The following is a 135,612-nucleotide window of genomic DNA, read 5'->3' as shown; positions in this document are numbered from 1 at the left end:
AGGATCAATCGCCAGTCTTATCAGCTTTGGGCTTTTTAGACGCAGCAATGTGACACTGATAAATTTGTACAATAAATTCCCCTCAAACAAGATATAAATATATTTGAAACAATAAACAAGCATTTATATTTATATCAGCTTTATTCAATTTTGTGAGACAATAGAAAGTCATAAAAATATTATTGAATAGAGCTAAATTATAAGGAACAGGTTTGTACAAAAACTTGCAATTTAAAAAAAACAACAACAACAACCAAAAAAAAATGTATAATATATGCATAACTTTATTGTAAAGAAAAAACAGCATAGATTTTATTAATACATGTACAAAAAGATATTTGAATACATATATGCAAAATAGAGCACGACATTATAGAATAGTGCAGTACAATGTACTACGTATGTTATTTAAGGAATCAGTGTCGAGGTCCTTTATGTGTAAATTACCCCACATTTCGAATTATCATTGATGTCCCTGGCATACATTACTAACTAGTCAGTTATATTTCTATAATGATTTCTTTGTGAAACAAAATTGTAGATTTACATTATAAAGACGTAGATGAATATATTCAAATTACTTGAGGCCTCCCATGTCAATCTCAATATTCTCCGCCCATTGACATATATCAAACGAGATTCATATGCATATTTATAGGCCTCTCCGTAGCGTCAGACACAAAGACAGACGCCCGGGATTTACATGCGTATTAGGCCTCCTTTTGCTCCCGACCCTTCACTTGGCAACAAGATTTACATTCTGGTAGATTGATAAAGAAATCTACCCAACTACCTTTCTAAGAGTTATCACAAAGAAAACAAATAGAAATTGGAACATGTAAATAACTATAGACATAAAAGAATGGTACAACACAGTGTTGTGTGTTAAAATTGGAATAGTAAAATACAACAGAAAACCATTCATCATCAACCATGACACTCTCTAATAATTCATTTAACTATTACCACAGAATATGATTTAAAAAAGAAATAACCATGAAAGACTGCAGTTTTGATTCTTGTTAACATATGATTTCAACATACATGAATTTAAGTTTTAGCTCCGGTTTAACAAGAATGAAAACATTTTTCATACATCAGTGCATTTACAAGTATAGTTGAATATCTTTACAACATGTACAATTCTACTTCACTTAGCCACAAAGAGATAATCTTAGTTACAAACAATTTATGTTTACAATTATTAACATGTATTTGATTTGATTTATTTTTTTTCACTTTCCCACTGTCTGTCCCATACACTCTAGATCTTCTATATTTAAGAGGTTGTCTCGGGTTTCCAACAATAAACCCCATGGGACTTTACATGTTATTTAAGGAAGCACTGTCTAGTTTTGAGAGTATGCCAGGGCATCAACAATAGTGGGAAACATGGGATAATTTGCATAATTCGCCCGTTATGCTAAAATTATCCCATGTTTCCCACTATTGTTGATGTCCCTGGCATACTCTCAAAACTAGACAGTGATTCCTTATATTTCCATTTCATTGTGAAATAAAATTGTAGATTTAGACTTTAAAAATGTAGACATAGACTTAAATCACACGAGGACTTCCATGCCAATTTCACTAGTCCTCGCCCACTGACGTCAAACACATAGGCAGCCGCACGAGATTTATATGCATATTTGGCCTCCTTAGCGTCAGACACAGAGACAGATGCGCACGAGATTTGCATGCTTATTAGGCCTCCTTAACTCCTGACCTATCGACCTGCCTAATTTACATTCCGGCAGAATTATCAAGAAATAAACTCCGAAAACTTTCAAAGAAGTTATCACAGAGAAAAAAATTAGAAATGGAAATATAATGTTATAGTCCGAAGTTAGGATCTGAATCTGTCGGTCTGTTTGTGACAAGTGACAAATGAAACCTCGGTCATGTCATATTGGTAGTTAAGAGATGACCAGTGTATCGAAATCGGTGTTTTCTTAACCATGCATGCGCCACACAGATATCTAGGTTCCTTTTCTCACTGATGTGTTTATTGTAGCTATTAGATGAAATGTAATCAGTACGTGAATACAGAGTTTTACCTTTATCTACAAACTGAGTGGATGGCTTCTCTGTAACCCCAGACTAAACCCAAAGTAACAAACAACTTTTGAGTGTTTTTATAACTGTTTTATGGTAACCAGGTGGTCACCAGAGGAGGTACTACAGACATGGTAAGGTATTAATCCTTCGGGTCTGATCACTTTATAGAGCTGTTTTGAGATTTCACTTATGTCTAGAATTTTCGATCAGTTTTCTGTTTGTTGCCAATGATGTCAATTTCTCTATGTCAGACCTCTCCTTGTTTGGTGACAGATGAGTGTTTTTCCAAGTTTACTTTTTAGGTGTTAAAATCTAATGTATTTTTCCGTATGTATAGGAAGGATAGAGTTTTTCTTTTAGTCTTTTAAAGTCTTTTTTTTATATTTTGTTTATGAACGGAGTTTCTGCAAAGCATCAGATAGGTCATGTTTTTTTGTGTTTTTGAGAGGAGAGACAGGAAGAACAGGCGGGAATGTTACATTTTTCACAGTAAAGTTTACAATTTTTCTGCTTGTGATTTGGACATTTTGGTTAGTTAGGTGTAGATGTTTTGTATCTGTATGGTACAATGTTTACAACGTTGTGTCTTTTAGATGAATCAGAGAGATGTTTTCCAACACAGACTATACAGAGATTCAGATGACAAAGTTCACAATAACTCTGTAATGAATCTGTTTGACACAGGTCACATAGAAGAACGTCTTGGGCACTGTAACGCGGGTCCATTTCTGTGGTTTTGGTCAACTGATCAGTTGACTCTGTAATTACAAGTAAAAGAAAACTAAGATTGTATAATTATAGGAATTAACTTAAAAATTATACAAAGGCTAGATAATTCTTTTAATAGGGATGGCTATCAATCACATAATCGCCAATTAGTTAACCACAATACTTTCCGACCGAATGACTGGTAAATAGTATAATAATAGAATTCAGTATGACAATTATATTTGTTTTTGAATGTTCTGTAAGCTAGTGAGTCTTTTTTACGGGATCTGTAAGGTTGATATCAAAGACTAAATTATAAAACCATAATACAACAATTCTATAGGTAATATGAAATTGGAAAATAAATTCATTTACAGAGGTTTGGTGTATAAAAATGCATCAAATAATAATAGATAAAACATAAATACAACTACTTCAAAACTTAGAAAAATAATAATCATACAAGCAAAGATTAATCAATATTAAATATTTCAGAAAATAATAGCCATCAAGATATTCTTGAGAACTTATTTTAGTATAGTTTGTATTCATTTGCTTTATTCTTATAATTCTTGTCTATTTTTACAGACCTTGCATTGGGTGGGGCGTCAGAAATTGATAAGGAGATGTGCCAGCCACGGGGTAGGGGGGTCGGGACTGTGCTGCAGGAGCCGCTCGGTAGAACACTGGGGGTTCTTCTCCAAACACAATAACCAGAATCTGGATCAGTCCTAGCAGGTCCGACTGAGGCTTAAAAAAAGCAAATATTAATCATTCTTGAACTTTGGTAAGCTCAACCGATAGCATAGGTTTGCAAGAAAGGGTGCAAGGTGTCCTTGTTTTGGCAAAGTCGAAAATTTATCTCGGAGGAAATAATGGCTCCTTGTTTAGAGTTTTGCCTTCTAGCCACCATGTTTAACAACTGATATTTTACGCGCCACTTAATGCATACACAACCGAAAACAACATTTAAAATGGAGATTTATGCAATGAACAAAACAAAATACATACATATGTAAATTTTCTGCATGTTCATACGACAAAATTTACACACATGAACTAATAATTTGCGACAACATGTATGCAAGAGATAATATACACCTAGTCCTGACCAGGTGTAAATTTACTCCACTGTGAAGAATTTGCATGTGAGTAAATCGGTTCATACGACAAAATTTTTTAATCCTAAAAATTATAGGAGTAAAGTTATCTATGTGTAAAATATACTGAGGTATGCAATTCATGTCCTATGAATGGGGTATTATTAGTCAAATTTCCCGGCCGATGGCCGTAGACCGGTGGTAATCGTTGGTAATCCGTGGTGTGAGCGATACCCCAACATCGGTCCACATCGGCCTATTTTTTATCAAAAACGCATTGGTTGCCCATTGTATACCCCATCGCTTGATAATATGACTGATACTTTAAGGAATACTAGACCGATGTGGACCGATGTTGGGGCATCGCTAACACCACGGATAACCATGCAGCGATAACTATCGGTCTACGGCCATCGGCCGGGAAATGTGACCTAGGCATTAACAGGTGTCTACCACTTTCTCTGTTATAAGAACTAGCAATGTTCAATTTATCTATTATATTTATTAGAGAAAGGTTAAACTTTTTATTTCCTTTATTGTCCTAGGATATGTAAATCTCATTGACTCACATATCTCCAATCACGTAAATATGTTAGATCCACTTTTCCATTTGAGTCGACATTTCTCCCAGGTTTTATCTGCATTGTGTTGGTTGGCTTCACAAACACCATGGGTGGATTGTATGGATGAGTATCCAGAATCCAGATCCCAATCGGAATGTTGTATTCACTACCTTAAATAAAACAATGTCATCTTTTATAAACCACAAATCATACTGTTAATATAAAATGCATATACACATGCACATACACAGTATATTGAACATGCATGAGTTAACATATACCTTTGTATTGGACAGGTATTGTTCCATCCAAATTGAGCAGATTTTTATTTGTGCGATCATTGAAAGCTGCAAATTAATCAATTAATCATCAAAAATTATAATCAACATGATTACACAAAGAAATAAAAGCAAATTATTTATTGAAAACTTCTCCATTATTTTTATGCACATGCTGTATCAAACCGTTCAAAAATAGAAATGTTTTACATTTCTTTACGTTTCTGTTAATTCATTTGGCAAATAGAAAAAAATGCCTTACTAAAACAGTCATGTGATGGGCGGAGATCTTTAAACTGACTTATGGCATTGGTTACATCTCTCTTCGCTATGTCCGCATACCTATACTGATGAAAAACAATGTATCAGAGTATATCCTACAAGAGAATTTCTTTCTTAAGATCTAAAAATATAATTTTTTCTTGGTCCAAAGAACACGAATATGTTTGAGAAAAAAGCTTGAAAGTATTGATTATAATGAAGATTGGGTACATCTGTCGGTAGTAGAAACATTATGTCTACTACCTCAGTATAGAACAATCTTCTGGGATCATTACTTTGATGAGGTAAAAGACAAGTTGTGTGCCTCAATTATAACACAGACATAGTTGGCAGAAACATATTCTTCTGATAGGTCCACACTTGCTAGGCAGATTATTGGTTACAGACCAGACAAAATGTGATCCACTGGACCTTCAAGTTTAGAGTTTGGCATAACTAATAACCCTTTCCCATAATACAACAGCATCACAGAACATTTGCTGCCTTGGACACACCAATGTGTAGAGCATCTGCCCAGTTAACTCAAAGGTAAAGCATCTTCATGGTTAGTGAGAAGTACCAGCTTATGGTCAAAATCTGGTCGACACTTTCCTACATCTTTTATATTTGACGCCCCTATCAAAACCCAAAGTGGTTTACAGGAATCTCTGCGAGGCTTTGCATTTTATACGGTGTACAAACCTCAAAGAAAATGGGGGAAGAGTGTAAAGAGGGTAGCTGTTGGGTACTATCCCGTTTGCTCAGTCATACAGTTGTTTGATCTAGCATCAGCATAATTAGTTGGAGATACTGAGTCACTGTGCCCCGTCTGATATATCAATTGTTTTTATCAGTAAATGGGGAAAAGGCGGATAGATCTACGTCCTTCAAAACCTACCTTGCTCAGAGCATTCTTCAAAACTTGATTAGCACCTGCCATATCTGTAAATAAGTAAATTTGATGTAATGATTTTTAATTCTTATGTTTGGGAAATTGATTTATGTCCTTCGTTTCACTCATCCAAACATAAAATATTTCTGTTCAAAGTATCTTAGAGAATAAACAACAGAAAACAAATATAGAATGTGTTGAGCGCATATCAACAAGTTTATTTGTCATATATGTACAAATAATGCTCAAATTCAATTAGCGATTTATTGGATGTAAACCCCAAGAAATATATCCAATTACAATCTACAAAATACAATGTAACATATCATAATTATATATCATATTATCAATAATTCAAACAAGTATGCTCGAAGCTAGTTGATGAATGCTCGTCGACCACTTTCACCCCTACTAATGATATTATGATTTAAATTCAAGACACGTGGATTAGGTTTACCTATTCGAAGGTTATAGGGTAGAAACGGTTTTATAAATAAAATTGGTAGTAAACAGGAAATTGCTATAGTCTGTTTCTTAGGAAAACATGTCTTGTAAAAATATGTTTCCATTCCTTTCTGAAAGACTTTCATGGTTTTCAACAGAAATGGGTGGCTAGGGATGGGTGTTAAATAACAATTAATACTACTTATCATAGCATAGTTTACTGCAGAAATTACAGCTCACTGGCGATCCATACGCTGGTAAAAAAAATGTGTAATATCATCTACACTGACAAACCTTTGTTTGCCTTATACAGTTATATGGCTATTGCTATTAATGCGCACAGAGGATCTTACCACTAGCAACTAACCAATTGTTGATTGAATATGTTTACGCCAAATTCATGTTAACATGTTACTTCGAACACGTGGTTCAGGTCAATCTATGATCATGTCAATGGAGTGCAAAATAAAAAAAAACGTTCATATGAACAAAATGCAAACATTAGAAACTATAAAAAAAATATTACAGGCGTTTTAAATTAGTTGATAACTAGAGAAATATATGTTTCAAGGGTAAGGAAAACGAGCAGATTCTCATATTCATTGAAATGGACAAAACATTTTTACATAACTATACTCATGATCACGTGTGTTGGCCGGGGAATCCACCTGACAATTGCATTCACCAATAGTACAATAAAGGAATTTATCAAGCGTAAAATTCCTGTAGTATTCGTATGATATCCCATAATGCAATACTTGTTCATCTGATTTGTCAGTTAAAGTCACATTGGTGCCTTATTTGCTCATCTGACGCCAAAAATATAGTCCCGGTTTCCATGCAAAACATTTGTCCAAAAAGAAATTCTGATTCATGACAGCAGAAAATTGTATCCGGCATAGAGAAAACTTATAATTAAAACTTGAATGAATTCAAGAAAGATCGATTGAGGTACATTTCTACAGAATGACATTATAGGGTGGTGAAAACTTAAGGGTCCTCCACACACCCACAGCTTATGTCCTCATATTATTGAGCATTACTTTTAACAAGCATATCAACCTTTAAAAACTGTCCAGGGATTAAAATTTATACTGATTTTTAAAATAATTATTTCACAAGTTTCAAGAAATTTTTTCCAAGGCGTTTTCATACCTAGCACAAAAAAATTTGTCTTACCCTTTCGTATATTTTTAAGCTCACAGAATAACCATAAAACTTAATTTTATCAATCAACACATTTTTTACAGAAATTTATTTTATTTATAAAAAGTACATAAAACTCATTTTCTCTGAAATACATCACGAGAAAAATCAACAGGGACTCCTTTTATAGAGAAGAAACATTAATGAATTAGATTACATCAAAAAATTGAATTAAAATTAAATGCACTGATCTAGAAAAAGCATTTTCAAAATTTCTGGTATCAAAGTTATCTTTCCTGTTGCTCGGGACTCAAAAAGTTTGGCAAGTCTCCGCTTACGTCACCATACTATATTTAGTAATATACTGGCCACTGAACTGGACAAAAATAAAAGAGGACAACTATAGAAATGTACACTATTTTATCAATATTTATAAACACAAAATGAGATAATGTATTATTGAAACGTACAAATTAGTGTGCCGAAATTTCAACATGTTCAACTATCAAAATCAGACTCGGTTGATTAGCCTGAAAGTGTAAATAACCTATACGTTTCTCGTCATACCCACCGGTACCTGTTGTCTAGGAATTATTATCTTTATTAACATAATCCAAGACGTCTGTTGTTCTTTTATTAAAAAGAAATACAGCAATCTTTTTCATCGGTCACTCCGTGATCATCATGCCATGTGTTCATTGTTTACAAACGGTGGTAGGACAATTCGTTAATGTATTTTCTCAATAAAACCGGAAGTAAAAGTATTTTTTCTCTATATACGTCACAGGTCACATGGTGTGGAGGATCCTTAAACGCAATATAACTTTTCTTTTACCAAGTCTCCACGTGCTAGTCACTTCCTGGCCACATTTCCTTGAATAATTTACGCTGAAGACTAGCTAACTCTCGCTAAAGCTACTATCAGAGCTACTCTGAACACAGAACACGGAAAAATAAAAGGTTCCAAACACATTTGTAGGGGTGACTTTACGCCAGACCAACACTTTATATACTGTACTATGACCAGACAATAACCCTTCAATGTACTTGTGCGTATTAAAATAATCCGCTTTGTTGCGATGTATGATTTTTAAAAAAAGATGTCTTAGGAAGCTAGGATATCCTAGGAAATCCTAGGAATTCCTGATTTCCTAGGACATTTTAAGTGTTGGGATTTTCCTGGGATATCCTGGGAAGTCTTGGTGTCTAATAGAAATTAATTTATGTCCTCCTTTGTTTCACTCATCCGAACATAAACTATTTCTGTTCAAAGTATCTTAGAGAATAAGCAACAGAAAACGATATCCAACGTGTGACAATCTACAAATTTGAATACTAGTAATTGTTGGAAGCAAAATTATGATGTAGTCATATAAATTTGTTTATAGACTGCATTTATGAAATTACATATTTAAGGACAGATGATGCAAACAAATTTTATCTTTGGGGGAGATTTAATATCATGTCACAAGTTTAGAAAAGTGGATAATTCTTATAATGTTTTCTCCTAAGAGCTGGAAAATGAAATAGACTTGTAAAATATTACTAATATTTCAATAAAAAAACAAATATTGACAAATCACACTCAGTTAAGGTTTACAGGTGAAAACAAATTTCAGAATATGTTAGCTTGATGCTAAAAATGTAATATAATCTTTAGAAATGTATACCGAGCCGGATTAATTTTATTAGGAAAAGCAAAATGGTATAAATCACCCTATATTATATGGGCTGATTTTTACCATTTTGCTTTTCCTCATAAAATTCACCTGGCTTGGTATATTTTTCTAAAGTTTATGTTACACTTTTAGCACCAAGTTAACATATTCTGAAATTTATTCTGATCTGTAAACCCTTACTGAGTGTGTTTTATTCATTTTTATAATTTTATTGAAAAATTACTAATATTTTCCAAATCTATTTCATTTTCCAATTCTTAGAAGAAAAAAGGTCTAAGAATTATCTACTTTTCTAAACTTTTGACATGACATTAAGTCTCTTCCAAAGATAAAATTTGTTTGTATCATCTGTCCTTAAGGTAAAGCACTAATTTGAGGTGTGGGTTCGGGGAGGAAAATTATATATATATTTTTTACTTTTGTTGTGTATGTTGAATGAATAATATGTCGATCTCAACATAAATAGGAGTCATTCAATGTCGTAAATACCTGGTATTTCACATAAAATTTCATTACAAAAGCTGAATTCCAATGGATTTCCTTAATTACTGAGCTGGAAAGTTTCTTCAATATCCAAATCTCAGTCAGAGCAAATAAAATGGGATCAAAATGTCTTGGCAATATGCACATCTACACACTGTGTCCTAAACATCTGCAAAGTTTGACGAAATTCTGCCCAGCAGCTAGGACGAGGTTCAGCTGACAATATGTTCATCTCTATATTCAATACATGGCCAAAAATCTAAGTTGCCGAAATTCCTAGAAAAACGGAATCGGAATTTATACACGCTGGCATAAATATCCGAAAAGTATGACAAAATACTGTGCAACATGTTCATGAGGAGTTTTGCTATAAAAAAAAGAATGACTGACTGACAGACGGACTCTCTTAAAGCATAATACCCAAGGCAATTTGTTGTCTAATGGAAAAGCGACTTCTTTGCAAAAAGAGCAAAGAGTTTATTCGTACATGTAAAACAAATACTTGAATGAATAATATTAGAATATTTTCACTGATGTATTAAATGTAGATATTAGATGCAAACAGAAATTTCCTTCTCCATCAAACTGAATGGTTTGTTTCTCTGTAGAGTCAGAGTAAGAGTTTTTCATAATAATCACTGATCATGGTAACCAGAATGTCACAAGAGGAGGTACTACAGACATAGTAAGATCTCAATCTCTGTAGTCTGATCACTTCCTGTATCTGTTTAGTCTTTACCATGTGTACAGTACTTGTATACAACGATTAGTATAAACTAGATCTCCACTTCTTGTCACTGCTGTGTCAAAGTGGATAGTTCCCAGACTTGGTTTGCAAATCTAGGCCTATGCTCGGCACTTACGGCCTTTGAGCAGGGAGGGATCTTTATCGTGCCACTCCTGCTGTGACACGGGGCCTCGGTTTATACGGTCTCATCCGAAGGACCGCCCCATTTAGTCGCCTTTTACGAAAAGGAAGGGGGTACTGAGGATCTATTCTAACCCGGATCCCCACGGGGTACAAAATAAGACGCAAATAACAAACAAAATGCATGGATTGCTATAGAATAGGAATAACTGATGTTCTAATTCGGCATTTGCGACCGTTAATGCTGATTTAACGGTCGCAAACATGCGTTTTACCGGTTTCTCTTACGCTTATCGGGTGTAACGAAATTGAACGGTTTATATACCCGTCTGACAGTGCCTATTTATGAGAAGTGTTCAGCTTTAACGGTCGAAAATGCCAAATTAGAAGATAGTTATTCCCTACACCATAATGTTACAGTTTTGCAGAAAATGAAACTGGAAAATAAAATTATTTACAAATTTTCGGTTTATGAACTGTATAAAATAATGATTGAACAACACACAAACAACTTAGAAAATAAAATTAATAATATGAGCAAAGATTAATCCATATTAATCATTCAGTTGCTAAAAGCCATCAAGATATTCTTAGAACTTATTATTTTATAGTGTCGTATTTATTTGCTTCATTCTTACATGTATAACACTTGTCAATTTCACAGACCTTGCATTGGGTGGGGCGTCAGAAATTGATAAGGAGATGTACCAGCCACGGGGTAGGGGGGTCGAGACTGGGCTGCAGGAGCTGCTCGGTAGAACACTGGGGGTTCTTCTCCAAACACAATAACCAGAATCTGGATCAGTCCTAGCAGGTCCGACTGAGGCTGGAAAAGCAAATTAATCATTTTTGATTTATGGTTATCCATAGTAAGCTCTAACAGACATCACATCCTTACCAAGCCAAACAAACAAGGTTAAAGAGGCTCGGGTTCAACAAATAAACCAGAAGATATAACTTTTTTTTAGATATGGTATTGTAAGCTGTCAACTATCATTTGGCAAAGAAAAATTTCATACATTTTAGTTTTAAAATTTGATCATTTCTGTATATCTTTATGTTGAGCTCTTCTGCTAAAGGAAAACGAAATAGTCTTAAAATAGCCACGACAACCCAGCTGCTTTAAAGCCACTAATATATATTCGTTCTTTTCTTCTCAAAATTATTTTGTTTAAACAGATTCTGATTGCACACATAAGTATTCTGAAGTTGATATCAAGAAGATGCTTGAGTTTCTGACAATATCTATGTGGTTTTTGGAGGCCAGGTATTCCAACAATCTACTAAAATTCCCATGGGTACAAATCCGCTTATTTTTATATTCATATGAAGCAGAGTTTATGCAAAATATTATGCATGAATAGATGAAAACACTTGTTGTGGCCTTCAACTCGACATTTAGATATATGGACGACGTATTGCCAATTAATAATGATAATTTCCATTCCTACGTCGATACAATATATCCTGGTGAGCTTGAGATAAAAGATTCCACAGGGTCCGATACTTCTTCTTCATATTTGGATATCTTACTTGAAAAAGACACTAATGGTAATCTAACAACCAAGCTATATGATAAACGTGATGACTTTAACTTTTCTATCGTCAACTTCCCTTACTTATGCAGCAATATACCTTCATCACCTGCATACGGAGTATATATATCTCAGTTGATTCGATACGCAAGAGCATGCTCTATGTATCAACAATTTCTTAAACGAGGTAAAGTATTGACAAGCAAGTTGATGAAACAAGAGTATCGGCAGTCTCGTTTAAAGTCATCATTTCGTAAGTTCTATGGACGATACAATGACCTTGTCAGCAAATACAATTTATCATTGAGTCAAATGCTGACTGACGTTTTTCATACCAACTGTTAGTCCATTATTTATATACTGAATAAACGACGGATTTTTTCCCCTTATTTCCTGATCACGAGCACACGTCGGGTGTGACCGGTAGGCAGGGGATGCTCACTCCTCCATGGCACCTAATTCCACCTCTGATGTTTCGGAGGTCCGTGTTTGCTCTGCTCCTATTTTGTATATTGTTTAATGGACTTTGAGATTGAATACTGTTCGTTATCTCCACATCTTTCATTCAATTATTTCTTAATTTTTAAAAGAAATATTATGATTTAGGTTTTACTTTAGCTGCAGAACTGTAGCTCTCTGCTTGAGAAAATTCGAGCAGATAAAGCAGAGAGCTATATTTATCCAATCGCTGTAAAAACCTTCGATTTGTTCTTCATAATTAGATATTACAGATAATTTTTTTTTCAAAGTTGACTCCACGACATCGTGAATAGCGAGATCTCAACTTCCCGTCAGGAACTTCTGTTTTTCAATAAGGTTTCTGATTTATGTTTTCCTTGTAAGGATTGTTGTAATAAAATCAATTTTATAATTTATTTTCATATATTTTCTATGTAGTGACGTACTTTTCTTGTATACGATAATATGTGCCTCTTTTGGATTAAGCGGCTTTAAGCATAGGTCTCTCAACACTAGCTATAAAAAATCTAACATCATTTCTATCAAGACACGAAATTATACTTAATATACATATCCTCTTATTTTGTATATCTAAATTTGACATAACTTAATAGTGGTGTTATTATGGTAACATGAGTTATATGGAGATATAGAACTTGCGACATGATGGCTTCTAAACGAGACTGCTGATATTCTTGAATCAGCAACTTGTTTGGCAATAATTTACCTCGTTGAGAGACTGTTCATACATAGAGCGTGCTCCTGCGTATTGAATCAACTAAGAGATATAAACTGTATATGCAGGTATTGAAGGTATATTTTTGTATAAGTAAGGATAGTTAAACGATTGAAAAATAAAAGTCAAATGAGCCACGGTTATCACAATGTTTGATTATTAGGTTAACATTAACAAGTAAAACATCTAAATATGAAGCAGATGTGCCAGACTCTGTGGTATATTTTATTTCAAGCTCACTGGGATATATTGTATCGACATAAGAATTGAAATAACCATTGTAAATTAACAATACGTCGTTGATATATCTAAATGTCAAGTTAAAGGCCACAGCAAGTACTTTCTCCTTTTCATGTACTCGTATAAGATTTTGACAAATTCTGCTTCATATCAATACAAAAACAGGTCTGCAAATCACGACGTTCGATTTCTTTTTTACCAAGCAGGTATTAGTATGTTAAGGCAGCATACAAATCAGAATTCCGCGAATTTACACTTTTTTTTGAAATATGTAACACTGATACATCGGAAAAGGCAATGGATAAAATTTTTCCTATTATTACAGACTTCAATCGGAGATAAACTACAGTAGGTACCCCGCCATGACGTCCTCATGTGACGTCTATAAATATAAAAATAATTTCTGTAATGAAAAAGTGCAATCGGAACATCACTCGGCCTTTTCCGTCAAGTCGACTTGACGGAAAAGGCCGAGAGATGTTCCGATTGGAAAAAGTGAAAAATTCAACACTGTGCCGCTGATAATTAATTTCTACTTGTAATAATAGTTTTGTAATAATAGTTTTGACATGTAAGAAAATCTGTTTACCAAAAGGCTGCTAAAATCCTACTATCCTACTCCCCTATCAAAGAAATAATTATTCAATACTTTGGGATGAAACCTTACCAAAATTTTTACATTTTGTACATATGACTGAAAAGAATTTCACCAATTCCCGTTATCCATACGATTCTAGCAGCACTTTTCAAAAACTATAGAATAAAGACATTTGATTAATACAATAATTATATATCAAAGTATGCGTCAAAGTGTTGAACTTTTGCATCTTTTTTGTTTTGAACGACAGAGAAAAGGCTGATCGGAAAGTAACAACACTGTCTGCTTTCATTATGCGAAGTAATTTTAGAAATATATCAGCATACCTTATTCATTTGCTTTATTTCCGCATGAATCAAACATAATATTTGAGCTAAATTCTTTTAAACTCCGACTTTATGTTTTTATTTACATAAATTCCCATTTCGTTTCACTTTCATACTGCTATTACTGATCAACAGTTATGACGTCATGAGTTTGCTATTTAACCCCCGTGAAAAATACATAGCTATTTATACTAACCAGAAACTAAAAGATTTTGTCTATGCTTAGCTTTTGCATGTTTCAATTCATTTCTACTATTTAATATCAATCTTTATATATAGATTTTAAGAAATCTTCAACTCATCAGTTCACGTCACATAGCTTAATATGACGTCATATTGTAAAAGCAAGTGGAATATTTGGTTGTGGCCTTTACATACCCATAAAACAAGTAATCCTCAGTTTTAAATACCGATATTTTTCAGATTCAGAGAAAGTTTTAAATTCTTAGTTTGGTTTTCCGATTGTCCTTTCAAGCCTGGAGAAGATGAATTTCATAAAACTCACATATCTCCAATCACGTAGATATGGTATATCCACTTTCCCATTAGAGTCGACATTTCTTCCAGGTTTTATCTGCATTGTGTTGCTTGGCTTCACAAACACCATTGGTGGATTGAACGGATGAGTATCCAGAATCCAAATTATAATCGGAATGTTATATACACTACCTAAAAAAATCAAAATCATCTCAATAACATTAAACAACATTAGTAGGGGATCTTGCACACACTACCTAAAAACAAAAACAAGCCATCCCATATAAACCACATAAAAGGGTCATAATTTTGCTGAGAGTAGATCTAAATAATTTCGGTTTGCATAATAATGTTCCAGTTATAGAGCCAGCCAGCTGCGCATGTTCAGAGTTACATGTAGTATGTCTCCATTCTAAAACATGCTCAGATTGAAAAACTACTACCTGTTAACATACTGTATAAATGTAATGAGTTTCATTAAATAATAACCGTATATTTTTGACTGACATAGTTATCACACAGTGTTTATATTATCATACCTTTTGGTTTCTATGGACAGGTATGCTTTTGTTAACATAATACCTAGATGTATGTACCTATGCAGTAGTACATGTATCTTGGAATTATCATTTTTAACTAGGTAAAATGTTTGTGGTTAACATATTATACTGGTTTGTTTGGATGTAATGTTATTGGTATATTGTCTAAATACTTCTACTGTGATCAATTTATTTGCTGGGTTGTCCCTAAGAATTGAAATAGCAGGGGACGTAAGAGAAGGTTCTTTGATTGGTCGTCTAACTGAGGGTTGGGGTGAATACCAGAATACTGGAAGACTACATCATTATAGTTTGATGAAATCCCAAGCCCTGGAGCTGAGGAGCAACCCTGCATTTGTGTTTTAGTGTTTATGAGGATTTAATTAAAATTTCAGGATAAGAATTTCTAACAAAATTCACATGCATCGATCGCCCAGGAACCCAAAAATTTCATATTATTTGATAAGTAAGGATTAACCTTTGAATTGGACAGGTATTGCTCCATCCAAAGTGAGCAGGTCTTTGCTTTTGCCATCATTGAAATCTGCAAATTTATTGATATCAACATTGTCATCAACATGATAAAACAAGGTAATAAAAGCAGGAGGTAATTTATTGAGAACAGCATGACTCCTTTAAATTTATGTCCAACAATTAGAAAATTACAAATGTTTAAAATACCATACCAAACTGAATATGCATTTAACATAAAGAATAAAAACATGCCTTACTAAAAAAATTGTATAATGGGCGGAGATCTTTAAACTGACTTATGGCATTGGTCACATGTCTCTTCGTTATGTACTGCAAAGAAGACCCGTAAATAACAATATATTAAAAATCTGTACAACAAGAGAATTTCTTTTCAACAATATTAAAATATAAATTTTTCTTGGTCCAAAGATCACGTAGATGTTTGAGAAAATGCTTGTATGTATTAATTGTATTGAAGAATGGGTTTATCTTTCAAAAGTAGAAATATCTAGCATCTCAGAGGGAACACATATGTCTACAACTCAGTATAACATGTATAACACCTTGTTGGATCATTACATTATTGTGGTGAAAGGCTTATTACAAATTGTGTGTCTCTTGAAATTATAACCCAATGAATTATGCTTGCAGAAACATATGATCTTGGTTGGTCCACAATTGCTATACAGATAAATACGAGGACTGTTCAATAAATAAAGTCATCGGTGCTCAGAAAGAAGCAAAAGACGTTTTCAATGATTTAGTCTTAATAATTTAATTTAGAATTCTCTTTTAATTAAAACACATGTCCATAACATTTTTATCCAACTTCTGATTGTTTTAAAAGTCATTTTTTGAGTATGACCCTTAGTATACTGGAAAATGGCAGATCTTATGATTTCCTGGACTAGTGTTTTCGTTCTGAAAAGTGGGCTTTTCAAGTTTGGAAAATGAAACAAGTAAAAAGGCGAAAGATATGGCGAATATTGTTAATGTGTAAAAAATTCATTTTCTGTTTATCCCAAAAACTCCTTACTCTTCATGGCGTGCGGGTATGGACGCTGTCATGAAGAAATTTAATGTCGTGGGTTTCTGATTCTGCATTTTTTTTGCAAATATTCTGCTTTCTAGACTCTTCCAGATATTCAATTGCCTCCCTGAATACGAATTTACACAACAAGACCACTTATATTTAAGAAAATTGCATATAAAATTCTGTCTTTGTGCTCTTGCAATTCTTTGCTCTTCTTAGACCTTTGCTAATTTTGTCAAGTACATCTTCATGATCTTATTGTTAACTTTGTTTCCAGGTTTTTAAGCAATAGATTCAAGTTTCATTATCTGTTTGAATTTCCAATAACCTTGGATAACTACAATTTTTGATTTTTTTAAATATAATTGTTTAGATATTTTTACACGCTGTCGTTTTCACTCATTCTTCAAAACATAGGGGGACCTTTGAGAACTATATATAAGCTTTTTAACTACCAAACGTTCCTTAAAACAGTGGTAACTAATCCCGAAATGATGTCTATCAAATTTTCTATGTGTATTATTGTCAGTCATACATCATCAGTGATAATATGTTGAAATTTGGCAAACAATACTCGACTTGTTATAATTTTTGTTGGCATTAGGACGGTACCCATTATTGATGCCCATTATATAATTTTTTTATCCTAAGACTTTAAATCCACCTGCTCATTTGTCTATAAAACAGACATTGGTTGCCGTAAATGTTACATATTTCAGTGAATATTTCTTTGGGATTCTTAATGATTTTTACAGCGGCTTAAATGAAGCGTTTAATTTCACTCTATAGTTTACTGATTCTTTAACATTCATTTTATGTGCAGTGTCTCGAAAAGCCCTTGTTTTCCAGCTTCTCACAATGAAACTATGTGATGAAAAGTGGTCACATAAATTTTTAATTCATTAAAGATTCAATAATGCAAAAAAGCCAAGCTTAATGTCATATGATATCTGTATAGTATGTCATACAGTTCAGGACATTATTTATTTATTTATTGAACAGCCCTCGCAGTAGAGACCAGACAAAATGAGATTCATTGGTTTTGTGGTTGAGTATGGAGCTAACAAATCCTTCCCAGAGAACAATGTCTATATGAATGAAAACAACAACAGAGAAAATTCGATGCTCTGGATACAACAGCTGGTAATACATATGTCTTGTACAGCAGTAGCTACAAAGTATCTTCGAATTCAGACTACATGGATAGTGAAAAGTATCAACTTTCAGTCAAATTCTGGTCAACATTTTCCTCCTGTTATAAAATTTGACGCCTTAATCAAAATCGAAAGTAGTCAAGAGGAATTTCTGTAAGGTTTTGACGCTCAGGGTGGACGAACCTCAAAGATAAGGGGGAGGGGAGAGAATGTAAGGATGAAGGGATAGATATTTGGTACTATTTCCCGTTTGCTCAGTCATAAATTTGTTTCATCTAGCTACAGAATGGTTACAAGTAGGTATCGTACTGGATCACATTCACAGTCGCCAACGCTGCTTACCAGCTGCTTTTTCATTAGTTCACAGATACCTGAACTTTTATCAGTAAACGATCTGAGGTAATCGCAGATAGATCTATACTTTTGAAATCTTACCTTGCTCAATGTTTGACTTAAAAATCGATCAAAACTAAGTGCCATCTCTTTAAATCTCGTATTTTACAATTTAATTCCTTGTTTTCTTTCTTGATTGTTATGTCATCCACTAGGTCGGCTTACGTCATCCCTTTTGAATATTTAATATTTTACTATCGATTTGAATCCCACGTGCCGGAATCTTTCTAAATTGTTATAAAATCCGCAAGGTCGGCTTACGTCATCCCTTTTGAATATTTAATATTTTACTATCGATTTGAATCCCACGTGCCGGAAACAAGAAAAACATGAATCAAAATTGATTTACTACTGAGGTGATGTTATGTGAAAATTTAGAAATAAATTCAATAATTAATAAATACTTTATAGGCGATTAAAAATTTGACATAAGTCTTAGTTTGTTTCATGATCCCGAGGCCTGAACTCCACTACATACAAAAAAGAAATCATATGACATTAAGCCTGACTTCCTCTCAAGATTGAATATTTTGAAGACACTGCATTAACTAGAACTGTCCAAACGGGACAAAATACACCCTGCAGTGTTTTTCCAGGTGCCATATCATGAATTTTTTGTACTATATAAGAACAATGTTCATATTAAATCATCAACCCAGGTTCATTGTTTACTCTCAGTTTGTTTGTGATAAGTTTCAAAATGAAAAGAGAGATAACGAAGGTTTATAATTTATTATAGCATAGCAAATAATAGAAAACAAAATATCAAAAATAAATACTTAAGTCCGGGAAAATAGAAAATTAATTTATAAATAAGATACGTCTTAAATGGCCAAAAGAGGGAAAGGGGAAACTTTGTCCTTAGACCAACAAAGAAGAGGCCTCGAATGAATGAAAGCAACGCTTTGTATAAGGTTTGGAACAAAAGAATTTATATAACAAAAGAAAGGAGACTCTAGAAGGTGTTCAATAAAATACCGGTAGAAAATAAATTGATCAAACTTTAGATTCCCTAAATTAAGCTAACATTATTACATTCCCCTATCTTAAGATGAATTATAAAAAAAATTATAATTTTCTTTGTATACATATATGATTTTCAATTAAACACAAAAATTAAGAAAATCACATGCATTGTAAATTGATATACATTGTAAATATATGTAAATTATTTATAAATGCATAAATACACACAATAAATAAAGAGATGTACAAAAATATAATTTATATCAATTTTAATATCCATATTGTCCATCATCTTACAAAGTACCAAGAATTTTCATACACAAAGTCTTTTAGTAATATATTCACAAAAGTCCTGTAAAGTCCTGTAATGTTTACTCAAAGTCTTTCAGGTCTTCCATCTCCATCCAGATCCATCTGTGTTATCAAGCTCGTACTTTTGATGTTTTCTCTTATCTTCTTGTGCTTGTCGTCTACATTCTTTCGTGGATGGCTTCCGCGGGTGTATGATGGGTTCTGGCATCGGACCTCCTTGAGTGTTGATATATTTGGCACTGAGTTTTTCAAAGGAGGATTTCATCAACAGCTCTTCGGCCTTGGTTTTCTCTAGTCTATGGTATTGGTATAGATGTTTCCGCAATTGGATTTTACCGTTCTTAAAGACTCTAGCACATTCAGTGCATCTATGTAATGTTATAATTGAAGTATGAATGTCCTTCCAATGTTTCTTTGACTTTGAGTAGTTGTTGAAGTGTAGGGTATAAGAACAATCTGGAACAGGGCAAAACATACCGTTCTCGTAAACAAAGTCGGCGTCCAGAGATTGCAGTTCACTTTCATTAAAAGTCAGCTCTACAACGTCCATCCTAAAAGAAAAAGAAAGCAAACATAAAATTATGATGAATAAATATGTTATTGCCTTATTTTTCTACCGAACCTGGAGGTTTGCATTTGTGGTGAAAAGGCATTAGGTGAATCCTCAGTGTCGGAATTGATATGAAATAGAGGAATATTTTCTGTACTGACATTAGATGCTTCTGTGGAGCAAACATGTTCAGGAAACCAATTGCGAGATGGTTTCCTCCGTAAGGTTTTAAATGGTCCACATGAACAGTTATTTTGGGAGAGTTTTCATTTTCCGGAATTTTATATAGGAGAGATGAAATTTTATTAACAATTAAATAGGGACCCGTCCATCCTAAGCCTAATTTATTTCGCTTTAGGTGGGTACCATCTCCAAACCCAGTAATTTTTCTTTAAAGATCCGGGTTTCAAACCTACGTCACAATAATTTTTCTGTCGATTTGCCACCTTGCATAAGTGCTCATACGCAAATACAAACGTATCTCTCATAGAATTTTGTAACCATTCGATGTATTCAGAAGGGCAGAAGTCGTTTTGATCTGGAGGAATTCCAGCAATAATATCAATGGGACAACTAAGTTTATGTCCAAACATGAGGAGAGTGGGGGTGCAGTTGGTACTTTCCTGAATGGTGGCTCTATAAGTCATAGTTAAATACGGTATATGGTCGTACCAGTCGCTTTTGTTTTCGCTTACAAAGGCTGATAACATTTGTTGAAGAGTACGGTTAAATCTCTCGACAAGACCGCCAGACTGAGGTCTGTATGGCGTTGTTCTAGTCTAATCTATTTCTAATTTTGAACATAAATTTGAAAATAATATGGATTCAATCTCTCGACCTTGGTCAGTGTGGGTTTGTTTTGGAACACCTAACCTAGAAATGAATTCTCATTTATTTGTCTGCTATACAGTTAATGCAGTGTGATATTGTATTGCATATGATTTCGCCCACTTTGAAAAATAATCACAGACAACCATTATGTACTCGTTGCCATTTTGAGTAATAGGCAGGAAACCCAAGATATAAATGCCAATTCGATCTAATGGTTTGGTTATTTCAGAAATTTTAAGAGGAGATTTCCCTAAACCAGGTTTCCTTTAAGCACATTTATCGCATTCTTTGCACCATGTGTAACATTTTCAATTAGATTTGGTCAAAAAACTTTCGTTACACTGCCTCGGCAGTGCGTTCTATGCTAAAATGAAAACCTATCCTAGCAGAATGGAGTCGGCCAAAAATGAAATCACTTATTTCACGGGGCGCAACTAGTTGAATTTCATCATTATTTGTTTTATACAATACATTGTTTTTCAATAATAGTAGGTCCCACTTGTTCCATAGGTGTTTTGTTTCAGAGTTTCGTCAGAGTACCCTTGAAAACCTTGGGGGGTTCTCGTCAGTTTCGATCTTTATTTTTAGAATAGGGGCGATGGCATTATCTCTTAACTGCATTTCAGTCAAACTTTTTGGAGACCATGTGTCTAGCTAGTTTGAAGTTAGAGTATCAATGTCACTTTGATTTTCAGATAGAACTGGGCATAGCGATACAGGTTCATTAAAACCTTAATTTTCATCGATAGGGGATGTCACTTTGGGGATGCATCTTTTCTTTCAGACATTAATTCTGAAAAACATTCAGGGCATTCTGGTCGAGTACCAGGTCTTGACAGAGGTTTACGTGAAAGATTGTACATGTCAGCCTTTAAATGCTGCAAACCCCATTCTATGTTCAATCTTAAAATCATTTGTGTCCAGAATATTTATCCACCTAGCGACTATATGCCTTCAGGATTCCTAAAATTGTTAAGCCAGGCTAAGGAAGCATGGTCAGTCCTGGCTAAAAATTGTCGGTCCCAAAGAAAAAGCCGAAAATGTTTGACAAAAATAACTACAGAAAGTAGTTCTTGTCGAGTCGTACAATACCGACGTTGGACACTATTTAAGGTTCTACTAGCGTATGCTATTACATGCTCTTGACCATCTTGAATCTGAGAAAGCAGTGCTCCAATACCAGAAAGACTTGCGTCAGTGTCAAGAATTAACTGACCTTTGGAAGTGGGGTATAATAATACCGGTGCAGAAACAAAAAGTTTCTTCCTTTCTTCAAAAGAACTTTGACACGATTCGTCCCATATAAACTTTCTGTTTTTCTGTGTCAACCTGGTCATAGGAAAAGCAACAGTGCTAAAATTTGGTATAAAACGCCTATAGTACCCTGCTAACCATAAGAACCCTCGTACCTTACTAACATTAGGGGACACAGGCTATGTGGATACTGCTTATATCTAAAAAGTATTTTTTTCTCTGTATTTACAGTTATTATTTAAAAATAAATTATCAATGTAAGAGTAACATGTGTGCATTCGAAATTAAAAAGTTTAATAACAAGAAGCAAGAGGCCTATAGATTACAATGCCCATCTGAGTAACTTCAGCCATGCTTCACCAGATTTTCCACTTGTAATACTTATTGTGGCCCCAACCCACCCCTTTGGGTCATGATTTTAAAAATGTAGAATTTACGTTTCCCCAGGAAGCTTCAAAATAAGTTTTAGCTTCTTTGGCCCAGTGGTTCTTCGGAAGATTTTTTGATGACCTGACCCTATCTTTGTGTTTTCTTGTTTACTGTGGTTTCATTAATTTTCGATGGCATCAATTTTCTTGGATTTTTTGAAACAGACGTTTTCGAGGAAACGTATAATTTCATGGACAAAAGCATTGCCTATACAAATGAATAACAAATTTCTTATTTCAGCGAACATTTATATATTGATGAAACCACAGTATTCCCCAATATAAGACGATTTGGACCCTCAATTAAGAAATTAAATTCCCTTTTGTCAAAGATGTTTTTTTCACCTTTGGTTACATTTTTCCAGTTAGTTCTAAAGAAAAAAATGAAAATGTGAAAAGTTTACAGATGGACGGACAGACAGACAGCTATACAGAGAGACGACGAACAAAGGATGACAGAAAGTCAAACACACACACACACTTAAGCCTTAAAGTTACTTTGAAAACAAAATTGAAAAATAATATATGATTATATTGTAAAGAAAAGAAAATGAGCAAAGAGTTTATTAATATAATATGTACTTGAATATAATTATGTAGAAAAGTAAATTGTAAAAAAAAATATACATGAAAGAGTAGTACAATACAGTGTGTAGTTAATAAAGTATGCCAGGGCATAAAAGATAGTTTGAAATCTGGGATAATTTAATAACATAACGAGCGAAGCCCACATTTCCAACTACTAGTATCATTGATGTCCCAGTTTAACTCTACTGATTAGACAGAGATTCCTTATACATGTATTTCCATAAATGTCTATAAGATTTTATAGTAAACAAAATGTTGACTAATAGACTGATTTAAATTTCAATAGTCCCCGCCCATTGACATCAAATACGTACAAAGAGAGCCATTTACATACATACTAAGCCCCCTTTATAATTAGCTCATGTCCTATCAACTGGCAAAAAATTACGTCATGGTAGAATGATCAAGAAATCAACTAACTTTTAAGAGTTACGTGTATCACAGCGTAAACAAATAACAATAAAACCTGACACTCTTTCTCATTTAGATGTACAACTAATTATTACCACAGAATATGCATACCGGTATATCCCTATCGTACTTATATATAATAAGGATATATGATATTCTGATATGATATAATATATCTTTATTGTATTTATATACAAGAGTACAGTTATTTTTATGAAATGATTCCGATTATACATATTATAACCACACCAGACTAAAAAATAAAGATTCATTTTGACTCATCATACAAGACTGCAGTTTTGACTCTTGTTAACAATGATACAGCATTAATTTACAAGAATTAAAACCTTTTTCATACATCAGTGCTTTAATTTATACAAGTAGTGGAATATCTTCACAATTCTTTTTCACTTAGCCACAAAGAGATTTTCACAGTTACGAACAGTTTATGTTTACACATTGTTAACATGTATTGGATTTCCTTAAGGTATTCGATGTATAATGAAGGGCTTTTGAACGATTTTAAATACTTTTAAACTAATTAAAAATGCATTGCTAGATAACGATTAAAGTGACATGAACCAAATTCACAAGACTGATAACCTGTAAGGAGACCGTCATTTTGCACATTAAAAGTTTTTGAAGAGTTATCTGTCCTTGAGCAAAAGAAGAAAATTTTTGATTTCTCAAAATTTGTGCGGTAAATAATTCATTTTATTTAATATTTGATTAAAGAGAGTTTATGTATATTTTCACCAAGAGATTTCTTTGAAATTCAAATTACTTTTTACAATATCTTATAAAAACCTGCGTTGCCCATAGACTTCAATGTAAAATTCAAGGTGCAATTAATTGGAGATAAGAATAATCAAAATTTTGTAAAAATCCTTTGATGGAGCGTATTTATTTGATAACATCTTCAAAATGTTACCATGATTAGGAATATCGGACCATTCATTTATAAGGTACAAAATATGGTCGTTATACATTGAATACCTTAACTTTACATGGTAAGGTATGAACCCTTTGGGTCTGATCACTTTATGGAAGAAGGATATTGAGATAACGAACAGTATTCAATCTCCATGGAACTGTTCATTGTTGATCTGATTATGAGAGAACCTTAACATATGGAGGTAAACTTCTGAATTAAGCATTCCTGGATTTGTGGGTTTGAGAAATATCATTGGAGTCCTGTTTGTAATTGACAATGATGTCAATTTCTCTATGCCACACCTATCCATATTTGGTGACAGTTGTAGTATGTTCGCAAGTTTACTTTTTTTGAGTTGAGCTGAGTTTCTGCAACGCATCAGATAAATTATGTCCTTTGTGTTTTCGAGAGGAGAGGCAGGAAGTACAGACGGGAATTTTACATTTCTCACAGTAAAGTTCACAATTTTTGTGCTTGTGATTTGAACATTTTGGGTAGTGAGGTGTAGAGGTTTTGTGTCTGTATGGTACAACGTTATGTCTTTTAGACGAATCAGACAGATGTTTTCCAACACAGTTTATACAGAGGTTTACATTACAAAGTTCACAATAACTCTGTAATGCATCTGTTTGACACAAGTCACAGAGTAAGATGTCTTGGGCACTGAAAAGAGGTTCCTTTACTGGAGTTTGGGTTAAATGATCAGTTGACCCTGTAATTAAAATTTAAAGGAGACTAAAATCATATGATTATAGAAACTTTCAATGACACCATAATACGAGTACAGTTCTGTAGCTAATTAAGTAATATAATCTAAAATTTTACTTTGAAAAATAAATTCATGCAGAAGTTTAGTGTATGAATTGTATTAAATAATGATAGAATAGAACATAAAAACAAGTACATCAAAACTTAGAAAAAAAAATTATATGAGCAAAGATTACTCCATATTAAGCACTTCAATTACCGGGTAATGATTTAATATACTAGTTTAACAACCATTAGGATATTCTTCGAACTTATATAAAATAGTGCCATATTTAATTTCTTCATTCTTATAATTATTGTCTATCTTATTAACCTTGCATTGGGTAAGGCGTCTGAAATTGACCGGCCCCGGGGTAAGGGGATTGGGGTTGTGCTTTAGGAACAGCTTTGGAAAACACTGGGGGTTCTTCTCCAAACACAAGAACCAGAATCTGGACCAGTATTAGCAGTTCCGACTGGGGCTGGAAAAAATGTTATCAATCTCAAACTCTGGTGACCTCAGCAGATATCTCAAGCTTACCGACCCAAAGAGACAAGGATAAGCATAGGTCTCCCTTAGTCTATACCATCCTGTACAACCACAAAAAGATTCAACGCAGCACAGTTAAGGTTACAAAAAGGAGGCGGAGCCTAATTTGTACGGGAAAACTTTACTATGACATCATACACATTATACGCCATACAACATTTCTTTAAAATAACACAAAATGAGTTTATCTGCTAATTTAACCAGTAAGAAATCATAAAACTACATAAAAACTAACTACAGCGTGTTGTTTTTTCGTTAGTTAAATCCCACATAACAAGTTATAAACAAGTCACTGATCGCAATACACTTGTCAATATGACGTCATTTCTTACAACGTGACGTAGATTGTTTGCAGTGAGAGACAGATCAAGTAATATTTTCTCAACAAAAAATATATTATCTAATTAAATAAAATATCATTTACAGATATTCTATGGGCCAATAACTTGAATTTAATGTCTTCTTCACTATTTTATTTTAATTTTTCTGTACATTACGTATTTAATTGACACTGCCGTATATTTGTGTGCAAGTACATCGGGGGGTAATGTGGGGGTCTAAATAAATCAATCTAGTGCAAGGGCATACACTCTATGGATCACAATAAGCTTTTACATGTTAACTAAAGAACTATTAAAGTATCTGAAAAGTGCTGCGATCCTGATGAAATCTGAAAAACAATTTAATTATTTCAATATTCCATGCCGCTGACCAGCACAAAATATAGCATTTGGTCATACAAGTATAATTTAAAGAATGAAATTGCAGAATTTAGACAGGATCGAGTTTAATATATATTTATACTTAATTTGGAAATTGAACTTGATTATGCCCTTGCACTAGTGATATTTATATGTAACATCAATTCTTCAAGTCAATGTGCTAAAATCGCGTGACTGCCGCATCACGTGACTAGTCTAAATATAAAATATGATCGTCCTCGATATGTAGTTATTAATCACAATTACAACTATCCGATATAAATAATGTACTAAAAATAATCACCATCCCGATTACGAATACATTTTTAAATACAAAATTTAGTCGATATTTCCATTGCGCACCTTAACTGTACTGCGAACTTGTTTGTGGTTGTATGTATTTAATATATCTACTTATTTTGTAATATCTAAGCTAGGGATGGCAATTCTTAACTGGTTAATCGATTAATCGGTCGGAACGATGCTAATCGGTTAGAAAATCCGTAGTCGGTTAGTCGAAAAAAAATAAAATTTTATGAAAATTTAAACACAATTTCCTTAAAATTCCTTATTCTACTTCTTTTTATTTTTAGAAAGGAAACCATTGCGTAGATGTTTATTGAGTGTTTTACACATCTTATTATTAAGAACTTGTGGAGATAATTATAGCTCTCCAGGATGAGATCGCAGGGGTAATTAGTCAATTCATAAAGTGTTGATTACTCTTTTAAAACATTATGCGATTACCCGGATAGTACTGTGATTTTTTAATGATATTATTAATATCACCGTTAAGCACTTTTAATTATGGTATGTCTATATTTTGCCGTTATCCGGTAAATCAAATTATTAGAAAGAACGTTGTAAACTGTAATTAATAGTTTTGATTATGGTGACAATGCAGAATTAACTTCTTTCACATCTGCGTTGAAAAATCATCCCCGACTGATTTCTGAAGCAAGATTCATGGTTTTCTTTAATTTTCTCGTCTATGGAAATTGAAATAAAATATAATTTTATATACAACAAAGATCCCCGATAAAAATAAACAGAATTTAACTTCTAAAGTTTTTTTTAACCTTCTTGAAAAGAAATGAAATGAAATGAAAAAAATTGTCAAAATATCTTGATACGACTAACCGGTTAATCGGTCGGAACGTTTTGCGGTTAACCGATTAGCAATTCATTCTTAATCTAAACTTGTAATAGCTTAAGAGATTTTGAACGCTTTTAAGATGATTTTAAACTAAAACGCATTGGTAGATAACGATAAAAATAAAATAAACCAAATTCACAAGACTGATACCATGTAAGGAGACAGTCATTTTGCACATTAAATGATTTTGAAGAATTATCTGCCCTTGATGACAAGAAGAACATTTTTGATCTCTCAAAATGCGGTAAATAATTTATTTTTATGCAGTTCATGCATATTTTTACAAAGAGATTTGTTTGAAATTCATATTACTTTTTACAATATCTTATAAAATCATGTGCTGCCCATAGACTTCAATTTAAAATTCAAGGTGTATTTAATGGGCAATAATCAGAATTTTGTAAATGCCTTTGGTTGCGCATTTTTATTTGATGATATCTTCAAAATGCTACCATGATTAAAAAATATCCGATCATTAATTCATTAGGTAAAAATATGGCCATTAAACATTGAATACCTTACGACTGGCCTTAATATGTTTGAAGTCTACCATTGTCTTTGCAACAAGGAAGACAAAGCTTAATTTATCTCTTAGATTTAGAAAAAGATTACACTTTTTATTTGGGTATTTCTTATTGTCCTGGCATAGATAAATTTCATACGACTCACATATCTCCAGTTATGAAGATATGGTAGATCCACTTTTCCATTTGGGTCGACATTACGTCCAGGTTTTATACGCATCATGCTGTTGGGATTCACAAACACTATGGGTGGATAATAAGGATATTTGTCCAGAATCCAGATCACGATAGGAATGTTGTATACCCTACCTAAAAATGGAATCTTCATGTATAAACAACATTTTAAAAGTCATCCCCTGTAAACCTCATAAAATATTGTTAAGGTTTCGTCAAAGGTCAACATGTTCAAAAATTTATTTTTACAATAGCCCCAAAACTATATAAGGTATAAAGTTAAACTTTTTACAGTTTATCAATTTTTCATTGATTAACAGATGAAAAGTATCACTTGATAAAAAAATACTTGGAAAAAATAGTTATTGAGAAAAATTATTCGTAAAAATGCATATATTTTCAAAAAATATACCTAATTAATTCCATGCCCTTAGTGAAAACCATTATTGCAGAAACAAATATGTTTATCAATGAAGGGCAAGTTGGACTTATATCGTCACTGGAAAGTTGTTTTCCCTGTTTATTTTGTCCAAATGTTAAGACTTGAAAGTGAAAGTACATTGCAAATGGCGTGTTCTAAAGGGGTCTTGTCTTTATACATTTCATGCTTTCAATAACAGCCTTTCAGAGACCATTCACGTCCAACTTGCCCTTCAATGATAAACATATATTATTTCTGCAATAATGATTTTCACAAAAAGGATCGACAGAATAAAGCAGGCGCATTTTTTTTTAAATATGCACATTTTCTGATACAATTTTTCTTCAAAAAAAATCTTTTTTAAAATATTTGTTACCAAGTAATACTTTCTGTCTAATACTCAATGATATATTTATATACTGTAAACGTTTTGACTTTATATACCAGACATAATTTTGGAGCTATTGCAAAAATAAATTTTTAGACATGTTGACCTTTGACGAAACCTTAACAATAGTTATACTATACTCACAGACAAGTTAGGGTTAACATTTACCTTTGTACTGGACAGGAATCGTTCCATCCAAATTGAGCAGGTCTTTTCTTGTGCCATCATTGAAAGCTGTGAATTAATTAATGAAAATCAAAATTATAATCAACTTAATTAAACATAGAAATGAAACTCAACTATCTGTAGAAAACTGTTTACTTTATTTCATACATGATGCTGTATCAAACCGTCACAAAAATAAATTTCAAATCTTTAATATAACTGTAAACAAGTCTTTTGAAATATGGAATAGAACTTTGACTCACTAAAACAGTCATACGATGGGCAGAGATCTTTAAAGTGACACATTGCATTAGTTACGTCTGTCTTCGCAATGTCTGCATGCTTGTACTGTTTAAAAGATCAGTATTAAACTATGCATTGCAATCTATGTTACCTAAATAATTTCTTTAGTACAATTTCAAAATATAATTTTTCTCGGTCCAGAGATTGGATATATTTGTCAGTAGTAGAAACATCTGAAACACCTGAACAGCTCTTCATTGGAGAGCATAAGTTTACTATATCATGCAGTAGAACACATTTTCGAGATCATAATACTTTGATGTGGCGAAAGACTTGAGTCTCTTAGTCATGACACAGAAAACATATACAGTATGCTCCTGATAGGTCCACATTTGTCAGACAGATCAATGGTTACAAACAAGAAAAAAATATATGATCCATTTAATGTTAAGGCTTTGGGGTTGAGAATAGGGTTAACAACTCTTTCCTAGATAACAACAGAGAAAATTTACTGCCCAGGACACAACAATGAGTAGAGCAGCTGCCAAGTACCTCAATTGTTACAGAGCTGTTGTGGTTACAGAGCATTTGGTTTCAGACTTCTTGCAATTGTAAGTGAGAAGTACCTGATTCCAGTCTGATTCCTGTCAACATTTTCCTCCATCTTATATTTTTTACATTTGAGGCTTTTATCAAAACTGTTTAGTCCAGACAAAATTCTCTGTGAGGTTTCGACTTTTGAGTGGTGAACAAACCTCAAAATATATAGGGAAAATGGAAATAAGATAGGTATTCGGAACTATTTCCCGTTTGCTCTGAGTCATAAAGTTGATTGATCTAGTAAAGGTGTGGTTAGTTAGAGGAATGGGATCACATTTACAGTCGCCAACACTGTTCACCACCTTCTATATCAGTAGTTCACAGACACATTAATTTTCATCAGAAAATAGACTACACGAAATTGCTAACTCACTACTTGTTAATTCTTATCAGTAATTTGTACATTTGCCGGATCGGTAGTAATGTATAAAATATGCCATTATTTCCAAAACAGTGGGATTGAAAAAGATCTTGGTATCATGAAAAAGACCCTTGAATGACTTTCTTGTCCGCTAATTTCAAGCTGTGCACTGTGCACCATTTTGCCAAGCTTTTTACTGTTTTCATTTTTTTAACAGATTCTCTAAATGAACACCCTGCAGACGCCATACTTTCTGCTTTAGCACTCTCTTCTAGCGTCAAACGCTGCATACGGTGTTAATTGTTTTCTGAGTTTAATTTGTATAAATGTAAAGAATACACACATACACACACACACAAACACAGAAATGCATTTTTTTTTCTTTGAAAATGGAAAAGACACAATTTTTCTTTGAATTGGTCACACTTCAGTAAACATTGCACTTACTTATAAGGTTGAACATAAATATGCCTTATTTTGTATTCAAGTAACATAATTATTTATATATCAAGTACATCCTTAAAAGGTTTTTAAATTTAAAGTAAATTATTAATTCTCATAGGTGGTGCGTTAGCAATTTTGTCTAGTTTATACTCGAATAGATCTACACCCTACCTTTCTCAATGCCTGCTTCAAAACCTGATCAACACCTGCCATCTCTTTAATTCTCATATATAACAATGAACTTCCTTGTCGTCATTCTAGACGTTAACCTGTTGCCAGATCATGTGATAAAAATACCTGGTATATCTATGTCTGTCAGTGTAGTTAAATTTAAAGACAGATAATAAAATTTAACATGGATTGCAGAATACAATGATTAAACCCACACTTTCTTAAGAAAGTAAGGGTACCTGTATATTGTTGTTATCCCTGTCGTCTGGGCCAAAATAAAACAATAGTTTGTTTGGAATTGCCTCCCGCCTCACTGAAATACCACCCTCCTGAAAAAAATTTTATTGACCAAAAGTAAGAAGATTTTTTTTTTATTTAAGGGGGAGAAAAGTCTTTGTGTGAAATTTTCGAGACATTTCCTTCCTAACCACTTGCTCTTAATTTTTAGGTATTAAAAAAACAATACCTTTATATGCTTATTTTTACACAAGAGCACGTGCAAAAACAGTGTGAAATGCTAAAAATAGACTATTTTCAGACATTATTGTTCTACTCCAAATATGCTCTAAAAAGTACCAAAAATGTCAAATAACATTCAAAATCAACAGGTATTTAATTTATATGACCTGAATCTTTAAAATGAAGGCAAATCCATTGTAATTCATCTCGCATGAAAAATTATGAAGGAGCACAATGTAAGTAACATCCCGTTTTTCGTGTCTTATTTTTTACAATTCCGACATGCATAACAGGTAATATCTTAAAAAGTCTTTGTGTGAAAATGTTGTAATTCATATTTTTTGAAAGAAAGGATTCCTCTCTTTATTTTAACAAAGAAAAAACTATACCTTTATGATAAAATAAACGAAAAATTTGACGTTTTCTTTTATTTTCGTACTCTTCTGTCATAAATATTGACCTTTCTGCACTAAAACAAAGGTAAGTAAGCATTGACAAACATCTTGATTTAAAACTATTTTGCAAAAAACAAGTATTTTGTTTTGATTAGAAATAATTTAAACATATGAACTCGTTTCATCTTCATTCTAATCAATCACTCTGCCCCCCCCCCCATTTCCTCGTCAACAACCAACACCTAATAGAACCAAGGAATGACTTTATACAACTAGAAAACTGACCAGTCAGCAAGGGCCCCGCCATGAGGTAGAATTAAAACGGTGCAGCTTACGGAATGATTAAAAAATGTACGAAGAATAAGCAACAGCAACTGTATTCTTAAAACTGTATTCTTAAAAATTCCTGAATATTCAAAAACCTGAAAATAATATCCTTGTATTTACATTAGGCAGTAAAGAACAATTTAACATTGAATGTATTAAACAATTATGAAGCTTGTGTTATATAGAATGCCAGCCTTCAATGAATGCAAATATCATGAAGGCTTGACCTTAACTTCAAACAAACAGCAGTTGCAAACAAAGATTTTCATTAATCTTAAAGATAAAGAAAAGCCTACTAAATTTTCTGCAGCATGCTAGATAATTGATCCCAAAGGATTAATTGTACCTCTCTCATCATTTTCTTCTAAAGTTACAATAAGAACTTTTTTCAGTATTAATGATAGAATGGGGTTTTTATAAAACTACCTTAAAAATTAATTAACATAAAGTAAAAAAAGTAATTCAAAAAATCTTCTTTAATCTATTTCTTGTTTTTAGAATTCAATGAAATCATAACTATTAAACAAAAATAAATTATAAAAATTTATACCTAAATCCACATTTCACAGTGTTCATAGCATTCCAAATTGACTTAACTTCAAAACAAACTTCATTTGCAGACAGAGGTGGTAATTCATCTCAATGTGACAGATAAAGATAATGCTCTGGATTTTCTTCAGGAGGAAACCTAATTAATCCCAAGGGACTCATAGCCAGCATTCATAACACAATGGGAACATCTTCAGCAGTTATCTCTCTTTGCCAATGCATTCTAAAGTTAAGGAATCTACCCCACCACCCCAGCTCCAAACCAGGGGACATAGAGAACCAAACTTAGCATCAAAATGTGTATTTCTGCCTACTGAACTAATATACCAAATTTGCACTTGATTGGGCAACCAAAAAAAAAAGTTGCCCATTCATTCTTATGCATAGTAAAGTAATCTACCCCACCACCCCAGCTCCAAACCAGAAGACATTGAGAACAAAACTTAGCATCAAAATATGTATTTCTGCCTACTGAACTACCATACCAAATTTGAACTTGATTGGGCAACCATAAAAAAAGTTATTAGAAAAAAACAGAAAATTTGTGGACGGAAGAGAGACAGACGGACAGACAGAGTGATTACTATAGGGCACCCGCAAATCCTTGCGGGGCCCTAATAAAGTCTACATATACTATAAATCAATAAGTAAATATAGGTACAAGTACATTTCTTAATTTTTTTTTTTTAGTTTTATTCAGAAAATACAGTTAATGGTAAGCATAAATTAAACATATTTCTCAGATTTAAGCCGCGTTCTTTGTTGAATTTTATCTTATATTTTTTTGGCACTTTTATATTAGCATATCATGGAGGTATTTCTTTACAGGCAACTGAAATTGCTATGGATTGTCTCCGAGGAGGCCGCCATTACCGATGTTATTTTTAGACGTTCACTCATAGCTATGTCACGTGCTTCCGGAATGATAGTGCACATGCACCTTATCTGCTAGACAAAGTAATAAATCATTTTTTAATGAAATACAATAAAATAAATATTAATTTTAGGTTTAAAATAACTCAGTGATAATCTGCAACAATATTAACACCCCTCCATACGTCCCAATGAAAGGAAGCCAATGTTGTGACACATGTGCGCTGGTCAAATGATAATTACCTATCAACACCCCTCGGGGCAATTAATTGTCTACCGACTCCAAAGCAATGTTTTTACAGTTAGAGCACTGATTATTTACTGCCATGTTAATTGCTGTGATTATTTTCTTTGTTAAAAATTGGGGGTCGGTTTATGACCTTTCGTATTGTAGTGAAATTGTATATGTAAATATGTCCACTATGACCTTTCACCCTGACCTCATAGCCATCCACCCGTGCCGGCACGTTTCCTACCTCAGTCGAGAATTACCAGTCAAACCCTTCACCACGTTTTCCTGCTTTGTCTTGTTATATTGTTGCATGTACCTGAGTTTACCTACCATGTAAACCTGGGTGTTCGTCGTCACCTTTGATTGTAAGGTAGGCAACATTTATTCATAGTAAAATGCTATGATTTTACTACATTGGCGTCGCCGGTAATTCGGAGCGGGGCATATTGTATTTACATGTATTTTACTTGCAACAATTCACGTGTGAGTTTCCACTCGTGAGTAAAAACACGTGAGTGAAATCTTTTGCAATTAGTCATTTTGGAATTTTAGGAAACTGTTGCTTACAGGCGTTATAATTAACGTTATTTGTAAAGTTCAGACAATTTGACTAATTTGCCATGTTATTTTTTTCACTCGTGAGTCGCATTAGAACACGTGGTGATATCACGGTCCAATTATTTTTGTAGTTTCATTTTTCATTAGTATTTAGTATTATATTTTCGTACAGGCGTTTTTGTAAACGTTAGTACGAAAATTTGAACATTTTCATTAGTTGTCTTGTGCAAATTACGTTTTTTTTTCTCGACTCATTGAATTTTGGTCACTTGTGCCACAACGATTGAACTTTATTCTAAATTGTTTATCTATTTCATATTTTTGCACGAGACAAACATTTTTTTTTCTATTGAAAAGTTATTGTCACTCGTGTTGACAATTTTCGAGGAGCGCCGTTTTCTTCTCGACTCGTCTTATATTACGATTTAGAGTTATCATATATTTCTTTTTTCTCTAAGTTCCCTAAAAAATATTTTGGGGGAAAGTAGAGATATATTGTGTTTTTGATATTGTATATTTTTGTTGTGTAGTTTCACAGAGCTAGTTCACGCAAACCGGTTTACCTGTAAAAGCTAAATTTAGATCGAAGCGCACGTGCTTCTCGCTCTAACAGTAGACTAGACTGATTTTGTAGTGTAACGGCTTTACATCTTAGCTCTGTGAAATAGCAGTTCATCTAATTGCAAAAGTATAATCAATTCATATACCATCATCAATTGATTATACAATTAATTATTTAGCTTATCTACAAACTCTCGTAACATCAATGCTTGTTTCTACCGTCGTCTGTCATCGGGCGTTTGTACACTAACGTTGTAAGAGGCTGTCGGTAATTAAAGCAAGGTATAGTTAAGTTACAGATTAATTAACTTTAGTTACGATTAATAAAAGTTTAAGTAATTGTAGTAGACCAATATTTTATCAATCGAAGATTCAATCAACGAGAAATAAAGATAAAGAAAACATCGTAAACCAATAGTATCAAAGATATTAAAAGAGAAGATAGAAAGAAAAGCGGAGAGAATAAAGAGAACTGTCAAACTATAAATCGCCAGAACTTTACTGTTGAATTAAACCGGCTTAAGATACAATTTATTGTGTTAAAGTAACGTTTAATTCATCAATCAACCAGAAATAAAGACAACATCGAAAAAGTTATTAGATAAAAAGATAGAGAGAATAGAAGATAGAAAGAAAAGATAGACGCAGTAAAGTGAAATTATCTGGACCATCTCGATCAATTAAACCGGCTTAAAATACAATTATTATATTGTGTTAAAGTAACGTTTAATTCAGATCACAGTGAGAACATAACATAAATCTTGTTGTACATCAGTTATTTAATGTGTTGTGATATTTTCACCGGCGTTTTCTTTTACCGTAACGTGGAAATAGCTCAACATACGTCACATTAGATGACTGAATGCTTCAGTAGTGTCAAACGGCGTGATCATTTTCCGTAACTTTGAACTACTGAAAACAACAAGATGAATCCAGCAATGACACTTGGTACAGCACCTCATGGATTCTATGGTGGACCATACCTGCCATCATTCAACCAAGGCCAAAGTGGGTATCCTTATCCTTGTACGCCAGTCCCTGGGAGCTATCCAATACCATTTCCTGGATATGGTGGACCATTCCCACAATCATTCTTTGGACCACCACAGCCATGCCCTGGCATACCATATGCATATGGCCCTTATCCCGGAATGATCCCACCTGGATACATGGTACCTCAGATGACTTACCCACAACCATGCATGTATGGAGGGCCACCAATGCCACCACCATTGATCCTAACAGGAGCTGGGGGAGCTGTACAAAGTCCTGCTGTGTCCCCAAATGAAATTCCAGACAACAACCAGGATCAGGTACTATCTGCACCATTGAGACCTGGAGATGCCAGCAGCTGTGCACCTGTCCTGCATGCAGCAGTAAACCATCAACAGCAGATGCCAACACTTACTGCAGTAGTACACCAGCAGCAGATGCCAACAGTTACCTGTAAAAGTCCACCAGGTTTTCCACTAATACAGAGTGGTGATATATCACCTGCTAGTATTCAGTGGAATACCATGGTGTCACAGGATGGTCTCCATGTTCCTGGAATTTCAAAGTCACCAGACATAGAAGACAAGAATGTTCCTGAAGGCAGTTCATCTGAGTTATGGCTACCGAGTAGTGAGCAATCAACTGCTGGTTGCCATACAACTACAGATGCTGAATACACTACTAACTGCCAACAACCACGTACCGGACTTGACACCAGACACACAGCTATCTAGGAGTGATTCTTCGCCTGAGCATAGCAACAAGTCAGTTGTAAATGCTCAGACATCCAGCAATTTACAGGAGTCCTCCTACCAAGAGCTGGTAACAGACGAAAAGGGAACAGCAACCTCTTCACTAATCGAGCTGCCAATTCATAATGAGAAGATTAGTGAAGCGCTGAATGCTTATCCCACACTGTCTGTACCAGCAACAGCTGTGTATCAAGACAGCACTGAAAGTGACACCACAGATGGCCCAACCAGGTCTGCTTGGAATGCGGCCAACAAGGACTTCCCAAAATTGACCAATTACAGAAAGTGCCTTGTTTGTGTATTCCAGTATGTGGACAATGGGCTGGGCATTCCATCTGGGCTGCCACTAGAAAACAAGTGCTGGGCCGTGCCATGGCTCACTGAATTTATTTAGATCATTTGCAAATAAAACCCCTGAAGTGCTTTTACCCAGTGTCTATTTACTGTATTCTTTGACTTAGAAGGGACAGCAAAATAAAAAGGTACTGTGCTTCACCGTACCTTTTCCGGGTTTCAATTCAGAGATTAATATGATTTAATACAACCTCTGTAATACGAATAAGAAGAAACAAATCAGAGATATCTTCTTAAAAAATTTATTCACATTTAGAACAGTCTTTCAACAAAACACTGAAGTATAGAGTAACATTCCTCTATAAATATACGCACATGTACAATTCGAGTGTGACAAAAACTTCACCCATTACCTCCGGAGTAATATTCCTCCGTAAGACCAATGCAAAGCTTCTGAAGTCTGAAAATTTACTACAGAGTAATATTCCTCTAAGGTTATTTACAACTCTAAACTAAAACAAAAATGTTGTAATGCTTAAGTAAGACAAAATCTCGTATATAGGGTAATATTCCTCTAGAAGATTTTGTACGATGATTATAAGAGAAAATCTGAACTATGTAGTAATATTCCCCTAAGTGCAGCTCTACTACGACGAAACTTATCTACAGAGTAATATTCCTCCAGAACGCTAAGTACAAATATGTATGCAAAGTTCTATTGAAGCAATATCTGTATTACGGAGTAGTATTTCTCTATGTCGACGAAAACTTAACTACGGAGTAATATTCCTCCAGAAGGCTATATCTATGTATGCACAGCTCTATTGAGCCAAAGTCTAACTACGGAGTAAAGTCTATGAAGACAAAATATGAACTACGGAGTAAAAGTTTTCTATTTACAGATCTGCAACGACGAACACTTATCTATGGAGTAATATTCCCCCAGAAGGCTTATATTACACATTTCTATTAAGTCTTATTCTGAGCCACAGAGTAATATTCCTCTATGTAATGTTATACATGTACTACGACGAAAGTTTATCGACGGAGTAATAATCCTCTAGATACTTACAACTCTAAGAGGTAAAAACATATCTTTGAAATACTAGTAATATTTTTCTGGAGGATTGCAATTCTGATTAAACAAAAAAATAAACTACGTAATAATATTCAATTGAAAGACTGAGGAGTTCTAAAAAGACAAAATTTCATCCAAAAAGTAATATTTCTCTTAAAGACTGCAATTCTAATAAAACAAAATATATACGGGGTTCCTCAAAAAGGTTATTATGACACAAATAAAACAAAATCTTATTTACATCCTCTACAAAACAAAAATTAACTACAGAGTAAATAATTTATCTGATAGAATTTGTGTAGTTGTAAAAAGACATCTAGAATGCGAGGTGAAAACTCAGCATAAGTGGAGGTAAACAAAGTCTTTTCTACATAGTAATATTCCTCCAGAAGGTTATGTATGCACAGTTCTATGAAGGAAAAATTGAACTATCTTAGGAGTTTGTACAGTTCTAAATAAGAAAATCTGAACTACGGAGTATTATTCCTTTATGAGACTATATGTACATGTACTTCATTCTCTAAAAAGACAATATCTGAATTACAGAGTAATATTCCTCTAGGAGGCTATGTTAATCTCTATTAAGACAAAATATGAACTACGGAGGAATATTCCTCTAGAGGTCTATGTGCATTTCTAATAGCCATTAGGACAAAATCTGAACTACGGGGGAATATTCCTCCATGATGCTATATACATTTCTGATAGGGCAAAATCTGAACAACGGAGTTATATTCCTCTAGGAAGCTATGTTCATTTCTTATCAGACAAAATCAGAACTAGGAAGGTGTGTTCCTCTCGAAATTTACATACATTTCTAATACGACACCACTAGGAGACTTTGTACATTCCTAATTAGACGAAATATGAACAAATGAGTAATATTCCTTTGAATTCTACGTAGAGTTCTTGTAATACAAAATGTGAACTATGCTGTTATATTCCTCTAGACGGCTTAGTACAATTATCATTTGAAAAATTGTGGAGTAATATTTCTCTAGAGGGCTTTATTCAGTTCTACTAAGAAAAGAATACTAGCTCAGCTCCAGAGTAAAACTTTTCTTCTTGGAGGCTAAGGCTACATTCCTTTAGTAGGTTCCTTACAGTTTTTTGTGAGAAAAATAAAATACCCCATGTATTTTGTTCTAAAAAGATATACGCAGCTCTTGTGAGACAAGACCAATATCCAAAGGCACCGGAAGGCTAAATACAGTTCTATATACATATAGTTTTTACATAAATAGCTACGTTGAAATTGATGTGAATAAGGTTTGATGAGATGGTTTCGAGGGCACAGGTATTGCCCTTGCCTTCATTTTGAACGTGTGGATGATTTGAATAGTGGTATATTAGACTAAACACGCAGGGACAGATCCTATGGTATCCTTGCACAGTTACTTCAGCATTCAAAACTTTGGTATGTAGTGGAGCATCTTTCTTGTCATATATTTTTCCAATCACAGAAAACGCTGCATCTAGAAACTTCGTGCGTATCCAATATAGAGAAATCACTGATGCACTCTCATGTCCCTAAAATGAGTTATATTTTATGTAAAATTCAGCATGAATAAGTTTTACATACATGTATATAATACGTAATGTTCTGAGCACGCCTATTAATTCAAAAAGATACTAGGTCAATCTCTTCCGTGCATGCTTTTTTTTCAGAAATTATAAATCTGCATATGATTTAAAAATATCGGTCATGATTAAAAAGGGTTTTGAGGATGCTCCTTTAATAACTACGAATGTGCAAAGTCATATTAATTCTTTATTTTAAAACGCATATCAAATTATTAACATAGCTACGTTCAAAACCTGATTTTAATGAAATAGTTTACATGTACTTACACGATGAATAAATTTCACAAACATAACGTTGTATGAAAATATATTTTTTAAAGTCTAATTGGTTTTTTCAGCAGATAATCTACAAAGATAATAAACTGGTAAGAATTTTCTTTGATGGACACATGATATAGAGATTCATGTACATTAAGTTTAATTCTACTTACAATGTAAACTAGTGCTAATTGTAACGGGGACCGTTACAGATGTTCCCCAAACGCTCCCCAACTCCCTTTTGTTGCCATATTCCCTGTAAGCTTCATTTAATAACACAAACTCTATGCATTTGAGATTTTCACAATGTTTACCCAGAAATTTACCATGCTCATTCAAATTTTAGCATTGCATGTGAATGCATCTACGTAATGACCATATCATCTTGTCTACACAATCTATATTTTTTAATATACTTAATATTAAAGTATTTAATCCAAAAGTATTAAAAAAATTCGCTCATTCAAGTGTATTTTTGATTTTACCCATTTCACGTGCACGCACGTTAGCATGGTGATCATACCTTCTTGCATAAGTTCATTATATATATCTATGTTCTAAATCCCATCCTGTTTGGTTGAAAACCAAGGGAGTTAAAACTGTTTAAAGTTTCAGCCAATCAGATTGCAGCGCACGTACACGCACATGTATGCATGTGCATGGTGACCATACCTTCTTGAAGATGTCCATTATATATCTATGTTCCAAATCCCATCCTGTTTGGTTGAAAACCAAGGAAGTTATTACTGTTTAAAGTTTTAGCCAATCAGATTGCAGCTCACGTACACGCACGTGTATGCATGTGCATGGTGACCATACCTTTTGTAGAAGTCCATTTTATATATCTATGTTCCAAATCCCATCCTGTTTGGTTGAAAAACAAGGGAGTTATAGCTTTTTAAAGTTTAAGCCAGATTGCAGCACACGTACATGCACATGTTTTCATGATAATTTCTATATATCATGTTGTAGGATATCATAACGCATGGCTATGTTCAAAATTTCAAAGGATTTCCTCAAAAAACAAGAAAGATATTGAGACTTTAGTTTCAGCCAATCAGAGCAAAGCGCAAGTGCATGCGCGTGAGATCTTGCTATTTTGACCATGTCATATTGTCTATGCTTCTAATACATCCTTACATTATGAATTTCAAAGCATTTCATCAAAAATTAAAAAAGTTACGCCTATATCAATTAAATCGGTCATTTTACATGTTGCACGTGCGCGCTCTTGCAAGCACGTGCGCGCAAAATGACCTTTGTTCGGCAAATCTACATAACATGTCTATTGACCCTCAAAACATTTTACCTTAGTCGGATGTGTAGTTTACAAGATCACTCAAGATTCAAAATTTTCCCAGGAATAATAATAATAATAATAATAATAATAATAATAAGAAACAGAGTAAAAACAATATGTTCCCCAACTTCGTTTACAATGTAAATAAAGCCTTGTTTATTCCTAACATCATCAACATATTAAGCGATTATTTGTGTTGAATAAAAAATACTTTAAGAAGGTAATTTTCTCAAGTAAAATCGACCGAACTGATTAAAAAGAAAAGTTCAAAGAATGGGCAAATTGCTTGGAGTCCTACTTTAAGGACAGATGATACAAACTTTTGTTAAAGATTTTGAAAATAGTTAGTTGGGTCATGTTTAAATGTGTAAATTGAATAACTTTCACCGCGTAGTTTTTAACTTTTTATTCACATTTGCACAAAAATGGAATTAAAAGTGAAAATAATTGATTAGATTAATAAGAATGGTTTCAGAAGGGCATACTTTTGAACATTAGAGAAGGTTTAAAATTTCTATATTTTCTAGAAATTTATTATTTGCATCATTTGCAATGAAATTAGACCAAAAAATATATACAAATCCAGACATCCATTTTTTGTTTGTATCATCTGTCCTTAAACCAAAATATGTTTAGAAATATATTATCCTAGAAGAAATATAAAGTCTTATCAATATCTTTTACCGAATATGTAGATAGACACAGTAATTAATGTTTCAGCCTTAAAAGATGAGGGGATCCAGAATTTTAAATTGACCCTGCAAAACATATAGCATTATGGACCAGAGGGTTAAATTTCCAATGTGGGTAAAAACGCCATTTCTCGGTGCAAAGAATGTACTTTTTCCCTTTAAGTGAAAACCCCTCTGAGCCATAACTCTCATTCCCACTGACATTTAAAACAAAAAATTCATCAGTAAGAACATAAATTTTACTCCACTTATTAGATGCTTTAGTTTTTTTCTGAAAGTTTAAGGAAACAGAAGTTAATGGTATTAAAAAATTTTATATCAGTAACGGGTTAAGTAAACTTTTCTGCTTATTGTTGTAGATGAAAAAAAATGTTCCTGTTTTTATTTATTTATTAATTTTGTATTTTTTTTTTTAAAGTATTATCTATTTTTTGTCTCACTAAAAGCTTGTATAGTGGAGCTTTGAATCGTTTATTTTAACCAGATAAAATATTTATATAGATAAAATGAAGGCACACATTGCTACATGTAGTAATATATAACCCTATCCTACATAAAATAATAAATTATTTTTAGAGAAAAAGTTATAAGGTATATTTATTTTTAATTTTCTCTCTCTCTCTCTCTCAGTACAGAAGTGTTTTAGTAATATTTTGAAAACGTATAGTTAGTAACGGGTAATTAAAGTCTTGTTATAAAACAACATGGCATATTAAATAGACATTAACAACAAATCAAACTTTTCTCCGCCACCACCCACTGCGAGTATCTTGTAATACTCAAGGATGCAGATTATATTTTATGCGTGCTGGTCATAGAACGATCGAGGGCAGCTGTTCGCTAATCAATAATGGCAATTTAACCATGACAAATAGTCTGCAATTGATCATACAAAGGCCTTTCTTAGCTTTGAAACTATTTTGGAAATCATCTGGGTTAGCTAATTTAGTGTTAATATTCTCACAAATTGAACGGGAATGAAAAACAAATTTTTCCTTGAACATAAAGTTTATAGCTAACTTCAAATTTTAGCATTGAAATTATGTCACTCTTTGATAAACTGTAACGTATACGTAGCTTTTGTAAAAGGCTTCCTCGTTTTTTTTTTTAATGTGCTTGTTTTAATTGTGTTGCAGTTTTAAAAATTTGGTATTCATATTTATTTTAACACAAAAAAATTAATTGAAATCAAGTGTGGAAGTATGACTTGAACCTTAAATTGGTCTGAGGAGTATCGATAATTGCATGAACCAAAGATGCACAAGTTCGATTAATTTAATTGAAACTTGACAATACTTAAAATGCAAATTGTAGTCTTCTAGTAAACGAAAATGTGTATAATACATGTAATGTCTTGTAACATCCGTCACAAATACATGTAGAAATTAGATCTTTATATGAAGAAGACATTAACATGAAAGGGCTTTCAACTTACAATGTATCTGAATGTTGAAAATGGTAGACATGTAAAGAAACTGTGTTTACGGAGAAAGATTTAAGACAGACTTCTATTTACACCGTCCTTTTTTAAAACCTGTACCAACTGCAAGTAGGTGTGCATTTAATGTATATTTAGGTGCTACGTCCTAATATTTATTATTCTGTCTGTCCTAGTTTCGGTTAACTATAGAAACCAAAAAGTCTTACCTGATTGCAAGAAATCCAAAACGGAAAGCTTTTCTACCAAAACTTCTAGACTGTAGTGGAATTTTTTCCTAAGGAAAAGATCCACATTTCCAGACAAAAAACAAACTCAGGCCAGTTTTCTTTCCCTAAAACTTTGCAGGAAAAATAAGAGGTTAAGATACATGTTGCACCCAGATTGTATACAGCTTAAAATAAGTCATGCAGAGCACCTGAAAAAAGTGTTTTACGTGTAAACATACGTACATGTGTATTATATACTCAGTGTATATCTACATGATCTAGCTACCGTAAAAATAAGTACCTGTTCTTGTAGTAAGACTGGAACTAATTTGTAACAATTTTAAATCTTTATTCTTCAATCGTTATTTTATTTGTTTTTTAATAAATCCATTATCTATTTTTAGGAATGAAATACAACTTCAGACTTACCAAGTTATCCAAGACTATTGTTGCTTCAATGTTGAGAAAAATATTTAAATTCGTCACAAGGGTGTTCCAAACTCCTTTTCAGTAACTAATGCTGCGTAATATCATGGATTGATTGACTCCTTTGTAAATGTACTGAGAAGTCCAAGGTTTGTAATATACGTCCTCAATATCCCGCATACTCTGTATCACAAAACAAACCGTTCATATGTATCACTTTTGCTGCAACCCAAAGGACGGTGAATAAAAGTTCGATTTTTGTTCCATTTTCTCTTTTTTTTTCAGCTCATTTCTCATGTCTGTTTATTATTGGTGGTTCACTGTAAGAATACACACGTGTATTCCTAACACCACCAGGAAGTACTACCGGTAATTATTTTGATATGTGATCTAAGGCTGTAACTCGATTCCTGCATATATGTATTTCGTAATATCATGAATATCAGACTCAGCGTAGTAAATCCCCCATCACAGACACCGTCCCTCACACACACACACCCTCGCAGGAATAGGATTTTCTTTTGAATTTTGATATTAAAAAATTTCTAGCTACCCCCCCCCCCCACACACACACTTTCAAAAAAACGATGCTACGTCCCTGCGATAAAAGTACAGAAAATCACTTTTGGTGCGTATTGTCTCTCCACAAATTTCATGTACAATAAAGTGCAATTTAACAAATCAGCAGTTACTAACGTAAAAGCATACTACTGAAAATAAAAAATATCTTTTGATTGCCGATTGATAGGAGAAGGAAGAGAAATGCTGCTTATTAACAAATCAGTAGAAATTTAAGATTAAAATTACCTTAAAAAAACATAATTTTAAATATCTTGTCAAAAGTTATCCCTCCAAGCCACTGGCATTAGTCTTGTGAAATGTAAAAACAGAATGATCGAATGTTGTCTAGTCGTATTAAAATTAAATACGAAAAATATATTCTAAGTCCAAATACAATATCAAAATATTTTATTTACGTGACTATAGTTTTTTGTTACCTTGCTCTTCCAAAATAAAGAAAAGTTTTGTGCTTTTCGATGCTTCTCTGATCCGCGTGATTTGACCTTGTCGTAATGAGTTTTGATCAAAATGCCACATCAAATGATCAATTTTTATCTCCAGGGCACTCTTACCTTGGTTAATTTCATATTTTATTATAAAGATATGTGACAACAATTTTACACATCAAACCAGTGATCTTGTCTATGTCCATATGACCATTGCGCCTCTAGTTCTATGATTAGTATTATCTTTAAATGTTTTCTATATCAAAATTATGGATATAAAAAAGAAGTTGAGACTAATTAGATATACATAAACCTAAGTGAAAATGGAATTTAAAAGTATTTTTTGCAAAATATAAAAAAAATATATATAACTCTTATTTATTGTAAACTACGTGATAGAAAAATGTAAAACTCAATCTTCTGTTTTTCAGGGGGAGGGCTAAAATAGGCTGCGCCTGCTGCCCAATCCAATTCACAATAACACCAATAAATAAAATATTGTTTAAATTAAATTAGTCTTCTATTTAGGTTCTTTTTTAAACTTTCAACTTTTCATTTCCTATAAAAAAGAAGTTGAGACAATTTATACATAACCTGTCCCATTTCATTTCCGGAAAACATTTTCATTTCCGACAATTTCATTTTAAAGTCTTCGACATCTTTAAGGTATTGCTTTTCGGTAATGAAAGTAGGATTGAATAATTCACTGATGAAAATTGTTAAAGAATAAAATATAGTATATTCATATGTCTTGGACATAAGTTCGGTGCAGTCGTTGACAATTTTATGAACACTGAATGTTATTCTTACAAATGCATGCTCATTTAGACTTGGTGCTTCATGACAGATCTATATTTACAACAGATTTTTTATTTGTTTTTAATCTGTTAATTTTTTGAAAAAATTATTTTGAAATACAGAAATAAATTAATTTTAAAATTTGATTTCCTCCTACTTGATTAACATTAAGTTGCTAAAAGGTACCTTGCAAAAATTTCGGAAATGAAAAGTGAAATAAATATATATACCAGAAATGAAAAGAAAAATTGTCGGAAATGCTATATTCAGATTTCCAGAAGTACAATGCACCAGCGCTTTTTTTTCGGATATTTTTCTTTATGACGAATAAGTTCTCGGAAATACATGTAGTTATATGGAAGTTATGTCTTTGAAGAAATAAGACATTTTGATAGGACAAATTTAAATAGTTTTAGGACAAATTAGCTTTCGTTCAGACAAAAAAAATTACATGTTTTTCTTGAGACAATTTGAATTTTGATTTAAATGAGCTTTATTTTTCTGCGCAAAGTAACCATGATTGCTCTGATAATCGATCAAAGGATGCGTTGTAGAAAATCAAGAATGTTACAATAAATCATACGAATTAATGCACACTGGTGATAAAACTATGATTTAATTAAATATTATATCATACATGTGGTCAATGTGGTTTTTTCCCCTCTCTATTCTTACCCGCTGTTGCAGTTTCATCGAAGTTTTGTGGCAGGTTAAGGATACAATACGCGAGTTTCGTGATTGCACTTCTCCTACGATAGAAGCGCGAAAAGTATCCATTTCAGCATGGAGGTGGGACAGTTTGTTTCTCTATACAAGCGTGCATAAATAAATGAACGATATTTATTGTTAAAATTTACGAATACGTAATATCGCGAGTACCTCGCAGTTGTCTTAACTTACAGCCGCTCTTTTGCGGGAGAGTCGAGAAAGCTCTAGATTTTGGGGACTCATTTTAATGCCGAAGGTGCAATGTATTGCCAAGAATTGGACTCCAAATAGTAGATTGTCAACTAAGGAAAGTTTAGAATATTGAATGGCTTTAAAATGTGACGATTATCAATAAAAATTTAATGAGAAAAGCCCGCTGAGTTAAAAATATCGTTAAAAATGTCACATTTTGGGATTAGCTGGTCTCAAAAATTAATTAAGCTTGTTCAGCGACTTTTAAGCAAGGTATTCCAAAAGGATTTTTTTACTTATCTATCCTTATTTATAAACTCTACAATAACCGATCTTGCATTGTATTCAATAGCACATTTGACCCCATCCAACAGACGTTTCCTACCTCCATCGCGAAAGAGTTCCGCTAAGTTGAGTAATCGCGATATAAAGTATTGTTATAGAAAGATAATAATGTTGAGCAGTGATGCATTTGATGATTTTATCAAGCTCAACTATGCATATTATTCACAAATCTACTCTTACTAATACTTATAGGTACTTGAAAACGAAAGAAACGTCATATCTTTATAAAAAGTACATGTACATGTTACTGATTTTCTTCATTGTACAATCATTTCCTTTAAAAGTTTGTGGGTTTCTTGAAGTTATAATAAGGAATCATTTAGATTCCGACGTAATAATGATCAGATGCAGTTGTATCGTACTTATAAGAGGTCCATATGTGTTTCCTCGTCTGAAAATTGTATTTTTTTCTTAAAATCTTATCATCTACGGGATTCGTCTTATTTATGTCTAAAAAAGGATAATTTACAAAATACATGTAAGTTAATAATACGCGTCGGGTGAAACCGGGAAGATGAATTTCGCTGGATGTCAGTCAGGCGCGGATATAATTTTTTTCCAAAGGGGGGGGGGGGGGGGGTCCTCATTCGTTTCTTGACAAACAAAAAAATAAAACCTTTAAACAGTTAACTGGGTTTCTTGAACCTATTTCGTGGGGAAAAGGGGGGGGGATATAGTGGTGACTTTTTTTGTTGCCTCAAAACTTTCACCTTACATACCCATTTCAAATATATTACCAGAGGTCCATGCGTTTTCCAAGGGGGATGCAAATTGTAACTTTTTTCTTGTTTTAGTATATACATTTTTTTTAACCTGGTAAATTCCATGTAAGTCCTAATACGCGACCCCCCCCCCCCCCCCCCCCATAGATCCGCGCATGTCAGTTGAGTGTGTTACACACTTGAACTTACACCTGACCATAAGAATGTTTCAAATCGACTTTCATGCTAATTTGATGAGGGTTTCGTGCGTACTGCATGCTCAGAGAACGAACGTGTAAATGGGTTGAACAGATGAATATAAACCAAAGTTGTGGAAATTAAAAATCATTAGAATTATTAATTGTGAATTCAATATAATTTAAAAACATAACACTTTACGAAAAGAATGCTTTCCGTATGGACGAGAAATACGCTCAGATATTATTATATCAATTTCGTGTTTCTGCTGTCAATTCTCTGATCTAAAACAAAATTTTAAGTGAATTATACTCAGGAATATACTTTCACTTAGATCCTGCACTAAAACTTTGATTTAATACAGCTCAGATTTTATTCGACATATTTAACACGAATTCAGGTCGATGCTATTTCAATTGGTCTGAGATTAAATTACTCATTTGGAATTCCATTCAAAGTTTTAATACGAAAAATTGAATAAATTATTTTACAAATATAAATTTCTAGAAACACCATTAATTCATATGAAATAGGCCTTTAATTGTCACCAAAAATGTTCTTGTAAGTAAACTATGTTATGACATACAATCGAGCAAAAACGCAGTTTCTTGATATCGGTCGCGCAAGATGAACTATACTGCTGTATATGCAGCAGTTTCAGAGGTAAAACTGTAGATGGACATGTCATCCATCGTCGCAAACCACGGCCAAAATATACGATCCTCTCCCATATGCGGAGTCCGGACCGTGGCTTGAGACGATGCATGTCATCAGTTTCCAAAACATTCCTAGAGATGCGGAGAAGAAAATATTGCTGCAGAGGGCTAGATTAATGCATTCGTAAAACAAAAATTATTATATTTGTTCTGCACATTTTGTAAACAATGACTATCCGTCTGCAGAACATCCACTACCGAAAATGAAATTTAGCTTTTATTTAAAACAACCCGCCCACCCCAAAAAATAGGCCTATTCGAATATGTATCAGCATTTTATCAGTAATCTGGTTCGATTTTTCTTATATACTGTAAAAGAAATTGGGTGGGGGGGGGGAACTTCAGGTGTAATAATTCATATATTCATTGCACAACGCCTTATTATACTAGTATACAGATTAATACAAATCCACTAGATAGATTCTTTGACTGAGCAATTCAAAAAATTACGAAATAGTTAGATTTCTTTTTATTCACAAACACAATTACAGTTTGTCGTATGACAGAGGCATTACACCATGAACATACACTTTCTTTATAGCGCATGCGTATTAGACACAGTAAAGGAGTTCCCTTCAGGGGAAATAACTCACCTTTTTGAAATGGAGAATAGAAGTCTTGTACAGGATATAGATATTGCATATTATGGATATTGCATCTTATGTCGGTATGAATAAAGATTATCTTTGCAAAGGCTTAAAAACATTTAATATATCCATTAAATCCTCTTTTAAATGTATATTCAGATTTTAGAAATTTGCGGATGAAAGTGCCATGTGAACATGTTTGGATTTTACAAGAAATTCGAACTCACGCGACATGAAAAATAAGATGACCCTTGCGGCTGACAAAGCTCACAACATCCGTCGTGGTCTAAGCTTGTTTAGACCCAGCTGATGAGCACCAACAAAATTTACCCTAGATGCGGGTGATTTAATGGGGATATTTAAAAATGTTTAAAAATTGGGGACAAAAATAAAAAAAAATGTATATAAGGAAGAAGATTGTGTAAGAAATTTAGAGATGTAAGCGTAATTGCTTTTTTCATGTTCCTTATGCTTTCGATAAAAAAAAAAACCCCACGAAATTCAAGCAAGGAAAGGCGGGTGAATCATCGAAATTCCGCAAACGTTTGTAGACCTCTAGTTCTTCCCTTAAATCATTAACATATCGGAACATTCCAGTAATAATTACATGTATCTCTTTGTTTTCGTTTTACTTTCGTAGCTTTGTCATTTCCAAAATTTTGTAGCATATTTCGAGTTTGATGATGGATATTGAGAGTATACAGAAATCACGATTTTTTAAAAACGAAAATGTCTACCAAAACAAGCTATTGAAAAATCGTGTGCCATATAAGTACAATTATTTTTTCAAATTTTCTGAAAAAAGGTGATCGTCTAAATGTAAACTATAGGAATACAAAACATTTTGCAAACTGTTGAGCGTAATTTGAAACAAGTTACATCTGTATTTGCAAGCATTTGGTAACAACCAGTGTTTTCGAAAATTTCTGACCGATCCGATCGTCAGAGTACATAAGACAGTGCATTAAAAATTTAATTTCGTTTTGAGCAAATTCAGATTTAAAAAGGTTCGCCGTGATATTATTTCAGTCTGTATTTATTATGTCGTAATAAAAAATTACAAGATTTGAAATTTTCACATTCATAATACCGTACCCGCCTGAAAAGTGGGAGGGTATACATGTATAGTGAACAGAATGTCCGTCTATCTGTACGTCCATTCGTCTGTTACGTGTAAAGGTACCCATCTCTTATCCGCAACTCTTTTTAAACCACTAAATGAATTTAATGAGACTTTCACTGAATCTGCGTTAGACAGATATATTAGCCTTTGAAAGTTTTAGGCATATCTAGAATTTTCACTACAAAAATATTTTGAAATATACATAGGTACGCACCTTTAAAACACTGAAAATCTTATTGCCCTACGTATGTACGAATATGTGCCTTTCATGAGTGCTTAAAGAAGAGTTTGTGTTTTATTATGAACCCAGGGTGTAGATTCTGTCGACAAGTCAAAGATGAGAGAATTATTTCAGATTTCATATATCCAATGCACATAACACAAAAACTCAGTAAATTTAAAAAAAAAAGTTGTACATGTACGCCTTATGTACTCAATAAAACAAACATTTTCATCTCAACATTAAAGTAGAACTTATAATAATAAGTATTCAATATATTCAAAAAAACAAAGAGCGAGGTGAGTACTAAATATACGTGTATATGTACTCAGGGTGGTTAAATCAACGTAAGTATTGTCCAAAGATACATGTAATTAAGTTATGTTTTTTCCCCCAAAACTGCAGTATGATTTTTTGATATAAACTCAGTAAGCACGTTTGTTTTGAAAGTCCTACATGTAGCTAAACGCAGAGAAGGAAGCAAGAAATAAATCGGAATTTTCTTTTGGCGTGATGTAAAAAAAATATCTTTGAAAGAACTATCAAAAGCAATCCATACTGAGTGTATCAGATAGAAAGCTCTCGATCTATTTTAGGCTAAATGGAGATAAAACTTTAAAATATGCGGAAAGATCTTAGTGTATCAATCGGAAAGTTATGGAGCTCCACCTAATTCAATATATCAACTTATAACCAAAGGGCAAAAGACTGCAACTCTTTACAAACACTCTGGTTTCGCAAAATTACTACATGTATTAGTTTTGGGGGATATAAAAGTCAATTCGTTGACATGTTAGAATACGTGATCGTTAATTTATTTATGTCTCAGCAATCGAAGATTCGGAGGTATATACAGCAGTTTTGCCCCGTCCGCCTGTCTGTCTGTTTGTATATATAGCTTTCTGTTTCCTTATTTTGTCCATAGAAAACTTATGCCCAAAACTTTTGATTGGCTGGAACTTTGGCTTTCATATTTAATACATTTGCATTTCTTGCAGTGGCGTAGCATCGTTTTTGAAAGTGGGGGGGGGGGGGGGGGGGGGGGGCCCAAAAAAAAAATAGGCTTTTAATAACCCCCCAAAAAAAATTTAACCTGAAAAAGTTGAAAAAAAAATAAAAAAAAAAAAAAAAATTAAAAAAAAAAAAGGGGGTAAAGTTGGCCCAAAGGGGAACAGCCGTTTTGTGGGGGGGGGGGGGGGGGGGGGGGCAACCAGGCTTTCAATTAACATTTCCTATAATACAAGTAAGGTTGCTACGCCCCTGTCTTGTGACAAGGCCTTTCTTTCGTTAACTATTGTATAAAGACATTCATTTTTTGTGTGACATGGTCTTTTCTTTCGGTACCAAAATATTTAAACTCCTGACCTTGGACTTTGACCCAATTTACAAACAACATCTGCATCACTAAACTTTAACCTTGTCCATAATTATTGAACAGCTCGTATCAAGCCTCTGTACTTCACATGTGTATAATTTTGTGATAAGATCTTTTACGGATTTAAATATTTTTTACCTTTATCTTTGAGTTTGAGCTTCTTCTAAAAACCTTTAATCGTGCTAGATGTAACTGTTGAACAATTAGTACAGGAATCTTTATACTTCACAATACATTCAATGCGACAAGGCTTCATTTGAATACCAACAGTTTTTACCTATTGAGCTTGACCTTGAACTTTGACCTACTTTTAAAAAACTTTAATCTTGATTGTAAAATTGATGATTTGTGCTAGGGCTTTTTAAAAATTTCACATGTGTATTCCTTTTGACAAACTCTTCCCCTGGGTACCTTAAATTTGACCATTTGACGTACGTTAACTTGCATTTGAGTAACTTCAACCTTCGACAAAAGTTGGCGAAGGGGGACATAAGTGTTTGAGAAATCTTGTTTCTGTATGATTTCTCAAAAAGTACAATTTTTAAAGTATCATAACAAGGTGTCTTATTGTATACAAATAGTTCCTGTTTGAATTTAAAAATAACGGTACATTTTTTACGTAGATGGGTTAGCAAATTTTGTGAAATATTATATACTTATACTGTACAACTGATTGGTTCTTTGTAATAAACAATACAATACAATCATTGTTTTAAAATTAGACCTAATCAAGAATATTGATATCAAGACTACAGGAGTGGAATCGAGGCAGTGTCAGGTCCATGTATTTCTTTCCTGATTAAAAATATTTTAAGAGCTGATAAACATGATTATCGTAAATAAGAGACCATTACGTTTCTTTTCAATATTGAGTTCAATCATACACCTAAGCTTAAGGTTGGTAATTCATTTTTATTGACAACATTAATTGTTTAAATAGCTAGAAAGTGTCGTAAAGGAAACAACATTCTGTTGTATATATGAAGTTTTAAAATGGGTCCAAATCACCGCGTTTAAAACTTCATTTGCTGAAATACATCATGTATCATTTCAGCATGATTAAATACAGATCTTAGAGGTTCTACTTTTAACATTTTTAATAATTTTAAAAGATCAGAAATTTTGGAATAGATATTTTCCCCCATTTGTAGAAACAAGTGTTGCACCGCGTATATGCTCAATTAAACAGATTTTCAATGTGTGCGTTTTATGTTTTAGTTGATTTGGAGAATGGGATTAAAATCTGTCTATAAACGATCAATTTGTGTTGATGCTTTACGTACCACAATATCTACAAGCACATTATTACTGAGGAAATTAATATGCATGGAACATGTTGGAAAAAAAGAACAAAAATTTAGAATTTCTCAACAGTGCTAAAATCGCATGGTGTAGATTACATTGTAAGTAGTCCTACATGTAACATGTGTTTTTCCTTCATTCATATATGAACTTCTAGTGTATGATAATTTTTCAAATAATTGTTTGGTCACTTAATTTTAAAACCAATCCCCTTCCCTCTGAAATCCCTTACTTTTGTCTATAATAATAACACAGCTGAAATTTATAAGAATACGTGCAAATGCAAAAGGCGCGCCCTGCATTTTTTAATCTTGATTCATATTTTTAAAAAAAAAATTCATTCTTTGCATCATATTTTTTTTAGAGTCATTCTATGACACAAGAAATAAAGAATTCGTGAATTTAATTGATAAGCAGCATCAAATTATAATAAAATGTGTGTATGGTTCAAAGTTTTCAGTTTCAAAGCAAAAAATTCTAATTTATTCATAGGCGTCGAAACCGGGGAGGAGGGTTGCAGAGGGTGTCTTTACCCCCTTTTCCCAAATATACACATGATATAAGCATTGATAATTGGACTTAACCCCCAAAACATTTTTGTTATTACATTTTCCAGTCCTTCCGTCGCTTATGTCATTCATTTCTTTTACTCCGCTCCAAGTTACTCTCACAAGGTCCTAGCAAGGTCATTGTGTTCTTTCTTCACATGAATAGACAAAAGCGTTTGACAAAATTGACTTAACTGGCAGAATTTCGGTAATTTATTGCAGGCAATGTTAATTTCTGAACTGGCTGCAGCTCTTTACTTTGTAATTAAGGCCAGACTACCAATTACCCTACTTTACAAGGTGTGACCGATCCTGACACTCCTACGTGAAAATGACACCTGCATCACATTAGATAGGGGTTAGCAAATTATACAATGTACAATGTACGTTGTAACAATAAAGCTGGCTATACTTATAAATAAAACATCAACATTTCATGGGTGTCAAATTTACATTTGATTAAGATTTTGACCATGCGTGTCATCAGTGTATATAAAATTGTATTATATAGTATTAAAGTAAATTACAGAAAAACCCTCAACCTGTCGTATTCTACTCTGATTTTTTTTTATTTTTATAAGGACGTGTATTTACGGTACCTGGGTTATTTTAATTAATAATCATAATTTTTACCACTTTGCTTCTCATATTTCATGAAAAGTTGCATTTTATGTAAGTATACATGAAATATGAGATCTAGATATGTTATTTGTTATTGTTAATTACTATTTCCTTACTAGACTTATCAAGCGTGAAGGAGTTTACAAATATTACTATTTCTATTAATAAACATGTATCTAATTATATAAGATGACGATTAATGTTCGGATCCCCCGGAATTTCAAGGTTTTTCAATGTATATACTTAAGGAAGTTAACCAAGTAAAATCATGAAAATATGAATAACCTTGGACCTCCCCTAGAAAACGGGGACCCCTCGGACTCCTCCTTGAAAACAAGGATCTATTTTAAGTTGATATAAAAATTTCTATAGGTATGATGTTTCAAATGTAATCGAGTACCCCCTCCCCGAAATAGGTTTTGCATGTTTGCCCCCCCCCCTTTTTATATAAAATTTCTGGATCCGCGCCTGCTTTTGTATTGAAATACTTAACTTATATCGAAGCTTTGTTGGCACGAATATTATTTTTACAAATTTAACTAGATGAATCCTAATTTAGAAAAAAAACCAGTCATCTGTGTTTACAAATAATTGTTGTACTTAATCTATTATGTTTTTATCCAAAAAAAAATTTTTTTTATTTAAATTATAGTTTTAAATAAATATTCTTTATTAATTTTTTACATTATACATGTAAAAAAAATCAAAGATTTTGTAGATCAATGTGCCAGTGATATTTTTATTTATTCTCTTGAATATATCTGTCTAAATGCTCAACAGCACTGCCATGTCGGGGTTTCGGGGAGATCATTTATCTTTCTAATGAACATGATGAACCCCATCGGTAATTTCGTTTATCATGTGTTCATTCCACTGTTGGCTGCAACCGGAAGAGGAATTATTTTTAAAAACCTACAAAATATAGATGAAAAGTTCGGACATTTGCCCGATTCAGCATATTGGAAATATTTTGAACGAAATGTGAAGCCAGGATGGTTTATAAACCACACACATGTGAGTATATTCTTTATTGCGAACATATTACAAACAATTATGCTCCACTTTTTACGGATGGCGTTTTACAACCACTGTTTGTCAATCGTCGTAAACATTTATCGTAATATTCTTGAACCCTACTCTCAGCAGCATTTATCTGTTTAACAATTGCAAATTATGAGAGCAATTTAAAATTTTAATGCACTCTTCATGATCTTCTTAAAAGAATCGCATTAAAAAAACATGTTTTTATCTTCAGATAGGGTAAGGAAGGGAAGCTTCTACAAAAAAAAAATCCTGCAAATTTCTGGACCATAAAATGCTAAGACAATAGATCTTATGGACAGAGTCTATATTTTTATTTATAATAAAGTACGCTGATTCTACCAAAAGTTTGAATATCATAACAGCAAAACTAGAGTATACAAGAATTGAGTTTATTTTTTCTGTTTAGACATATTTTTATTTTTTCCTCGACATCAAAATCTGTTTATCTAGCATACAAACACATTGAGTACATTACGAAGAGATCGACCTGTAAAAAATGTAACTTTCAAGATCCCAGGATCAGATGCTAGGATAAAGTTTGATAAGTTTTGTACTGAAAACAATTTTTATGAGCACCAGACAAGTCAACTTTTAGTGTAAGTAATAATGATAAGCCGTCCCAATATATGTGCAATATAAGAAGGAATGGGGGGGGATTATCAAAGAAAAGATCTAATTCACTGTAGCTTATAGACATTTCCTACTGCTATTTCAAGATATAATCAGTGAAACGTGTTGTCCCAGGATCACATCATTCCTTATTTTCTCCGGTAATATGTTTCCATTTTTTTACAGATAGATTTTTGACTCTTGCCTTTAGAGCGGTGTAAAGGCGATATAGGGAATATTACTCCGTATATACTTTTTTGAACATGTTGAATACGAGTAAATATAGCCGTCCAGGGGAAATTTTTACTAAGATTTTTTAGAGCTGTACATCCATGTAGCCGTCCAGAGGAATATGAGGCAATACAAACACTGAATCAAATTTTCAAAGTTATCTGACATTGTCAAAAAATAATTATAATTTACTCTCTACCGTCTTCTTCGATTAAGTATTTGTTTAAAATATGCAGGTTTTCATTAGGTATCCGTATTGCGTCATATTCTATAAATAATGGTTGTACTATTCTGTCACGTAGCAACGGGGGGGGGGGGGGGGGCACTGTCCCCTTTGTTCCCAACATTACTTTTAATTCTGGAAATGTTCACTGAAAGGCTGCCCCCCCCCCCACGCTTTAAAAGTTGCCCCCACCCCCCCCATGAAATAGGATTTTCGTGTTTGCTTGACAACTTTTTCAAGTTATTTTTTTTCTCTGGCTGCCCCCTTTCAAAAACGATGCTTCGTGGCTGCTATTAGGCTAACACAAATGATGGAAATATCATTGAAGCCCAGAGGACCGGGCTGCTTTATACATACAAGTTTAAGTGTTGGTGTATGGGGATTGGGGTGGGAATAATTATTTAGAATTAAAGGTTTTCTAAATATTGAAAAGATTGTTAATCAGAATGTTCTTTCCTTTTATAAATAACGAGATATACATAATATACATCGAATTTCACTTATCACATTAAAAAAAAACATTCATATTTTATATTCTAAAATTGAAAAATAATACATTTTTAAATATAGGTGATGCATGTGTCTTACTTCAATTTACATTTTATGCAGCCATCATTTACTTCAGGAATTGATCAAGTTTAAAATGGTATCGTTTTTGATTTATTTTTATCCGACTACAAGTTTTCAAAATATTCGCGATTCGGATCCATCAGTTACACTGTATAAATGACTTTTTGCCAAATCGGAGAGAGAAAGAGAGAGAGAGAGAGAGATTTTAACGTAATCTGAGAGAAAAAATTTCCCGTACTGAATAGATAAATTCGTTACATTTATGGTTACATTGAATGTTTTACTTTTTAAGGTCTTGATGTATATGCTTTATGCAAAACCCCGCTGAGGTTTACATAATCGCTTGACCATAATTGATCTTACTGCATCAGTGTATATATGTACTTCTGTTGTCATATAAAACCCCGAAACGATACATGTGTTACAAGTAACAGCTTTTCAAAAAGCTTTTTTTTTAATTCAATCAATATTCTTTAAGAGAAGTGATAAACTTTTCCATAACAATACTTTTTTGTTTTTGAAATATTCTTTTTATTTGAGAACCTTGAAAAATAATTAATTATTTAACTTAAAAGAACGATTCTTTACTGCATTATGAAGAGTTGTTTGAGAGGTTGTGTATGTGGGGGGGGGGGGGTCTCTGTCAATCACAACTAGTCGGAACCCCCCCCTTTAAAAATTGCTACGGGAAAAAGCCAAAAATGTATTGTTAATTATATATATAACAAACTTTTTTGAAATAAAAGATTCATGATGTATATAGACCTATTATTTCCCGTGGAAATATGGAGTTAACATTCAATGTAATGATTTTATCTAAATATACTTAGATTACTGTGAACAGGAAATTTAAATTGATAACATCCGATGATGATGTCAATACATTCGAGTTTGTTTTTCGACGAGGTAAACCAGAGAGATGCGATTGACTTTTCTGCAAACTGCCTTGTCTACCCATTATATATTTCCCTGCCTAAATTTAAAGCTAAGGTATTCTGAAATCTGTTGTCAAATCATTCCTTGTGTTACATTACATAAATGGATATAATTAAATACATATGCTGTAGGAAAGTATTTTCTTAATCATTTAAAAGTATAATATTTGTTAATTAATCTTTTTTTTGAAATCAGGTGGAAGATCACCGTATAACGTTTTATGTGCGACGAAATAGGTAATTCAACATTTAGCTTTGATGCAAAACCCCGAACACATAATCGCTCCTTAATTGATCTCTGCACAGGTAATTTCTTTGTCAAATATAGATACATGTGATAAATATTCTATGCTGTTGAACTGCTGCATTTTATTTAATTTAAAAAAAAACTTTTTATTATGGACCTCTAGATTTTTCATTAAAAATGGAATATATATTTTGCTGATTTCCTGAAACAAATTAGAGAATAAACCATTTGCAATACAAACTGATTCCCTGCCAAAAAGTTTTGGTTTTTTTGGATGAACTGTTACAAGTAAAATTTCGGAACACAATTTTCTTAATCATAAGAAGAACTGGAAAAATGTTACAATAAACTTGAATGTTCATTAATGGAAGTTAGCACGCCCAACTGGTCCCATATCAATAGAAAAAGAACCAGTTTACTGGTAAAGCGCGACATATCGAACAGGACGGTGACATTTATGAAAAGAGTTTGCACCCCTTTTCTTAAATGAACTGATCCGTAGGATATTTCCCGTCTTTAAGTTTTTTGCATTTTAGATACACGTGACACGTTGAAACGGTCTTTTATTTTGCATTTGAATAATCTGTACATCATATTGGCGGTAAACAAATATTATACTCTTATTTTTGCCATTTAAATTTGTTTCACAGCTGAAAAAAGTTTCTTTTAACATGGCAACGTTTCTGATTTTTGTAAAATTTTTCATCTTTTTGCACAAAATCAGTCTTTATTTATTCTTTGTCCAAACATGTTATAATCCTTTTTACCCATCAAGCCAGCCTTCCTTTACGATTTTGTCAAATAAATATTTTATGCTGTTTAATTCTATCTGCATTTTATTTAATTTTTAAAAAACTTTTTATAATACCTCTACTGATTTTTCACTATAAAAAAGTAAATCGATATATTTTGCTGATTTCCTGAAAATCACCGTGAATAAACCGATTCCCTGCAATACACACTGATTCCCTGCAAAAAAGTACTTTTTTGTAATAACATCTAATACACACCTATTCGGAACACAGCATTTTCTTTCAACATAATTCGACAAACTTAGAAATGTTCCGAATAAACTTTTGAATGTTCATTAATGAACTTTTTAATGCATCGCGAGTCAACTGGTCCCATATCAATCAAAAAGAACCAGTTTACTGGTAGCAAACGACAACAGAACAGCGGGGGAATATTTCACACCTTCTTTAAGGTTTGCACTTAAGATCTTCATGACCGACCTGTTAACTGTCCCCCTCAACACATTTAAAATGTAAACAAACCCATCGCTGGAATATTACTTCTTCTTTTTGCATTTTAGATCTTTCGAATATACCGTCCGGGGGAAAATTACACACATCTTTTAGTTTTGCATCTTTAGATGATCTGTACATTGTTTTCAGCGGTTTCGGGGGAATATTACTCCTCTTAAAAGTTTTTGCCTTTTAAATTTGTACACAGCGGGTATAGGGGAACATAACTCTTTAGATAAGCTTTTTAAGAGCTGTATATAGCATTTCAGGAGAAATTATTTCTTAGATAATTTTTTACCATTTTAGATCGTCGCATAGCTCTCCAGAGGGATATTACTCCGTAGATAGAATTTGATTTGTTAGTGCAGAGTAAAGCTGTCCAAGAGAATATTACTCCGTAGATGTGATGGTGGATGCCCAGAGGAATATTACTCCGTAGATGTGTCTGCAGACGTCCATAGGAATATTACTCCGTAGATGTTTTTGTGTACGCCCAGAGGAATATTACTACGTAGATGTGTTTGCAGACATCCAGTGGAATGTTACTCCGTAGATGCGTTTGCAGACGGCCATAAGAATATTACTACGTAGATGTGTTTGTGAACGCCCAGAGGAATATTACTCCATAGATGTGTTTGCAGACGTCCATAGGATATTACTCAGTAGATATTAGCAGACGTTTATATAACTCTGTAGTTTAGATATCGCTTCAATAGAACTTTGCATACTTAGCGTTCTGGAGGATTGTTACTCTGTCGAAAAACTTTCGTCGTAGTATAGCATTACATAGAGGAATATTACTCTGTGGCTTAGACTTAGTCCTAATAGAACTGTGTAATATAAGCCTTTTGGGGGAATATTACTCCATATATAAGTGTTTGTCGTAGCAGAACTGTACATAGAAAACTTTTACTCCGTAGTTCATATTTTGTCTTAATAAACTTTACTCTGTAGTTAGATTTTGGCTTAATAGAGCTGAGCATACATAGATATAGCCTTCTGGAGGAATATTACTCCGTAATACAGATATTGCTTCAATATAACTTTGCATACTTAGCGTTCTGGAGGAATATTACTCTGTAGATAAGTTTCGTCGTAGTAGAGCTGCACATAGAGGAATATTACTACATAGTTAAGATTTTCTCTTATAATCATCGTACAAAATCTTCTAGAGGAATATTATCCTGTAAATGAGATTTGTCTTACTTGAACCTTACAACATTCTTGTTTTAGTTTAGATTTGTAAATATCTTTGGAAGAGTATTACTCTGTAGTGAATTTTCGGACTTCAGAAGCTTTGCATTAAATGGTCTTCTGGAGGATTATTACTCCGGAGGTAATGGGTGAAGTTTTTGTCACACTCGTACATTTGCGTATATTTACAGAGGAATGTTACTCCATACTTTAGTGTTTTGTTGAAAGACTGTTCTAAATATGAATAAATTTTTTAAGAAGATATCTCTGATTTGTTTCTTCTTATTGAAGCACAGTATTTTTATTTTGCAGGTTTATTACTTAGGTTGTATTTATTCAAATCATTTTAATATTCTAAACTCTGACTGCAATCTGACCTTATTTGGATTTAATTATTTTATAATTTAAGAAACTAACATTTACACTAGAACTGGTAGTCAACTCTTAACTGGTACGTCATAGTTGGTAGTTGAGACTTAAAGGTACGGTGAATTTAGCACAGTACCTTTTATTATTGCTAATTATAACTAGCAGCACTATCTACTAGTCATTAGTGTTTAGTGATACTAATAAGACTTGTCTACACATTACATTTAGTACTTAAGTGATTTGTTTATAATAGGCAACTCACTAGTATATCAGTATACATGTAGCTAAAATATGCACAAACTATATCTGACAAGTTGCAATAATGCTATTCATAATTGAAAACAGCTAGTTATAATACTACTACTTCCTTCATTTAAAAATAAAAGGGAGGGGAAATTGTGTAGATTGTAGTTTGTAGATATAAAAACCAGTATAGTTGTTATTTAGTTTAGCTTAAGAGTTTATCTATATGCATGACATTTAAGTTATAGATTTAAAGTAACTAATTTGCACGCCATTGTTAATCTGTATCAGTGTAAACTTCATAGCAATGCTCGATGCACTAGTGGTGTAGATATGCACACGTGACAGTACATATTATCATGATTACAGTAATAACAGATCACTTACAAGTATTTAGTGATACTTTAGATATAGCATAGCATATATAAGAGGAATTAAGCAGTATTAGAAAAGTCATTACTATCTTGGAAAATAAGTGAACATAGTGAATATTTTGGTGTAATTATTGCTCAAGCTAGCAAAGCAGATTAAATGTTGATTACAAGTACTGTTCTGTAGTTACAACATAGTACTTTATATTAAGAAACACTTATAAACTTTAGTTAGTTACTTCAGGTCAAATCTGGGTGAAGCATATTCAGGCAGTATATAAAGTCAAAATACTGCAATGATCTATTCTGTTGCATGTCCTTGACCCAGTTCCTAAGGATGCCCAGCATATACTCCTACCAGGACTGGTGTAATCATGCAACATATGCTTTCCGTTAGATACCCGGCTGACTATTCTCAGTGACGGTATTGGGCTGGATTGCTCCATGTAAATAACTTTATGCTTTCCGTTAGATACCCGGCTGACCATTCTCAGTGACGGTATTGGGCTGGATTGCTTTGTATATAGTTATATGTTAAACATTTTCCGTATCATACCTGGCTTACTAATTTTAGACAGTGACGGTACTGATGCAGAATGTGTTTTGTAGATATGTTTTCAACAATAATATTTCATAGGATCTTCTATCAATAGTCAGCAAATATTCTTCAGTTAGTTAAGCTCTTAGGATAGGTAATAAGAAAATATACTTAGTTTAGGTTAGGCTTAAATTAGTATAAGTTATATAGTACTAGTGTTAGGCATTGTCATATTTAAGGTGACGACATACTTAAGAAGTTAATTGTAATATATATTAAGTTAATTATTAGAATACATCACAACACTTAACTTAGTTAAGTTTAGTTACTTAGTTTAGGTTAGGCTTAAATTAGTATAAGTTATATAGTACTAGTGTTAGGCATTGTCATATTTAAGGTGACGACATACTTAAGAAGTTAATTGTAATATATATTAAGTTAATTATTAGAATACATCACAACACTTAACTTAATTTATCCGTTGTAAAGTCCTAACATATACTGCACACCTGCACAATTTAATTAGGTAAATTAGTTGTATTACACAATTAAGTTATATACTGGTACAACTGAATTTCACTCGACTAAAACCATGCATTTGCCATGACACCATTCAGTTACAGGACTCTCACGGAAGTAGGTCAGTGTTAGGTCATAGGTAAATAGACATTCTTTAGGCTATAAATTGTTAAACATAGGAAATATGTATATAACAGACAACATGGAATATGTATGGCTAAATTAATATGATCATTTGATCCAGTGTGGAAGATGCATGCGGATTTAATTCGCAAAGCATTGAACCATATTCAATCTTGCCACACATTTACATGTTTATCCTGCAGAACTAAGGCGCTAGAAGTAATTCCGGCCAAGTTCATGGGGATACATGAATTAGTTCATACGTTTTCCATGTCATATTAAATAATAATTATATATTTCTGGTTTACATTCCTCTGAATAAATTACAGTATTTGCTCCCTAGCTTATTAAATAAAACGGGGAGGAATGTAGTGAAATTGTATATGTAAATATGTCCACTATGACCTTTCACCCTGACCTCATAGCCATCCACCCGTGCCGGCACGTTTCCTACCTCAGTCGAGAATTACCAGTCAAACCCTTCACCACGTTTTCCTGCTTTGTCTTGTTATATTGTTGCATGTACCTGTGTTTACCTACCATGTAAACCTGGGTATTCGTCGTCACCTTTGATTGTAAGGTAGGCGACATTTATTCATAGTAAAATGGTATAATTTTACTACAGTATGTGTGAGCATGTGTTGATTACGGCACTTAAACAATTAAACACTTGTCAAATATAATTTTACCTTATCTTATACTTATCGGCCTCTTGTTTAAATAATTGAGAGTTGAGAAATGAAATATAAATTATGCTAAAACTTTTAATAAAAGTATCATTTAGAAAATAAGATATCCGCGAAGATTCAGAAGAGGAAAATTGTAGTCTAGTTAAAGAAATAAATACTTTGATGTTTCAATTTCGTTTCCTGCTAAAATATTGTAAGATAATTTTAAGCATGATTATCTAGAACCAATATTAAATATGACACTGATAAAACTTTCGACAATATCTCTTGCTTTGTTGAAATAAAATTATTTCATCTAAGAATATGGCGACGCATAATTTCAAAATCACCGTAACTATTCTTTAAAAAAATCTGTTAATACTTTTACGCAACATTATCTTGTGCTTTGTTGAAATAAATGAATAAATAATTTTCTCCAGATTGCCGCGATACGGAATGTCAGGATTAAGAGAAAGTTATAAAGTGTGTATTTTAAAAAAAGTGTGTTCAGTAAATTTTTGACACCTAATCCTCGCGCCGATTTTCGTAACAAATTACCGTGATTTTCATAGTTCAGAACATCGCTTGGTAAATTTTTCTATTGCGTATAATACATCCGAACTGCGTTTTTTTCCCCAGCTTCAGACTCAAAAAGGGGGGTGCGTATTTTACATCAATGCGTATTATACTCGGCCAAATACGGTATACCATTTCCTATTTCTAACGCAAAATCACGCATATACCGTTTCCCCGCAATCACGCATTTTTACGCACTTTAAAAAGTACATATCATCTTCAATTTAATGCCAATTTTCTTCTATTTTTTACTTGCTAAAATCTCATAATTTTCACATTAAAACATTACATCATAATATTATTTACGCTAAACATAAGGAAAACAGGTTCCACGCTACAAAGTGCTTGCAGGGAAATGGTTAAGTCATATAGTTGAAAATGATCATCTTTTAAAAGGTTTCAATATTGAAGAATATTTTTTTTAAACTGAGCTTATTCCAGAAAAGTGAGATCAAGGTCACAGGGAAGGTCAAGGTAAAAAAAAGGAAGTTGATGCTATTGAATAGATCTCATGAATTATATGTCTGTACATGATGTTTGATAAATCTAACTCGGACAGCATGATTTTCTTTAAGAACAGAATCAGAGACAATTTTATGCATTCTCTTTTGAGAAATGGACAGGCTCTCAGGTATTTCTAAATTCCAATATGAGCAGCTAGGAATTCGAAGTGTTCTAACAACAAGAGATATTTGTAAACACTTAAAATGCTCCCTATCCAGGCCCCAAATAATTGGAATTTTCCAAGTCCAAGGGACATAACCCCAAAATAGCTCGACCATAACCAAAACAGAACATAAACTAGATATTCTTATGATAAATCTGTATAACCAATTTCATTTCAATATGTGCAACCTCTGCAACGAAAATTACAAATTATAAGAATTTTTCCAAGGGGCATACATGTAACTGTCCAAAATTTGGCCAAGATATTCTTGGGATTAATCTGCATACCAAATTTCATTTCATTATGTGCAACATCTGCAAAGAAAATGAATGCATACTGATGGTGCACCGACCAACAGACAGTAGCAAAGCAATATGCCCTCCCTTCTTCGAAGTGGGGCATAACAATTATCGAAATATTTCACCTGGCTGAAATATATCCACCTCTTAGGGAGAGGAAGTTTTGCAACAAAAATTGGTCAAAATTTATAAATAAAACTTTTTTTTCCCTATGATTTTATTGACCATTCATACATCCTCCATTTAAGAACCCACTCTAAACTGCACACTAAAGAGTGCTGATTCTAAGGTATTTTTCTGCAGTTAGAGTGATCTGCCCTTAGATATAAATTCAAAAAAATAGAAATTTATAATATATTACTCAATTTGTAACTAGAACTGTCCAATCGGGACAAAATACCCCCCGCTGGGTTTTTCAGAAGTAAGTTTTTGTATAATAAAGATATGTATCAAACACGAATTATAAAATTTTTCTTCCAGTGACCTTGAACTTCCCCAAATGACCTTGGGTCAAGGTCATGACACACCCTTGGGTCATGGGCAATCTTTGAGTGAAATAAGAACCTACCAAGTTTATCAATAAGAAAGATATGGACCGGACACGAATTATTAAATTTTTCTTCCAGTGACCTTGAACTTCCCCAAATGACCTTGGGTCAAGGTCATGACACACCCTTGGGTCATGGGTAATCTTTGTATGAAATGAAAACCTACCAAGTTTATCCTTAAGAAAGATATGGACCGGACACGAATTATTAAATTTTTCTACCAGTGACCTTGATCTTCCCCAAATGACCTTGGGTCAAGGTCATGACACACCCTTGGGTCATGGGCAATCTTTATATGAAATGAAAACCTACCAAGTTTATCCATAAGAAAGATATAGACCGGACACGAATTATGAAATTTTTCTTCCAGTAACCTTGAACTTCCACAAATGACCTTGGGCCAAGGTCATGACACACCCTTGGGTCATGGGCAATCTTTGTGTGAAATGAGAACCTACCAAGCTTATCCATAAAAAATATGTGTCAAACATGAATTTTGAAATTTTTCTCCCAGTGACCTTGAACTTCCCCAAATGACCTTGGGTCAAGGTCATGACACACCCTTGGGTCATGGGCAATCTTTGTGTGAAATGAGAACCTACCAAGTTTATCCATAAGAAAGATATGGACCGGACACGAATTATGAAATTTTTCTTCCAGTGACCTTGAACTTCCCCAAATGACCTTGGGTCAAGGTCATGACACACCCTTAGGTTATGAGCAATCTTAATGTGGAGTAGTAGATTCTAATGTCCCTCTGTAAGAAAGATATGGACCGGACACGATTGCACAGACAGACGGACAGACAGACAGACAGACAGACAGACGGACAGACAGACAGACGGACAAGGTGATTCCTATATACATGTATTTTCTCAACTGAAGTATTTAACATTGATTTCTATTCACTGATACTGTGTTGTCTTTGAACATTTTTCCTGGGGGTAAATGCCACCCACTATGTAGTGAAAATTGAATAAATAAGCACAATATTAACTCCTTTATCATGTTTTATACAATATATTTTTCTCAATGTCCAAAAAAATTTTTGTACTTGTGTAAAGAGGGTCCTTAACATGTTTAAAGAAACATAAATACTTTTAAGATCTATCATAAATACTTAAAATAAACTTGTACACAACATGTACAGTCCTGTGCCAAAAGTGAAGATAATTTTATTTTTTCTCTATATATTTCATTGAAAACAACATTTTTTAAAATCACTGGTATGACAACATTTCTTGACAGATTTTATCACAAATTTCATGGTAATCCAATAAATTGTTGTAGTTGATATAAACAATAGTTTTTATCTGATCAGTATTGATATTTTAAAAATATTGTAATTTTACTGCGACATGAATTTTTAAGTCACATACTCACAATGAATTATATAGTCAACGTTGATCTTGAATTTTAGAACTGATGTCAATTGATGAACTATCTTTTACTAAAAACTAAATATTTAATGATCTTTTAAAGAAAAAAAACTGCACATTTTCTGGTTTAAGTACTGAAATAAATAATGAAATTGGACAAAAATTGACCATTTGCCAATGATTTTAAAAAATGTTGTTTTCAATGAAATATATAGAGAAAAAATAAAATTATCTTCACTTTTGGCACACGACTGTACATATAAAAAATGTACTAAACAAAAAGTCCATGAGCCAATGCTCACTAGTAATACCTCCGCTCTGATATGATTATACACTATCATATTAACAGGGGCTGACAAATAGATTTTTAAGCCACTTGTCCAAGGGCAAGTACCTGGTCAAAATTGACTTGCCCTTCCTGAATTTTTGCTTGCCCTACCATAAACTAATTCTGTATTTATAGACATTTTTTCAAAAAAAGAGGAAGACAAATGCTGAGTCTCTAAGCCCAGCTTTAAATTTATGGCCTACAAATAAATTTTATTTTTGATAAGTCACTTGCCCACGGGCTAGTGGTTGATAAAATTTCACTTGCCCACCCCTAAAATTCACTAGCCCCGGGCGTCGGGCAATGGGATTTGTCATCCCCTGATATTAATATACAAAAGTTCAGTTACTGACAGATGCACTGATGAATAAGAAGTTGGATCTGAACAAAAATGACATCCCACCATATGGCATGCCTCAGAGAAGATTGTGTTAAAATTTCAAGCATCTGTGATGAGCAATTGCTTAGAAAACTATTTCCAAAAAAATTTTACAGGCAGACACACAGGTTGAAAGACAAGCAGATGGACAGACACACAAGGGTAAACAATATACCCCCCTTCTTCGGAGTGGGGTATAAATCAGTCATAAATACACAAAATAAAGCCATAATTCATCAGTTAACATCGGAGAGATAGCTGTATAGTCCCTTTAGTTTGGGCATCTGTGGCATTTCTTTCAAAGCTTCTGTGCGACTTGGATTTTGTGGTTCCTGGGGCATTATGGGAGGTTTCCACACAGCACTAGTATGACTACCCTCTGTTGCCTTCAGTATCCAAAAAAAAAAAAAAATAAAAATCTGATAACATAAAATACACATAAACGTCAATCAATTTCATCTTAAAATATTGCAGATGAGAAATCTATTTACCTAAAAAGATTTTCAAATCTATTGTTTTTTTTAAAATGCAACCTACCTTGATCTGTTTGAGAAAGACTGGAGTCTCAGGGGTGTGATTAGATGCTTTGGTTGAGGCTAGTTCGGGGGTGTCGGGTGGAGGTCTGCTGTTCATAAGTGTTTTAGTTGAGGCCAGCTCGGGGGTATCTGGTAGAGGGCGACTTCTCAGCTGTGTTTTGGTGGACGCCAGTTCGGGGGTATCTGGTGGGGGACGGAAAGCTGAGTAATTCCTGGGTAAGGTCAGTTCTGGGGTGTTGGGAAGTCTGTGTATTCCAGTTATATCACTCAACTCCTAAAAATAGTACCGGTAGCTTATTGGAATGTTTAACCTTGACCTTCGATAATAAAGTGCCGCGCCTCAGCATGATACGCCCGTCAAAAAAATTACAATTTTCTTGAACAGTTTAGGTGCAAGAAAATCACATCAACCTTTCTAAGATTTCTATGATTTTTCCATTCCTTAAAATATTTATGATTTTTCCATTCCTTAAAATATTTATCCATCCCCTGTGATGTAGGCATCAATTATAATAAATATTACATCACTGATAGATTTCTGTGCTGGTTGTATTAATAGACCTTGTCAAATGCCCATCATCAAATTAGTCTTAACAACTTAATCTATACCAAATTAATTTTGAAAAGAAAAGGCTGGCCATCAAATGACATATGTTATAAACTGACGAACAGTTCCTCTGTCTAATCCCCAAAGGGTACAGCTTAATCAGAGCAACTGAGACAGCTAGCCTTCCAACATTGAACTCATTAATTAATCTTTAACTGGATGCTTGTCTACTCATTACTACCAAGAGATGAATGGGTCTGCACTATCTACTATAATTTTTTTTAAAAACATATAAAATACTCAAAGATTTTTTTTTTGGTTGAGATTTAATTTCCAACAGGTTTTAATATGTAATTCATATGGACATGCTGATTCCACCCCCCCATAAAATTAGTTTTTAAATTAATAATATTACATAATATCAGACTAGTCCATTATGCAAATCAAAATAGTTTTAATTACTTTTCATCAAATTCATTTTAAAACTTAAGCTAGTCAACAAGAGCTATTTTTAATCACACAGGCTTACCCATTTGCCCAATACTCAAGGGATATAGATAACACCAATGCTCTGTCAGGTAGCTCCTCGAACTCAAATCCCATTAATTTCTCTCTAATTTGACATGCAATTTTCTGTTATCAAAATTCTTCTTGACCAGTGCTTGATAATTACTATCATGGGAGACATGGGATTTCTCTGACATACATTATATTTGTTATAGATTGCTGTCAAGTATATGCTTAGAAAAAATAAGTATTTTCTTGATTTAACACTTTTTTAAAAAGAACAGTGCAATACTCTTACATTATTTGGGATGTGTAAATGAATAGTAAAAAGACACATTTTTTTAAAAAAAAATTCACTTAAATTAAAGGTCACACCTTCTACCTAAGATGCATAAACTGGCCAAGTTTGATGATTGTAGGTCTTATGGTTTTCTAGTTATGGGCCAGAAAGGATTTTTCCATATTTGGCTATAACTTCTTAATTAAAGGTCAGAGTGACCTACTTTTTGTGCGCGACACACCCTCTAACCAAGATGCATCAGATGACAAAGTTTGATAATCCTAGGCCTAGTAGTATTAAAGTTATGAGCCGGAAACGAAAAAGCTAACAGACAGACGGACAGACAGATGGACACGAAGCCTATAACATTATACGTCCCGTCTTAAGACGGGCGTATAAAAACTGATCTACATTAAAATTAAGATTAATCTTAATCTTCAATTTGAAGCCAATCTAATAAAAGAAAAAAGAATTTGATTGAGATGTCCAAATATAATCAAAACTAAAACAAGAGGCCCAGGGGCCACAGCGCTCACCTGAGCACATCGGGCTTGAATTTACTCCCCCCCCCCTCCTCCAGGCATTCATCATTTGAACAAACTAGAATCTACACTACCTGAGGATGATTCCATATAAATATCACTAATCATAGCTTTGAAGTACTTGAAAAGAAGATTTTTAAAGATTTTTCCTATATATTCCTATGTAATACTTGCGTCGGCCATTTTGGCCCCACCCTTGCCCCGGGGGTCATGATTTGAACAAACTTGAATCTTCACTACCTAAGAATGATTCCACATGAGTTTCATCTTTCCTGGCCCAGTGGTTCTGGAGAAGAAGATTTTTAAAGACTTTTCCTATATATTCCTATGTAAAACTTGGGTCGGCCATTTTGGCCCCACCCTTGCCCCGGGGGTCATGATTTGAACAAATTTGAATCTACACTACCTGAGGATGATTCCACATGAGTTTCATCTTTCCTGGTCCAGTGGTTCTGGAGAAGAAGATTTTTAAAGATTTTTCCTATATATTCCTATGTAAAACTAGGGTCGGCCATTTTGGCTCCACCCTTGCCCCGGGGGTCATGATTTGAACAAACTTGAATCTACACTACCTGAGGATGATTCCACATAAGTTTCATCTTTCCTGGCCCAGTGGTTCTGGAGAGGAAGATTTTTAAAGATTTTTCCTATATATTCCTGTGTAAAACTTGGGTCGGCCATTTTGGCCCCACCCTTGCCCCGGGGGTCATGATTTGAACAAACTTGAATCTACACTACCTGAGGATGATTCCACATGAGTTTTATTTTTCCTGGCCCAGTGGTTCTGGAGAAGAAGATTTTTAAAGATTTTATTTATATATTCCTATGTTAAACTAGGGTCGGCCATTTTGGCTCCACCCTTGCCCCGGGGGTCATGATTTGAACAAACTTGAATCTACACTACCTGAGGATGATTCCACATGAGTTTTATCTTTCCTGGCCCAGTGGTTCTGGAGAAGAAGATTTTTAAAGATTTTTCCTATATATTCCTATGTAAAACTTGGGTCGGCCATTTTGGCTCCACCCTTGCCCCAGGGGTCATGATTTGAACAAACTTGAATCTACACTACCTGAGGATGATTCCACATGAGTTTCATCTTTCCTGGCCCAGTGGTTCTGGAGAAGAAAATTTTTAAAGATTTTTTCTATATATTCCTATGTAAAACTTGGGTTGGCCATTTTGGCCCCACCCTTGCCCCGGGGGTCATGATTTGAACAAACTTGAATCTACACTACCTGAGGATGATTCCACACGAGTTTCATCTTTCCTGGCCCAGCGGTTCTGGAGAAGAAGATTTTTTAAAAATGCCATTAATTTTTAACAAATTCATGATTATCTCCCCTTGGAAAAGGGCGTGGCCCTTCATTTGAACAAACTTAAATTCCCTTCACCCAAGGATACTTTGTACCAAGTTTGGTTGAAATTGGCCCAGTGGTTCTTGAGAAGAAGATGAAAATGTGAAAAGTTTACGACAACGACGACAACGACGACGACAACGACAGACAACGGACAAATTTTGATCAGAAAAGCTCACTTGAGCCTTCGGCTCAAACAGCTTTAATTTGTTCAATAAATAATTCAAATTAAAAACTGCATCTAAAAGGGATGGAATCTTCTGATATGGCCTACCTTTCCAATTTTCATATTCACTGAACCAAATCGAGGGGCTGGGCTTGGACTCTGGTCAAAATTCTCTTTCCCCCTCTAAAAAAGAACATTGAAAATCATCATGACTGATGGCAGGAGTTTCCTCACCTATTTGGATTTGGGCTTGGGCCTTTGAAATTAGATAAGTAATGACTGGCCCTATATGCACCAGTGGACATCACAATCCTTGTTAAGCTGGTTTAGGAAGCATCTAGATTTTATCCTATTTTCTCTTAAACAAAATCAAGTATGAATTCTAAAGATACATTTAGGGCATTATCAAGATTAACAATCAAGATTAAATCAAAGATTAAGACTAGGCTTCTTTAAGATAATCTAAGGGATTAATCTCTCTTTTTCAATAATTCATAATAGATTTCTATGACAAGGACAGACAATGGATACTCAGTGTGATTTACCATCCTCAGTGCTCCGTCCTTGACTTTTGGGACCAGAAACTTTTTATCTGTAAAATCTGAAAGTAAAGATAATACAGTCGAGGACACAAAAAATATATTGACATCTTTTCTTCATTTATCCTAGCAATATAGAAATGTAAAAATAGCAATGTACTACAAAATTTGTTCCAATGTCATTGTACAGACTACTGCCCAAAGCCTATTGATGATGAACCAATGAAAAAGAACTTAAGAAGTCAATAATATCTGATATCCACCTCTCACCTTGTTTCCATCCTGGGCTGGCATACTTCCCTCCCAGAAAACTTGGCGTTACCTGAATGCCATCATGTTGAAAGATGTCCGGAACCGAGTCCAACTTACTCCTAACAAAAAGATCACACATTATGATGAGGACAGCAATGAAGGTCAGACAAGATGTCTGGGATCGAGTCCAACCTACTCCTGACAAAAAGACAACAAATTATGATGAGGAAAGCAGTGAAGGTAAAACAAGATGTCTGGGATCGAGTACAACTTACTCCTGACAAAAAAAAAACTATAGTTAAATATAGTGTAACCGGGTTTTCCCAAGTAATTGAAATGAAAACTCAGTTCGGGATGTGGGTTCTTTTAATTGATGACAATAAATAAATAGATGGATAAACAACCCTACAAAACATGTAAACATAATAAATATTTCATAACATTAACATAAGTATATATTTTTTAAAAGGCAATAAAATGTCTCTGTTACAATAGTTAACCATAGTTTATTATTATAATAGTTAACTATAGTAAATCAAAGTGTCAAAGTTTTCGCCAAAGTTTTTTCATAGTGGCAAAGTTTTTGCCAAAGTATCAAAGTTTTCGCCAAAGTTTTCGCCAATGTAATGTGTCAAAGTTTTCGCCAAAGTTTTTCAAAGTGTCAAAGTTTTTGCCAAAGTTTTTGAGAGTATCAATGTTTTCGTAAAAGTTTTTCAAAGTGTCAAAATTTTCACCAAAGTTATCATGGTTATGGTCGAAGACTACAATATAAAACCATAACGCTAAGTTCTGCAGCTTCCCTGTGAAAGGTAAGGGAAGCATATAAGAAAGACAATTGCCTTATTACCTGTGAGAGGTTGTGTCTGAGTAACTGCCTTGTTACCTGTGAGAGGTTGTGTCTAGGTAACTGCCTTGTTACCTGTGAGAGGTTGTGTCTGGGAAAATGCCTTGTTACCTGTGAGAGGTTGTGTCTGGGAAAATGCCTTGTTACCTGTGAGAGGTTGTGTCTGGATAACTGCCTTGTTACCTGTGAGAGGTTGTGTCTGGGTAACTGCCTTGTTACCTGTGAGAGGTTGTGTCTGGGTAACTGCCTTTTTACCTGTGAGAGGTTGCGTCTGGGAAAATGCCTTGTTACCTGTGAGAGGTTGTGTCTGGGTAACTGAATAATGAAGATAATTGCCTTGTTACCTGTGAGAGGTTGTGTCTGGATAACTGCCTTGTTACCTGTGAGAGGTTGTGTCTGGGTAACTGCCTTGTTACCTATTACAGGTTGTGTCTGGGTATGTTACCTGTTAGACGTTGTGTCTGGGTAACTGCCTTGTTACCTGTGAGAGGTTGTGTCTGGGTAACTGCCTTTTTACCTGTGAGAGGTTGTGTCTGGGAAAATGCCTTGTTACCTGTGAGAGGTTGTGTCTAGGTAACTGAATAATGAAGATAATTGCCTTGTTACCTGTGAGAGGTTGTGTCTGGGTAACTGCCTTGTTACCTGTAAGAGGTTGTGTCTGGGTAACTGCATTGTTACCTGTGAGAGGTTGTGTCTGGGTAACTGCCTTTTTACCTGTGAGAGGTTGTGTCTGGGTAACTGCCTCTTTACCTGTGAGAGGTTGTGTCTGGGAAAATGCCTTGTTACCTGTGAGAGGTTGTGTCTGGGTAACTGAATAATGAAGATAATTGCCTTGTTACCTGTGAGAGGTTGTGTCTGGGTAACTGCCTTGTTAACTGTGAGAGGTTGTGTCTGGGTAAATGCCTTGTTACCTGTGAGAGGTTGCGTCTGTGTTACCTGTGAGAGGTTGTGTCTGGGTTACCTGTGAGAGGTTGTGTCTGGGTAACTGCCTTGTTACCTGTGAGAGGTTGTGTCTGGGTAACTGCCTTGTTACCTGTGAGAGGTTGTGTCTGGGTTACCTGTGAGAGGTTGTGTCTGGGTTACCTGTGAGAGGTTGTGTTTGGGTTACCTGTGAGAGGTTGTGTCTGGGTAATTGCCTTGTTTCCTGTGAGAGGTTGTCTGGGTATGTTACCTGTGAGAGGTTGTGTCTGGGTAACTGCCTTGCAGGGTTTAAACTTAACGCTTGCCCACTCGCAAATTGTGAATAAAAATTGGGTGGGCTCATAAAATTCGTAAGTTGCTCGCCCACGTGGCGAATAAAAATTCTGCAGGGGGCCGAAATTATTCCCCGTTCTCTTACTGAAAAACAAACATTTTATGCAGGTTTTTGATTTAAAACTACAGAAAAATGAAATAAATCACAGCAGTATGGTCCTATTGTTCGTAAATATCCTTCATCTTTTCCATTTAAAGTACTACACGATTTTTGATATTCCCTAAAACGATCGTTCTTTTTCCTAATCCGAATTTCCTCCAACCCTCTGTAAATGGTTGATACGTGAGAGATATGTACAGTTTTATAAACTCCCAACTAATCAGTCATATGAATAGTAAGTGTTTTTACCTATTTCAGATATGTTGTAGTTAAAATATTTAACCTAGAAAATCTTATTGTGTCATTGTCAATTTATCAGTTGAAGACATGTAGCAGGGCTACGTATTATATACATGTATTACCAAGTAAAAAAAAAAAGATAGTAAACTGCCTTGTTACCTGTGAGAGGTTGTGTCTGGGTTACCTGTGAGAGGTTGTGTCTGGGTTACCTGTTTGAGGTTGTGTCTGGGTTACCTGTGAGAGGTTGTGTCTGGGTAACTGCCTTGTTACCTGTGAGAGGTTGTGTCTGGGTAACTGCCTTGTTACCTGTGAGAGGTTGTGTCTGGGTAACTGCCTTGTTACCTGTGAGAGGTTGTGTCTGGGTAACTGCCTTGTTACCTGTGAGAGGTTGTGTCTGGGTAACTGAACACCTGTGTTCTCTCCTGACGTTTACAGGCACTCAGCACGAGGCTGCTCAGTCCGAAATCCTCTGGTTTAGGGGTGCGGGGTCCAGGGAGGGGTTCTTCTTGGGGGGCCTCAGCAGGAGGCACAGTTTCTTTTTTGGGTGTTTTTCTGCAAGATCAATTCAACAGATTAACTAACAGGACTCAAAGTCTAAATTTTGTCAAATATAGGATTTATTGTTTGCCTGATTGTGTTATAACTCCCTTACCTGTGAGAATTTAACACCTGTGTTTTCTCCGGACGTTTACAGGCACTCAGTGTTAGACTACTCAGTCCGAAGTCCTCCGGTTTGGGGGTACGGGGCCCTCCTGTTGGTGATTTCTCTTTCTTTGGGGTTGTTCTGGAATTATACAATACATACTGTCATTCACAAATATCCATCTTTGGATGCAAATATCTATACTGTTGCAATTTAATTGACTGTATGCCTTCACTTAAAATTTTGCCTGAAAAATACATACTGTCATTTACAAATTTCCATCAGCCCCACCTATGGATGCAAATATCCATAATGTTGCACAAATCTTGCAATTTAATTGTATGTCTTCATTTTAAAGTTGTCTTCCCTTTTAAGCTTTGACTTAAAAAATTCTCTGTGTTGATGACTTCCTTTTTTTTTTTAATTTGTAGACAAGTTTACAAAAATGTATATACATGACTGATAAGAAATATTTAGAGTTGCATTCTGTGAAATCACTAATTTTTGTGGTTTAATTTTTCTTTACAAATGACGACACACCTTTTATCGGTTGCTGTTAACTGGTCCTCCATTGACTGGTTCTCTTTCAATTCAACTGGTTCCTCTGTCTTCTCTTCTTCTGAGGGTTTGGGTTCTAATTTAGCTAAAAAATTTGCAGCAACATATAACATGTATAACATGAAATTATTTTTTTCTTTAAGTTTTCAATTTGAGAGTGCTATACATGTATTTAATGCCTGTTTTTGTATCCATGTTTGGTAGACTACTAGCACTTTTACTGATATTTGCCTGCCTTTCTCTTTCTTTCCAAGCAAAGTCTTTCAAGTTATTTCCTTAGATAATTCTGAAACTTAAGGGTCATTGATACTCTGATAAGAGAGATAACTCTTAATACATAAATGTCTATTTTTCTTTTATAGATTTGCCAAGTTGAAGTGTCTTTTTTGTCCAATTTTGCACCACAAGCTATGCTATGCTTGTCGGTATTTTACGTATAAAATACTTTTCTTTTGGAAAATCATTAAAGTTTCAGCAACATTTTATATGAGTTAGCAGAGGGTTTATGAACCTTAATTTTAAAACAAACTTGTATATAAATAAATATTTTTTGACAAATAATTTGTTCTACAAATATCAGGGCAGGTTTTCTATGTGGTCACTCAACTGTGTATCAACTTTCAGAAACTTATGTAAAAAGTATTGATGAATGGCAATATTGTATGTTTTTTTGTGATTTATCAAAAGCTGAGCATTTGATAGAGTTTGGCATATTAAGGCATTGATTTATAACTATGGTTCAATGTCAATTTCAGTCTCTCTTCCTGTCAATGTCTTCAATTTAATTAACATTTTTCTTAAATTGTGCAATAATGCTGAGGCTGAATTTCCCTATGTTCCAGGACAATTTATGCCAAATTGATTATATCACATTTCATTATATATTATATTTCAACTTCTGATACATCTGTATTTTGTTACGCTACCTTTCTGCTGGTATCCGTACTTAGCGAAGTACTCCTCCGTCTTCCTTATTTTCTGTCGGTGGATCTCCAGATACTGTGTAGAAATCTTAAGGATTTTGTCAAACTCTTTTCCTTCTTTCTCCAAAGTGTGCAACAGTTCTTCCCCTTTACACTTAAATATGAGATAGATTTATTTAAAACATACAAAGAATATATATATCAACTTATATGTGTTTTATAGTTATCAACTTATCATTATCTTCATTGCACTTTAACATACTTCACTAATTCTGGCCGGCTGGCTTTGTTAACCTTTGACAGAACAGTGTTAGAAGTTTTCTTGACTTTGTTGATTATCATTTAAGAAATAAGATATCATTTTTAGAGTGTCATTGGGATATGACTGAAGTCGGTCATGTGATCAAATTCTCTAACACCCGAAGGGCGTTATAGTAGATTGGATCATGTACCAACTTCATGTCATATTCCATTGACACCCTAAAAATGATATTTTATTTCTTAAATATATATTTATATTTTTATTTCTATTCACATTACAAAGAAAAAATGCTCTATTTAGACTTTGTTATTGAATGAAACATAACGTATAAATATGACGTCATATGACGTCACAGTCAAGACTTTCCAAATGTCTTGTGCAGTTTGCTTTCCATACGCAAGAAAGTCTGATCATGTGACCGACTGCAGGTCATTGAAAATTGAATTTCATTTTTTTAGTATTGTCATATAAGGAAAGACATTGGGAAATGAAAATATTAAATTTAACATATCTTTTATTTACTGAATGGTCTGTATATATATCAGACGGCAGAAATTACATGTATATTGCACAAATAATTAGTATAATACATGTAATTCCTATCATTTACTGTATACAGACCATTTTCAGGAAGTTTTATCTATTTTTTTCAACTTTTTCTTTTTATCTTCATGTGACTGAAAGAGAGAACGACTGAAATTTTGAAACAAAGTCCAATGTCTTTTGCAAAGTATTGTCAGTAATCTCATTGATTGTAAGCAACACCAGATATAGTAATTTGAAAGTACAATTTTATCATTTTCAAGATCAGCTATTTGTATGTGAACCTGGAGGCTTGAGCATACGATATACTGTATCATGCTGTATACAGGGAAATTTTTGCCCCTGTTTTATTTTTGCCCTTTTTGCCCTGTTCAAAGTCGGGCGAATTTAAAACGGGGCAAATTCAAAGAAGATATCATAATTTTTATAACAGAACCATGAATGGGCGAATTTAAAACGGGACAAACTCGTTTCCAAATATGAAAGGGCAAAAATAACACGGGGCGAAAATAACCCATAAATTGGTAAGATGTACAAATGATGTAGCAAATATTACTTGTTTATACATTTTGTTAATAGTATACATTTTAAAATATACTTTGATAAAACATATATTTTTACAGAAGTTTCTATCTGTAGTGAACACAATTTTTGCATTTAATGAATTTGGAACATGACAATTTGTTAAAATCTAATAGTAAAATTTTTCTGTGTCTACATATGAGGACTGCATTTAACTGACTATGCTGTCTGATGTCATTTACTTATTAATAAGTTGTGTTTTATTTCTTACATTCTGTTCACCTATTCATTAAATCTAGCATTGTTTCTTATTGTGGAATGGGGTCCATGCAATAAATATTGAACCTTATACAACTAAGTTCATCTTCATTTGTATAACATGGTGATATTAACTGAGGTAAAGTTGAAATGTTGAACCCTGGAGACACATGTAAAATGACAAGTTTAAAGAAAACCGATTAAATACATGTATGCACCTTCATATCTTTAATTTCTGACTTGAGATCAACAACTTTTTTCACTGCTGCCGCAGGGCCCCGCTTGGAGTAGTTATTTTCTACTTCATCCGTGGCTTCACGTAATCCACGGTCCACCATCCGTGCCAGCTGCTTCAGCTGCTTGAAGAACGATTCACCGTCCATGGTGGTAGATGTAGTCTAGAGGTTCCTCGTGCCCTGTGTCAAACATTTTTTTCTTATTTTTGACTATCATTTTCAAACACAAGTTGATTAGCAAGAATTTATGATCTTTTATTTAATGACATTTTGTAATTACCTAAATAACCGTTTGAATATAGCAATTACGACAATGAACCGATCTTAACTATATGTTTTGTTTACTTACCGTTCAGAAGAATTTAAAATCGGCGCGCTTTGTATAATTAACTCGTACGAGGAATATTCTAAGGCTAAAAATTTTCACGATATTTATTTCAAATCAAATTCGTCAAAATAGAATAAATATGATTTCAAAATAAAAATAATGCCTGACAATTTCAATCAATGATCTATGAAAATTCAAAAGCACCGATAGTAAAGCCCTTTTTTTTTTCAAATATATAGTTCGGGCTCGATGTCCTCCTGTCCCGAAAATGAAAGAACATTTTCACAATGACAGCAGAAGAGGTATGTCACCAAAAATGATGCATTTTCACTCTATTTAATGTTTCAAGTTAAAAATATATAGAAAGTGGGTATCTCCATTCTTCAAATAACCAAATCATTATATCGTTAATCCATTTAAAGGGCTATTTTAGGACATCTGACCAAGTTTCATGCCTTGAATATCATATCCGTTACAGCATTCATGTTGCACCAGCCAGAAATTATCGTGTATTATGTTCGCAGCCTCACTTTGTTCGAACACACTAACAATCCTAATTGTCAAACATGAAATCACCAGGTCTGGTTCAATGAGTATAATCAATCGATTTAAATGATTTAGCAAGTTTTGTAGTATGATTATAATGATTGATTTATGTTGTCAGGCCAGGGTCTCTCGAGAATTTGTCAATCATATGTTAAATCAATATAAGTTAATGCCACCATTTGCCGGTTGAGAGTTGCAAATTTTGTCCTATAATTTACATTTATGGTCGGTCATTGAGCACGGAGGGATCTTTTTGGTGCCAGCACCAATTCCCAAATGAAAAAGAAATCTAACAAAATACTTTCAAAATATCTTCAAAACACTAACAAATCATACTTTTATATTTTCTTAGTATGTTTTGAAAGTGTTGCATTTAATGAAACATCAATGCAAGACTTTACTGGATGGAGTGACATGGTATTTTGTTAATGTTTCATTACATTGTTGGTGTTTTATTAATGTTTCTTTACACTCTGCAGAATGAAATTGCATTTTGAAAGTGTTTCATTATACTTGTCTGCATCAAAGTAATATTTTGTTAGCATTTCATTTGATTAACAGACATGTTTAGGGTTGAATTACCTAGGTGCAGTAAAATCTTCCAAGAACAACTTATCTATTTTCATCCTGTGTTACTAGTTTTGCGCCAATTTTCAAACCACCAGCACTAGGTCAGAGAGAAACATAGAGATTGATGAAGGGACATGTAAAGTATATACATGTATATTGATCCCTGATTGGAAAAAGCATAATCAGGATGAATCTGGATATAACAGAGGTATTTATTTATTGCATGACATAAAGTTCTTTTATGATGGACTACAGTAACCTTCAGTCTGTGAATGTGGATCTGTACATATATGGCCTGTTTTATTGGGGTTTTGTTCATGTTAAGATTGACCTTTAATCCATATACTACCCAGCTTATATCAGTTTTAAGCACTGGATTAAATGATGAATTATAATTATTATAACTTGAAAATTCTGTGAAAATGTATGTGATTGGAGAAGTGGCCAATGGCTTAATAATTATATCTCTCTTAAAAATTCAAATTTAGTGGTTTATTGATGATTTGTTGCTTATGATTTGTTAGTAGCTTGTTAGAGTGTTCCATAAGTATTTTGTTAAAGTGTTTTGTTAGTGGTTTGTTAGAGTGTTTTGTTAGTGGTTTGTTAGAGTGTTTCGTAAGTAGTTTGTTAAAGTGTTTTGTTAGTAGTTTGTTATAGTGTTTTGTTAGCTCATTTGCATGTGATTTGCTATACTATCGAAATACTTTCAAAACATGTGTTTTGTAAGTAGTTTGTTATAGTATTTTGTTTCCCCCTTTTTTTCATTTGGGTTGTAACACAGGAATTACTCTTTTTATACAGTTCCATCCGAAGGACCAGTCCTTACGTTTCAAAGTGGGATTCTGACCCGCTATGTAAGGACCAATTCTTTACTTTGCAACTCCTTACCTTAGGACTCGAGCAGATTTATTGTAGTAGTTTGAATTACTTGTATAGCTTTATTTACTTCCCGGAAGACAGTGAAGTAATTTATTTAGCCTGACTAAATCTTATGTAACAGTAATCATGGTAATAGAAAAGGAGAAAAAATACAGTGGACCAGTCCTCCAACTAAGCCACCAACTGAGCTATATTTGGCCACCAGGTAACCTGTCTGACTTTCACAATCTTCCCTGCTTAAAGGTCTTCTGTTCCCAAAGACACCAACCCAGGCTATTCCCTGGAAGGTTTTTCATCTGTCACATCCCTGTTACAACACCAAATATAAAAGGAAAGGAGAAAATAATGAGACAGACCAGACCTGGATTCAAATGCTCATCTTGTCCTTTATATTTCACTCCTGTTATATGAGGAAAATATAGTTTGCAAATTTTATTAAAACATTATGGTGTTTTTAACCTGTTAAAAATGTTTCTTGATTATTTTGTTCGTGTTTTAAAGAAGATTCTCTTTTGATAAATTTATATCAAAAACTTTTTGTATTTTATTGTCATAAATGCAAACATTTTATTTTACTCCTGCAGGTTGAATCACTGAAGAAGCAGGGCAACGAGTGTGTCCGGAATAGTAATTTTGCGGAAGCCATCATTCATTACACCCACGCTGTCCAGAAAGATGCCAAGAACCATGTATTGTACAGTAATAGGTCACTGGCATTCTTAAAGATGCAGCAGTTTTACTATGCACTAGAGGACGCTAAAGAAACAATTAAACTTCAGCCGTACTGGGCCAAGGTAATTGTAATAAGAAGAAACCACAAAGAGATCATTGAATTTTATTATTATAACTGTAAATGAATTATATTTAGCGTGTATGATATTTGGCGGAAATTGGATTTGGAACAAGTTGGCATGGACTTGATTTAGCGAATATTTTAATGTTCTTCGTTATAGAATATATGTAAGACATTAAGCGATGTACTTGAATTAGGGGATATTCCTATTTGCCAAAAATGCTAAAAAGAATACACAGTCAAATGTAACTATGTTAGCAGTATTTTAAAAAGTCAAGGAGGGAGAGGAAAATCTCCTATTAAAGTTCCTTTTCATGAACATGAATGGCTAAAAAAATTCTAAGATTCATATATTCATAGTAATCATGATAATTGGCTCAAAAATGAAAATAAAATTCTGGATTTACATGATTTTTCCCTGTTACTTTTTTAGGGATTTTCATTTTTTTTTTCAGGGGTACTTCAGGAAGGGAGAGGTCCTGTATGCTGTAGGGAATCACGAGGCTGCTTTGTTGTCCTATGAGGTAGATTTATCTCCTGAAGCTAAAATCTGATTTCTTCTGCCAAGGGAGGAGATGGATTTAAGTTACATGTGCACATTAAATTGTTCTCAACTCGTATTTTTTTTCAATTAACTTTTGTAGCAAGCATTTAAAATTGAACCCAACGACAAAGGAATTACAGAGGCAATCAGTAAAACACGGAGAGAGATGACAAAGGAAAGGAAAGGTAGAAAGCAAATTTCAAACGGGGCAAATTCAAAGAACTTAGCATAATTTCTAAAACAGATCCATGACTGGGCAAATTTAAAACGGGGAAAATTTGTTTACAAGAGAAAAGGGTGAAAATAACACAGGGCAAAATTAACCTTGTATAACACAGGGCAAAATTAACCTTGTATTAACACATAATGTTTTGACACATCCTGTTTTTCTTTTATTTTAAATTTTGAACTAAAATAAGATTTATTTCTATACTGAAAAACTGGAAATGATTGTTTTGGAAGAAAATTTTTTGGAATTTTGTGATCCGAGGTACGGTAACAGCAAACTTCATCTTTCTTGTGCCAGCATCTACAGTAACTATGACTGGCAGCTTCTGAATGTAAAAATATAAGTTTATGAAAAATTGTGTTATACATATCAAATAATACAGACTTTTTTTTATCCTGGTTGCAGAGAATGCGAGACGTCCGTGGCTGTGGGGAGGTGGGGGCGTGTTACTGGGGGTGATAGTTGTATTCTGTGACCAGTGGATGACAGAAAAACCTGTTCTACAGGTAAGAAACAAAGGAAATTAATTGACGTAATTTTTTTACTGTAATTGATACTACATGTACTCATTTTATTAGTAGCTTTATTTTATTTGAAGTTACTTGATACTATAGATTTTATAAGCATTAATAATACCTTTTTTTCTGCATGTATTTGATATTACAGATTTTATTAGTAGCTTCATTATTTTTGACAGTCATTAATACTACCAACTTTATCATTAGTTAATTGTTTTTGATAGTGATTGACACCATGTAAGTTTTTATCAGTAACTTTATTTTTCTTACAGTATCTGGTACTACAGATTTTACTAGTAGCTGTTTTTGGTGGTCTTTCCCTGCTTGCATCCTTTGCATTCAAGTAAGTCTTTATAAAAGTATAATAAAATGAGCTTAGACACTAAATGGTACATGAATTTGCTATCTTAAAATTCAAATCCTTTTCCTTTTTTCATATTTCATTTCCCAAAACTATTCAAAACAAAGGACAGAAGTTTTCTGTTTTGTTTTGATTTTTTAAAATAATGTGAGTTTGCTATCTTCTCCTCATTTTAAGAGTTTCTTAAATGGTAAGATAATGCATGGGAAATGGTAATCTGTGTAGCGAAAATTACTTTGAAAAAAATGTACAATTCTAATTTTTTTTTTAGATTCATACACAACAATGACAAATCTAGCTTATTGGAACCCCCTTTTGATTTGTTTGGTGGTAAGTTTAACATGACTATTAACATAGTCTATTAGAACCCCCTGTTGTTTTGTTTTGTTGTAATGTATGTAATTTACCCTGACATTCCTAAGACCTTTGCCCATATTTTCTATGATTGAAAAATTACATATCATCAAAACGTCATCGACTCATTGATTGGTTATCTTTTTTTCTATCACAGATTCAGGTAGCAAACAGAATGAAGGAGGAGGTAAAAATTCAGACCAAAGTCAAACCTCAGAGAAACACGCACATCGGCGGGGAGGGGCAGGAACAGGGAGGCAGAGGTACAGGATGGGGAAGTCCTGACAACTTCATCGCCATAGAGATAGGGGTACATAATGGACAATTTGTGATAGCCATGATAGGGATGCAGAATGGGGAGGTCAACAGTACTCTCTGACTACGGAAACAGATTTCTCTGCGTTAGCTTAAATGTATGTTCTGTTGGAAGATGTAATACATTGTAAATGAAAGTTGTATGTGACAGTAAATATAAATGTGCGATATATTTATTGATTAACTTCATGTACTGTAAAATCTGTGTAAAAAAGTCTTGGTTCATGGGGATTTGATTTCGTGGATGTAGAATTAATGAGTAGTTACATGTATGTACAGTGGACCCTCATTTATCTGGACGCTTTGGTTCCCAGTCAATTTGTCCGGATATGTGAAGCATCCGGATACCTGAATCACCAGTTAAACAAGACAGCATTACCTTTTAAAATTCCGTTCCAACAAAAAGTTGTCTGGATACTGAAGCATCCGGATATCTGGCATCTGGATATCTAAAGGTCCACTGTATATAACATGATACATTTCGTGAATCATGAATTCATGAGTCTCTTCATACATAGAAAACACAGAAATTAAACCACCACAAAAATTTGTGGTTAAACAAATCTGTCGTCAATTCAGTGTATTCAGTGGACTAGCAATTAGTATGAAAAAACATCAGTCAGCATTTTTTTTTTTGCACATAAATCTTATTTAAGATGTAAATCAGATGTTCTCATTATACAGTGGCTGGAACGTTATTGTTGACAACTTACACGAACGATCACGTTACACGCACGATTCCGCACGATTAACGCACGATTAATCCTGATACACGAACGATCCTTCACGTTCACGATTCTACACGTTACACGATTGCTAACGCAAACGCACGATTCTTCACGCAAAATAGTTCAAATTATTTAGGAATCAATATTTCCAAAACGAAATACGGCTTTATATTGATTTTAGATTCAAAGAATTCTCAATAAATATATTATATCATCGACTTTGAAAAAAAAACGGAAATGGGTATTTCTGGTACTAAATACATGTAAGATTTTTTTTTATTATTTTAGATAATAAATAATTATTTAATAGATAATTCTCCGACATAAGAAAACAGATTTTTTTGTTCTATCAAAAGATAGTAGTAGGTGGACCGAAAAATTTGATTGAAATGGATTTCATAATATGTAGAATGGGGGATACGATTGGGGAAAAAATGGCAGCATGGAATGACTTAAAAGTTATATCTATATGTTTTCATTACTTCAAAATATTTATGAATCTCTAAAACATGAAAAAACATTGCAAATTATTGTTTTACTTTAAAAATTAATTAAAAGTAAGCTACAGAGATAAACACTGTTAAACAAAACCCCGAAAATCATGTGCGTGACGCACATGTACATTCGCCGACTAAACATTTATGTAAGCTTTGAAAAATATTTATTTATTTGTAAAAATATTTCTTTTTGATTATTTGAAAATGTAAAACAAAAATTTCTTACCACAATTAGCAGCAAACAAGAATGATCTTCAGAAAAATGTAGTAAAACATCTTAGTACGGTTTATCACAATAAGTCACGCCATTTGACGAGAACATAATATTGTACGACTTACTATATTGCTTGTTTACAAGCGATAGTTAGTTCGTTCCGCATTCAATTATGTAAACTGCGCTTCATTCCTTTTATTTGGATTAAAAAATAAAATATAAACGAAATACTTGTTTCATAGATAACATTCCGATAAAAACTTACAAAACGAAATTTACACGTTTCTAAACGCACGTTCACGCACGATTAAAACCGCACACGATTGAGTCTGTTACACGCACGATCTCGCACGTTAGACGAACGATCACGCACGATGCACGAACGATTCTACACGATTGGTTTGTCAACAATAACGTTCCAGCCACTGTATACTAGTATTTCATCATCAGCATTCAAATATGTAATGCTTTTTAAAAGCATTTACAATGTGTATGATAATGAAGAATTTATTACATAATTGTATTTCATTAAAGATATACTTTGTGTTATGTAAACTAAATACATACCCTTGTCCAATAAAACAATTACACGTTTTTGTGAATTTTTTGTACCTGTAGTGTTCAGTTCTATTTATACTGGTCATTTCTCTTGCTACTTTTTATATATTTTGCTTTGCAAGTTTTCTTACGCCTGTTTCCTATGATTCAATTGTATTGAATTTTTTTTTTTTTTAAATGAATTTTTATTTTTCTTACAAAATTGAATAAAAGTGATACAAATACAAGTGATTTATTATTATCTGGTATTCTTATTGAATATTCTGCTTTTCAAGAAGTGTATGGTATATTAATTACAGCATGTACGGGGTCAACTTAACAAAATCTCATTAGCCAAGACGTCTTCCTCTGTGACTGCATTACAGAGTCATTGTGAACTTTGTCATGTAAATCTCTGTCTAGTCTGTGTTGAAATGCTATAAAAATGAAAATCTCTGCAGAAACACAGTTAAAAACAAATGATTAACAAAGAGCCTTAAAGGAAATAGATGAAGAAATTTATCATACATACTAAGAATTCACATTAGATGTAAACTCAGAAAAAAGTCAAATTAGACTAAAGGAAACTGACAACAGCTGTCACCAAACAAGGAGAAGATTGGCACAGAGAAATTAACATCATTGTCAACAAACGCAAGTCGGAAATTGATGAGATAAAATCTAAACACCTGGCTGTTCTAAATAAACAGGGAAAAGAAATCAAACAGATTACTTCTGATGTGACGGAACATTCTTGATTTGAAAAAATACAGGACTCCAATGATATACACTGGGTATAAATATCGGTACAGTGTTACCTGTCTCAGCGATTAAGAAATTTGGAACACGTGGACATGACAAAATCATGAACCTCTACAACCTCTAGAGTAAACTACTGAAGTCAGTGTATATATCTCAGTTGATTCACTTAAACACGAGCGTGCTCTACATATGATAAATTTCTTAAACGAGGTAAATTATTGACAAGCAAGTTGGTGAAACAAGAATATCAACAGTCTCGTTTAAAGTCATCAATTCATAAATTCTATGGTAGATACAATGTGCGACGGCTATCATAATCTTACATTGTAAATATAATCCGCTGTTTAAAAAAAATATGAATCAGTTTGAATCACAGGCTTTTGGATCGCTTAAAAAAATTGTGTGTGTAAAAAAAAAGTTGTTTTTAATTTAACACCTCAATTTTTTTTCTAAGCGATCTAAAGGCCTGTGGATTGAATTAAAAATTTTAGATCTAATAAATGCAACTTTCATCATTGTTGTTTTACGTCGACGGGTAGCGATTTTATCAAAGTTGTGACTTTACTTTGGATCAACCCTCGTATCTCTGTTTTAAAAGATTCTTATGAAGTTTTGGAATCCAATAAATACTGTATATGGTAGTTCAAATTCATTTTGGTTCTTTTCAATATTAAAAATAAAAATATTTAAAAACTGACATATGATTTTAAAAAATATTCTTCCATAGAAAGGGAACTGTGATTTTCAGCTGGATTACCACTTGTAGTATTAAATCTAAATTAATAGTCCCTCTAGAATACAATTTGTGTATTGAGCCTTAAAAACGAAGACAACCAGTACGCAGTGATCATGTAAAATTTAAAAGGAATTTGAAGATGCAGAAAGTCTAACAAACAGGGCCATCCTTAAAAAAATGTTTGTTTGGAATTGCCGCCTGAAGGATTTCAGACACAGGAGGGAGGGATGGAAATTATTTTTTTTTTTAATTGAAGATAATTTTTGATAAAAATCTCAGTAAACAGTAAAACCATTTTTTTTTACTTTAAAAAAAAAAAGCATCTACCATCAAAAAACCCTAATTTTTACATAGATCTGAGACTATATTTCAGTGTTTTGTATGGTGCATGTGATACATGTAATGGGCAAAAAAAATTGATTAAGGGGATGAAGGACCTTTAGCTGAAAAAATACCTGTCATTTAATTTTTTTTCATATTTTGTATATATCTTATTTAGTATGTCCTACATACTATAAAGCAGACATATCAATAGGTTTCTAGACTTATTTCTGAGATATTGAGTGACAAATACCATACCCCAAGTGTCTGAGCCACAGGTGCTTGAGGACAGGACCCCCCCCCCCTCCCCCCCCTTCGAAATAGACCCCTTGGCTTTTTCGACTTTTTTCTCATAAGTAATCTTTCACTGACATATTTGTGATAAGACCTATACCAACAAATCGAAAAATTACCTGAAACAAATGTTCTATAAAATCTACCCTACATTGTTAATTTATATAGAGAGTGGGGAAGAAATTTTTATAAAATGTTTATTTAAGCAAATTTTCTGAATGGATAGGATATATTATATCACAAATGTGTCATACAATTTATGTGAAAAAAGTCTAACAGGCCCGGGGGTCTATATTGCGGGGGGGGGGGGGGTCCTGTCCTCAAGCACCTGTGGTCTGAGCGGAGTTTTTATTCTCCGTGTTTCTGGGTCCATTACTCGGTCGATAATTGAAAATTTTCACCATAGATAAAAAATATACCAGCGGAAATGTGTCTTTTAAAATATTTTAGAGTATGAATAGGGTTAAAGATTCGAAAAAGCAAGATTCTTTTGTAACACCACATCTGGAGACGGAAATTTACGACTTTTTTAGGACAACTTAAACCATAAATAAATTAATTTGCAAAAAATCCTATCATTCAATATTTGAAAATTTACGTCGAAGTTCAAGGTCGTCATTGTACTGATTAACGGTAAAAATATCGATTGGTGAAGCTGAGCTCAATATTGCACGGGGCAAAGTTAAACGAGTCATGATCATGAGAAAAACGTGTCATGTTTACATTTCTCGAGTACGGGAAAACCCAACTATGACGTCACACATTCCTGAAATAAGCGAAATAAGACAAACCCACAGAACTTTTCCGTCAACAACCATGTAAAATATTTTTTGCGTTCTGAAATTTACAAAATACCCTACCATGTACATATTATGGCCCGTTTTTATGATTTTATATTATACTTTCATGTAAATTACTTGAATCTGATTCGTCGAGAAACATTTGATAAAAAACACTACTACCCGCTGAATAATGAAGCCACGCCCTCCTGCGTAGCAACAGTCAACATTGCTTGACGACGGGTGGTATTACAAAAAATAGCGACTGCGCGGAATTTATGCACGCACGGTTCACTGTAATATGTATTTGTATAAAACATTCAGTATAATATAATAAATATTGCAAGTAGTTGAGTGTAACATTGAAAATTTTCACCCCTCGAAAACCATTGTCAACCTCGGCTGCGCCTCGGTTGACAATGGTTTTCTTGGGGTGAAAATTTTCAATGTTACACTCAACTACATGCAATATTTATATAATACTACCCGTTTTTACCGTGTATGATCTTACTGAACTAAGATATCCCCCACTGTCGGGTATCCGCGCCGGTTGTGACATGTTTGGATGCAGTGAAAATGGCGGAGTCAATCAACCGCTTCGACTCATCGAAAGGATTTAGTCTTATTAAATGGAATCTGTAGTATGTAATTTTACAACTAAGAGACAGCCTGTGTTTTAAAGTAATTATTCACCCTGTAGCTCTGCCATTAATCCACGAATTTGATGGAAAGAAACTGTTCCGATGGTGACATGCTATAGAATAACGTAACATGTTTGGATGCCAGTGTTTACAAAACTGTGTACGGTTTGGATGAAGTTCTGATACGGTTTGGATGAGATTCTTTGATATAAATCACACTTAACATTAAAGGATAATTTGTCAATTTTAACACTTTTAAAGGAAGGGGCGGGGTTTCCAGATGAATTGTTTAAAAACTTACATAGAAACATTCTTTAACGAAGAAATGAATGGTAACAAATCCGGACTTCATATTTCGAAAAAAGGGGGGAGGGGGGTCACAAACAAATACTATGAAAGGATAACTTGACTGTACTGCAACCCCGCAAAAAAGAGTAGGTTTACAGACCTTTCAATGAACAATTCCACAGCAAAAGGCTAATTATGATTTATATTTGGGGGGAAATGGTGTAAGAAGCCGACCCCCCCCCCCCCGATTCCTGTGGGTTTTTTTTTCATTTCGTTCTCTTATTACATAATCAGGCATATTCGGTTTATATATACATGTATGTACAATGCATACTATTCTCTGAATATATTGATTCATGAAACAATTATTTACAATAAAATTATTCTATATTATAGTTATATAATACAATGCAAAATAATAGTTCATAACGAGTACCAATCCTGACATATTGGCGTCGGAAGCAAAATGGGGGGGGGGGGGCAAATTGATGGACCAAAAAAAGAATTGAAATTTTCCAATCCCGAAATTCCTATTTCGTGTGTGTGTGTGTGTGTGGGTGGGGGGGGGGGGTAATTTTTCTCTCTACCATTTTTTCAAACACTGTATACTGCTTAACCTTCTTTGATTATATGCCTGTTGAAAGGGGGGGGGGGGGACCAACGCCCCAATGTTAAATGCATGCCTATTTAATGATACCCCCCCCCCCTCGGATTCAATGCGTATGTAATATAGTCATTTTCTTATTATTCTCATACTTAGAATATATATTTACATTTGATTGGACATAGTGAGGGAGAATATATCATATGCAATCAATGTAGCAAGCAAAGTGGGGTCCGGCATTACACGATCAGTCGCTCAATACAGCTGTGAGCACCATCTACATGTCCTATACTCGGCACTCAGGGTCATTGAGCAGTGACGGATCTTTTTCGTGCCAGCACGTACTGCGATACGGAACCTCGCCTTAGTAGTAGTTACCCCATATCATACTGTTGGTTATGTGTAGATACCCGATGGGCGTGGTCATAATGACACGAGGGAGCGTAGCTCCCGAGTTATCATTATGACCACGCCCATCGGGTATCTACATATAATCAAGAGTGTGATATGGGGTAAATGACTTGTACCATAGTTTTCAAAAATCATTCATATGTAAGTCAGCTTAGGAATCGGTCGGACTGGTTCGCGTGATATTGATACATTAAGTATTTGATTTCAAAGATGCATTTGGATATTACATGTATATGATTTTACGCTCATGGCGGGAATACGTGGTTACCGAGTGCTTACAATTTTGGCGATTTTAATCAATTTTATAGACAATTCTCCTAAAGTTTTTACCTCAAAGGACTCTTTTATATGCAGATCATTACAAGGTAACACAGTACTAGTCAATAACACTCAGGATCCAAGTTTTAGCACCGAAATTCTTTTTAATCAGGCAAACCGGAAGTTGTCAATTTCAAAACAATGCCGACCTGAATATCTAGCTTTGAAACTCCTTCTTCTTGGAGGTGATATATCCACTAATCCAGGTCCTATTAAGAATCCCTGTTTGGCATGTCATAAACCAGTACGTAAAAATCAGCAAGCAATTCAGTGCGATTTTTGTGATCACTGGACACATAGAAAATGCACCACAATAACTGTCCGTGAATATACTCAACTAGGAAACTCCAACGACCCATACTTCTGTATAGCCTGTGACTGCAGATTACCACCCTTCTCTGAATCATTCTTCTTTGAACCTTTTGAGAGCGACAGGTCCACTTATCCCCAAGCCGACGAAAGCCAGAACACCGGCAGAGGAAACTCGAACCATGGGTATACTGAACACGCTGAATACGACATCTTCAGCGAATTAAAAGACACTCGAAAGCAACTACCATTAAATCTCATGTGTGGCTATTTAAACATAAACAGCCTAAGATCCAAATTTGAAAGTATAAAAGACCTCCTGAATAGAAACCTCGTGGACATTCTTTTCATCTCTGAGACTAAAATAGATGATTCTTTTCCAGATTCTATTTTTAGCATTGATAACTTTACTTTATGGCGAGCTGATAGAAATGTACATGGGGGTGGGATTATAGCTTATTTACGTTCAGATATTGCAGGGGATAGGAAAAAGCAACTTGAATTTGAAATTTTAGAATCAATAGGCCTGGAAATAACAGTTGATTGTCAAAAATGGTTTTTATCTGGTGTATACAAACCACCAAATGTTCACAATTCTACTTTTTACGATGATTTTTGCAAAACGGCGGACAAAGTAATTACAAAATACGATAACATTATGTTTATAGGAGATATGAATTTTGATCTGCTAGATAAGGATAAAGGCGCCCCATTGCTAGACATCTGTGATATTTTTGATTTTACCAATCTAGTTAAAGGCCCGACTTGCTTCACCAGAATAGCTAAACCAAGTCTGCTTGATGTTTGTTTGACTAAAGATGATACCAAAATTAACAAGATATGCAACTTTAGCTGTGGCCTCAGTGATGTCCATAATTTTATAGGTGTTCAATTTAAATGCAACATCAAACAATCAGATAGCAAATGGAAGAGGTGCCGTACCTTTAAAAATTTCGATGAAGAATCTTTTATATCAGATCTTGCGCAGGTGGATTTCTATTATGAGGACCATAATGATATCAACTTAGCATTTTCTGATTTTAGCAACAAGTTTGCAACCATTATAGACAAGCATGCGCCAATGAAAATGAGAAAAATAAGACCCAATCAGGTTCCATACATGAACAGAGAACTACGCAAAGCTATCTATAACAAAAAAATGCTACACAACAAATACCAAACTTGTAGGTCAAGTAAGAACTGGGAAGCCTATAGAGTTCAAAGGAACTATGTTACAAAGTTAAAGAATAAATCAGTTAATATACTTAATAATTACTTTTTGGAAAGATGTACAGGTGGTCCGAAATCTAAGGACTTCTGGCCCACTATTAAACCTTTTTTAACAAACAAGGGCAGTTGTGCACAGAAAGATACAGTCTTGTTAGAAAATGATGTGATTGAAACTGACCAATCCAAAATACCAGGAATCTTCAACGAATTCTTTGTTAATGTGGCCAAAAATATAGGAAATTCAAATTTAAGCACTGATGATAATCACCCAAGTGTTAAAGCGATTAGGGAAAACTTGCCACAACTCAGTGATCAATCTTTCCAATTTAAACCTATTGATGAAGAATTTATAAGTAAACAAATCAGTAAGATCAATACCAGAAAAGCTACGGGTATAGACGGGATTTCCCCAAAGATACTACATTACGCGAAGCCTGTTATTATCAGTCCCTTGACCAAACTGGTAAATATGTCGCTGTCATCCTCAGTTTTCCCAGATTCCCTTAAAATAGCCCAAGTAGTCCCTATTCACAAAAAGAACAGTGTCTTAGATAAGGGAAACTATAGACCAGTTAGCGTCCTCCCAGCTCTTTCCAAGGTTTTTGAAAATGCAATTAACACCCAAATATCGAACTATTTTGAGAAAATTTTTAACCCTTATTTAGCGGCATTTAGATCAGGGTATGGCTGCCAATCGACCTTATTAAGAATCACCGAGGATTGGAAGAGAGCTCTTGATGAAAATAAATATGTTGCTGCTATTTTAATGGACTTATCCAAGGCATTTGACTGCCTCCCTCATGATCTTGTTCTGCTCAAACTAAAATCTTATGGTCTCTCTCCACATGCGGTAGATCTGATAAAGAACTATTTATCTTGCAGAAAACAGTGTGTCAAAATTAGTCAAAATATAAGCACCTTGTTGGATATCTTTAAAGGTGTACCTCAAGGATCAATTCTTGGGCCAGTCATTTTTAATATTTTCATTAATGATATTTTTTATTTTGTAAAAAATTCAGATTTGTACAATTATGCTGATGATAATACCTTATCCAAATCTGATCCTATCTTACAAAATGTTATTACTACTCTTGAAAAGGAAAGTGGCACTCTCATCGATTGGTTTTCAGCTAATAAAATGCAGGCAAACCCAGAAAAATTTCAAGCAATAGCACTGGGGAAAAAGACGCATGATAAAAACATTACTTTAAACTTGAAAGGTACAACTCTTGCCTGTGAGGATGAAGTGAAACTGCTTGGTGTTACTTTTGATTTTAATTTAAACTTCAATTCTCATATATCAAATATTTGTAAAAAAGCAGCTCGACAATTAAATGTGTTAAAACGTGTCGGGAAACATCTCTGTAAACTGGGTAAACTTACCATCTATCACTCCTTTATAATGTCCAACTTTAGTTATTGTCCTCTGGTATGGCATTTTAGCAGTGAACAAAATTGCCAAAAAATAGAAAAAATTCAAGAGCGAGCACTAAGATTCATATATAATGACTACACAAGCAGTTATGACCAGCTCCTAGAAAAATCAAACCTCCCCTCACTGAAAATCAGGCGTATGAGAGCCATGGCCCTTGAAGTTTTCAAAATTATAAACAATCAATGCCCACTGTTCCTGCAAGATTTAGTTCAACAGCGAAATTCAACATACAATTTTAGATATCAAAAGACCCTGGAATTACCTAGGCCAAGAACCACTAGGTATGGAAAACAGTCATTCAGCTATGCAGCTGCTACGCTGTGGAATTCTCTACCAAATCATGCTAGGGAACTTTCCACCCTCAGCCAATTTAAAACTTTCATAGAGACATGGACGGGGGAAAAATGCAAATGCAGTTCCTGCAGAAACCACGGCGTGGGGCTGCATAGCTGATGAGACAATGTTTAGAAACAGTTGAATTTTTATTTATTTTTGAAATCTTTCATTTTCTCTAATGATATCACCTATCTCATTTTATTTCATTGTTTTCTAGATTGGTTTTTTTTTTTTTTTTTTTTTTTTTTTTTTTTTTTTGTTTTGTTTTTTTTTTTCCCTTTAACCTCACAATATGCATATCTTGCCTATGTAGGTAGGGACTGACCCAATCACTAGGCAGGATGTGTACTGATGAGGAACATAAATTACTTAAAAATTATTATTATTATTATTATTTATTTTTATTTTTCATTCTTTCCTTCCTTCTCAATTTGGTTTAGCTATGTCTGTGTGAATTTTAAATTTCCTAAACTTTCAAATTTGTTCAATTATCGGGTTTTATTTATTTATTTATTTTTTAATATTATTAATAATACAATTAGTTATTTTTATATGAATTTATGAATTAAACTTAGTGCTTAATTTTATTACATGTACTATCATATGACTTTTATTTATTTATTTATAATACTCACGTTATATTTATTTTTGTTTCTCTTAATGCAATCATATTGCTTTTCAAGTTGACTATTTTTCTTTAACTTATTCTAAAGAAACTATAAATTCTTAAAATTTGTTTAATTCTTAAAATTCATTTTATCTGTCATAATTTTTGTATGTGTATATATGTACATGTGTTTTTGCATGATAATTTATGTGTAAACGTCTTTCTGTGATATTTTAACTGTGATAGTCGGTTGAAGAGCTCTACAGAGCTCATGTTTATTGTTATGTATGTATACAATGCCGACTTTAAATAAAATTTACTTACTTACTTACTTACGCTCCTTCGTGTCCTTCTGACCACGTTTATCGAATATAGGGTAAGTGATTTGTATACAATACTTTTCAACTTTTGCTACAAATGTTGCCCTATTCTCGGCACTCAGGGTCATTGAGCAGTGAGGGATCTTCTTCCTGGCAACATTTTCTGCTTCACGGGATCCCTGTTTTATACTTTATATAGGTCTCCACGTCCCACAGTGGGATTCAACTCCTTACTTCGTGACTCTAGGGCAGGCGCTTTGACCACTGAGCCAGGCGCTTTAACCACTGGGCCACGGAAGCGACATAAAAATTAAACATATCTAGGCCCGTTTAAGGCTGTCTACTTTCTCCCACCCTCTTTAACATCTTCCTTGAAAGGATTATGGAGGATGCTCTAGATGACCATAAAGGCACAGTCTCCATCGGAGGAAGAACCGTCACAAATCTGCGATTCGCTGATGATATTGATGGCCTTGCAGGGAAAGAGACAGAGCTAACTAGCTTAGTAAACCGCCTTGACCAAGCAGCTTCTGCATATGGTATGGAGATAAGTGCCGAAAAAACAAAGTTGATGACCAATAACATCCAAGGCATCACCTCCAAAGTCAAGGTCAGCGGAACATGTCTCGAGACAGTGAAGTCATTCAAGTACCTCGGATCCATCATATCAGACGAAGGCTCCAAACCAGAAATAATAGCAAGGATTGCACAAACAACCACGGCATTAACGAGATTACAAACCATCTGGAGAGACAGGAACATCACTCTTCGCTCAAAGATCCAGTTAATGCGTTCCCTTGCTATGTCGGTCTTCCTTTATGCCTGTGAGACCTGGACACTTACGGCTGAGCTAGAAAAGAGGATTACGAGCACGGAGATGAGATGCTATAGGAAGATACTCGGCATCAATTACAGGGACCATGTGACCAATGCAGAGGTCTGCAGGACAGTCACAGAAGCCATAGGACCTCATGATGACCTTCTCACTATCGTCAAAAAGCGGAAACTAAGATGGTACGGCCACGTTTCACGCTCAAGCGGCCTTGCAAAGACCATCCTGCAAGGCACAGTGAAAGGAGGACGAAAACGGGGAAGGCAAACGAAGAGGTGGGATGATAACGTATCCGAGTGGACTGGACTGAGCCTCGCTGAAACCTTAAGAGCGGCAGAAAACAGAAATTTATGGATGAAAGTGGTGGATAGGTCTTCCAAGGTGCCCCAACGACATCCACGGAAGTCAAGGGATAGGTGAAGGTGAAGGTGAAGGTGAAGGCCCGTTTAAAAAGTTTAATTTATGTAATTGAAAAAATAACGAGTTTCGTTTCAATGATATATTGTTTACTTGATATGAATTTTTTTTTTCTCGTAAATTTCAATCGTCAAATTTACATACTTATTATGAACTTGGTTTAACTTAAATTTTTGTAAACCTGATACAAACTTTGCCATGCACAGTGATACGTTGATTGAAATGTTTGTTAGGGGTTATATGTATATTTCAATGTAATGAAAATTCGATATTTGATCGGCTAGATCTGCAATCGAAAAGGTTATTTAAGTACAGTAGTGTACACTTGTTTTTACGTCAAGTATGTACCGTGTTTCCTTTGTTGTTTATCAAAAGAACGATATATTGGAATCTACCGATACTAAGCTAATGTCACCCTGGTCATTACACTATTTAAAAACTAGAGGTACTGTGAGCGATGAGCTCACTAAATGATACCCCCCGCCTCCCATATGGTTATAACTGGTGAAAAAGTCCATGTTTTCCTGTGACAGGGAAACCCAAAATATGTGTCGGATCAAAAAGTAAAATAGGAGGTGCACAATGGCAATATGTAATAAAGATTCTGTGAAAGTTGCATCAAATTTCATTCAGTGGTATGAGAGGAGTTGCGGATAAGATATGGGTACCCCAAAGCGTAACAGACAGACGGACGGAATTAACGATTACTATATACCCTCCCGCTTTTCAAGCGGGGGGTATAAAAATGTTTAAAAAATCAAGCGATTTCTGAAGGGTTTTTTTCTTCACTTTTAAATAAAGTATTAATTAAAGTCTTGTGTTAAAGTCCGTTTTTTACTGTTATTTATCACAAAACGCCGTATACAATTTAAAATTTTTACTCCTTTTTACTCTCCTTTTGGTATAACAAGCCCGTATGTTTGTTTCATTTAAAAACCGTGCATGATCGTTTTAAAAATAATTCTTTTTGTCCTGACTCGTTGGGCGGAGTATTAGAAAAGTGTGGGTTATGTACAGAAAACCCATACTTTTAACAAAAGAAATCACACCTAACTATGGTACAATATTGTCTTATTCGAAGGACAGTTGGATTCGAACCCGCGACATAAGGATTGACTAGCTCCTTATTTCGCGACTCGAGAGCAGACGCTCTAACCAGTGCGCCTCGCGGGCGATGCAAGAGCATCAACGAAAGTTGGAAACGTGGGATAATCTGCCTTATAAAATGGGACGGGACTGTTGACGGGATATGCATTATACGATTTATTTTTTTTTTTTCATTTTATTTTACATATTTTACAGTCATGTATTTTATGTTATCATACACATAGTATCTTTTTTAAAGAAAAAACGGGACAAGATCGAAAACTTTCCTTTAAATAGATTATTTGTGTGGAGAAAAAGGGATTCAACATATATTTTTATGAAATCAACTGTACATAAAAACAATGTATGAAGAAGGGAAAGGTGACTTCTTATGAGCCTGTGAATTTTTTGGCATAGCTCTACAGGATTCAAGAATTTGAAACTATAGACCGTCCAAACCGTAACATATAGATGTTGAACTTGCATCCAAACCAGAACACTCCCATCATCCAAACCGTACTATATTTGTTATGGGTACATAAAATAAAACGGTTTTTAAATACATTTCTTGTATGGGACATAAATTACACTTTTAATATCTTAAATGTAAAATGATTTTTCTTTCTTTTGGCTGCTTCAGATTTTAAATATATTTGATATTATTTTAACAATCACGAATTAAAACTTGCTAAAGGGGTATGAATGTCAATTGCATCGATAAAAAGTGCATCAACGAGTTATTTAATGAACTCTCTTCATAACATGCAGCTCAAATTACTTTTAACTTACTTTTTCATGTTATTTGGGCATAAAAAGATTATGAAAGTGACATTTTTAAGAAGCATACCTTCCAACAATAACTTTCCGAAGTTTAAAATATGGCAATTAACAAAAGAAATTGCATATGTCTCTAGGTAATACTACGGTATGTACGTATGATAGCCGTGTTGCACCTGAAAGAAAAACTTGTCAAAATCCCATTGTGATGTAAAATACGCATCCCTTTCTCACAGAAATTTATTTTAGGAAAAAAGTGCGTATTGTACTCCCCTAATTACGGTACTATTGCGTTAAAATGCGTGACTGCGGTGAAGGGGGTTAAATCATACTCTCCTATCCGATTATGTTTACAGTTTTGCTTTATATTAAAGGAAAAAATTGTTCATATAGCTGGAAATTATTTTAATCCAAAGTTCAAGTGTTATTAGTATTACGTCTTTATCAAAAAACTTCATCGAAAACAACATGAGTCCATATAATATATGCAGGAAATAAAATTGATAACTTGAGTTATATTTGGTTAGTAGAAAATTGAAGATTATTCATTGAGGAAGTTTAAGCAGAGCAATAGGATCGACAAGTTAAGAGTTCTCAGTTTTGTTAAGTGGTCTTAAAATTCACATCAGCCTATAAACTGTAAATACATCTACAATATTATTTTCACTGGTCAAATTAAAGTTGTAGATGTCTGAGTTTGCAAATATTCACCCTTTGATCCCCCCATACATATGGAGAGGAAGCTTCTTGTCTACCCACACTTTGCACCTCAGCTTACAGGAATTTTATCCAAGGGGGTGGGGGTGGTCCAATCCAGTCAACAAAAAAAAATCCAACTCAGAAATTTGTTGACATTTAAGAAAAAAAACCTTTCCAAAACGTGAAATTCCTATTTGGTTTGAACATATTTTATTGTTAAGATGTTACAACAAAAGGATTGGACACAAGTACTTAATACTTAGAACGTCCTCTCCTTTGTATTTCCTTTTCCTATTTCGTGGGAGGGGTGTAGTGGTTAACTTAATTTTGACTTCTAATGCTTTGTCACTTCTTACTTGGTTTAACGGCAGATTCCAGACCCCCCTATAGATCTGGGCATGGGTTAAATCTGTGCTTTCACAGTTAGCCTGTAGACACAGAAGCAGAAAGGAAATACACTGTAGCTTCAGTTTCTACTGGCCTGTATATCGTGCGTTGCAAGTCAGTAAATAGAAAAAAAAAGACTTTTTTATTTTCCAAAGTTTCACGGATATTGAAGGAGGGGGGGGGGCAGATCCGCCACTGTAATCACACTAGATCTGATTGTTAAGTTGTGATCTTGAAGCAAATTGACCTTTCTATTGGGTTTATTTTTGACTTAGGAGAATAAATGTCACAGATGTGATTAAAAAAAAAAATTCACAATATTGACTCTTACATTTAGTGCATCTAAAAATAGCTAGTCAAACAAGTATTGTGTCACGTGACTATATAAACAAAAAAAGCAGCGATGGCTACGAAAATATGTTGACGGATGAATGAACCTCGGAAATCATGATAAAACGTTGGCATTTTCTGAATTCTGATTAAGAAGCAGCGAAACACAGAACAAGGACAAATATCAGAGAAAGGTAGGACTTTAAAATATCATACTGCAAGTTTATCCGATTTTGCAAGTATTGTTTTTTCTGCATGCATTGCGCAATGTAGTCACGCCCGAATTTTCTCGAAGTAAATAGACCGCGATCATTTTGTAATACTGAACTCTAAACTGAGCTAAATCGTAACAAGATACAAAGGGATTCTATCTTAATAATATATAAGACTGTTTATTGCGAAACATTGCAATTTATCAGTGAGAGAAATTTTAATATTAATAATAAGTATACCAAATAATAAGTATACCATGCGCAAGCATTGTGGCATGTAGAAAAATGTTTAAGATTAAACAAACTATCAAGAACCACTCATTCATATGAGAGACGGATTGTTAAACCCTTTGAGAAGAAAAACTTAATCTAACTGTGAAGGTATGACAAATTAGACATATCTGTTATTTTTTGTTTATGCTATAGATTTGATTGACATCCATCCATCACCCTGAGCATTAAGCCGGTATAGCCCTAGCCTTGACCGGCCACCCATCACCCTGACCCGAGTTAGCCCTGACCTTGACATGGACAACATCCAGGGGTCGTACCGGACCACGCTCAGCGTGACCGGCCCGGAGGATGAAGATGAGAAGAAAGCAAACGGCGTCGAGATGAAGAACCTCCTGGACGATGAAGAGGAGCCGCAGGTCGTCCCCAGTGGAATGAAACGCAGCGATACCGCAGACCTCCTAAATCTAACATTACATCAGGTAGGTGTCGGTGAGATAAAGTATAGAAATACAGTGGACCTCCTCAATCTCACAATACATCAGGTAAATGAGATATATTATAAATAAAAATTCTACTGTAATTTAAAGACACCAATATTTAAAAAAATGATTTTACTGTTTTATACAGCACCCTGTTATAATATCATACAAATTTTATAAAGCATGATAAGGGTTATAGAGATACAGCTGACCTCTTAAACGTCACATTACAACGGGTAAGTGTAAGCAAGATAATGTACAGCCTACTCCGTATATATTGAAATACAGGGGACCATGCAAATTATTTCAATATATCTGAAATTCAATAAAAGCAAAATCGTCAAGCCGCCTTTTTTTAGTTCAATCCCAATCTAAAATAAAGAAGAACAAATCCAAACAAATAAATTTTGTCATCGTTTATCTATAACACTAAACAGATTACATAGAATATGAGTCATTAAAAGTTTAAATGAAATTATTTCTTTCTGTTCCTTGAAAAGACAATTTTCAACCTCATAATTATTCCCCAATTGCATTAATTTACATTTTTCATAAAATTCACAGGACTTATATCAAATGTTTGAGTACTGCTGAACATGCTGAATGCTGCTTGTATTTCATCATAAGTGTACGCAGGAATAAACCATTAGCTTTTTCAAATTTAGGCTAATGAATAGCTATAAACAGTGCATTTTTAAATTCAAAGTTAAGGGTCTTTTCTGATCACAATTTGTCCAATGTCTGTTATTGTCGTCGTTGTCACATTTTCAACTTCTTCTCAAGAACCACTGGGCCAATTTCAACCAAACTTGCCACAAAGCATCCTTGGGAGAAGGGGATTCAAGTTTGATCAAATGAAGGGGCACACCCTAATTTAAGGGGAGATAATTGGTAATGATTGAAAAATTTGTAGTATCTTTTAAAAATCTTCTTCTCAAGAACCACTGTGCCAGCAAACATGAAACTTATATGGAAGCATCCTCAGGTAGTGTAGATTCATTTTTGTTCAAATCATGACCCCAGGGGGTAGGACAGGGGCCAAAATGGCCACCCAAAGTTTAACATAGAAATATAAAGGGGAATTCTTTAAAAATCTTCTTCTGAAGAATAACAAGGCTATAATATTGATCATATTTATATGGAAGCATCCTCAGGTAAAGTAGATTCAAGTTTGTTAAAATCATGACCCCCGGGGTTAGGGCGGGGCCACAATGGCCAATCAAAATTTTACATCTAGACATATATAATAGGAAAATTCTTTAAAAATCATCTTATCAAGCATAGCAAAGCCATGATTGGTCATGGGACTACTTTTGGATATAAACTATTCAATATTTATCCATTTTCTACTTTTTCCCAGCCACAGTGCTCAGGTGAGCGATGTGGTCCGTGGGCCTCTTGTTTCTAGATCTGTGAGGGTTCCTATATTACATTTAGCCTCAACTTGTCCTTATGATCATGATGATATACGTAGGAACAAAGAATTTAACAGTGATTATATTGATTTTATTTTGTAAGAACATGCAGTATAAAAACATGTACCGTAACGGTGAAAAGTTAATTATTCAATCCTTTTTATATCAACTGGTCAGTTAGGGATAGTTTCTGTTGCTGACTGTAACAACAGCCACCAGGGAGTACTTCAATATAACCATTATGAAAACAACTCATTATCACCTGTGGGGACTAATTAGTGGCTTCAATAAAAGCGAAATTTGCCGGGGTCTCCTCCCCTTAAATCTGCATCATTAACGACTAAAAGTGAGAGGAACAGAAGGAAATAGAAGAAAAATCAGATAACACATGCTTTTGATTTTGTCCCTTCTAAGTTTACAGATAATCTTCCAAATAAATCTAAGAAATGTTAAGTAGTCTCAAGTGTATTTTGTCTCAAGATTTGTACATGTACAAATTACTATTACAAGTATGTGCGTTTTACCATTGACAAAGTGTACATAATTGTACAAAATGATAAAGGTAATACTACTAAAGTCAAATAAGTCTGTGTCAGGTCACCTTGATGGGCCAGGTCTCTAGTCATTATTTCACCATGTTAACCTGATAAGGGGTTATTTATTGGATATTGTTTACTATTCATGGAAAGAAAAATTATCTAATTCCAAACCATGATTTGAAGAGGAAAGTTTGATAGGTACCTAAATGAAATATTCTCAAAATAATTTCAAACTTCGCTTGTTCTTCAGTGTTGGAGGTAATAATGTTATATAGTTTTCTGTTTATAATTTTTTATGTTGTTTCTCTAGTGTGCCCGTAATGGAGACACGCGCAGTATGGAGATTCTGCTAAAGTCGATCACAGGAAACGTGAAGAAGAAAATCAACATGCGCGACGAAGAAGGCGTGACCGCCATGCATTACGCCGCTCGCTACAACCATCAAGAAATCGTCAAACTCCTACACAACTTTGGGGCAGGTGAGCTTTACATTCTCTAGCAACCAGTATGAAATAGTCCAACTTCTAACACAACTTTGGGGCAGGTAAATGGACCAGGTTTTCTATTACAGTAGTATACTTAAGACAAGATTATGAAGTACCGTATATCAGTTTTTTTCCGCGTCATGTTTTTTCCGCGAATCAGAACCTAAATCAGTATATCTAATTTACGCGAATCAAATTTTCACTATTTCAAAGTCCCAGTGATTTTATTATTAACAATTATTTAAGCCTATGAAGGAATTGGATGTAAAATGTAAAGTCATTAAGTTTGAGTTACTTCATACAGGTGAGAAATAGATCGATCGACGTTCACCTCGTCAATTTCGGAAGACCCGCTCAGCAGATTTACACACCCTGTGTTGCATACTAACTCTCAAATCCACGGATATTTTTTTTTTAAGATTTAAACAATAATAGTTCATGTACTGTTCCAAACTGACTAGCAGCTCAGGTTTAATTAGTTTTGATAGCTTCTCGCAAGGAATGTGACCCATATAATTAACTAGCTTGTCAATTACTAAACAAACAATAAGGGCTTCTACCTATTACCGGTATTTTGCGCTTGTCCTCTGGTCCCGCTATTTCTACTCTCTACGATATAAGCATTAAGAAATAACTCTACTACAGGAAGAAAACTTTGTATTAAATTTACGCTGTTTTATTTTCCGCGATTCAGAACTCGTTGCGAACAAAGCGGAAATTGGATTCACGCGGAAAAATCCTGATATACGGTATATGGCTTTCTATAAAAAAAATTTAAAAGATACCCTCTTCAGGACTATCTTGAAAAAAATTTCTGATTAATATTAAAGATGCATCGCTTCATTGATTATTCACTAGCAGGTTAGTTAGAAATGCTCCATTAGCTAAAGTCTTATGAGAAAATAATTTTTTGTATTTCGGCTTGTTACAGATATAAACTCGCTGGATGAGGAGGCGCTGACTCCATTACACTATGCGGCTCGTTACAAGAGAGAGAAACAGAGGAGAGGATCCGAGCTAGTCCTGGAGGATCGAGAGGTGGGGATCTAACATTTTTGTTACCTTATTACATCCAGCTATAGGTTAGATAAACATCATAAATGGAATGAAGATTAAATATCAGATATAAAGAACTCAAGAGGAAATCATGGTTATTTGAAAACATAATTTGAATCCAGCTGAAGGCTAAGTACTGTGTTAATTCTGATACAACTAATACAGAAGAAAAATATGAGCACTGGTTCAAATAACTTTCTTATAATCTAAACTTAGTCTATGGGAAAAAATGAAGATATAGCTAGCACATTCCAGGTAAAATATTAAAATAGCTAGAATACACATGGACCTAGTAAGTATTTTAGGTAAATTTAGGATAAATGCAGTTAAAAACAGGAGTTAAATTGTGTTTTAGGAGGAGCTAGGGGAGGTAACCCTATTGGAGGTATGGCCTCAGACATCAATAGTATATGCTATGTTTATTTTCATTGTGGTATATTTTGAGGGACAATATGTTCTATGCTCTTTTATCAGGACAGCATGTGTTCCAGTTTATCATTTTGGGATTTATCTTCATGTACAGGTCTCTGGAGAGCATGCATAATTGTAATTTATCGTAAACTCTTGCTCTATATATGGCTAATTTTTATTTTCTTTTGAATTCTTGAGAGCTACTTAACTGCATGAATATTTCTACATCTTGTACTTCAGAGATAAGACTTTTTCATACAGAATTTTGGGTATAAATCTCTAACTTCTTGCCTTTCCTTTTCCTCTTGCCCGTCTCATCGTTAACTTGTGAAACATTTTCTAGGGAAAGAAATCCAAGACAAAGTCAGCTGGAAAGCGTCGACCACCCTCGGCCATTTCGAGTCTAATCGTTAGTTACCCTGTGGATTTCACTGTTAGTTATCACGTGGAATTCACCAGCGTTATCAAATTTAATCATTCACTGTTAGTTTGGAATTCACCGTTTTCCAGTGTGGTTCCTATTCTTCCTGAATAAAATTACACTAATGTCTTTAATAAGACAGGTATACATCCAAACTAGGGTGTACTCGATTACAATCAAATGTGTTGCACTGTGATTACATTACACTTCTACATTACAGTTAACATGATACTTAGGTTTTTGTTACATTAATGACTTTGATGTTCCAATGTTACACATAATTTTTCAAACATAAAGTGACTTTGACACTTGCAGTGGTTTATACAAAGCCTCACGTCATGTTGTGAATTAACAAAATCAATTGAATTTCTGTCCATTGAAGGTGGCAGTAAACAAAGAAATAATTTTAAGCGAGTAAATTTGGAAAAAAAAATATTTTCTGAAGAATTGATAAGGCAGCTAGGACAACGAATGAAAACCCTCTTTACTTTTTGGATGATATCAGGTTTAAGTAATGACACTTGTAGTGAACTATAAAAAAAAATATATTTTTCTCTTCAAGCAATTGCAGCTATATTTTATGCATGTAGCATGGGTTTATTATGCAAATGCAGGCTTACTTTTATTCAAGAAGATGAAGAAAAAATGTTCATTTAAAATTTAAGAACACTCTTAGAATCTTACGTATGTTGCTTATGAATATGGAATTGATACAATACCAGGTTAAGTTAAATCTGTTGATTCTCTTTTTATTATAATAATTGTATATGCAATAGCCAGTAACGTAATCATGCTTAGGCACTGATAAAATTTAACACTGACAGAGATAATTTGATTGGTTCCTTCAGACGAATGCGATGCCTACCAGCCAATCAGAAGGGGACTTTGGTAAACAGGATGTTGTTGTCATATACCTGATAAAGAACGGAGCAGACATGAACCGAGGAGATAAGTATGGATTAACTCCCCTACATTACGCGGCCATGAGAGGAAATGAACTCGCCACAAAGGAACTACTGCAGTTTAATGGCATCAACATTGAGGTAAGGGCATATATAAGACCAGGAATTATGATTTAGTGAGGAAAGAATTTCGGTGATAACTCATCCCCAGGGACAAGTTTGAATTTCAAATCATAACCACTTGTACCCATGATGATTTTGTTCATCCCATTTATTAGACAAATAATTTTAATGAAACAGATCAAAGTACCTTTCAAATTTCTTAACAACATTAATACAATTTACAATGCAACAAATGAATAAACATATAATTAAAAGTACTATATGATATGATAATTAATTAAAATAGGCTGAAGACAAGCAGGGGATGACAGCGTTACATATGGCCGCCACTCATAACCACGTGGAGATAGCCAGGATGTTGATTAATGCGGGGGCCCAGCTGAGGTGTAAAGATAATGAGGACCTGACCCCCCTCCACTGCGCGGCATCTGAGGGTAACATCGAGATTGTACAGCTGCTGTTCCAGGCTGGAGCCAAACAGGACGGCTGGGTCACCATCTCTAACGTAAGGAAGTCATGGCTCTTTGTTTTTATGTGTTTAACACTTCAGCAAACTCTTTGTAGTCTCTTTCTTATTTTTGTCATTTGAATACATAGCAGCATATTTGATTTATGACTTTGGCAATCTAGAGTAGAGGAAAAAATCTTTATGCAGTTTTTTGGCAACAAATATTCACTATTTTATTATTCATGAAAAAAGTCGTGAAAGTACTTGTATGTCTTTGTTCAAAGAGTAGAAAGTTCAATATGTGTAAATATGATATCAAAATCGCAAGAAATACTTAACTTAGTTGTTTAAAGTAATTTCTTGCTTATACCTTGTATAATGATATCCTGATTGTGTCTCCAGATGGTGACAGACAGAGACTGCGATCAGAACACCTGTTTACATCTGGCGGTAGAGAACGGACATTATGACGTGGTCAAACTCTGTCTGGAGAAGCGGTCAGACGTCAACACCCCGAGTAGTAACTACATGTACCCCTTACATCTGGCAGCCAAGGCAGGGGATATAAGGTATTGTTTACCCCATAGTCATAAGTGATTAAGTGAACCCTTCCATCTAGCAGCTAAAAACAGAATATTAGGTAAAACTTGCACATGTGAGTTTTTTTTTGCCTTGTAAATTTTTTTATGACACTTGAATGAAAAAGAATTAACTTAAAAGATTTCATCTACAATCTTTGTTACTGCACAGGTGTGTGAAGTTGCTGGTCCGTAACCATGCCAGAATAGACGCTCTGAACGACGAGATGGCCACGCCCCTTCACATCGCCGCAGGCTTCAACCACAAAGACGTAGTAGAGTTCCTCATTGAAATGTAGGTCAACCTACGAAGGCTTAAACATCATCTCCCTGTAAATTTAAATGAGAAAATAAAAAAAAATTACCTCATTTTAAAATAAGAATATCTTTCAAAGGAGTATTAATGCATTGAAGAGGATTTCATTATTTTGTTCAAATGTTTTTGCTTATCAATTGTTTTACTAGTATAATGGAATATCAGTTAAATATCAAAGTGTAGTTTTCAGATGATTTTCATTATTTAAATATGTTTAATGCTGAGATGATTTAGTTAATTTATTTTAAAGTTAATAAGAGTATCAATACTTTCAGTACTATGATTTTACAATGTAAACAGAACAATGAAAGATAAGTATGACACATTGTCTTGTACAGGAAAGCTCCTATGGAGAAGCGAGACAGAGATAATTACACGCCGCTCCTGATGGCGGCGTACTCTGGTCACGCTGAGTCGCTGGACGCGCTGCTGAAGAAAGGCGCCGATTACGAGGCGGTGGATAAAAACGACAAAACCGCAGTGTATCTCGCTGCGGAGGAAGACAAACTGGAGGCACTCAAGGTGAAGGATTTCTTCTATGTGTTAAGCAGGGTGTGCTGTATTTTAAAGTGCTAAAAGGAGTACTGTAGATCACTATTTTCGCAAGATAATCATTTTCTCTTAATAAGCGAAACAAAATTTTCCCCTAATTGTGGTTATTGCTCTATATAATCCCAAGGAATACTATATTTGAGAATATTTTGCAAGCACACTGTCTCGTGTAAGTATGCAAAAATGAATTTCTCTCTTAGAGACTAATAAAAAGATATTTATAGTATTAATTTTGAAGAAAGTTAATGCCTCTTTAATCGGTAGAATTTTAATTTTTTTTTTGAACAAAAAAAGAAAAGAGAAAGTGAATGAAAAATGGATGCAATTTCAATCATCAGTCACATGTACAGCTCCCTGCAACTCCTTTCAAGTTAGGTCTGATCCCTGAAATTTTATGATGAAAGAGTGAATCCACAGTGGATCAGGCATACTCCCTTCAAGTCATGATTATACAATCACCAATTAATTAGACCCTTTTACTTGTCTTCTCTGTCATATCTGTGGTTTTCTGTTTCCAGACCATGTTGGCCTACCCTGACGTCAGGAGATTGGTGGATGTTGGAGATCGCTATGACAACCACCCTCTACACATCGCAGCTCAGGAAGGATACCTTGGTATTGTTAGGGTAGGTTTTATAAAGTACACTCTTCTTTTCATGATACCAAAAATGTCATGAAACATATTCATTTGACATATCAGATCCAGACCAAAAATCACAACATTGAACAATTAAACCGATGTAAAGAAACTTACAGGATATAGATACTAGACAGGCTAGTTGTTGTTGGCCAGATGTCTTATTACATTCAGGAAGTTTTGATGACCCTGTATACTAGAACGAATGGGGCATATTGTATATCGAAGTATAGCTAATTTATTGTTACCATGATTACAGTGTCTGATTGAGAACGGGGCTGACCTGGATTGTAAGAACGAAGAAGAGCAGACTCCACTGCATCTGGCGGCTAAAAACGGAAGAACTAAGTAAGTGGCTCCGAGATGAGATTAATTTTTGTCTATTGTTTTATTCAATCTTTACAAAGATTTCATCAAAATGTTTGAATTTTAAGAAAAAAACTTGCATTGGATGATATGGATTCCAGATTTGTTAAGAAATAAGTTACACAATGTTCTTAAATCTGAAGGACTTTCTAGTTTTAACTCTCTTGTTTTGCAGTGTTGTGCGAGAGATGGTGCTTCGTGATCACTCATCCGTGAATGATGAAGATGAGGACTCTAACACGGCTTTACATCTGGCCACACTTCACGGTCACACCAAAGTCGCCATGATCCTCATCAAAAACGGAGCAGACGTCGCCGCAAGGTTAGTCTTAGAAATTGATTTCATATATTTTCAACACTTGTTCAATGAGAGTGAAGGATGTGAACAATAAAAATTCGATCTGCTTGATACTCTTGAAAATATTCTTAAAGTCATGACAGCATGTCTGAAATCTGCAGTGTTGCAAATATACCAGATTCAGTGCAACACACAGATGGAGACTACATTCTTGGTGCAGAAGATTTCATTTAAGAGTACAGTTTTTTATTAATGTCTGTTTTCTGATGCATCTTAGTTTATTTTAATTACTTAATTGATTCTAAATTGATTCTGTAACTTTTATCTTTAAATTTATAAAATTTTAGAAACTCTGTGTTATGGACCCCCCTTGATTGTGCGGCTGCTAAGGGTTGGTTAAAAACGGTCAAGTGTTTACTGGACGCTGACGCACAGGTGGACCCTATGGATAAAACGAAGGTCAGTTCTCCATGTTTATCAGACCAAGTTCTTTATTCTGTTTATCGTTTATCATTTCTTCACACCTCCACTTGATAGTGACAATTCGACTAGTGATGTAGTTAAAACATTCATTAATTGTTTAATTTTTATGCAAACATTATCTATTAAGATAAAGTTTGACAATAAATAAATAAAAAAAAAAATGTTACTAATTGCTGAAGTGTTTGATGAATACATGTAAATGTATTTATAATTTTGTAGACCACCCCCCTTCATTTGGCCTCTCGTTATGGACACGCTGATGTCGTCAAGTGTTTACTGGAACACAATGCTAACGTATCACAACGAGACACGGACGGAAACAACTGTCTGGATCTGGCTATTGACAACAATAAACCGTAAGTGACATAAAAAACTGTGAGACAGGAATAACAAAGTTTAGGTTGAGAATATTTTTTAAAAACGAGACAAAAACCCCTTAGTTATTTACAACAAAAAAGGTAATGTAAGTTATGAAGAATAACTGACCATAAGCAACCACTTTAATTCAATAAACTATTAATCATGGAGATCGAGACATCCACTCTGCTGTATTTGTAGTAATGACTATCTTCTCAAATATATTTTTGTTTTTCTAGTGATGTTGCGTCGGTCATCATAAACAGTGACAAGTGGGAGGAAGCCATGAGGAATGAGACCCCAGACATAGCCACAGGCCTACGTACCACACCCATGAGGAAACTCATCAAGAAAATGCCAGGTCAAGATCAGTATCTATACTGAATTAATGAATGAAAATATTTACTTATTCAAGAAATTACATAATTTTTAGATTATTGGTGAATAGTTTTTCGATATGTGTGCAAAAAATATAAGGTATTCATTTTTCTTTATTTAAGGAATGAATTTAATAGCTACCCATTTTATAGGGTATAAACTGGGTTGGGGCAGTTTATGCTTTATTAACCGTGAAGCGGTTTAAAAAAAAGCGTAAACTGTTCCAACCCAGTTTATGCCGTAAAAATGGGTAGCTATTAAATTCATTACTTATAATTTAATTTCCATTCATTTGATGTAAGTAAAAAAGATGATTGTTTTAACAAGATGACTTCAATTTGTACAAAATTTGAATGTAACGTCAGGCGGATTGATACGTTTCTGACGTAAGTCATTGTGACGTAGGCAACCTATTTTATACGATATGAAGTAAATTTTATATCCAATCAAATACAGCATTACAACTAGAATTAAATTATATAATTAAGACAGACCCAAACTAGAGAGTAGATAATTGTATTTACAGAAATAGCAGAGGAGGCTTTTCTTCGCTGTATGACGACAAACAATAGGAACCCAGAGCACCCCGACTACAAGTGTACGTTTAACTACGAGTTCCTGGACGATACGTACTCCAACTGGACAGAGGGAGGGACCAGCGAGGGGTCGGGGTCAGGTCAGTGTTTGATAGAGGGAGTGGGGAAAGGGACATTTGGAGGTTTGGGATCAGTGAGTGTATGGAGAGGGGAAGTAAGAGAAAGGGGTCAGGTGTGTGTATGATAGATAGGGGGGATAAAGGGATAAATGAGAGATGTGAGTGGATGAGAGAGAAGGGGATAGGAGTAGTGGGAGAGAGGGACAGATGGGGGTTTAGATCAGTGGATATATGAAAGGGGAAGTATGAGAGATTGGTAATTGAAGGATTTGGATTAGGTGGGGGTATGAAAGAGGGGGACAAATGAGTGGTCTGTAGCAAGTACAGTACCTGGCCATAATACAGTACGCAAAATGGCGGCCGTAAAAAATAAAAAAAAATAAACATGCATTTTCTTTCTCTATATCTCGGTAAATTGAAAGTAACAAGTTTTGACAGTTATGTGCATCCATACATAATCGTCATATCTGACGTCACGTAAAATGGGGGTTCCGTTCATCTATTCTTAGAATAGATTAGTACGTCATACAAAATGGCTACGAGAGGAAAAGACCTGTCGACAGATAAAAAGCAGACGATCGTTTCTATGTTTAATAGTGGGTTAAGTAGCCGAAAAATTGCAGAACTTATAGGAATTAGTCCAAATACTGTGCAGAAGGTGTTGAAAAGAAATCAAGAAAGGGGTTCAGTGGAGAACAGAGGAAGATCGGGCAGGAGAAGATTGGTGAGTGAATGGGGGGATCGTGTGTTCTAAAGAAAGATTGGTCAAGAAAAATCGGCGACAGACTTTGTCTGATTTAACCAGCAGTTTAAACGAATCTTTACCCCAGCAAGTTTCTAGCAGGACAGTTCGACGAAGGTTAAAGGAACAGTGTTACCAGCGATGCTGTGTTTCTAAGAAAATAACGATTTCTAAAAATAATCGCCAAGCCCGAATTTCCTGGTGCCGGACTAAATTGGCCTGGACAGTTGAACAAAACTGGTCACAAGTTATTTTCAGTGATGAAATGAAAGTTGTGTTAGGCAAGGACAGGAAAGTACATGTCTGGAGGAAACCCGGTGAACGACTTCAGCCAGCTTGTCTCGGTATGTGCAGTAATCACTCCCCCCACTCGGGTATATCAGCCATGTTTTGGGGCTGTTTGTCTTACCATGGTGTCGGAACTTTAACAGAAGTTGAGGGAAATATTAATTCTGAGAAGTATATCTCTGTTTTGGATGACAATTTGTGGCCTCTTGTTGCTAAAGAATTTAGCGAAAGTCCGTGGATATTACAAGAAGATAACTGCCCCGTTCACCAATCTCGACAGACCGTCGCTTGGAAAGAAGAAAATAATGTTCCTACCCTTACTTGGCCAAGTCAATCTCCCGATATTAACATTATAGAAAATATATGGAGAACAATCAAAGTTCGACTAGAACACCGGTTACAGGACATTAAAAATCGGCAGGACTTAATTCGAGTCGCAAAAGAAATTTGGGTGTCGATCGATTCCGAGGCTATAAAAAAATTATACAAGTCTATCCCAAAGAGACTTAAGGCTGTCATAAAGGCAAAGGGATATATTACGAAATATTAATAAGGTAAGACATATTCCACTTCATTCTTAGTGAAAAAATGACGAACGAAATCTCAGGTGTCAAAACATTTTATTGAAACGGCCGCCATTTTGCGTACTGTATTATGGCCAGGTACTGTAGGTATATTAGAGAGGGAATAGGATTGTGTGGGGGAGAGAAACTTGTGAGGGGTCAGGATAGGGGGTGTTTGTGAGAGGAGAAAATATTTTTAGAAATGATGTCAAATTTTTCTTGTTTTGTAAAGCAAAAGGAAAGTTGTATTCATTTAATAATAAAGTAGGCTGATGGTTCTCTGATTTTTAAGTGGATATAAAAAGGAACCTTGGTTAGTTAGACAAGTTATAGCATGATGCTAAGTCATTAGTAGCCATTTAATTTTTTGCCTAGTTTTGCTATGGATGTCTTATGCTTTTTGCATGCCTGCAGAGCGGGGAAGGATGACTGGTGAGATTTCTGTAGCAGTTTATTGAATGAAAAAACAATGTTAGATTTGGTAGTCTGTGTTTCAAAATTTAAGTTTTAGTGTACTTGTATCTATTGTTTTAAATTTCAGTTTACGTCACACTGTATTATTTCTTTTAAGGTTAAAGGCAACAGGTGCTACTTTTATTTTCTGTACCTACATTTATTTTCCATATCTGATATTTGTAATTGGATAATTAATACTTCTGAATTAAGAAATAAGACAAAAAAGGAAATTGAGAAACTTTATCCTTGATATCAGTTTGTCTCTTTTTAACATTAGACAGGTCGGAGAGAATACTCGAAATCGGGTATTATCCGTGAAATCGCGTATAATACTCGATATTAGGGTATCGTTGAATCCGCGAAATCGGGAATAGGAGGTGTAATCACCTAATAAATCTTATACAATGGGATGGCGCATCTTGCCGAGTTAACTTTCATCTGGATACACATGTTTTCTAAAGGTATCACTAGCCAAGTAAGAATTTGGGCTTCAAGATTAATGCGCTCAGGACAACAAATTCCCGTGGACCTCAGTACATTTCATGATCTGCACACAAAAAGGCGTTCGATTTGCTTTATATTTTTCCTTAGGTTGAAAGTTTATGCATCTTCCTAAGGTTCATTCCCAACACAACAGAATTGTAAAGTATCAGAATTCGGGAATTTATAATAATTCCACATCAACACGACAAACATGAACAATTTGTAAATAAATAAAATTATACGGAAACACATTTCACACACCAGATATGATGCCATGTGTAAACAAGGGATTGTTTATCGTATCTAATTATGCGTCATTAATTACTTTCACATTCATCTTGTGCATAAAATCAAATTTATTTATGAATGTATAAATAATGTAATGATAAAAATGTCTAAAATTTTGGCTAAAAGAACCCTCTTTCTCTTTTTTTGAAAATCTTTTCTTTTTTATTTATCATTCAAACATATTTGCAGAATATGTCTTCAACATTTTAGCAGAGACAGTGAAAGTTTCAGGAATACAGCGTATGAGAGAACATAACTGTTGATCGTTTAATTTCGCTGAGTCATCAATATTTTACCATTTCTTGGCGACTTCAAAAAGGGGGGGGGAGGCTAAAGGCTTCTTGACCACCTCTGACAAAACAACCTCAACTGTGTTCTACATGTGTCCAAGAGACATCTCTTAAAATAACTAAAAGAAAACTGTGACATATTGTCTAGAACCAATCAGATAGTGCGTTGTATTAGCATATTATAATGAGGTATAAGATAGCGATATAAAAAAAAATATAGAAGGTAAAGAGGTAAAATTTACCCTGTCTATCAAATAGTATAATAAAGAAAGGAAGTGGCTACGATTTTTATGAAATTTTAATGTCCGATGAGGAATTATATTCCCAAAAAGTAAGACAAGAGTTTTCAAGGCAATTGAACATTCCATTATTTCAGTTTGTTCATTAACATGTTCATAAACAATGTATTTTAACTTCATGAAAAGATGTACACATTTGATTTTTATTTATACCCCCCCCCCCCAAAAAAAAAAAAACACAAGAAAATCCTGTTCATATGGCTTCTCGCTCTCAATTTTCACACAAATGCATAAAATAAAGGTAAAATAGTATATCTTGTATCGATTAAAATGCAACCAAAAAATTTACGGTGTCTTTGAATAAAAATTTCATGCTAAATTGACATAAAAAAGATACTCACCTTCAATTAGCTATTTTCAAACTGTTTTCCCGTGGGTATTTATTTCATCTTATATTATTTTCTTCTTTATAAAAACGTTGGTATTCTATTATTGCAGAGATATACAATTATGACTCGCTTATACTGTACTCTCTAACTGTAAGGAATAATTTATATTTCACGAAAAAGGGACGCCATACATTTTTCAGTAAAAATACATAACACTTCGTTAGTCGTTTAATTTCTTTAAAGTTTCACATTTTGTGAATATTGCACAAATTAGAAAATTAAGTATATGGAATACTTTAATGGGAAATAAAGACAAGCGAGTGTAGTTATTTGTTTTTAGAAATTATATTGAAAAATAATAACGCCATTGCGTCCTCTTTGGTACCCCAGCTGTGTTTGTCGTGTGATTTTAAACTTATTTGACAACCTTATGAATTAGGTTTAATAAAAATAAATCCACAAGATACTGATGTACAAGTAACTGTTACTGGCATAATGCGCCGTTGCTTAATTCTTTTGTTTTTATAGAAAGTTGCACGGAATACCCGATTTCGCGGATTCAACGATACCCTAATATCGAGTATTATACGCGATTTCACGGATAATACCCGATTTCGAGTATTCTCTCCGACCTGTTAGAGAAGGCAATTTGTTAATATAAAAAGAAGAAATAAAAGACTTATTATCAGGAAAAATTCTAGGGCTTTGACCAAAAATAGCAAATTTGCAAATTTAATAGCCTGTAAGAAAAGATTTTTTAAAAGAAATTCTTTTAATTCATTCCTTTTGCTTATGAACATCTTTCTAAATGATTACTTTTAGGAGCGACATATTCAATAGAACTATTCATTTTATTTTTTTTGTAAAGTGTTTTGATGTTGTCTTTTCTTGTAGTCATTGTATAAAGTCTGAGCTGACCTAATTTTTTTCTAAGCATGATCACCATCTGATGTGAATGTTTTCAGAAGAAAAACTTTTGAAGTTAGAACAGGTTTTAGACAGTTTATTATGCTTTCTTCAGTGTACAAACAGTTATAGAAAATCTTAAAACTAACTGTAATATTTTCATTCAGGGAGTGTTTACAATGAGGACTTCACACTAAATGTGTCGGCCCGACCATACACATCCGACTCCAGCGAATTAAAGAACAACCATCCTCTCATCATAATGGTAGGTCAATATTACTGGCAACTCAAAGGGATATTATTGATTGATTCATAAAAGCATGATGAATTCATACCTGTCAACTCTCCCGAATTTATCGGGAGTCTACCGATTTTTAGCCATCCCTACCGACTGTCTACCGATTTCTTTTTAAACTGCCGTTTCTACCGATTTTGAAAAATTCCGGATTTTTTACCTAATTGGGTTCGTAAAATACCGACTAGTCAACACAAAAATGGGGGACATACTAAAACAAGTCCCACGGGGAAAATAAGTCCCACATGAGTCCCACAGAAAAATAATGAGTCCCACCAGTAAATATGATATTTTATTAATTTTTAACAACATATCTTTATAGGTTATCATTGTTTAGATATATTTTGAATAAAATTTTGTCACAAAAAATGTTTTAGAAGCCGGTTACAACGATTAGTTACAAAAACAAAGAACGATAACTCCTATATCCTCATATAACTCTATAGTGTTTCCTAATCCCAACAATAATGATAACATTTTAGTAGTTTTTGAAAACAAAAATTAAAAGATATAATAATTTTATTATTGAATTAATTCTATTTTAAAAATGCAAGAAGTTCTAAGATGTTTTCTAATGATCGTGTATAAACAAAGAGCAATAACTCTTACATCTGCCTCAAGTATTGAAGTAACAAGCCATCCAAATTTTAATTCTAAAGATTTTATGAAACTTTAACAATGTTCCTTGGTTTTTATGCCTTCTGTAGCAGTTCTAATGACTAAAAAAACTACTACCAAAAACAGACATTTTCAATAATTTTTTATATAAATTTAACAATTTTACAACATCAAAACTTGGGAAATTCAATGATTTTTTTCAATGCTAGTCTTGTATTTATCAAGCATATGAGAAAGAGATTTTTAGTTAATATGTGCAATGTAAAATCTAAATCTATAATCTAAAGCCATTCTTTCTTTTGAAAATTATGACTATACAGTCCTAGGAAAATATATAGTCCTACAAGTATTGTTTTAAAGATAAAGATTTTTAGTGAACTAGTTTACTCATTCATAACATGGTATGAAATTGGAAGTGATTTATATCTGACAACAGTGATAAACTAGTATTTTAATGATATCTTAATTTTTTTTTAAATTACATTAAACGTTTATAATACTTTGTATTTTATAACAGTTAAGTGAAATGAGGAATCAAACTGCAAAAATCAGAATTCCAGTTGACTGAGTTGAGATAGCTGTGTTTTCAACCATTAAAGACACTTGCATTGTGAAAAACTTTCAGTTAATTAGAGAATTAGTACTCAGATGCATGGGCTTGTATTCAGGTATCCTGGAAATATATTTGATGAATATGATGAACTTGTGGAAAATAAACATGTTTATTATTAAGTTATAACGTGTTTTAATTCTGTTAAAGTCCTTCTGTCGAAGATGAAAAGCACGTCTTATAATTATAAGATAATTTTTTTATTTGTTTATGCAAATTACAATTCTTATAATGCACAATAAATAGTTACATCACTTCACTGACATTCAATAACGCAATTGCAGGATTTCAGAACCTAAGTTATGGACTATTAAAGTTTGGCTACTGAAGTCCATATATAAAATTCATTCATTAAAAAAAAATTCTTTGAGATCAAAATTAAATTCAACATCTAATTTCGTTGACTTTTTTTGGTGTACATATAATTCATGGTGTAAATCAAATCACTATAAAATTCCAAGTTTATTTTTAAAAATACTCTTTTTTGACAAGTTCCATATCCAGGAGTAAACTGGCTTTAACATTTGTTTAGTAATCTAAATTTTTATCTTTATTTAAATGATGAATAATAAACACATTTTTAAATAGAGAAAATGGACAGATAACAGTTACTTCTCTGCATGGTATTTGTTCTACAAATTAATACAAGTTAAATTGATGCAAAGCATCAAATCGGCCGCAAACAAAATTTAGCATTAACAAATTTCTTTTACAATTTTCAAAGTGTCCATGAAAGGAAAGCACGTCAAGATACTAGTATTCAAAGGTGAAATAGTTGATTCTTTTTTATTTTAGGCTGTCTTCAAAGCAAAATAAATAATTAGGGTGAGTTCACCATGCATCGGACACATACCTTGCTTCGGACAACTTTAGGCAATGAACTCTCTTTCAACTTAAGAGTTCTGTGTATTTATTTGTTTCTGTCTTAAAGATGAACATTTAATTTTTTTAATGATACTGATTGTTTTCATCATGTCGTTATAAAATTACCCCGAGAATGGCCTTGAAGTTACGTCATATTTTACATCATCAAAGGGGCATAATCCGAAATTTATGATATTGCAATTTTTAGAGTTATCGTTCTTTTAAATTCGACTTTCACGGAACGAGTCGGACTTAGATGAATTTTGTCAGAGATTAGTAATTTTACATATATTATAAAGAAATTTCACTTCAATGTTTGTTTAATTCTTATTAGAGCTGGTTTTTACTAGTATACTCATTTAACCGTACATCGGACACAAATTAACCATGCATCGGACACTTTCTGATGCAAAGTTAATCACTACCATTTTCATACAGAACCCAACTGACAGTTGGTTTTTGCTGAAATAGAAAATAAAAACTCTGAATTTACAGTCAAAATACAAGTTATCGATATATTACGTCTTGAATCTGATTCAATTCATTTCTACAAACCAGAGTATTTTAACGGATGAGAAAAAGGCGCGAATTACCGCATTACAAGCGTTTTAAAGCCTTTCAAAGGCAGAATAAGGCATATTGAATATTTCCATATTTGTGCAACGATCTCGTCAAATAAATTTAATTTGAGGGTTATTTCTTAGATAAATTATAAAAGTATATCTATATCAAGGATTTTAAAGCACTGTGATAAAGGTATGATATTTTTCGGTCGAAATACCGTCTGTCCGATGCATGGTTAATAATGCCCGATCCATGGTGAATTTTGAGTTTTTTAGAAAAAATCAATTTTTGGTGATATTTTCTCAATAAAAGGCTTATAATTGTGTCCCATATTTATATTTTAATTCATACTAAGTGTTAAACTCCATTTTTATAATTTTCCGTTGGTAGCGATATCACTAGAACTTGTTGAAGTACAAGGGTATCCGATGCATGGTGAATTCACCCTATTTGAAATTAAAAAAATAGACATTTCTTCCTTTTGCTTATAAATAGATTCATCTATGTAAAAAGGACAGCAATAAATGATAAGAATTTATTTTCATCAAAATAAAGATGTAGATGTTTCAAGATGAACCAGGTGCTGATACCCTGGATCTTGGTCACGTGATAATGCCCATGGCTGTGCTGCAAGGCGCAGTACAAAATGTAGAAAAATTTCTTTGTGTTATTTGCAGCCGTAGAGCATGTTCAAAACAATTTTTACTGGTTGAAATTTTTTTCAATTTTTATTCACCAATCCATGCACATTTACACGTCATTTTTATCCGGAAAATCATGACGATTTCCTTTCATATCTTATACACTACCAGGCTGGGGAGTATCTATTTGTTAACTCTTTTTACATAACCATAAATTATCAATTATCTGATGAGAAATGATAAAGAAATTGAAACATAGTAGCAACAATTAACACTATATTCAAAACAATTTTTGAAAATATTTTACTCATGGTTTTCTACTTGTTATCATTTGAGAAATATTTCCCTGACCTAATGAAAAATAACGTCTCATTTCCCCATGTGCACTTTCGAACACAATTACAAATAGATCGGCCGCTGCTGCGGCCGATAACAAAACTTCAATGGTTGTGCCTTTAATACTATTATTTGGAATCTTTTCATACAAGTCAAGAATTTACAATACAGTTTATGCTGACTTCGTCTATTCTAAATCAGAATTCTTTATTAATTTAATTTTCAAGGAATGTTTTTATTTATGAAATCAAATACAAACAATTTTTGATTAATGACCTTATTTGTCATACATAATAGTAGCTGAAATTTCAATAATTCTACATTTAATTTATTATTTTATTTGAATTCCAAATGGTGTAACCTAGCCCCAGCCTTGTTCAAAAGTTATTGTAATAGGTATACAAACAACAGGGAGATTGAAAGGTGTGAATAACATCCCCCAGGTGTTGTATACAGGTATACCAGGGACATATCTCTTCTCAATGTACAGATGTCTGTGTATATACACAATAAACATTGGGTGTCAGGAAAACTTACCAAGTTGTTGTTAAATTACATAAAACCACAGTAAAACTATTTTAGTTTGTAAGAAACAAAGTAATAATATAAAATCATTATAATAAAATAAAACTTACTTTGAGTTGTATTTAATATAATTGGAAGAATATTTTCAAACGAAACTTAAAAATTCAAGTAAAACAGAAGAACAAATTAAATTCAGAAATAGCACCATATTAAATTAACTTACTTATTAAAATATATTTTTACAAATATCTATTTTTTTTTTTTAGAAAAAAAAGTTAGCTATCAGCAGTACTTAAACATTGTCAATATAGTTCTTGGCTATTGTTTACATTTGAACAGAGTTATCGCTCTTGACTGTGGTCTGATTTTACAATCGTCTATTTAACACACTTAAAACATTTTATCAAAACTTTTTTTGATATATGATCATATAAATGTAATATTCTTTCAAAATGACCCTTTATTATATGTATTTATTGGCTCTTTTGCTGTGGGACTCACGTAGGACTCATGTGGGACTTATTTTCTCCGTGGGACTTGTTTTAGTATCAGCGCAAAAATGGAGGCCATGCAGTGTTTATATCGGTAGCTAATCTGTTTATTGCCACTGATAACAGGTAATCAACAAGGTGTCAACTGTGCTAGCAGATGTAATTGCAGTAGTAATTGCTCCTTATTCTCATTAAAAGTGTATATTATCAAAGACAGAGATGCCAGATGTGGAAATTTTTACAGAACATGACGGTAAAGAACGATATGGAAGTACTTGATACTTTGCTGCAAATAAGTTTACAAGTGCTTAAGACAAAACTATTACTCCATAAACAATACACTGATCAGGAAAGATGTAGCTACAGTACTCTATTATTACTTTAACAAGGAGAGGGAAACAATTTCATGGAAGCTAACATAAATGTTCAGAGTCAGCTGAAGATTTCCCAACAGATTTTGAGATTCAATGACTTAGTAAATCCTGCATCAACATATAACAGCCCCTGAAACTACAGAGCAACAAGACAGTGTCTTTAGAAGACTTCTTTAAATTTACAAAGCTAAACAGGGTAATGCATTTCTAAATTGAAATATAAAATAAGCACATTAGAACATTACTAAAATAAAGTATTATATTTAAAAATTTTGATATATGTTATGAGATTAAAAGAGAAAAAAATACAGGGTGTTTCATTCATACTATATTACACATTATTTTAAGAATGTAAGCATGAAGTTTTTACAATTATTTCAATTTCAGATCTTTAAATCAAGGATACAACTCATGTCCCTTAGACTTAGTGAGAAAAATCCATTCATCCATTTATTAAAAGCTTGAAACTCAAGACTGTCTGCAGAACTTTATTAATTTTTCTAATTGCCAAGTTAAACTACAACATTTGCCATGAATATTATTTAAATGATGCTTTTATGGACTGGCAGAATAGATAGTGAACATAAAATTTTATAATTTCAAAATTAATTCACATTGTACAAGTTTCTAAACAATGTTTGAATAAACAGTAAATTTTATGAATTAATGATGGTGTTAATATTAATAAAGTTTTATCTTGTTGTTTATTTTTTTTCTTTAAAACAGTGAAACGCGCGATGACTTTTTGTATTTGCAAAAGGTCGTCGCGCGTTTTCTCCCCCGAAAAATTTTGGCCATGTTGACAGGTATGTGAATTTATTGATTTTTTCACATCATTGGTCAAAAAATTGAATTGCAGTACTTGTTTGATTTAACGTATAGTGAAAAAATAATTTAAAAAATTTATCATTTTGTCATTGCCATTGATACTTATTATTAAGTTCAGTTTCTGTTTCTCTCTCTGAAAATAGCAAGACTTAGTAAAATAAGTTTATCTAACATCTACATATACTCTTACATTTGAAAACCTCTATGTACTGCTGTAGGTGGACTCTAAGCGAGAGGACCTGCTGGCTCATCCCTTGGTGAACGCTTTACTACGACACAAGTGGAACAGCTTTGGGCGGACGTTCTACTACATCAACTTTCTTATCTATGCGGTCTTTCTGGTCTTTCTCACAGGCTACGTCGTCCAGACGGACCCTCCATTTGAAGTGTAGGTTAAAAATTAGGGGCAAAAATATAAACTGTATACAGAGTTATTTTCACCCCATGTTTTTTTGCCTGTTAACACAAACATACAATTCTGTCCAATTTTAAATTTACCCAGTCATAGTTTTGTTAAGAAATAATACCATATTCCTTGAAATCGCCCAACTGTGAGTAGGGCTAAAGGGGCAAAAATAAAACAGGGGGAAAATTTCTCTGTATACAGTATATCAAAATTTTGTTTACTTTTTCACAAAAATCTTACTGATTATTCTGGAGCAGGTAGAATCATAATTATGAATTAAAAATTAAGAAATTATTACATTTGGTTAAAATACTGTTAGAATTGCTCAGAGGCCACTGGACTTTGTTTTTAGTGACCTTATCCCGCGAATCTCTTTTTCTAGATATGAGCAGTTAAAGAGAAATGACTCAAGCATTTCTTCAAGTACACCGGAAAAGACAGCCTGTGCAAAAGCTTTAACTCTACATGACCCAAGCAAAGATATGTTTGACCAACCACTCTTCGCTACGATTGGGAAATATGTCATTATGGGTCTGGCGGCATGGAACTTACTCAGAGAAGTAAGGAGTTTGACACCCAATAAAAATAGTTGTATAATTATTATATAAATTTAAATTATTTTAAATTGACAATAACGTTCCCAATTTTGAAAACAGAAAAAAATTCAGAAAGAAACAAGAGCTACAGCTACAGGAGCTACAGGAGGAAATAATTAAAAATTAATATATAAAAACGAGACTAGACAGAGTGTCAGGCCATGCCCAGAATCTAAACCAGCAAACCTAGACCTAAATTTGTCTCAGTTTTTTTAGCTCTACTGGTCAGAGACCAGAAGAGCTTATGCGATAGTAATGCGTCCGTCGTCCGTCCGTCTGTCTGTCCAGCTGTCTGTCTGTCCGTCTGTCTGTAAACAATTTTTCAAAATGCTACTCCTCCTACAGTTTTGGTCTGATTTCAATATAACTTGGCACACAAGTAGACTACACTAAGATACATAATTCTGTGTATCGGTTTTTGATTTCAGTGAACGGTGTTGCCGTTGTTACTAAAAATAGAAATTTCTGTAAAATTTTTTCAAAATGCTACTCCTCCTACAGTTTTGGTCTGATTTCAAAATAACTTGGCACACAAGTAGACTACACTAAGATACATAATTCTGTGTATCGGTTTTTGATTTCAATGAACGGTGTTGCCGTGGTAACTAAAAATAGAAATTTCTGTAAAATATTTTCAAAATGCTACTCCTCCTACAGTTTTGGTCTGATTTCAATATAACTTGGCACACAAGTAGACTACACTAAGATACATAATTCTGTGTATCGGTTTTTTGATTTCAATGAACGGTGTTGCCGTGGTAACTAAAAATAGAAATTTCTGTGAAATTCTTTCAAAATGCTACTCCTCCTACTGTTTTGGTCTGATTTCAATATAACTTGGCACACAAGTAGACTACACAAAGATACATAATTCTGTGTACGGTTTTTGATTTCAGTGAACGATGTTGCCGTTGTTACTAAAAATAGAAATTCCTGTGAAATTCTTTCAAAATGCTACTCCTCCTACAGTTTTGGTCTGATTTCAAAATAACTTGGCATACAAGTAGACTACACTAAGATACATAATTCTGTGTATCGGTTTTTGATTTCAATGAACGGTGTTGCCGTGGTAACTAAAAATAGAAATTTCTGTAAAATATTTTCAAAATGCTACTCCTCCTACAGTTTTGGTCTGATTTCAATATAACTTGGCACACAAGTAGACAACACTAAGATACATAATTCTGTGTATCGGTTTTTGATTTCAATGAACGGTGTTGCCGTGGTAACTAAAAATAGAAATTTCTGTGAAATTCTTTCAAAATGCTACTCCTCCTACAGTTTTGGTCTGATTTCAATATAACTTGGCACACAAGTAGACTACACAAAGATACATAATTCTGTGTACGGTTTTTGATTTCAGTGAACGATGTTGCCGTTGTTACTAAAAATAGAAATTCTTGTGAAATTCTTTCAAAATGCTACTCCTCCTACAGTTTTGGTCTGATTTAAATATAACTTGGCACACAAGTAGACTACACTAAGATACATAATTCTGTGTATCAGTTTTTGATTTCAATGAACGGTGTTGCTGTTGTTACTAAAAATAGAAATTTCTGTAAAATTCTTTCAAAATGCTACTCCTCCTACAGTTTTGGTCTGATTTCAATATAACTTGGCACACAAGTAGACTACACTAAGATACATAATTCTGTGCATTGGTTTTTGATTTCAATGAACGGTGTTGCCATGGTTACTAAAAATAGAATTTTCTGTGAAATTCTTTCAAAATGCTACTCCTCCTACAGTTTTGGTCTGATTTCAATATAACTTGGCACACAAGTAAACTACACTAAGATACATAATTCTGTGTATCGGTTTTTGATTTCAATGAACGGTGTTGCAGTTGTTACTAAAAATAGAAATTTCTGTGAAATTCTTTCAAAATGCTACTCCTCCTACAGTTTAAGTCTGATTTTTATATAACTTGGCATACAAGTAGACTACACTAAGATACATAATTCTGTATATCGGTTTTTGATTTCAGTGAACGGTGTTGCCGTTGTTACTAAAAATAGAAATTTCTGTGAAATTCTTTCAAAATGCTACTCCTCCTACAGTTTTGGTCTGATTTCAATATAACTTGGCACACAAGTAGACTACACTAAGATACATAATTCTGTGTATCAGTTTTTGATTTCAATGAACGGTGTTGCCGTTGTTAATAAAAATAGAAATTTCTGTAAAATTCTTTCAAAATGCTACTCCTCCAACAGTTTTGGTCTGATTTCAATATAACTTGGCACACAAGTAGACTACACTAAGATACATAATTCTGTGTATCGGTTTTTGATTTCAATGAACGGTGTTGCCGTGGTAACTAAAAATAGAAATTTCTGTAAATTTTTTTCAAAATGCTACTCCTCCTACTGTTTTGGTCTGATTTCAATATAACTTGGCACACAAGTAGACTACACTAAGATACATAATTCTGTTTATCGGTTTTTGATTTCAATGAACGGTGTTGCCGTTGTTACTAAAAATAGAAATTTCTGTAAAATTCTTTCAAAATGCTACTCCTCCTACAGTTTTGGTCTGATTTCAATATACCTTGGCACACAAGTAGACTACACTAAGATACATAATTCTGTGTATCGGTTTTTGATTTCAATGAACGGTGTTGCCGTTGTTACTAAAAATAGAAATTTCTGTGAAATTCTTTTAAAATACTACTCCTCCTTCAGTTTTGGTTTGATTTCCATAAACTTGGCATACAAGTAGACTACACTAAGATACATATTTCTGTGTATCAGTTTTTGATTTTGATGAACGGTGTAGCCGTGGTAACTAAAAATAGAAATTTCTGTTAAAACTCTCAAAATGCTATTCCAAGTACAGTTTAAGTCTGATTATAATATAATGTGGCATGCAAGTAGACTACACTAAGAACATAAAGAGACTTAATAAAAGCTCATTATTCTTTTTATTGCTGTGGTAAAGTTTCAATTCCCAACTGCTTAAGAACTTTTCTTTTCCTTTGCTATAAGAACAAACCAGTAGAGCTTCAGTCTCGACAGAGACTTCTGGTTGTTTATGTTACAGCTGTTACAAATCTACCAGGCTAAGCTACAGTACCTGGACTTTGTTTAATTGATATACATTATTATTGTTTATGTTACAGCTGTTACAAATCTACCAGGCTAAGCTACAGTACCTGGGCTTTGTTTAATTGATATACAGTATTATTGTTTGTGTTACAGCTGTTGCAGATCTATCAGGCCAAGCTACAGTACCTGGGCTTTGAGAACCTGATAGAGTGGGTGACCTATGTGTGTGCCCTACTCCTTGTTATCGACTTTGAGAGTTGTCAGAAGTCAACAGGATTCAGATTTGTAAGTGGACATTTACATATTAGGTATCACCAGTCAGGGGTGTGAATGAAATCCATCATTTTTAAAAATGATTGATAATGGTCATTTCCTCTAAGTATATAATGTACATGTTCTTATTTTTGTAAATATGACTTCTTTTCATCATATTTCCATTCCCAAGTCAATTTTTCTCAACCCTTTTACTACAGTTATTAGATATAGTACAGTATCCTGCCATAGACCCTTGTGTAGAAAAACTTCTTGACAAGTAATTGAAACCAAAATAATTTAGTGCGCCCCCATAAAACTAATGAGATAATTAAGTGCGCCCAGACCTAACAATTTGATAAAAAATGATGAAATACAGTCATTTTAATATCAGAGGTAACTCTATTGAAAAAAGAAATGACTGTTTTTCATCATTATTCTAAAAAAAATGAATTTCAAATCATTATTAAAAATCAATTTAATGACTAGAAATCATCATTTTCAGAAATGATGAATTTTCATCACACCCCTGACTGATCTCAAAAAAAAGTATTCATATTATACAGAAATTTATTTTAGACAGAATTCATGAATTTTAAAAAAAAATGATTAATTTGGAAAAATAATGCAATACTATGCAGAGACCTGACATCCATAATGTTGAAAGATAATCAAACAAAAAAAAAAATGAAGAATAATATTTTTAGATTTATATTATGTGTTAAGTGTACGCATACATAAACTGTATCTGAAGTTAGGGCTGGGTATTGGCCAGAGATTTCGTATTGCGATATATTGCGATATTTAAAAATGTATTGCGATATATGTATTGCAATATTTTCAATGTAATAAAAGTGGCATTTTCTTACTATATTTACTTTAATTTACATGCAGAACGTACATAACTATGATAAATAACCAAAACGGAAAAAAAATCTTGTTGATTTCATTTAAGTTATGCTCTGAAATGTTCCCACAAAACAACTTCCGACTTACTGTTTGGCTTAATAACAAACGTTCATCAGTTCATTTTTATTTTTAATGACAAAATTCCTTAATCTAAGAAAATTGCAAATATATCGATATTACAAAATCGTATTGCGATACGATATTTTTTGCCATTGTATTGCAATATATCAAAATATCAATATTATTGCCCAGTCCTATCTGAAGTGTTATTATGAATTTGGTTTAACATATTTTTATTATTTGTTAAAGTTTCAGCTAAAATTTCAAAATTTATTTTTCCATTTTTACAAATATTTAAATAGGGTCTTTCTAATAATCATAAAAGATTTGAACACCAGTTGTCCAGATACAAGAAAGATTTAGAGCTCCAAACCTTTGTTATGTAAACAAGGCTAGTGTCATGTTTTTGTTTAAACAGGTTAACATAGTGGCAAAAGCTCGTTTAGTATTCTATTTTGTTTATATGTATTACTAAAAATGAATAACTACGTCCTTATTATTTGCAGACATGGCAGTGGTCGGTGGGAGCTGTGGCGATCTTCCTCTGCTGGATTAACCTGGTTCTCTTCCTCCAGAAGTTCCCGCGGTTCGGAATCTACGTCGTCATGTTTAAGGACATCCTCAACACCTTCATGCAGTTCGCTCTCGTCTTCTTTCTGTTCATCGTCGCCTTTGGTTTAGGATTTTACTGTCTACTACAAAGCCAGGTTAGATAACTCTGATTTTGTTTTAAATGCCAGATGATATTTTTATCTACTTTGAACTCTCTTCTAAAAACCAGGTTTTATAATAATGATTTTATAAACTTGTGGCATTTTCTTTGCATGCAAACATATACTTTGTAGAGATAAGCTAAAACCACTGTTATTCTTTTGTGCTTTCATACGTCTAAGATAAAATAACAAGTGTTTGAATCCCTAAAACAGCTGTTTCTATTTACAGGATGCCTTTGCGACAGTGTGGGAGTCGCTGATTAAGACAACTGTGATGATGATCGGAGAGTTTGAGTACCAGGACATCTTCTACGGCGCCCAGCTGGACTACTACCCAGAAATCACCTATGTCATGTTTGTCGTCTTCATGATCATCATGTCCATCATCATCATGAACTTACTGGTACGTGCCTTTTGATTGGTTCAGTTCTATGTTATGTGTCTTTTGATTGGTTAATTCCTATGTCATGTGTCCTTTACAGTAATTGGTTCATAGGATTATGTCATGTTGTCTTTTTATTTGTTCATTCCTATGTCATTTGTCCTATACAGTAATTGGTTCATATGACAGTGTTATGTGTCTTTTAATTGGTTCATACCTACATCATGTGTCTTTTCATTTGTTTAACTTCTGTCATGTGTCTTTTCATTGGTTTATTCCTGTGTCATGTGTGTTTTTATTGGTTCATTCCTATGTCATGTGTCTTTTCATTAGTTTAATTTATGTTATGTGTATATTCATTGGCTCAATTTTCTATGTAATATGTCATTTTATTGGTTCCATTTTATGTCTTGTGTCATTTCATTGGTTCCATTTTACGTCATAGTCATTTCACTGGTTCATTTCATTTATCTATATCATGTGTCTATTCCTTGATTCTTACCTTACCAAACAAATAATAGTAAATACAAGCTTTGTAGAATTCAGGTTTGTGTTTAATTTACCTTTGTAACTGGACAGAGATTTATTGTACTTGCTGTATGTGACTTTTGTTCCATACTAGGTTGGTTTGGCTGTAGACGACATTAAAGCTGTACAGGAACAGGCCGCTCTCAAGAGAATGGCTATGCAGGTAAGTCATTCAAAGCATAAAAAAAATATTTTAATCTGAAGTCAAAGTTTATAATTAATAAGAAATTTTACAATAAATTCCATGTTGTTCAGACTTCAGGTGTATTTGTAGGTTGACTTAGCCCTGGATGTGGAGAGAGTGGTACCAGAATTTATAAGGCGGCGATTCGTGGCAAAGTGTGACACGTACAGACCCAACAGGAAGACGTTGAACCCCCTGAAGCTGCTGGCTCGAGCCGAGGCCGGGGATCTGTCATCACAGGCAATCTCTAAAGCCCTAGACCCAGACCTGGTAAGTATTCACTGAATCTTAGAGGGGTGTCAGGGTCTGTAGTCACAGGTGATCTCTAAATCCCTGGGCCCAGACTCTGTAAGTATTCTTTGAACCTTCAGGGGTTTGGGGGTGGGGTTCTGTTGTCACAGTAGATATTTAAAGTTTGGAGTACATAGAAAATACATTCTGTCCTGCTATTAAAACAATTGATGTATTATGTTGACCTGTGACCTTTGTTTAGGATGAGATAGAGAAGGTCATGGAGACCCAAGAGAAGCTACAGAAAGACATCTCCAAATTGAAGGGCGGGGTCAAGAACATCCGGGAACAGAATGCACGACTGGAGGGGATGCTGCGAGTCCTGCTGGAGCAGTCGGGGGTCACAGACTTCAACGAGGAAGACTTCCAGGACCGGGACTAGGGACCATCTCAAAGGGCAAAAAACCTACAAAGGAGCTCAACAGGGGGCATCTTTTAATATCTTGATTGTTTTTTTTTTTGTTGTAAATTTGTGTTATCATTGTGATTCTAAAGCTTACTTTGATATTTACCAGTAATATGTGTCTTATCTAAGGGAAATATAACTCTGTTGTAAGAGAGGCTACCCAGAGTTGCATCCCTTCGTGAACTTTTTTCTTGCTTCAAGAATCAGATTTGTGTTTTCATGGATGAGCGAAAACAATGCAATATTTGATATTCTGAAACTTTTATTCATATAGATTACTAAAGGGTAAAAGTTTTATAACCAGATGCTATTTTTATCTACTTTTTTCTGTTCATACACTTTAAATAGATAAATATTTGTCTGAAATACATGTAAAAATTAAAGCTTGTTTTTTTCTTTATTGTAATAACAATATATTTTCAAAAAAGGTTTTCCTTTTTTTCACTATGTATTTTGCATTGTCATTACATGTATTTCTTTTTATCTGTATTTGGAGATGTGTAACAGAGTAGTATAAATTTTAATACTGTAAGCATAATTAATGTTAGTGATGGAAGTAATATATATTTCTCCTACTCCACAAAAAATTCGATCTGTGAATTATATGGTTGTTGATTTACACAAAATTTATTTTTACACCATATTGTAATGGAAGCACATCAAATGTCAACTGCTACAAAATCTCTATGACTTATTTTGAAACAAAAATAATTTTTTAAAAGATTTTTTTTCATATTAATTTGATGTAAGCTTTGCTATTATTATACCTACTTGTATTTTTTGAAATGTACAGCCCCTTGGGCAAACAGCTGATAATAAATACCTCAGATATTAAGGTCACCTATTTTACAATCTGATGTTTGTCATGTGACTCTTGAATATATGCAATCCTCAAGTATTTATTTTCTACAAACTCTTCTCAAGGCCTTTGAGTTTAAAAACAATCTGTGTTATGAATCAGCATCGAGCGCTTTACTATCTATAAATTGTGATAGACATAATTATTTGGTGGTGCATTAGTTACTGTAGAAGTTTTGGTTTTATGGACCGTGGATATTGGCCTGGATAGTTCAGTGGTTAGAGCACCTGACTACTAACGCAGGGGTCCCGGGTTCTATTCCCTGTCCTGCCATAAGTTTTCTTCATGTATTTCTCTTTTCCTACTACAGTTACATTGATTTTAGTATTCATGTAATAGAATGTTAATACATTTAGTAGTGTTACAATTTTGCTCAATACTGATTGTGATTGTTGAGTACAAAACTTGAATTACTTGAGCATGCTGTTCCAAATTTGAACAATCAATCTGATATTAATATTTTAAATGTACAAAGGGATTTATTTACTTTGTAGTGAATGGATTCATCTGTTTTCCACTTATCCTACTTCAAATGTCCACAACCTAAGTGTACTTTATGGTATTTTGTTAGACAGTGCTTTTAATACTTCATTTGATATACTGTTTTTTCTCTCTTTATTCAGTTTTAAAATATTTCTACCAATTCAAACTTTACAATTGCATGTTGAACCCTTTTTTACTGTGATATTTTGTTCGGCTTTTTTGGTTTATGCTATTAGTGTGGAACACAATAACAGGACCAGTAATTCATTTCTATTGTTTACTTCTTTGGCATTCAATTTTTATTATGCATTTTGTTTCATTTCCAATCAGTTTTCTCTCCTATTTATTGGGTATTCTTCATAGATCTCTAGCATATTTTGATTGCTGACGTGATGAAAATGCATATAAAATTGTGCCACATTTTATACTTTGTTTCGAGTAACAACATTTTTTTCTGACAATTTCTATACTCTAGGAAACAATTTTATTCCCATGTATATTTTCTGTATTGTTTAACCGAATTCTCCCTCTCTTTGTGGAGAATCTGGCTGATTTTACTGAAAATTCTACTCTGTGAGTAATTGTTGCATGTTTACATAAAGTAATTGTTCTGTTTGATTTTACCTTGCCCTTCATAGACAGAACTGTTCTCCTATTTATATATTTATACTAATGTTATGAAATATTTTCATATTTCTTTGTATACAGTGTAAAATGATGTAGTTAATAATAAACTTTATTAAAACTTATCAATCTATCGTTGTTCATGAATAAAAAAGAAAGAAGAAGGTATGGTTTGGGCTGTATTGTGCCTCAAAGAAGAAGTACGGTTTGGGCTGTATTGTGCCTTAAAAATTGTATGATCTAAAAATGATGAAATTGGCTTTATCACGAGTTCAGTTCAGTAGATAATAAATCATAAAAATTGGAGAAATTATGTAAAATGTTCTGAAAATTCACTTGTGGGTAATGCCTGCACTGTATGTTTTCTAATAAAAATCCACTGAAAATTGATTTCCTCTGCAATTTTAAAAAAAAGTATAGTCTGCCATGACATCACAATTAGCATTTAGGAGGTCATATTGGAAAAAAAGGACTTAATGGTATATGTTTTTACTGTAAGGAATTATAGTTTCTTACATTAATTCTAAATTTTAGAAAAATACAGGGCCAGATTTGAAACCCTACCTTGTTCTTTAGCGTGGATATTTTTTTACCGTAATTTTAGCTCCTTACCAAGGCAATCCTAATGATCAGCAAAAAATTGAACACCATTTCTTGATTTACAAAGGAGGTTCAGAACTAAAATTCTTCACAATGTAAACAAGGTTCTTGTCTTGTTTTTGTTTACATATAGAAAATATATTTATAAGAAAATGAGATCCAACAAATCACCAGAAACTGTTTCATCGTATTTAAAATTCATTTCTTTATTTTAAAAATCTGCTTTTAACGAACATATACATGTATTAGTATATCTAACCTGTGTATACAAAACATGGCACTTGCTCTGTTTAAATAACAAAGGGGCTCTTAATCTGTCTTGTATTTTTACATCTGAAATTCAAATTTTTGAATATCATTAGAAATACATTAGTTTAAAATTTATAAACATAAAAATGGGAAAATAAATTTGAAAAATTCTAGCTGAAAGAAGGATATGGAAATAACGAACAGTATACAATCTCAAAGTCCATAAAACTATACAAAATACAATGAAATAAGAGCAGAGTAAATACAGACCCCCCCCAAACCATCAGAGGTGGGATCAGGTGCCACGGAGGAGTGAGCATCCCCTGCCGACCGGTCACACCCGCAGTTTGCTCCTTGTCATGATCGGGAAATAACGGAAAAAATCCGTCGTCAATTCAGTGTATAAATAATGGACTAACAATTGGTATGAAAAACGTCAGTCAGCATTTGACTCAATGATAAACTGTATTTGCTGACAAGGTCATTGTATCAACCATAGAACTTACGAAATGATGACTTTAAACAATACAGCTGATATTCTTGTTTTGTCAACTTGCTTGTCAATAATTTACCTCGTTTTAGAAACATTCATCCGTAGAGCATGCTCTTGCGTATCGAATCAACTGAGATATATAAATACACATGTACTCCGTATGCAGGTGATGAAGATATATTGCTGCATACGTAAAGAAAGTTGGCGATAGAAAAGTTAAAGTCATCAAGTTTATCATATAGCTTGGTTGATAGATTACCATTAGTGTCTTTTTCAAGTAAAATATCCAAGTGAAACTGTTTCCATGACCCTTTATTCATGTTTTTTTTTCAGGCGGCTGGCCAATCTTTCATCTTGATTTTGTAAGCTGCTTGTTTTAACCATTTTAATGAACTAACAGTTCATGCAGCATTTCATCTGTAAAATGTAGGTCTTTAAGTATTTATGACATGTATTTTTTTTTTTGGTAGATTTATAAGATCTATTTCTGAGCATTATTTTCTCCTTTTACGATTTTCAACATTTTGACAACAGTAGGCTACTCATCAAACGTAATCTTTTATGTAATTTTTATGAATTAAAAAGGAATAGCTTTGATATAGCTTTTTCAACTCTTAATAGAACAGAAGGACATTTAGAACTGCAAAACATTACAGATTGCCCTACAATGGAATAACACACATTATCTCAGCACTATAATAAATATAGCAAATTTCAAATAGATATATGCATAAATAAACAAATTGTGATATATATGTTATGTATTGTATCGCCCTACGGCGCACGGATGATAACCTCAAAGTGTCTAAAACAGCGTCACTTTTCATCTTCTCTAAAAATAAAGTTGAATTGAGTCCCTCTTAAGAATTTCATTGTGCAAGTACTTGGGTCTCCATAAACAGTTGAGGAACTAATCTGACACACACATGATCTTCTCAAGATTTACTAGCAAGTTACAGACAAAATATCTCATTATCATTCAACTAAATAGACAATCTTAATCTACTGTCGACAGTAACAGCGTCTTTTGTATTATACTGCAATGTAGCAGTTTGTCCGTATGCGCGCATTGATGAAGTTTTCCGTCCAAATGTTTCTTTGATACATCGATCAAAGAAAAAAAATATTACATTCATTTCTTAAGTCAAAGTTTTTTGTAATTCCAACATTACCATACCTGTAAAAAGCCTTTTAGATGTATCACTTTCACAAAATCTAACAGGTGTATCAAACAATTATCTATTGAATTGTTTTTCTAAAACCTGATCAGTATGAATAAAATAAGTTATTTTTGTTTTAAAAAAAATCTTAAAGTTGAACATGGACATATCTTTCCAAAATCTTTAACACTATATATAATATACTGACTGACCTATAATTTCTGAATTCAAGGAAATTTCCTGTTTTGAAGAGAGGTATGACCCTTGCCATTTTTAAATTTTCTGATAAATTTATTTACAATAGGCATTAAAGGTTTAGAATCTTTGAGATAAAAAGCACTATCTTTAAAAACCTTGCTGGTATATAATCCAGATCAGTACTTTTATTTGCATTCAAACTTGTCGTTTCGTTTATTTGTATATAAAATCTTCAGACGCAGGTTGACGAACAAAAGTTCTGACTTCTCCTTTTTTTATTTGCATAAAACTGTCTAAAACCTTTGATATTATAGAAAGCATATGCGAAGGACTAGGTTACATGTTTACAAGTTTTAATGCAATAATGATAAAGAAACAGTTAAAATAATCTGCTATGGTTTTACCTTCATCGTACCATCTATGTTAAAAACAATATTTTCACTACTTTTTTGTTTATTTTAGTATTCTATGTTCTTGAGTTGTTGCCAAAACTTCTTGGGTTTTAACCTAT

At 33.7% G+C, this 135,612-nt stretch overlaps 4 protein-coding genes and 3 long non-coding RNA genes across 12 annotated transcripts; 3 read left to right on the top strand and 4 right to left on the bottom strand.

The window, feature by feature from the left end:
• Nucleotides 1–1,857: 1,857 nt before the first annotated feature.
• Nucleotides 1,858–31,464, bottom strand: LOC134258116 (tumor susceptibility gene 101 protein-like). 3 transcript variants are annotated; one of them, XM_062740670.1, is made up of 6 exons: nucleotides 31,364–31,459; nucleotides 29,808–29,892; nucleotides 29,548–29,613; nucleotides 4,436–4,599; nucleotides 3,357–3,516; nucleotides 1,858–2,816 (listed from the first exon to the last, which is right to left on the bottom strand). In XM_062740670.1, exons 1-6 carry the CDS (start codon nucleotides 31,418–31,420, stop codon nucleotides 2,590–2,592), a joined length of 759 nt encoding a protein of 252 aa, XP_062596654.1. In that variant the 5' UTR covers nucleotides 31,421–31,459; the 3' UTR covers nucleotides 1,858–2,589. The 3 variants fall into 3 exon arrangements, with proteins under 3 accessions (XP_062596654.1, XP_062596652.1, XP_062596651.1); XM_062740668.1 differs by lacking the exons at nucleotides 29,548–29,613; nucleotides 29,808–29,892 and adding exons at nucleotides 4,711–4,776; nucleotides 4,970–5,054 and having other exon boundaries at nucleotides 31,364–31,434; XM_062740667.1 differs by lacking the exons at nucleotides 1,858–2,816; nucleotides 3,357–3,516; nucleotides 4,436–4,599 and adding exons at nucleotides 23,940–25,430; nucleotides 25,800–25,947; nucleotides 28,542–28,705 and having other exon boundaries at nucleotides 31,364–31,464.
• LOC134258121 (uncharacterized) lies at nucleotides 15,867–18,563 on the bottom strand. The gene is made up of 3 exons (XR_009990084.1): nucleotides 18,487–18,563; nucleotides 16,122–16,194; nucleotides 15,867–15,934 (listed from the first exon to the last, which is right to left on the bottom strand). It is a non-coding gene; the product is annotated as an uncharacterized LOC134258121 (long non-coding RNA).
• A 6,598-nt stretch (nucleotides 31,465–38,062) lies between the features above and the next one.
• LOC134258115 (uncharacterized) lies at nucleotides 38,063–44,610 on the bottom strand. 2 transcript variants are annotated; one of them, XR_009990082.1, is made up of 4 exons: nucleotides 44,345–44,610; nucleotides 43,916–44,046; nucleotides 40,286–40,364; nucleotides 38,063–39,964 (listed from the first exon to the last, which is right to left on the bottom strand). It is a non-coding gene; the product is annotated as an uncharacterized LOC134258115 (long non-coding RNA). The 2 variants fall into 2 exon arrangements; XR_009990081.1 differs by lacking the exon at nucleotides 40,286–40,364.
• Nucleotides 44,611–65,827: 21,217 nt separating this feature from the next.
• Nucleotides 65,828–79,353, bottom strand: LOC134258117 (spindle and kinetochore-associated protein 3-like). Its single transcript, XM_062740671.1, has 10 exons — nucleotides 79,177–79,353; nucleotides 77,377–77,527; nucleotides 76,433–76,535; nucleotides 75,902–76,033; nucleotides 75,628–75,801; nucleotides 72,830–72,930; nucleotides 72,566–72,621; nucleotides 72,129–72,203; nucleotides 68,624–68,896; nucleotides 65,828–68,472 (listed from the first exon to the last, which is right to left on the bottom strand). The coding sequence occupies exons 1-10, from the start codon at nucleotides 79,339–79,341 to the stop codon at nucleotides 68,323–68,325; spliced, it is 1,380 nt and encodes a 459-aa protein (XP_062596655.1). The 5' UTR covers nucleotides 79,342–79,353; the 3' UTR covers nucleotides 65,828–68,322.
• Nucleotides 79,354–79,764: 411 nt separating this feature from the next.
• LOC134258122 (hsp70-Hsp90 organising protein-like) lies at nucleotides 79,765–84,898 on the top strand. Of its 2 annotated transcripts, none has more exons than XM_062740675.1 (8): nucleotides 79,765–79,824; nucleotides 82,102–82,311; nucleotides 82,766–82,834; nucleotides 82,955–83,039; nucleotides 83,489–83,589; nucleotides 83,874–83,944; nucleotides 84,234–84,292; nucleotides 84,474–84,898. In XM_062740675.1, exons 1-8 carry the CDS (start codon nucleotides 79,810–79,812, stop codon nucleotides 84,599–84,601), a joined length of 738 nt encoding a protein of 245 aa, XP_062596659.1. In that variant the 5' UTR covers nucleotides 79,765–79,809; the 3' UTR covers nucleotides 84,602–84,898. The 2 variants fall into 2 exon arrangements, with proteins under 2 accessions (XP_062596659.1, XP_062596660.1); XM_062740676.1 differs by having other exon boundaries at nucleotides 84,234–84,296; nucleotides 84,484–84,898.
• A 15,694-nt stretch (nucleotides 84,899–100,592) lies between these two features.
• On the top strand, nucleotides 100,593–132,497 carry LOC134258118 (transient receptor potential cation channel subfamily A member 1 homolog). Of its 2 annotated transcripts, XM_062740672.1 has the most exons (26): nucleotides 100,593–100,720; nucleotides 101,165–101,451; nucleotides 103,716–103,884; nucleotides 104,822–104,928; nucleotides 105,302–105,331; nucleotides 106,627–106,821; nucleotides 107,090–107,308; nucleotides 107,654–107,820; nucleotides 108,002–108,124; nucleotides 108,484–108,667; nucleotides 109,216–109,323; nucleotides 109,594–109,682; nucleotides 109,876–110,022; nucleotides 110,346–110,457; nucleotides 110,701–110,837; nucleotides 111,078–111,199; nucleotides 111,743–111,892; nucleotides 116,683–116,780; nucleotides 122,880–123,049; nucleotides 123,450–123,627; nucleotides 126,864–126,995; nucleotides 128,438–128,638; nucleotides 128,874–129,047; nucleotides 129,649–129,717; nucleotides 129,829–130,008; nucleotides 130,232–132,497. In XM_062740672.1, exons 2-26 carry the CDS (start codon nucleotides 101,266–101,268, stop codon nucleotides 130,409–130,411), a joined length of 3,627 nt encoding a protein of 1,208 aa, XP_062596656.1. In that variant the 5' UTR covers nucleotides 100,593–100,720; nucleotides 101,165–101,265; the 3' UTR covers nucleotides 130,412–132,497. The 2 variants fall into 2 exon arrangements, with proteins under 2 accessions (XP_062596656.1, XP_062596657.1); XM_062740673.1 differs by lacking the exon at nucleotides 105,302–105,331.
• LOC134258120 (uncharacterized) lies at nucleotides 121,529–122,538 on the top strand. Its single transcript, XR_009990083.1, has 2 exons — nucleotides 121,529–122,029; nucleotides 122,221–122,538. It is a non-coding gene; the product is annotated as an uncharacterized LOC134258120 (long non-coding RNA).
• Nucleotides 132,498–135,612: the final 3,115 nt, after the last annotated feature.

The sequence above is a fragment of the Saccostrea cucullata genome, unplaced genomic scaffold (assembly GCF_032062105.1).
Source record: "Saccostrea cucullata isolate Sc308-1 unplaced genomic scaffold, CSIRO_AGI_Scuc_v1 ctg5039, whole genome shotgun sequence".
NCBI lineage: Eukaryota > Metazoa > Mollusca > Bivalvia > Ostreida > Ostreidae > Saccostrea > Saccostrea cuccullata.
This window is presented reverse-complemented; position numbering and strand designations above follow the sequence as displayed.

What these genes read in the sequence shown, in the direction of transcription:
- LOC134258116 (XM_062740667.1), bottom strand. Translation starts at nt 31,420, where the DNA reads ATGAGAATTAAAGAGATGGCAGGTGTTGATCAGGTTTTGAAGCAGGCA. An exon ending in GATTCCTGTCCAGTACAAAG is followed by an intron (nt 28,706 to 29,547) that starts GTAAATGTTAAC and finishes TTCCATTTTTAG; the next exon opens with GTAGGGTATACAACATTCCT. An exon ending in GACGCCTTACCCAATGCAAG is followed by an intron (nt 25,431 to 25,799) that starts GTTAATAAGATA and finishes TTTTAATTACAG; the next exon opens with GGTCAACTGATCATTTAACC.
- LOC134258117 (XM_062740671.1), bottom strand. Translation starts at nt 79,341, where the DNA reads ATGGACGGTGAATCGTTCTTCAAGCAGCTGAAGCAGCTGGCACGGATG. An exon ending in CAGAAATTAAAGATATGAAG is followed by an intron (nt 77,528 to 79,176) that starts GTGCATACATGT and finishes CTCATATTTAAG; the next exon opens with TGTAAAGGGGAAGAACTGTT. An exon ending in CCAGACACAACCTCTCACAG is followed by an intron (nt 72,931 to 75,627) that starts GTAACAAGGCAG and finishes TCTTTTTGTTAG; the next exon opens with GAGTAAGTTGGACTCGGTTC.
- LOC134258122 (XM_062740675.1), top strand. An exon ending in GATGACAAAGGAAAGGAAAG is followed by an intron (nt 83,040 to 83,488) that starts GTAGAAAGCAAA and finishes TCCTGGTTGCAG; the next exon opens with AGAATGCGAGACGTCCGTGG. An exon ending in CCCTTTTGATTTGTTTGGTG is followed by an intron (nt 84,293 to 84,473) that starts GTAAGTTTAACA and finishes TTTCTATCACAG; the next exon opens with ATTCAGGTAGCAAACAGAAT.
- LOC134258118 (XM_062740672.1), top strand. Translation starts at nt 101,266, where the DNA reads ATGGACAACATCCAGGGGTCGTACCGGACCACGCTCAGCGTGACCGGC. An exon ending in ACTCATCAAGAAAATGCCAG is followed by an intron (nt 111,200 to 111,742) that starts GTCAAGATCAGT and finishes TTGTATTTACAG; the next exon opens with AAATAGCAGAGGAGGCTTTT. An exon ending in TCATCATCATGAACTTACTG is followed by an intron (nt 129,048 to 129,648) that starts GTACGTGCCTTT and finishes GTTCCATACTAG; the next exon opens with GTTGGTTTGGCTGTAGACGA.